The 103473-nt window shown below is 33.7% G+C and overlaps 5 protein-coding genes, 1 long non-coding RNA gene and 1 pseudogene across 9 annotated transcripts; all 7 read right to left on the bottom strand.

Annotated features, from left to right (window-relative positions):
- Positions 1–13057: 13057 nt before the first annotated feature.
- On the bottom strand, positions 13058–14654 carry LOC118057026 (uncharacterized). 2 transcript variants are annotated; one of them, XR_012168445.1, is made up of 5 exons: positions 14497–14654; positions 13928–13952; positions 13723–13762; positions 13555–13631; positions 13058–13187 (listed from the first exon to the last, which is right to left on the bottom strand). It is a non-coding gene; the product is annotated as an uncharacterized lncRNA (long non-coding RNA). The 2 variants fall into 2 exon arrangements; XR_012168444.1 differs by lacking the exons at positions 13928–13952; positions 14497–14654 and having other exon boundaries at positions 13723–13812.
- Positions 14655–17843: 3189 nt separating this feature from the next.
- On the bottom strand, positions 17844–19088 carry LOC118057014 (UPF0481 protein At3g47200). Its single transcript, XM_035069463.2, has one exon. The coding sequence runs from the start codon at positions 19086–19088 to the stop codon at positions 17844–17846; it is 1245 nt and encodes a 414-aa protein (XP_034925354.1).
- Positions 19089–35011: 15923 nt separating this feature from the next.
- LOC118057024 (cytochrome P450 81C13) lies at positions 35012–36970 on the bottom strand. Its single transcript, XM_035069472.2, has 2 exons — positions 36001–36970; positions 35012–35792 (listed from the first exon to the last, which is right to left on the bottom strand). Exons 1-2 carry the CDS (start codon positions 36919–36921, stop codon positions 35169–35171), a joined length of 1545 nt encoding a protein of 514 aa, XP_034925363.1. The 5' UTR covers positions 36922–36970; the 3' UTR covers positions 35012–35168.
- A 7075-nt stretch (positions 36971–44045) lies between these two features.
- On the bottom strand, positions 44046–73426 carry LOC140954899 (UPF0481 protein At3g47200-like). Its single transcript, XM_073405898.1, has 3 exons — positions 72457–73426; positions 44844–45142; positions 44046–44150 (listed from the first exon to the last, which is right to left on the bottom strand). Exons 1-3 carry the CDS (start codon positions 73424–73426, stop codon positions 44046–44048), a joined length of 1374 nt encoding a protein of 457 aa, XP_073261999.1.
- Positions 73427–79753: 6327 nt separating this feature from the next.
- On the bottom strand, positions 79754–88881 carry LOC140954748 (UPF0481 protein At3g47200-like). The gene is made up of 2 exons (XM_073405484.1): positions 88760–88881; positions 79754–81398 (listed from the first exon to the last, which is right to left on the bottom strand). The coding sequence occupies exon 2, from the start codon at positions 81346–81348 to the stop codon at positions 79969–79971; it is 1380 nt and encodes a 459-aa protein (XP_073261585.1). The 5' UTR covers positions 81349–81398; positions 88760–88881; the 3' UTR covers positions 79754–79968.
- Positions 88882–91106: 2225 nt separating this feature from the next.
- LOC118057016 (uncharacterized) lies at positions 91107–92960 on the bottom strand (annotated as a pseudogene).
- A 1378-nt stretch (positions 92961–94338) lies between these two features.
- LOC118057027 (uncharacterized) lies at positions 94339–98696 on the bottom strand. 3 transcript variants are annotated; one of them, XM_035069476.2, is made up of 12 exons: positions 98551–98656; positions 98172–98358; positions 97219–97334; positions 96961–97094; positions 96632–96834; positions 96264–96551; positions 96120–96178; positions 95871–95907; positions 95682–95753; positions 95409–95559; positions 95166–95297; positions 94339–95083 (listed from the first exon to the last, which is right to left on the bottom strand). In XM_035069476.2, exons 3-12 carry the CDS (start codon positions 97325–97327, stop codon positions 94673–94675), a joined length of 1596 nt encoding a protein of 531 aa, XP_034925367.1. In that variant the 5' UTR covers positions 97328–97334; positions 98172–98358; positions 98551–98656; the 3' UTR covers positions 94339–94672. The 3 variants fall into 3 exon arrangements, with proteins under 3 accessions (XP_034925367.1, XP_034925366.1, XP_034925368.1); XM_035069475.2 differs by having other exon boundaries at positions 98172–98696; XM_035069477.2 differs by lacking the exons at positions 98172–98358; positions 98551–98656 and adding an exon at positions 97420–98084.
- Between the last annotated feature and the right edge of the window lie 4777 nt (positions 98697–103473).

Below are 103473 nucleotides of genomic sequence, written 5' to 3'. Positions count from 1 at the left end.
TAACATTTCTTCACTTGTCTCAGCAAAATGTGTCTGCTTCTCCTTCCTAGTACATTCCCATTGAAAATGGTCAAGTCCATGACAATTGTAACATTCAATCATGGATTTGTAACTTGTAGTGCTTGTTCATCTAACGTATGTCAAAAACAGACCTGCCTCGTCCTCTGCCTCTTCCTCTTCCACAACTCCAATTTCTTCCTCCTGGTTGAGCTGGTTGAACTGCATTTGTAACTTGTAGTGCTTGTTCATCTAACGTATGTCTGCTCATCCGTTGTTCATGAACGAGCAAACTGCTTTGACGCTCGTCAATGGACAAAACATCAATATCATTTGATTCCTCAATTGAGCACACAACATAATCAAATTTTGCAGTCATGGATCTTAAGATCTTCTCAATAACTACCACATCATTCATCTGTTCTCCATGAATTCTCATCTTGTTAATAATGGTGAGAGTTCGTGCAAAATAATCATTCACTGATTCTCCCATTTTCATGTGAAATGCCTCAAACTCTTTGCGAAGAGTTTGCAGCTGGTCACGTTTGACTCTGGTTGTGCCTTGATACTTCTGTTTCAAGGAGTCCCAAATGTCTTTTGATGTGTCTTTCTTCAAGATTGTCTCCAATATCGATCGATCAATGGCTTGAAATAAGTAGTTCTTCACCTTCAGATCCTTTAGCCTGTGATCTTCGATTGTCTTTCTTTGTTCTTCTGTAGGATCCATCCCTTCTGCTGCTGCAGGGATCCCAGTCGCCACCAAACTCCAGTATTCCTTGGATCACAGGAAGTTCTCCATAAGCATGCTCCAATGATCATAATGCCCATCAAACTTAGGAATGGTTGGCTGCACAAAACTACCTTCACTCGTCATGAATTTCACTCACTGACTTATGTTTCTTTTATCAAACCCCGTGTGGAGGCTCTGATACCAGATGTTAAAAACAGTAATACAGAGAGTTTGGTTTACAATAGTTTTGCAGTAGAATAGTTTGATAATATTCAAAGAACATAATGGCCTTTTTAAAGGCTTTACAAGATAACTGAAATGGAAACAAAACCACGATTTTACAGCACCTACAATCATGGGAATTAATTATTTTGAACGTGCAACGTTACTTCCTTCATAACAGGAACCGTTATGCAAGTGAAGCAATAAACAAGGAAAAACTGAAATCAAAGGAAATTCTAACAATCTTAAAAAACGTCAACTTTAACAAACTGCACGACCATTCAGATAATTAGAGAGAAGTAACAAAGTGAGGGGAAAACATAAATTGTCCTTAGCCGGTGTATGTTACATGCCTTTGAGAATCCTTAAAAATGTTAACATCAACTGTCCCCAAGATAATTACATACACTAAATGTTAATGGAGGGAGGGGTTGACAAGGATGGTTCATTTAACTGTTGTAATATGCACAAGCACTTGCCGACTGCGATCAACCCTTGATCTGCTACTGCCTTGAGATAATATTGATGCAATCTTGGTGCCATCATCAATCAAAATTTTCAAAAATTCTTCCAGGTTGCCTGAATAACCTGTACTGTGACATGTCACACTCTATACAGGTTGCTTCTCGACCTTAATGTAAATACATCTGTCATGTTGCACGTGTGCGGCGATCGCCCACCACCAACCCTTCATGAATGGTGTTGTCGTTTATCTATCTATTGTGGAAAATAAGGTGAGACAAGGAATTCTTTTTCTCTAAGCAGTGAAAAATGGACCGGGAGTCGCCACCTAGTATTCTGGTCACTAGAAACCCTAACTGGTCTCAGAGATCGGGTACGGAGACTGGTTGCGTAAAGGGAAGGTATTAGCACCCCAAATACGCCCTACCTAAGGTAAGCTGCATTGTTTTATTTGTCTGATCAAGATCTAAGGTCTCATTGTATTTCTAATTGTTGGTTTGTCTACGGTTTAAGAAAAGTCCTCCTCGGTAAGGAAGTCCTTATCTTATCGGGTAAAGCCTAACCGTTCTAATGTAAAATAATAAAAAAACCTTTTTTAATATCGGGAGTACGTTTTACGTATAAATTCGTAATCCCGGATATTAAAAGAAAACAAAATAATTTTTTTTTGGATTTTTGAAATGTTGGCCAAGTTCTTGTGACTTTAAGAAACTAGTTATTAAAGCCAAAATGCATGCTAAAACATTTTTTTTTTTGTTTTCTTTGTTGTATGAAAATACAATATGAGTTTTTTTATTTTTAGAGACTTGGCCGTATACATGAAAAGAAAGATATTTTTTTTTAAAAAATAATAATAAATTTGACGAAAAACCGGGTATTTTAATACCGGATATATATTTCTACGATGTAAAAATACAAACCAATATTAAGCAAAATTTAGTAGAAAAATACGCGGAAAAATTGTAAGATTCCAAAAAATATTTTTTTAATTTTTCTCTTCAAAAAAAAAAAACAACTGGGCCGGACCTGGCCCAACCATCCTGGGCTGGGCCTGACCAGGCCCATATACTGTGGGCTGGACTCAGCCCAGCCGCGTGGGCAGGGCTGATGTTCCAGCCCATAACCAAAATACTGGTTACTGTGCTGAGCACAGTAACCATGTAATTATAATTAGCCGTAACCGGTTAATTATTTCTCTTGCTGCAGAAACGTGAACAGTACACGCTCTGCATGCAAGAGACCCAGCCAAGAAGACGAGAACACAGAGAAGAGTGTTACCTGGAATGAAAGTGCTCTGGTAGCTGAGCTGACGGCGGCTTGCGGTGGCGGTCGGGCGTTGTTCCAGGCGGCGATGCTGCTGTTACAGTTTTTTTTTCTTCTTCCCACTGCCTTCTGCTATCTCTGCCCCTCCCCCTCGTTTGTTATGTTATTCCCCGTTTATGGTCTGGCGGTGGTGGAAGGTGGTCTGGGAGGAGAAATGACGATGATTCCAGGTTGTGGCGCGACTATCTTTTCTTCTCCTCCTCTGTGCAGAGCCCGCGGTCTCAGTTTTTTCTTCCCTCTCTGTTATGTCATATTTCTCTTCTCCCTCTCTGGTTCTGCTGGTGTTGGCAGTGCTGATGGTGGCGGGATGGGTTGTTGTCGCGGAAATGAGGCTGGCAGGCGGTGTTTGCTGCAGTTTGTTTTCTTCTCCCGCGTGCAGAGGCGCAAGCCTCTGTTTCTCTGTATTTCTCTTCCTCTCAATTCTCTGCCTCTTCTTCTATTTTTTGGACAATGATGGTGCTGTCGGGGGTGACTGGGAGGAACGGTGGAGGCGATGGTGGCGGCTATGTGGACCACAGCCGGTGGTTCTTCCTCTCCTCTTCTCTGTTCGGTTTCTCTCTTTTCTGTTTTCAAATGTTCTCCATCTTTTCTCTTTTCAAAACCATTCCCCCCCAGTTTTTCTGTTTTCAACTACTCAAAACACCCGGCCCCCTTCTGTTTTCTCCACCGTTTCTTTCCTTTCCTCCCCTCTTCTCCTCTTCCTTTTTTTTTTCTTCTGTTTTGCTCGAGCTTCACTCCTCTCAAAAACAAACTCTCCCCTCTGTTTTTTTGTTCTCCCTTCCCCCCTCCCTTTTGTGTCGCTCGCTCCCCTATATTTATAGGTAGTCGAGGAGAGGTTCACCATACCCTGTACAAGCACAGGGCATGGTGGCCGGGGCATGGGTCTTCTACCTTTTGTCATGGTGGGGAGGCATGGGTCTTCTATGTTCTCCATTAATGAGGGTATGGGTTGTGTAAGTAGTTAAGCAAGTGGGGAGGTAGAGAAGGAGAAGTTAGCGGGAAAAGATTTAAAATCTTCTTCTCCCCTGTCTCTGCATTTGCAGGGGAGAAGAAGCTGCACCGTGCCGTTCAAAACGGCACCGTGCAGTTTTTTTTTTTTTTTTTAGAAAAGGAAAAAAATTTAGGAGTGACCCAAAAATGGGTTATGACAGGTCACATAAACAAAGAACAAGTGAGTACGAGGCAGGACATGTTACCGAGTGATAGCCACTTAAGGAATGATTGCAAACCTATGATATCTTTCCCATAAGATACATCAAGATGTGCATAGACACCACCAAACCAATGTTAGTGCCATAATGATTATTGCCCCTGACCAGCCAAGCTCAGAAATACTTTCTATTAAAGTTTTAAATCAAGCAGAGATTGAACATCAATAAAGATCAATGATCTCTAAAGTCCCAGTCAGTATCATAAGATGGAACTGAGCACTGCTATTAAGATATCATTTCTTTGAAAACTTTGTATTCAAGTTGCTATCATGATGACAATTTTACAGATCAAGGACACCACTAGGAATGCCCCCTCACACAAACTATGCTTCAATCCCTTTAAGTGACCATCTTCCATGAGTAGTTCAAGAAATCCTATAAACTGAAATGACACAAAAGGAAAGCGAGGGTACGGCTAAGGCATTACTATGAGACAGTATATAGTTCAAGGATGCCAGTCGAAATGCTCACCTCAAGAAAACTAATGCTTCCATTTCTTTGAGTGAAATGAACTGAAATGAACAAAAACAATGGGTGAGTTGAAACTTGGGCATTGATAACAGGGTCAGGTTCTGTGTCAGCAAAAAGCCAACAGAATTTGCATTGTTACAGGACGTGTTTTTTAGGACAAAATTTACAATCCAATAATAGGTTTTAGCACTAAAAGAAACAGTTATATGCATGCTTTCCTAAAACTACCATTAGCACCAGTAAACCAGCTGCGAGAGAGTTGGGAATGGTGGAACTGCCTACCTTACTGTTTGTCAGTGAGTGGAGGGACTTATAGCAACTGATTTCTGTGAATGTCTTCTTTTAATTTTCAGCTCAAATAATATAATCCGGTGGAAAATGCTTTTCAATAATATTTGGGCACTTTTGAGTAGTCAATTTAAGAACACTGAAAGTCAATTGTTAATTCCACTCTCTTGTACAAACCATGCAAATCTCACAATAAGCTACTCTGATAGCTGATTGGATTCACCCAGAGTTTTAAGACCCGGCCCAGTGGTCGGCCCGGTCCAAGGCCCAGGTTCCGGGTTTTGACCGGGTCGGCCGGGTCAAATATTTTTTTTTTAGAAAAATCAAAATGACGTCGTTTTAGTAAAAAAAAAAATAAATAAATAAAATAAAAGTCAACGGGTTTAAGGCCGGGTCTTGCCGGGTTAGCCGGGTCCCGGGTCGACCGGGTCAATTCCCAACCGGGTTTTGGCCTCCACCCGGACCGGTCCCATGCCTGGGTCAGTCGGGTCCCGAGTTGACCTGCCAGGCCGGTCCGGGTTTTAAAACTATGGATTCACCAATCTGTCGATTTCATGAGGAATCCGTCGTTATATGCACTCAGATTAGGAGTACTCAGCAGCGTACCAAGATATTGTACAGAGAACAGTATAGAATAGAATAGGGTCTTAATGGGATTTAGGTGCCCTTATACATTGCCTTTGGTGCTCTCTCTCTTATTCTTCTCTTTTGGATGTCTTCTCCAGATTTTTGGAATTTGTTCTTTTATCCACAAGAAAAAGGAGGCCTCAATTAGCATAACTTTCATGTTTTTCTAGAAAATGTAGCATGTTTTAAGCCTAAGCCAACCTTATTCACCTGTACGTGTTTTTCTGTTTCCTAGCAAGTTATCCATCAATGCAAGTATACATGAAGTTACAAGGATCATTACAATAGCATAAATATACCTTCGTTCCATCCTTAGATCAACGTGCTGCTCCATAACCATCAACTACCCTTATCCCAAAGACAGCCCCGTGTTGTGGAACAGCATGAATGTTTTGCCAGCAAGAAGCAGCTATTAAGCGATTTATGACAACCATCGCAAGCCTATTTTTTTGTAGAATTTAGTAAGATAAAAGTGATGATAATATATTAGATATTCACCAAGCATGCAATGGTAAGGCCAACAAAAGAAAAGTCCATGTGTTCTTTTTGGTCATGAGAAACTCAATTCCTTAACAAAGGACCATAGCCCTGCACAACCATGTAACTTGCAAGACACATCCATTTTCTTATAATAAGTGACGCATTTAGCAAGAGTTTTATGCATGTTTGGTTTTTGGAAAAAGTTTGAACCTTTGACCTTATAATTTGCAGAAAGAGTTTTCAAACGCATATCAAAGAGGTTTCGTCTTCATTTCCTCAAGAGAAACTTATGCTTTGGCTTTTATTTAAAACACAACATCCTAGCTATAGCACTAAGATTACCACTATAATATTGAACCATAGTACTGCAAATGGAATTGGAAAGTGAGTATCTATGTAACAGTGGTTGTTGAGTGTGAGTGGGCGATGTTTGTGTCACTGACAAATCTAGAAATGAATGACAAGTCTTGCAAAGCGGTTAGTTGTAAGGTAACTTCCATACAGAATAATGAAGAAAGAAATCTAGTTCAAGGACTGAAATCCTAAAAGGTACTCACCACTTCCACCAAGAACGTGTTGGTGGGAGAAACCACTGGTGGTGGCTTTGAGACACTCAGAGGGGATAAAACACACTGTTTTATTACACAAAACCGAAGCTTACAATTACACAAAATAAAAGCTTATACACGCCCTCTCTCTCTCTTTCTCTTTCAAGTGTTCCTCTCAATTCTCTCCACACATATAACATAAGCTGGGCACTCTATTTATACACAAATCAAAATACGAAAATTCAACCTTCAAGTGTGAAGGCGGCTGGCGGCTGTGGCAGCTGGTGGCTGGCGGCTGCGGCTGGTCGGCGACTGGAGGCTGGTGGCTGGTGGCTGGTTGCCTTCCTTGACCTTCTGGGAGCTTCTGGATTGAGTTTAATATTCAACAAATCTCCCCTTTAAACTCATTCGAGGGATATCATGCCAAGCATGAATACTTCTCCCTTCAATGCCTTCTCTCTGCTTGTAGCCTTTATTTACTAATTTGGCTTTCGTCTTGTAGACCTTTTTGACACCAATTGCTTTCTTCTTTTCTAGTGGGTCCTTATCTGCATGGAAACAAAAGAGAGTTGTATCTTCCATAACCTGAGTGGTATCATACAACTCTTCAAGATTCCGCATCCTTCTTGGTCCTTCTGACGAGGATGCTGATGGTGGTGTTGATGATGATGCTCCTGGTGTGTTTCTTCTGTTGAATACAGGGAAACTGTGTACCGAACTTTGTGGTTCAGCTGCTGGTATAAACACTGGACTTTGTGGTTCAGCTGCTGGCACAATCAGTTCTTCGACAAATACTGTTGGTACTTCTTCACCTTCAAGGATCAAATCAAGATTGATCCATTTGATTGCTTCTTGGTCATCACCATTCCATGCCCAAGATGTATCTTCTTCAAAGATAACATCTCTACTCGTAATCACCTTCTTCGTGATGGGATTATACAGCCTATATCCCATCCTTCTTTCACCATATCCGACAAAGATGCATTTCTCGCTCTTATCATCGAGCTTTCTCCTTCTTGCATCTGGGATCTTTGCATATGCCACACAACCAAAGACTTGTAGATGAGTAACACTTGGTTTGTGACCACTCCATGCTTCTTCTGGAATGACTCCTTGCAAACTTCTGGTTGGACAGCGATTCAACAGATACACTACACATGATACAGCTTCAGCCCAGTATTGCTTGGGCAATTTCTTTGCTTTGAGCAGACTTTTTGCCATGTCAAGAATCGTGCGATTCTTCCTTTCTGCTACACCGTTCAGCTGTGGTGTATAAGCTGGCGTTGTCTGATGTCTGATGCCTTGTTGTGTACAAAAGGCTTCAAAATCATTGGCTGTATATTCTCCTCCTTGATCAGATCTCACTGTTCTGATCGTATAACCAGTTTGCTTCTCCACAATTGCTTTAAAATCTTTAAAACAATTGAATACTTCTGACTTCCTCTTCAGAAAGTATATCCATGTCTTTCTACTAAAATCATCAGTAAAAGTGAGGAAGTACCTATTTTGTCCAGTCGACATAGGCGTGATTGGGCCACACACATCTGTGTGTACTAACTCCAGTGGCCTCTTTGCTCTCCAGTTGACTTCTTTGACAAAACTGGATCTGTGATGTTTGCTGAGGACACAACTCTCACAGACTTCATCTGGATGATCAATATGAGACAAACCTTTGACCATCTTCTTGCTTGCTAGCATCTTCAGACTTGTGAAATTCAGATGTCCAAGCCTCAGGTGCCAAAGTCATACTTCACTGTTGGTGATGGCACTCAAACACCTTGCTGCATCATACTGGATGTTCAAAGGAAACATCCTATTCTTGGACATTTTCACGTAGGCCATTAATCTCCAATTGTTGTCTCTAATTGCCAGATGACAATTCTCCGAGTAAAAAGTATAGCCTTTCTCCAAAAGTTGACCTAAGCTGATTAGGTTCTGCTTTATGGCTGGGACATAATACACATTGGTGATGTAGCTGGAATCGCCGTTCTTCAACTTAATTGGGATGCTGCCTTTACCTTTGAATGGAACCTTTGTGGTATCTCCAAAAGTAACTAGACCTTGCTTGGTCTCATCTAGATCACTAAATAACTCTCGATAGCCGCACATGTGATTGCTGGCTCCAGTATCTAGATACCATATCTCCTCTTGTTTCTCGCCATGTCCTTGTTGGACAAGTAATGCAGATGCTTTTGTGTCATCTTTTGCTGCAAAGTTAGCATGCTCACGTATCTCTAATGGAGCTTTGCTTCTGCATTCAGTGCTATAGTGCCCAAATTGATTGCAACTATAACATTTGATATTCCTCTTGTCACGGTTATTGTAACCGCCTCCTCTTCCTCTGGGAGTGAATGCATATTGGCCTCGACCTCCTCTGGTGGTGTTTCTGCCACCTCTTCCTCTAAAACTTGTATTCCAAGAACCTCTTCCTTGGAATTGCTGGAATCCTCCTTTGGATTGTTGACTTCCTCCTTGAGTGGTGTAGCCACTTGATGAAGTCTCCCCTTGCTCATATCTGTCCTAGAGGGACAACTTTGCTTGTAAGGCATGCTCGATGGCCTTATCTCCATTTCGCTTTACTATCTTCTGCTCATGAGCTTGCAAAGAACTCATAAGCTCATCTACTGTCAACTTGTCCACTTCCTTGGACTCTTCAATGGCGACAACAACATGATCAAATTTTGGATCTAGGGATCTCAAAATTTTCTCCGTAATTCGAGAATCGATGAGGGCTTCTCCATTCCTTCTCATCTGGTTGACTATCACCATAATCCTTGTGTGATAATCAGAAATAGACTCCGAGGACTTCATTTGCAATAACTCAAAGTCACCTCGCAAAGATTGAAGACGAATCTTCTTGATTCTGTCAGCACCTTTGTATTTCTGTTGGAGAGCCTCCCATATATCATGTGACGTTTCAGCGGAAGCTATTATCTCGAATGTATCTTCATCAAGACCTTGGTAGATTATGGTCTTGGCTTTGTTGTCCTTCTTTCTGTTGACTTTCAAGGCTTGCTTTTGTGCCTCTTGTAAAGCATCTTCTCTTTCTTTGGACTCTGGTTCATCATAACCAGTTTGTACAATATCCAAACACTCTTGTGACCCAAGGAATGCCTTCAATCTGATGCACCAACTATCATAGTTGTCTTTGGTCAGCTTCGGAATGAGTGTATGTGTACCTTCTATAGTCATTTTGCTCTTGGAATGACTATATCACTTCTTTCGGAGCCGAATTTGGCCAAACGGACACTGTAGATAGATCCGGAATGGTCCAAATAGTAGGGAACCGGTCTGACTTTGTTGAAATCGGGTCAGAAAATGGGTGAACCGGTCAAAAAACCAATTCTGTACGGCGGGCGGTTCGCTGGGTTGAACCGGGAATATTCTGTGGAATATTTGGGGAATATTCTCTTGCTCGGCTGCGGCTGTAAAGCGGCTCGGCTCGGCGTGGAGTACGGATCGGCTGGACTTCGGCTATCGGCGTAAGCGGCTCGGCGCGGCTCAAATATGGCGCGCGTGGACGGCACTCGTCGTCTACCTCTGGAGCGCGTGGCTGCGCGTGGTCTTCTATGCAGAATCTTCAGGCGGCGCGTGTGTCTCACCTCTGTCTCCGATCAGGTTGATTCTTGCGACAGTGAGTTTGTCTTGATGAGCTCTACACTGTGGAATGATCAAAACTTGTTTTGGACAACTTTGAAAATTCGGATATACCCCAAAACACTTCTGTTTTCCGGCGAACGGGGCTCTGATACCAATTGTTGGTGGGAGAAACCACTGGCGGTGGCTTTGAGACACTCAGAGGGGATAAAACACACTGTTTTATTACACAAAACCGAAGCTTACAATTACACAAAATAAAAGCTTATACACGCCCTCTCTCTCTCTTTCTCTTTCAAGTGTTCCTCTTAATTCTCTCCACACATATAACATAAGCTGGGCACTCTATTTATACACAAATCAAAATACGAAAATTCAACCTTCAAGTGTGAAGGCGACTGGCGGCTGCGGCTAGTCGGCGACTGGAGGCTGGTGGCTGGTGGCTGGTTGCCTTCCTTGACCTTTAGGGAGCTTCTGGATTGAGTTTAATATTCAACAGAACGCCCCTAGCGGTTAGTGGACTGAAATCTATCGCTTCTCCTTTCAGCATGCTTCGCCAAGGCACTGCCTTTGATCTCAAGCCAATAAATAAAAAACCTTAGAATCATGAACCACAATATATTTACAAAATCAAGCTTGAAACAATTCTACAATTGGTATGCATAAACCTGCTCAAACATATAATGAACTGAGAAGACAGCTGCTTCCTTGACAGTTTGACAAAAAGGAAAAAAACGTTAGGAAATGTACCCATAAAGAATGCTGAAAATCAACCTTGGTTGCCACTACTTGAGGGGTCTAAAGGCAACATGAATATTAAGTCCAGCAAGCAAGAAATTGTTCCCTTTGTACAAAATAATTCTCTCACGGATGACTAAATTGGAACAAGATAAATAGATTAACATATCAGATATTAAGAAAAAACAAGGTAGATGATTGCTCTCCCTAGAATAGTCATTGTTTGCATTTTAATAGATAAGTAAATTCTGCTATGAGCATTCTCTACTATGATTTTCTATTGAATCCAAATTTTGAACAGATCAATTCAATGCAACCCAATTTCTTATCATAGGGCCCAGAAAAAGCTAAAAAAAAATCTCTTGAGATAGCTTACGGCATGAAACAATTCATTATGTACCATGATCTTACATTCAGATTATATGGAAAAATGAAGAATGAGAGAAGTGTCGATCTTGGAATAGGTAGGGCATTAGAAACTGTTCAATCAGTACCTGCAGTCATAGTTATTAAACCCGGCCCGGGGGTTGACCCGGCCAAGGGGCCGGGTCTCGGGTTTTATGGGTCAACCCGGGTTAACCCGGGTCAACCCGGATTATCCGGGTTGATTAAAAAAATTAATATTTTATATGAAAAAATCCATGTAAATATAGATTATACATATTATAAATAATGAAGTTTAAAATAATATTTTAAATACTTCAACTTAAAGGGATAACATAGTATCTTTTCAATGTGGGATTTGAAACCCCTTTCATATATATACTCTATGTTCCCATGAAAAAAGTTATGTTTTTTCAATGTGGGATTTGAAACCCATTAGTATATATACTCTATGTTCCCAAGGAAAAAATCATGTTTTTTCAATGTGGGATAAAAAAACCTTTTGGTTTAAATACTTCAACTTAAAAAGGATAACATAGTATCTTTTCAATGTGGGATTTGAAGCCACTTCATATATATACTCTATGTTCCCATGAAAAAATTTATGTTTTTTCAATGTGGGATTTCAAACTCATTAGTATATATACTTTATGTTCCCAAAGAAAAAAATTATGTTTTTTCAATGTGGGATAAAATACATAGAGTATATATATGAAAGGGCTTCAAATCCCACATTGAAAAGATACTATGTTATCCATTTAAGTTGAAGTATTTAAACCAAAAGGTTTTTTATCCCACATTGAAACAAAATGATTTTTTCCTTGGGAACATAGAGTATATATACTAATGGGTTTCAAATCCCACATTGAAAAAACATAACTTTTTTCATGGGAACATAGAGTATATATATGAAAGGGCTTCAAATCCCACATTGAAAAGATACTATGTTATCCTTTTAAGTTGAAGTATTTTAAACCAAAAGGTTTTTTATCCCACATTGAAAAAACATGATTTTTTCCTTGGGAACATAGAGTATATATACCAATGGGTTTCAAATCCCACATTGAAAAAACATGATTTTTTTCATGTAAACATAGTGTATATATATATGAAAGGGCTTTAAACCCCACTTTGAAAAGATACTATGTTATCCCTTTAAGTTGAAGTATTTAAACCAAAAGGTTTTTTATCCCACATTGAAAAAAACATGATTTTTTTCTTGGGAACATAGAGTATATATACTAATGGGTTTTCAAATCCCACATTGAAAAAACATAACTTTTTTCATGGGAACATAGAGTATATATATGAAAGGGCTTCAAATCCCACATTGAAAAGATACTATGTTATCCCTTTAGGTTGAAGTATTTAAACCAAAAGGTTTTTTATCCCACATTGAAAAAACATGATTTTTTCCTTGGGAACATAGAGTATATATACTAATGGGTTTCAAATCCCACATTGAAAAAACATGATTTTTTCATGTAAACATAGAGTATATATATGAAAGGGCTTTAAACCCCACTTTGAAAAGATACTATGTTATCATTTTAAGTTGAAATATTTAAACCAATTTTTTTTATCCCATATTTAAAATAAAAAAAAACCCGGGTCGACCCACCGGGTCACCCGGGTTTGGCCGGGCTGTTGCCACAGCCGGTCTTTTATTAAACCCGAACCGGTCCAGCCACCGGGTCGACCGGGTCCCGGGTTGACCCGCCAGGCCGGGCCGGGTTTAATAACTATGCCTGCAGTACCCAGTTGACTTTGAACACCTCCATAACTCAATCCCCGCAGTAGAGACACCAAAATAACCAGAACTTTTAACTCTAAAAGCCATTTTACAGGTATGACTATTTCAAAACATGATCCACATGATAAATATTATGTCACATCTGTATCCCAAAGATCTCCATTATAAAATTAAACTTAAGTGCCACACATGAAACACAGGAATCAAAAGGGTCAGGAAGAACTCACAAGCAGTATGCTAGCCAGAGAAAGGTATGGCTGGGCAGCCAGTTTTGAAACCTAGATTGCCAGGACACCATTAGACACTTCCTTTTCTTCTGCATATAATTTCCTATAAATCTTGACACCCGGTTTGCCCTGTTATACAATTCAGACCTTATAAATTCAAGAACGCAATCACCAGTAACAATTTTTTCAACAAGTCTCTCATTTCAAACAATACAGATTTAAAATGATTTCTGAGAGCAAGGAGTGTAATGTAAAGATTCTTGCACAAATGCAAACCGAAATATTTAGAAGTTTACAACCCAATAACTGTTATGCACAAATAACAGAAACGCTACTCCTTATCCCTAACTAGCCAAACTAAAATCTTGAATTTTCCCAGCATTATAGGCAGTTACGAGGTATGACAGCTTATTCTAGCAAGTCATCCTTGCGATGTCTCAACTGAGAACATCATTTCGACAGCAACGCATAAACATCAACACAGAACTAGGTTTACCTTCTTCAACAGTTTTAACTCCAGGAAGGACTTTCTCGAGACTCTCAGCTTGCAACATCTTAAAAAATGAAGCATATCTGTGAACATTCAGGAAACAGATAAAAGTATATAGCCCATACTGAAAATATAAATGAATGAATATATCTCGACAATCCGGGCTCAACTCACCACAGTTTTGTTTATGAGTATCACATCTCCCAGCCCAATTCTATAGAAAAACAAACTGAATATAAGCTACAAAAATATATACGAAAATAAAGACATTGCAGAGAGTTCTTCAAAGGTTGCACAATCATAAACTTGCAAATATTCATGATGATGTACTTGAAGCGTATGGCAAACCATCTACATTATGTAATCACCAGTAGCACACCTTCCTTCGACTGTTTTGCTCCCATCTACACACACAACCCCGGGTTACAAAAGAAAATGCCTTGAACCACATAAACAGCATATAATATATTAAAAAAATGAAAACTAAAAAACATGGAAAAACCACATATCAAAGAAACAAAAACAACACCTTTCAAGAGTGAAAAGTAAGGTTCTTGAACATGAATTTCACAAAATACACCCTCCAAAACCCGACAAAGAAAAACCCTTAAATCACCAATCAATATTAATTAAAAACACTCAATAACCAACAGAAAATGCTTACATTTATCAATTCAAGTCCCTTTTCTTTAATCAACTGATTCCAATTCTCTTATTTCTACTTCAAGTTACTATCTTCATCACAAAACATCATCTTCACATGAGTTCTCCATAAAGCACCACACTTTACAGAATGATACAAAGCTAAACGCTTATACAAAGGATATTGAGCGACCCCATCAAAAGAATCTGCAGTCCATTCAATTATTTATGCATAAAAATCAAATCTTTAATCAAATAATTGAAAAAAAAAAACACAGAAAACTTTTTTATACGGTTTTTCATTACCCGTTGCTGGACAGTTACATGACATGACATGTCATTTGGGTCTTCTTCTAGGAGGTCAATGCAGAACTCTTTGGAGAGTCCCAGATTGAATTCTAGCGTTTGGTTAACGTGGGATTCAAGAGTGAATTTTAGCAGGTCTCCAATGCTGTCTCGCAATCTCTCTCCATTTTCTCTGTTACATAAACTGGCCTTTCTGTCACGTGTGATGCACGTGACATTTTTGCCTCGTTTTCATTTCCATTGAAATTGCAATCAAATTAATTTTGGTTTATTATTTTTTAAAATGTTTTTTTTTTATTTTAAGATATTTTAAAATAATATATATTTTTAATTTTCAAAATTTATTTTTGATATTAACGTATAAAAAAATAAAAAAAAATATATTAATTTAAAATAAAAAAATTAAAATTTTATAAAACAATAATGAATTGGTACTAAAAACATATTTTTTAATTTGCTGAACATATTTTGAGATTAGAATGTGTTTGATATTGTGATCAAAATACTGTTTGCTTAAAATTTTAAATTTTAATTAAGTTTTTTGTATTTTTAGATTATTTTGATATATTGATATTAAAAATAAATTTAAAAAAATAATAAAAAAAATTTATTTTAATATAATTTCAAGTAAAAAACATTTTAAAAAACAAGCAAGTAATCAATGAACTTAGTTTGTATCTTTTGTTTTCATAGGATGTTTTAAAAATATATTTGTTAAATATAGCTTATCTTAACAAGGTAATCTAATAAATTTATATTTGAGAGTTCGATCTGGTTTGAGTTTTAAGTTGAATTATAAAACAAATATTAACCTGAATGGATTGATTTGGTCATGCCTAATATAAACATGACTAAATTAATATCAAGAATATTTTAAAATTAAATAAAATAATGATGTTTTAATAAAAAATAATTTAAAAATAATTTAATAACCCATGAGTTAACTTAGGAACCAATGTCCAATACTTTTTCTCAGTAAGATTCTAGGTCAGATTTGAAAATTATGTCTAAAATATACTATGATAATATTTTCATTATCAAAGTTTTTGTATCTTAAAATACTAAGTTTTAATATATTTTTATCTAAATATATTTTTGAAAACATTATAAAAAATCTCAATAAATTTAATATATTTTTATCTAAATATTTTCATAATTGTCATCATTTGTATTAAATTAATGTCATGATTTTGAATTATAATATTTAAAAATATGTTATTTTATCAAAAACTTTTTACTGTTATGTTAACTCATCATTTCTTTTTAATTTCAATGCTAATTACCTAATTTATCACTAAAGAGTTTACTGCTAGTTTCTAGATTAGTGACTAAATCAAGATTTTCTAGGCATCCAGGGAAACCAGCTTCTTTGGCGGGGAACTTGGTGAGCGTGAGTTTTATTTGGGTGGTTGAATTTTGGGTCATTTTTACGTAAAATATATAAAATGTTCAAATGATAAGTAACAAAATAAAAAAAATAGGATAGTTGCAGTAAAGGGGTGATGATAGTGACTGAGAGGGTGGGGTGGTGAAGCTGGTGCGGACAATGATGCGGAGAACAATTATGATATTTATAGCAAGTTTATGTAGGAGGTTTTTTTTTTAAGAAAAAAATAGATATTTTTATTAGTTAATTTATTTTTATTTTTATTTTCCTACTTTATATTATTTCCTTTTATATATATAATAGTAATAATCTTTTGGGAAATGAGTTTTATGTAAATAACAAATAAAGTATTTGAATGTATGTAGTTATAATGTTCTTAATTTTTAAGTGTTTTAAATTATAATAAACCTTGCTGTCATTTGCTTCTATTTGTGTTAGTGAGTCTCAGATCTCAACAATTGCTGGTTGTTAGTTGCTATATACTTTTGAATAACTATAAATTAAAAAGGTGATTGCAAAATATGACGCTTGTGTAAAAGAAGATCACGAGATTTCCTTAGAAAAAAAAATACATTAAAGAATTAATGTGTTATTTCCTTATATGTTAGTTACTATTATTGAATATATTATTGGTGGGGTCCAAGATAGAATGACCCGTATAAAGGTGTTGTGTTAGGGATTCATGACGAGGTGTCCCATACACGAACACACAAAAAGATATTTGTGATGAAAAATAAATTCATACATAACAATTATATATAAACATAAACCCCTAGAATGCCATTCTATTTATATGGTTATGGATATATCTAAACAAATTTTCTTTGGGCATCAAAGGGAATTAGATGGTCAAAATCTAGGTAACTGTTGCAAATCTTGATAAGTTTTTTGTGAGCATCATGATTTTATCTTTTTTTACCGTTATTTCTTCTTCTTAGATTAAAAAATAGTTTTTCTAATGTAAATTCTTATATTTCTAAATTATATAACATTTACATAATTGTATAGGACATCTCGAGTTACATTCAAAGGGAATTATATGAGAAAAAAAATTTACAACCCAAATAATAATAGAGAAAAGGCAGGATACACAAGTCCTATTTATTATTATAACCATTCAATCATAAAAACATAATTGCATGGGTCTTTAATGTCCATTTATTATTGCATGCTTCGATTCTAATTATTGGCTTTATATGTAATTTTTTAAATAATATTTCTAACATTTAGAAATATTTAATTAAATTCAATTTGATAATTTCCCAAACATAATAAATTTTATTTAATAAAGATTGTCTTTTAAAAATATATATTTTTTAAAAATCTAATAAGAAATTTAATCATATTAAATTCTTATTAACATCCTAAATTATTTTAGGATCAAATAAATAAAATTTTATGACTTAATAAATCTCATTTTATTTTAGAAAAAATATTTTCTTTTTAAATCTAAATTAATTTCAATAACAATTAAAACATGCAAGCAATAACATGGTTTGGACTATTTTCTTTTTTCTACTTCCTATGATCAGTATGCAAATTTATTGGCACGAGGTGAGGATATATGTAGAATATAGGCCCGCCGTGAGACAATAAAGATTTGGTCTTCTTCCTCCTGTGATCACTTCCTGCCTCTTATCTGTCGTTGTTCATTTCTTTGATTTTCAGGTTTTTGTCAAATTCGTTGTTAGGTAAGCTGGGTATATTGAAATTGAGATCATGCACTAACTCTTCAGCTTCATTTAAGCTGGAATTGATGATCTTAAAATTAAGAAGAGAATTTTGAGAGGAAACAAGTACAAACTCAATTTTAGGACAATACAACAAGAATTTGCAACAACACTATTAGTTCATAGATACACATGCCCAAAGTTCAACAACAATTAATCTCCAAAGGAAATTAACAATAACAATAACATCAATCATACGTAGGAATAATGAAACTAAACGAGATAAAATCCTAGAATACCGATTTTACGGAAGTGATAGTCTGTATCAAAGTGAGGATCAGGAGGATAGCTGCTGCAACAGTTGCCGTACCTCTCCAAACATTGGTGAAATATACAAGTTTCAAGGTTGCCTTTCTACGGTTACAGCGGTTCTCATAGTGGGTATTCATCTTTTTGCTGATATCATCATACAACGTATAAGTGTCCGTGATTGTTTCGCAAAGCTTGTTAATCATATTTGAAACTGCGGCGTTGTCACCTAGCGAGTTGAGAATAATTCCATTTTCAACTAGCAAACCCACGTCTTCTGCACTGTTGATAAGATGGTCCATAAACTTACTGTAACTGCATACGTAAGCTTCAAACGGGTAGCAGCACCGCTCCAAGGCCATGATATTTCGTACAAGACGTTCGAAGCAGTAATCAATTTCCAAGCGTGGTATTTTCAACACTCCTTCCTCAAATGTTATGTTTAGCAAACATATGTCTCCGGTTACCTGAAACTTCACCCCTGCCTCGCGAAGCATGACGGCATTATATTTCAGCTGGAAACGATCAAAAATATATCTTCGTTCAATGAATCCCTTCAACATAAAATTCCTTTGTAAATCAGTGAAATGCGTGCTTCCCACTACATCCCAGTCGGTGTTTTGCACCCCTTGTGAAGACGTGTACTTTCCCAAATAAACGGTAGCAAGATTAAGAAAAGGAATGCTTGTTTTCTCTTTTCGATAGGCGTTGTTATATATTTCATGAATAATGAAGAAAGGTAGTTGGTTTTCAAGTAGCATCAAGTCTTCTCGTATGTCAAATATCATGGGCAAAACACGTTTAGAATCAGGTTCACAATCATATAAATCCATCAAAAACTCAATGATGAAGACTGCATCCAACATGATCATCTCTATGAAACCCCTGCTTGTAATTTCGCTGAAGTTCTCTGAATAACTGGCTCGGATCCTCTTTTCTTTCTTCTTAATGCTGATCACAAGATCCTCGATGTCGACCTTCATATCCTTCCAATATTCCCGCTCAGCAAACTGTTTGAAATATCTCAATTTTTGCTGTTCCATGTCCTTTAGTCTTTCATCGCCATGGTGAAGAGGACCTATTGAAATCAGTTGTGGAGTGTAGGCTTCCGGTCTTACCTTTCGAAACGAATTGGGCACCCTGTAGATACAACACTCAGCCCCGTCCTGTTGAGAGGTCAACGATTCCATCTTAATTCGCAGCTGTGCCAACATATCTCCAGTCATCTCAATGTTGCGTTTGATGTAAGAAACACCTAAGGTACTTTTCCTTCGTTTGGAACTCCTTCCTTAAGGTACTTTCTATATCTGCACGTTCGGTGAAACAAACCAAGAATGAATGGAAGGTGTGTGTGTGTGTATAGAGAGAGAGAGAAAGAGAGAGAGTAATAACAAGGCAATTTTAAGATATATTTTACCTAACTAATATAGTAATTTCTATCTTATTTCACAAAATTAAGACATTTTTATTTCCATACAACTAAAGGACTATAATTGTCCATGTAAATTTTTTAGAGCAATGCTATATGAAAATCATTCGAAAATTTCATGTGTGAACTAATGTAATTACTCTTAATCAATCATTCAATATTTTTGGAACGCATGTACGCTCAATATATCGCTTCAGTAGTTATCATCACTTAACATATCAATTTATGTGAAATTTTTTATATAATTAGTTAGTATACAAAATATTTAATTTTCAAATTTTTTAGTCCTGCCATTTTTGCTTCTCGATGAATTGTCATGATCAAGAAGGAACATCATTTAAAACTATGCATAAAATCCTCCTAATTAACTATTAAGTTATGTTATTTGGGTCGATGATTCAGCTCAATCTATTATTTTTCATCTTCTAGATGCATTACTTGAAGGCTATTAATTTATTTATCAGAACAAATTAGCATTATAAAGTCGTGAGTAAATTTAAGAATTCTAAATTAAATGATGAAGTATCGAGGGTGCAAAAAAATGATCGAGTTAAGTATTAATGATAGGAGTAAGTATGTAAAATTTATGTAATGGGATTTGATAAATTTTACATTAAAATTAACGTAATTTAAAAACATGTATTTTGGTGGGACCAATAATAGGTGTAACTAGATTTTTTAGCCCGCTAGATCATTTTTTTAATGTATTAAAAAACTATTTAGACATTGTTAGTGTTTTTTCTAGTAGAAAAAAAAATAAATTAAACCATTTAAGGATTAATTTAACGTGATCCATGCATTCAATTTCAAGGTTAAAAGTAACTCAAATGACTAGTAAAAATATAGGTCGTCTCATAATAAAAATTCAAGATCATATTTTTTTTATATAAATACTAAAATAAAAACCTATTAAATTGATTCAGATCAGTTTAAGTTAACTTGTTAGTCCACTTGCCAGGTTATGAGACCATAGTAACCCTATAAAAAATAAATCAAAACAAATAATGAAGCTCAATTTCCAATAAACTTAGTGTTGAATAATAAAATTAAAAAATCATTTAAAAAAAGACTAAAAAACTTGACTCGAATAAACTTGGGTCATGAGACCAAGATAACTTAATAGAAAGTAAATTGAAACAAATTATAAAATTCCATTCTTAATCAACCCAGTGTTGAAAGATAAAATTGAAATAAAATCTGATTAAAAAATATAAAAAATGACTCGAGTAAACCCGAGTTAACAAGCCAAACCTGTGACCTAAGTCATGAGATGAGGATAATCTTACAGAAAGCAAATCAAAACAAATAACGAAACTTAATTCCCCATCACCCTAAAGTTGAAGGATGAATTTAAAAAAAAAAATAATAAGAAAAAAAAATCGACTCAATCAAGTCGATCTGTAAAACTCGCGGTCTACGTTATAAAACTTGGATAACCTTATAAAAAGTAAATTAATAAAAATTATAAAGTTCAATTTCTAATAAATCTAATATTGAAGGATGTAATTTTTTTAAAAAAAACACTATTCTAATAAATAGTATTTTATGAGGAGCGGTACAATTTTTTTTTTTGTTTTTTTTATAAAGAAAGAAAGAGAAGATGAATAAATAATGGTTTGAGAAAAATAAAATAAAAAAAATTATGAAGATATTGTTTTTACAAATTCTTATTTAAAATTTGTCAAAATCAGCTATATACAAAGATGAAGATATTTCATTTTCAAAATACAAAGAAAGAAAGAGAACATGAATAATAACTTATGAATTATTATTTAAAAGTCAGATCTCATAAGTCATGTCTTATATACAAATTCTTAATCAAATGAACAATTCTATTTTTAAAAAAACTTTTGTTCCTTTTCTGTAATTATTGCAATAGAGATTTTCTATTTTTATTGACAAGTGCAGATAGATTAACTAACTAATTGATAAAGAATTATAAGTTTAATCATTGTTAAAAAAAAATTATATGTTTTTTTAGTTATTTATAATGTTAACTATAATATTTTTCATTGTCAAAGTTTTTGTATCTTAAAATCCTAAATTCTAATATATTTTTATTTAAAAATATTTTAAAAATATCATAAAAATCTATTTTTTAACTCTAAAACATCTTCTAATCTATTTAAAAACTATAAGTCAATTTGAATAAAAACACTCACAAAGCATGATCTATTTTTTCTGACATATTTACAAGACAAAAGCACCACTATTGATATTAATATAAATTAGGTTGATGACCCAAATCCATCGATTCCTTCACCCTGAAAAAGGATCGGCTAGCTAGGGATGGATTTTTTATTATTATTGTATATTCTAGTCCTTGTTATTGTTTTTGCCTTTTCGAGGCTTTAACTCGGAATTTTACAAATATTAAAGTTACACCATTTACAATCGAGAGTTTTAAGTTTTTCCTTTCATTTTACAGTCTACTGATAACCTCTCTATCAAACATATAACTCAACTTTCATCTCCCTCTGTACCTATCGATCTCTTTCACTATAACACATTTTCTCCTTCTCTACTTGTCTTCCTCTGACTCGTTAACAATCTTCCTATATATTTAATTGCTTAAATTGTATTAAGAAACCAGACTGGACCGACCTGGTTTAGCTCTTTAAAAAAAAATGAAAAAAAAAAATGAAACTACACACGCCATGCACCTTTATAGGGAAAAGGTAAACTTTATGGATAGAATGCTTATACATATATTAAACCATCTAATGTCTGAAGAGCTTAAACCAAATCCAAAACATCGTACGTAAATTTTCAAAGAACAAAACTAGATAGTGCTGACCTGAGGGAGATCAGTGGACACTCTCTGTAGAGATATGGTCCCAAGCAGCGAGCCTCTTTCCTATAGATTGCAGCTCCTCTCTCTGTGTGTGCAAGTCTCCTGCCTTGTCTACCCTTATGGTTGCGCGATCTCCAGATATATAGTGGTAGGAAAACTGTATTAACTAATTTTTTATTAAATTATCTGTTACTACAATCTATGCTAATAGCCCCATTTTTTTTAGCAGTGAAGGTAATTAATTAAGAATAGCATGTGGAAAAAGAAAGTATATGACAGGCAATAAGGGCAACCATTATCATCTTATTGAGTATGTTTCCCATCAATGGTGGGTCTTAGCATGATGTTTCCCATAATATGGATTATATTTCACTTTTCTCTTCTTTTCTTTTTGAAAGTATATTTCACTTTTTTCTTTTTGTTTTTTAGAACTCACGAGCTTAATAAGATCTACTCTCATGATCTACTTTTCACAATAAAATAAAATATCACATCACATCACATATGATATAGTATTCTTATGGCGTTGAGAAAAAGAAATTTGAGACCTACAATATGCATTTTGTAAGTTAGATAGATAAATTAAAAAGCAATTTTATAGTGATATTTTTTAAATGATCAAACAGTCACACTTTCCACGTGTGGGATTAAGAGTTTTTTTTTCCAACAAAAAATAATCTTTTTAAGTGTTCTCAATGTTTTCTTCTAGTATATATAAAAAAATTAATTGGAAATTAAAAACTTTATGTTTGTATTTAATAAAATAAACTAAGAATTATATATATTAATACATATTAAATAAATTATTAAGGCTAACTAAAGATTGATTCCAGAAATTAAGAGATTAATATATATATTAAGATATTTAATCTTGTATTGAGAATAGCTCTTTAAAATTATTTTATTTAATTATACAATAATAAAATTATTTTTTATAAGAAAAGTTATAATTTAAATTTTATCAAAACAAAATATTTTTCTTGTATAATTCCATCTATTTTTTATTAATATAATTTAAAAACTTAATTAAGTCAACGCTTTTCTAATTTGAACCATTTTTTCAATGTAATTAATGCATATTTTAAAACTATATATTTTAAAAAAATCTTTACAGCTTCAATAATAATAAAATAAAAAAAGTACAACAAGATCTTTTACCGATCAGGAACCGATCTTTGATTAATTTTCCATCTGAATTCAGTAAAGGGACCTTAAAGAGAGAATTAACATAAAGGTAAGAATTAATTTAAGCCAACAACTAATCTTTGATTTTTGGAAAACAGCCAAAAAGAGCTGTCATTGTAGACTATTATGATCTCCAATTATTTGCTTCGTGAACATTGAATTATCAAACTATTAAAGGATCTATACTTATAATATATTATTTATTGGAATTTTTTTATTGATTTTTAATTTTAATTTCACTCTTTAACAACACTATCTCTTTTTTTTTATTATTTATTTCTTCATCCAATATTAAATTTTCTTCATCTTTTTAAAAATTATGCTTCGTAATTTTTTTATTAGGTTATATATTGATCCATGAATTTTTTTTTCTTTCGATTTTAGCATTTAATATTAGATTTATTGAAAGTAGGCTTTCATATATTTTTTTGATATGTTTGCTATGAACTTATCATTATCTCATTACTCATGTCTTTAGTTTAACAAGTTAAGGTAGTTTAACTTGAATAATTTTTTTGTACACACCTTTTTTTAATTAATTATTTTTTTTATTTTATTTTTTAAAATTGAGTTGGTTGAAAATAGAGTATCATAATTTTTTTTTTCTGTAAGGTTATCTTGATTTCTTATATAACCACTGCCATGAGATTAAGAAGTTGACTCATGTTCAAGAATCAAGGATTTAAGGGAAATTAAAGTAAATCATTTTTTGATAGATTTTGTATTTAAAAATTATTTTTGACATAAACGCATCAAAATGATTTTAAAATATCAAAAAAATATTAATTTAAAGTAAAAAAAATTAATTTTTTTTTAAAACAAAAATAAATAGGAACTAAAAGTGTGGCGCTGGCATGACTGGAGCATTACCGAACTTAAAAGTATAATGATTTACATGCTGGAAAATAAAGCTTGTGGAGTAATTTCTCATACAATGATTTATCCTTCTCCTTCACATGCAGGAACAGTTGTCTTTTTGGACCACGTACACCTACAATAATGATAAATACAAGCCTATATGCGAAGTGCACGTTTTATTCCATTCAATGAATACTTCAATGTATTGGGTCAGTAAACAAAGTTTCTTGTCCTTATTGTATTGCATTATTGCACGTTTTTCTTTCCAGTATGATAGATTTTTCTACCATTATCAAGAAAATATATTGCAATAGAAAATTTCACAGCTAATATATACAAATTATATGGAGTACTATATTTCTAAAGCCTATATTCCACCTTTGAAGAAATCTTTCTTCTTTCGAAAACACCTTGGAAAACACTCTCACTTCCCTTACGAGTCAAGGTTTCATATGAAATTTTTTTCCATTCATCATTTTATCAAATTGACAAAGGACACACTCAAACGCCTTGTAAAAATTTTTTATTACCATAATAATCTATGTTTTTTCTTATCGTTTTTAATATCAAATTAATCCAAATTGTGTTACATCTATCACATATTTAACACTCTTGCAAGTCTCTTTATATCAATAATATATGTACCACTCAAGTTTATCATCTAGTAACACGTAAGAAATCTTTTTTCCTGGCGATAAATCTTAGAAAAACTCACACGTACTATATGCGAACAGGGAATATATTCCATTCAATGAACTATTCAATTAGTGATAAATTTCGTTTGCAACCACGTAAGAAATCCTTCTTTATTTCTTACGACAAGTCTTAGACAATACTTAATTGTCATATGCTGTGGTGGTCCGTGACATCTAAATTTTTGGATTGCATTATGAAAGATTTTACTGCACGCTTTTCGTACAATAACAGATGTAATGTAATTTTTTTATCAACATCAAAAAAGTTTCTTGTCTTTATCGGTTGTAATTTTTTGCACGTTTTTCTTCCAGTATGATAAGTACCTTTTTCTTCTCATTGTTTGGATGTTTGAAATAAACAAGGGAAAGAAAATGGAAGGTAAAATACTTAGTCATTCATTTTTTTTTTTTGGAGTGATAATGTTTTGCACTAATTGAATTTATGTTAGTTTAGGATTTAAGTCCCTTATTAAGAACATTTTGACAAATAATTAAAAGCATACTTATAAAATAATAAGGTTTTCCTCCAAAACCCTCTAACATTGAAGTAACTTAAAGAAAAGAAGGCTTTTGAAGGATTATAACACTACAAGATTTAACAGTTTTACCGACGGAATTTTTCCGTCGACGTAAGACACATATTCCATCGGTAATTAATTTACCGACGACATTACCGACGGAGAAATTTCCGTCGGTGAATCTTTTGTCGGTAATTTTTTGTCCGTCGGTAAAATTTTTTATTACCGACGGATTTACCAATGGATTTACCGACGGAAATTTCCATCGGTAATTATTTAAAAAACATTTTTTAAAAAAAATTCATTTTATAAAATTATAAATAATTAAATTAACATAAATCAACATTGTATAATATATACTACTCAAAATGCTTGGAAAAAAGAATAAGAAAATTAACTCAAACAAATTTGCAACAAATAAATAAAACAAAAAAATTAATTCAACTAAAAAAATTCATATGAAAAAAATGAAGTTGCAATTGCTAAAAATTTTAAAATCCTATAAATAAATCAACTAAAAATTGATCTCATATGAAAAAAAAAAAATTCTCACAGCAACATTTATACAATTATTATGAACAAAATCAATTAAAATTAAATAAAAAACAAATATAGTGAAAAAAATCATGAAAAAATAAGAAAAAAGAAAAATCTTACCTTAATATACTTGCAAGTGAAGCCAAGGAAAAAAAATTCATAAAGCATATTAATTAAAAAAAACTAAGAGGATAAAAGAAGAAAGAAGAAGAAGACACACCCGAGCATGGAGGAAAAGAGAAGGAGATGAGGAGAGAAAAGAAGAGAAAGAAATAGATATTGATGTTTTTTACATATAGTGAAGAAGAAGAAGAAGAAGAAGAAGAAGAAGAAGAAGAAGAAGTAGAAGAAGAAGAAGAAGAAAAAGAAATAATGAGTCTGTCTCTTGTGAAATAAGCGGATTCAGGTTTTTTATTGGGGCGCGTTCCCGACGGATTTACCGACGGATAATTGAATATTAATATTTTTTAATTATTTCGTCGGTAATTCCGTCGGTAATATTTAATTTAAATTTTTAATTTTGTAAAAAGTTTTCAGAAACCGCCAAAAATTACCGATGATTTTTCAATCCGTCGGTGATTCCGTCTGTAATATTTAAATGAAAATTTTAAATCAATTGAATTTTTTCAGAAAACCGCCAAAACACACCGATGAATTTTTAATCCGTCGATGATTTTGTTCATAAAGTAAAACAATTAACAGTGCAATTGGAAGATGAACAGTTCTGAAGCTCTCTGGAAAATACCGACAGAAAATTCCCGATGGATTTACCGACATGATGAACAGTGTTCACAGTTTACCAACAGATTTCCCGATGGATTTACCGACGGATTAATTCTGTCGGTAATTCCGTTGGTAAAAAATGACACGTCGTCATTTTTTTTTGCTTTGTTTTATTTTTCCCATGATAATTCCCTCGGTATATACCTAGGGAATATTTCTGTCGGTAAAATCCCTCGGAAATTTACCGATGGAAATATTCCCTCGGTATTTCCATTCGTATTTATTGATTTTCTGGTAGTGTAAATAATAAGGTTTTCCTCCAAAACCCTATAACAAATAGAAGTTGAGGAGAAGCCACCCAGATATCTTGATCAAAGTCAAGGTAAAAATTGAAAAGTAGTGGAATGCTGGCTTTCTAGAAGTAATTAAATATCCATAATGGGTATCCAACATTGTTGTCGTGCCAAAAAAAGAGAGGGAGATTAGAGTTTGTGGGGATTTCAAGGACAATCTAATTAGACAAGCTAAGACAAATCCATTGAGAAGAACACTGAGCATATAATCAGTAGCCTTTTATTGCAAGTTATGAGATGCATGTCTGGACGACTTGAAGTTTCCATGAAGGTTAATGATAACATATACTTGAAGGATATGTTTCAATTGGAGGCAAGTTCGTGGCTGATTGACAATCTAGGACGAGGTTGACACTATAAAAACTTGATGGGTGTTGGCACGTGCACACAACCAATCAGAGAACAGTTCTTGAGAAAATCCAAGAGATGAAAGATTTGTTAAGCTCCTTCATAATAAATCAAGCAACACCACACTTGGAGGCATTGTCAAGCTTGATAAACAGCGAGAGCAGTAATAGTCACAGGCAACCCATGATGGGCACTACACTTACATTTGAGTGGAGGGTTAGCACGCAAATGAGCCAATGAATCAGAAGAACAAAGACGGCTTTGGATAACAAACAAAGACACCCTATGACGATAAAGCATCAAAGAGTAGGTAAGGATGCATACATGTCATCCAACCTCAAAGCATTGCAAATATTTTTTGAATTGTTACAGAAAAAATCCTTAAAAATCCAGCAAGATTGTAATGAATCTAAGTGGACAAAGAAAGAATCATTGATTTGATAATAGCAAAGAATCATAGTTTTAACTCTGAAATGAGAAGAAGATGAGATAAACCCTATGATTAGGAAAATTTCAAAGAAATGAGAAGATTGACCATGTCAGTAGGAGGAATATTTAGGTTAACCTTGCAATCAGGAAACACCAAATTTTCAAACCCCTCAATTGGAAATTACCAAGTCAACCCTGCAATCAGGAAACACCAAGTTCTCAACCCTGCCATCAAGAATCCTAATTTTAAACCTTGCAATCAAGAAGGCAATCAACAAGAAAAGTGAGAAGAACCTTACTATTAGAAAATTCTCAAAGAAAAAAAAAGTTCAAACCCTGTCATTAGAAAGAATAAGAAAAGCCTTCCATAAAAAAAGGATGAGATAAACCCTACCATTAGGAATTTCTCAAAGAAATGAAAAGATCAACGCTGCATTCAGGAGGAGTCTTTAGGTCAACCCTGCAATCAGGAAGCACCGAGTTTTCAAACCATGTGATTAAGAATTATCAGGTCAACTTTGCAATCAAGAAGCACCAAGTTTTCAACCATATCATCAGGGAATCTAGTTAAATTCAATTATCATGAAGGATAAATGTCAACCCTGCAATCAGAAAGGACAAATGTCAATCTTGTAATGAAAAAAAAAACGTCAAGTGAAGAACTTGATCAAATCTTATTATCAAGAAAAGAAGTGAGAAGAACCCTACCATTAAGAAATTCTCAAAAGAAAGAAGAAAGTTCAAACCCTACCATCAGAAAGAACAAACTTCGGTTCTAGTTAAAGGGGATCACTAGATGGGATCTTAAGTTAACCCAACCACACAGAGATTTTATCTTTGGTTAAAGGGAATTGCTAGATGGGATTTCAGGTTAACCAAGCTACATATAGACTTTGGTTTTGGTTAAAAGGGATTGCTACATAGAATCCCGGGTTAACCTAACCACATAGATTTTAGTTTTGGTTAAAGAGAATCATCATATGGAATTTTAGGTTGACCGAGCTACACATAAATTTTGGTTCTAGTTAAAAGAGATCGCCAGATGCAATCTTAGATTGCCCGAGCCTCACACAGATTTTAGCTTTGGTTAAAGGGAATCGCCAAATGGAATTTCAAGTTGACTGAACTACACAGACTTTGGTTCTAGTTAAAGGGAATCGCTAGATGAGATCTCAGGTTGACCGAACCACACATAAATTTTAGCTTTGGTTAAAGGGAATTGCCAGATGGGATTTTAGGTTAACTGAGCTATACATAGACTTTGATTCTGTTTAAAAGAGATCGCCAAATGGGATCTTAGGTTGACCGAGCCGCAAATATATATTTTTAGGTTTTGGTTAAAGGGAAACGCTAGATGAGATTTCAGGTTAACTCAACCAATTAAAGAATTTAGGGGATTATTAGATTGTAATCCCTCTCGAAAAGAAAAAGACGATCTCAGAATAACCAAGTTGTATATAGTTTTGATAATTAGTTTCTAGTTAAAGGGGATTGCTGCAAAGACTGAGTTTTAGAACAACCGAGTTAAAAGTTATGAAAAGATCAGTTTCAGAAGAGTATTTTGTTTGTCTTTACAAACTTCCTACGCAAAGCACTTAACCAATTTTTGCTCTATAAGTATTGTAAAGAGATGGCATTTGTTGTTATCCATTTTTAGGTCCTACACAAAAAAAAGAGAAGATACAGAAGAATCAAAAAATTATTATCAGAAGAAAAAAACCAAGAAAAAATAGTAGTGGGAAGAGGATGTTAGAGCACCCATAAAATGGCTAAAAAACGGTTAAGAAAGTTTAAAAATACAAAGATTAAAATTTGATAGTATATTTTTTACCAATGAAGGCCCTGCCTTATTGACAAAAAAATCAATTTTAGGAAGAAAAGTCCAAACTGAGATATTTAAGGACTCAATTAGATTTTGTTGAACGGTTAATTGAGTTTATGAAGGGTTTGATTGCAAGAAACGTTGATTTTTAAGTCAATTTAGGCTTTAATTAAAAGAAATTAAAGTTTGGGGCAATTAGGGACTGAATTGCATAAAAATTAAAATTTGATGAGCAATTAGGAACTTGATTAAAGGAATAAAAAACCAAGGACCAAATTGGAAAAGGCGCGTAAATATTGTTGCTGCCCAAATTTTGACCTATTTTTTTGATAAGTTTACAGAAAAAAACAAAAATAGCAAAAAACAATGAAAACCCTAAAAAATGCATTTTTGATATATTTGCATCGTTTTTAGCATTTTCAACATCATCTCAAAAGAATGTAAATTTTCAAAGATATTTGGAATGCGTTCAATTTTTAACGCGTAAATTTTATGATCACTGATTTTCCTTGTTAAGTCGATGTTGATATTGCTCACTTTTAAAAAATACAAAAAAAAAATAATCAAAATTTACAAAAAAAAAAAAAAAGAACAGAAAAAAAAGAAGTTGAGGGACCAGTTTGAAAACCTTACAACAATGATCCTATAAATACTAAGCTACAATGATAAGAAAAGAGGAGGGGTGAAAATTTATTCACGAGGAGAAACATTTGGGGACCCAGGGAGAAAATTTTGGGGAGACGAAAAATTGTGAAAAAAGGAAAAGGGAAAGAAAACCTAAAAAACCCTAATCTTCTCCACGCAGCTGCCGCCTCCCTGACCAAAAAAAAAAAAAACCCAAAGAACCCCCTCCATCACCATTTTCCCTCAACGCCAGCTTCCTCCCTTTGAAAAAATGCTTCCTTCTCCCTTGGCCCGATCAAGACTCCCTTGCTCAACTATTTTCCCTTTTCAAAGGATCGCCCAACCCTTAACCAAAACAGACCGGCTCCCCTGCATACCGGCCTCCACTCCAAACCGCAGCCCACCCCCTCTCATTTTTTAAAACACAGCTGCCATCCCCGGGGTCCTTGGTTTTGCTCTCCCATAACCAGAGAGCCAAGGACCCCCGACCATTTCAGATCCTCCATTCCCCCCCCCCGTTTCAGCCGATTGAAACCTCCCAGCTGGGGAATGCCATCTATTCCCTCATCAACAAATTTTCAAACCCTCTCTCGGCCAACCTCCATCAACCGGCCAACAGCATCATCTTCCCTTCTCTAATAGCTCATTACAGAGACAATGAGGAAATGAGTAGGGAGGGTAGAGGATAGTGAAGAAGGGGCAGAAAACCGAAGCTTGGATGGGCGCCGATCTCACAACCATGGAGGCGGTGGACAACACCGCCATTGCAGAAATGAAATTGGAGGAGGGAAGTTGCCAATCCAACCATCTACACGCCTAGTCTGTTGGCGGCGCGTGCAACGCTCGACTCCAGATTTGGTAGATCGAAAGGAAGAGAAGCCGGACTGAAAACAAAGAAAAAAGCTACAACAGACTTGCTTGCTGCGTTTTTGTTGGTTTTGCAGGTAACGGTGGAGCTCACCGCCGACGAAGAAGGGAAGAAGGGAGGAAGCCAGTATGGATCTTCACTGCCGCCCGGATTTCATGACCCAGAAGCCTTCAGCGCTGTTCCCGAAGCTTTTTGTAATTTTCAAATGTTGTTGTGTATATTTAAATTAGCAGTATTTGATTTATTTTGAACTTTTGATATTTTGTAATTTGTAAAAGTGATGTGTGAGTTCAGCATAGTAAAAAAGTAATATTAGTGTGTGTTTGTTTTTTTTTTTTATTTATGTTATTGAATTATAAAAATAAAAAAGAATTAAGTGTTTAATTTGAATATGGTTAAATATTTTGAGGATAAATAAAACCATGTTGTATTTCCCAGGAAAATATAAGAACATGTTTCTACATCTGTTTTGGGATTTAATAACTGATTTATTAAAACCTTAAGAATTTGATTAATATTTCAAATTTTCCAATCACATCAAACCGTGAAGCAACTTACCTCAGGTAGGGTGCGTTAGGGGTGCTAATACCTTCCCTAGCCATAACAAATTCCTTACCCTCGAATCTCTGATCACGACTAGTAAATCCGGGTTTACTAGAAACCTTCAATAAATACTAGGTGGCGACTCCCAAGACTCCAAATCAAGCAAACAAACGAAAAATCACTAGCCATCGCCGCACGGCGTGACGTGCGACAGACTTGATTGAAGAAATAAAAAACCAAGGACCAAATTGGAAAAGGGGCGTAAATATAGAGGCTGAAATTAATCGAATTAGGGGCTAAATTGAAGAAATTAGAAGTTTGTTGATTAATTGTGGGCCAAAATGCACAAATTCAAGACCAAGGATCAAAGTGAAAAAGGCGGTCAACTTCAGGGTTGGCATTTGAATTTGGCAAGGATGTAATCGAATTGATTCTTAAAGTCAAAATCTTAATTGAGGGCTTGGTTTAAAAAATTGAAAATTATTGACTGATTTTGAAACAAAATCTTTTTGGTGCCATTTTTAGAAATTAATTGAGGGCATGTTTTGTTCAAAACAACATCGTTTCATTCAATTTTCACATAAAAAAGAAGAAGAAGGAAAACAATGTTGTTTTGAACGGCACTAGATATCTTTTATTTCCTTTAAACGCGCTCCAGGTGGGGGAAGAAGAAGATTGTTCCCCTGCTGCCCCTGTAGCGCCTTTCTCCCTCTCTCACACAAATACCCAAAACCCGATATAACCCACACCCATGGCCTCCCACCAAATTGAAAAAACTGGGGGAAGAGGCCCTGCGAGTGGCCGCCCCGCCAACCTACCCATTCAATGTGATTAGATTGGGTAGGTTGGCTCTCTCCCCCTTTCTCTGTTATAAATACCAGAGGTTGAGACAAGAGAGGGGGGAGGAGAGAAGGACGAGCAGAAAAAAAGAAAAAGAAAAAGGAATTGAAGAGAGCAAAAAAAAAAAACATAAAAGAATAAAATAAAGAGGGGGCGACGTGGAAAGAGACATATATAAAAATAGAATAAAGAGAGGAAAGATATTGAAACAGAAATGAAAAAGAAAAGAAAGAAAACAAGGGAGAATAAAGGAAGGGAAGGGAAGAAGAAAAACGATAGCGAGGTCGAGGATAGACTAATAGGAAAGAAGAAAGGGAACAAAGGAGATGATAAAAAGCAAAAAAAAGAAAGCACACATAGAAAAAAGAGGAAGAATCACCAACCAGCAAAGTAGCTCCTAGTACACGACCACCTTGTTGAGAAGAATAACCATATGTGCTACCATCAACACCACCGTGAGTCACTGCCAGGTTAACTTCCCCTTCCTTTCTTCCCCCTCCTTTTTTTCCTTCTTTTGCATCGTATCCATTGTTTTGCTAGTGAAGAGTGGAAAGTGAATTATAATTCACTCTTCACTGTTCATGGCCCAGACTAGGGCCGACCCAAACCAAAATGTATTGGGTCGGGTTTATCCCAGTATCCTTTGAAATAGTTTAGTTGAGCCGATTTTGGCCCAACCCTTATTTTTGGTCGATATTGGCCTCAGTATTTTGGGCAAACTTCGGCCCAATTTATTTTTGGGCCGAACTCGAACCAATTCCTTTTGGGTCGGTCTCGGCCCAACCAACATAATTAGGCGCAACCCAACCCTATATATTATTATAATATAATAATGATATATAATGCAAAACATATATATAACAAATAAAATTTCAAAAAATCCTTTCAAAAAAATTTTGTGATTTTTTTGTGACTTTTCTACCAATTTTTGATTAATATTGGTTTGTACTTTTATATTGTAAAGATATAATTCTAGTATTAAAATACTTGGTTTTCTTCAAAATGTTGCAAAAAAATTATATAGAAAAAACAACAAAAAATGCCTTGTTTTAATGCATACAACCAAGTCTCTTAAGCTTATAAGAAATTTTCATATTGTATTTTTATACAACAAAAATGTTTTTTAAAAAAATATATATTAGCATATATTTTAAGTTTTAATAATCAGTTTATTAAAGCCATGAGAACTAGGCTAATATTTTAAAAATACCAAAAACAATATTTTGTTTTCTTTAATATATAGGATTACGAACTTGTACCTAAGATGTCTTCCTAATATTAAATAAGAGATAGTTTTTTTTTTTTTTTTTTTATGATAGAACGGTTAGGTTTTACCTTGATAATATAAGGATTTCTTTACTGAGGAGTACTTTTCTTAAACACTAGACAAACCAACAATTAGAAAACACACCAATACATTAGTTTATATTAGACAATTAAACAATGCAGCTTACTTAAGATAAGACGTATTAGGGGTGTTAATACATTTTCTTTACGCAAACAGTCATCATGCCCAATCTTTGAGACCAGTTACGGTTTCTAATAACTAAAAGCTAGGTGGCGACTCTAATTTTCTCTTTCCTCTTATAAAAGACAAGAAATCTTTATCTTTCCCTTTTCCCAATTTTCAGATACCAAAAGTGGACGTTCGTCGTGATATCGTACATGTGCGACACTAGATGTGATGGTGATGTCTGGCTTGGGCTAGAATATTTTGTGTCTAATATTGAAACACTACGAATTGCATTTTAATCTTGCGAATAAACTCAATTCTAGGTTAGGTGGGGAGTAACGGTTTGACTCATGATTTTCAGTCGATATTTAGATTCTTAAAACATCCAACTATAAGTTGAGTATTTACTCAATAGTAGTGGTCATACTATGCCCCAAACATTCCTTGTAGACCTTTATATTGCCTTTATAGAAGGTGGGTTGATATTTTTTTCTAAAATAGTCTTGCCCCATCTACCTTTTTTCCCTAACTACCACTTTCCATGCCACCTTGCAAATATTACTAGATTTAATAGTTTTATCATTAGTGTTTATGTTTATATTTATCAATGTTCTAATAGTAAAATTTGCCTTATGCTTTGGATGATGTAATAACTCGAGGAACTCTCTTAGCCATAAAAAAAATACCATTAAGGCTATGGTATAGATATTATCAAGAATACCCTTTAAAGAACGGAAATATTCCATTCACACAAGTGAGTTTGATACATTTTCTAATAAGGTCTTGTCCCCTTTATCTTTTTTCCAACCTACCACCTACAATGTCATCTTGCAAATATTACTAGATTTAATAGTTTTATTATTGATATTTCTATTTCTATTTATTGATTTTCTAATAGTAAAATTTAGCTTATTCTTGGAAACGATGTAATAACTTGAGCTACTCCCTTGGGCATTAGAAAGAATGTCATTAAGGCTATCTATATTTTATCTATAGTCAAGTTTATCTATAGTTTCTTTGTTTAATTTTGAGCTTTTTTTCACCTTTTTATACCACAAAAAACAAACTCAAAATAATTGAACTTCCTCATCAAGGGTGGATTGATTTCCAAAGCAAAGTACACTTAGAACTTCATTTCGAAATAGAGATAATTCTGGATTGCATTACAAAGCATTGTACACTTGGAACTTTTATTTCCAACTAGAGATAGTTCTGTTGACCCGGAACCTTAATTCCAAATAGAAATAGTTCAGTGTAGAGAGTCACAGTCTTAGTACATAGCTGGGATTAGGGTGGAGAGATGAGACTAGTTGTGAAAGGGCGTGGAGTACAAATAGCCTCCAAAGGCTTAGCCTTTTGTACAGAGATAAGAGCTTTTACTATGCTCATATCTATCAGTTCCTGTCCGACTCTTTCCCATTCAAAGCACTGAATAAGTGCAGCCAATGCCAGCATCACTCTGCGCATGGCCATGTGATTCCCAGGGCAAGCCCTTCTCCCAATACCGAATGGGATGAATCCTTGTTTTTCCCCTTCATTATTAAGACCTTCAAATCTCTCCGGCTTGAAGCTCTCAGGATCTTCCCACAACTTGGGATCCCTATGTATGGCCCATGCATTCACCATCACAATCGTGCCTCGTGGTATCTCGTAGCCACCTATGATGCAGTCTTCAGATGGTGCGTGAGGCAGCAAAAGTGGGGCTGGAGGATACAAACGAAGGGTCTCATTAACGACACAACGGAGATATCTTAGCTTGGGAAGATCAGACTCTTGTACCAAGAGCTCATGTCCGACTTCCCTGTCAATCTCTGCTTTCACCCTCTCTAATCTCTCTGGATGGTTCAGCAGAAATGTCATTGCCCATTCTGTAGTGAAATCTACTGTATCTACTCCCGCCAAATAGAGTGTCTGTGGTAGATGAAAAATTCATGCTCAGACAAAGACAATTACTTATATTAATATTGCTTAATTTTAACTAGGGATAAATCCAGACTTTGGAAAGTGGGGTGACCAAACCGTACAAGTTTTACTATTTTTTTTTTTTAAATTTAAGAGATCTTTAGAAAACATGTAAAACTTCGAAGGGCCAATAAGTTCGGTATTCTAAGTTGCTTACCGCCATGGTACCCTTGACAACTTCATCCGTATACAATTCAGGGTCTGATTTTTGGAGGGCCAATAGACTTCCAATAACAGTTATCTGATCCTTCACTCCTTCAGCAGGATTACTTGTAACTGAACTTGTTTCCTTTCGTTTCACCTCTTCTATCAATCCCTGCAAGAATTCATCCCTCTCTTTAAACACCTTTATCACACTCTCCTCCTCCACCTTGTAGCCAACCCATTTCAAAATGGTCCCTGTATTTGAAGGGAATATCTTTTGGACATCCTCAAGACACTGCTTTCCTGAATCGAGACAGGCAGCCTTCTCCTCTTCCACCCACTTCTTTCCAGCAATCATCTTCATAATTACATTGAGAGAGGTGATTGTGAAGAAATACTTCAAGTCCACCTTCTTGGCTCCATCATCAGAGACTTTGGACAGAATTAGGCGGAGAAGGGTGCGAATTTCTTCAGTAATGGCAGTAGACCTATCAAGGCAGCTTCGAGAAAACAGTTCAGTGACCGAGAAACGTCTCAGAGTCCGCCAGAGATGGCCATACGGAGCAAATAAAAAGGCAGCGTAGTTGTAGCTCCAATAATGGAAAAATATGCTCTGAGGCCTGTTGGCAAAAACTATATCATTCTTGAGGAAACATTCTTCAGCTGCTGATAAAGAACAAACAACAACAATGTTCTTGCTGCCTAATTTAAGAGTAAAAATTGGACCGCATTTATTTGAAAGAATTGCTAGCACTTTATGCATTGGTGGCTTCGTGACAAGGTGGAGATGGCCTATGATCGGAAAACCGAAAGGACTTGGTGGTAAGTTGCGGGAACGTTGGAATACAAGTTTGAATACAAGAAAGCTGGAGAGGAAGAAAGCAAGGCAGTAGTACATGTAGTCCATGGTGAAGTGCAAATTATTTGTAAGCATTGTGGGTTTCTGTGGATGGAGAACAAGGTTTAAATAGATAGATATGAGATAAGGGAAGAGATTTTTATTTTTTAAAAGCAGTTACTTCGATTACAAACATATCTAAATAGTATTTTTTAAAATTTTATTTTTAATACAAATAAATAAATAAAATAAAAATTGGATTGTCTGCAAGGTTCTTACGTTGGATAATGACAACTTAAGGAGTAACAACTGCCAGATTCCAAGTCAAAGACTGGCAGGTGGTCTCAATTGTGAAATCAAATGAGAATTGATCAAAAAAAATAAACTGGATAAAATGAAAATTTGAGTTTAATAAATTAACGAATTCATAATGGCGAAGATGATTGAAAGGTTATTTAACGTGCAAAGAATTAAAAATAAAAAAATTGATCGGATATATTGTTTCATCATTGAAAAAGGAACAAATGTGTAATAATTCGTTAATTAATAGGCCATGATTTAATGCAATAATTTTTAAATGATTAATTAATGACAATTAATGCCGGAATTGTAATGACAATTACACTTGATAAGGTATACTAAGTTAATAAATTGTAAGAAACTTATAGTGAAACATTTATGTAGAAAACAAGGATTCTCCGAACACCAAAGCAATATATAGTTAAATAAGTAATTACAATAGATTAGAAGAACAAATTAAATTCTAATTAAAAAGTAATCAAACTCCTTCTTTAGCCACTAGAGTTCAGAGTACTTCAAGCGAGGGGAAAAATACGTTAATTAATTGAAAAATAATTCTTGATAATTAACTCGTGTTAGAAAATAAATTATAAAATAGACATAGTTTATGGTTGATCAAAATGATAATTATATGAGTTTAACAATTAAGGACTGATTAGTATTATATCATTTAGTGATAAATATATGATTGCTTAATGTCCCATCCATCCGACAATTTAAATTATAAGAAACTGTTAAGCCACAAGAGGCCATAAACCAGATCCCAAATATTTAGGATGAGCTGGATGTGAGTGAATGCATGCATAATAGAAGAAGCCATTAAACATGGGTCGTGGCTATTAAAAAGTAATGGAATAAGTGGTTATACGAGTTACAACACTATTTATGACTATCAGTTATATTCTAATTAATTCCAAGTTATTAGTGGTTTTAAAATTCTCTTTGTATTTAAGTTTTATTGTTACTTTTATATTTCAGTTTTATCTGTACGAGGAGATACATATTTTTCAATAAAGTAAAAAAATGTGGAACAATTTTCACTCGACAATTTAGTTCAGATAAAACTGAAACTAATTGTTTAACAATTAAGGACTGATTAGTATCATATCATTTAGTGATAAATATATGATTGCTTAATGTCCCATCCATCCGACAATTTAAATTATAAGAAACCAAGTGTAATAATAATAAAAAAAATCCTCGGTTCTAGTAATAACAAATAACACCGGATTTGTTTTTTATAGGTCATTAGTTTGAGTCCCACAAATCTCAAAACTATTGTAAAATTACATGGTTGTTAACTTTAAGACTTGTAGAATTAGTTGAGGTACACACAAATTAACCCAAACATCCATATTAATATAAAAGAAAATGACCCAAACAAGCTTTGTTCCATCTCTATCAACCACTCCAACCCAGCAGTCACTATATCCATCTGTCCAACCTACAAAGTTTATGTCATGGGAAAATAACCCCACTCAATTCTCAAAAAAACATTTACGTCATGGGAAAAAAAACTGCCCCGCCCCGAAACAAAAGCAAAAGAGAAAATGATCAAAGATAATTATACGGATTGCAATGTTTATTTGTATATTTATTTATCACCATGAGTTTTAGCTTTCTTGTTAGTTTATCGAGGACGGGCAAGATTGGAGGATTGAGCACCCAAGTAAAAAGACAGGAAAATTAAGTGGCACTATCAAATTTGATGTGAAAAGTTAACTTCGCTCTTTCTATTTTTTAATTGATATATTTATAGTCCCTTTGATTTTAAAAAAATCACTTTTAATCCAAAATTTTCTTTTCTTTTCTTTTGAGCCCATCGGTTTCGAGAGATGAAAGAGGTTGAAGAGAGAAAAATTCGTTGTGGCACTAATAAAACTGCGAAGAGTCATGCTTTGCTTCTTCACATTTCATGAATTCATCGCACCAACAAGAGAAAAGATACACTCCGACATCTTAAGTGTTTGTATTTATGATGGTATTCAAAATCATTTACATTATGGTTTCAACACCAACATGAGCACTATTCCATCTATATCAACCGCTCCAACCTATAGTTATAAAACCCGGACCATTCCAGCGGATCGACCCAGGGGCTGGACTGGTCCGGGTTTGTGAAAAGACCGGCCGGTGCAACGACCCGACCAAACCCGGTCAACCCGACAGGTCAACCCGTGACCCAGGCGACCCGAGTGAGACCTTTTTTTTTCAAATGTGAGATTTGAAACCCATCAGTATATATACTCTATGTTCCCACAAAAAAAAGTTATGTTTTTTCAATATGGGATAAAAAACTTTTTGATTTAAATACTTCAACTTAAAATGATAACATTAGTATATATACTCTATGTTCCCAAGAAAAAAAGTTATCTTTTTTCAATGTGGAATTTGAAACCCATTAGTATATATGCTCTATGTTCACAAGAAAAAACTATGTTTTTTCAATGTGAGATTTGAAACCCATTAGTATATATACTTTATGTTCCTAAGAAAAAAATTATATTTTTCAATGTGGGATTTGAAACTCATTAGTATTGCGTAAAAACATTAAATTCATGATTGGAGATGGATCCTCCATTCTCTTTTGGTTTGACGTGTGGATAGGAACAATGCTTTACATAGCATTTTCCCTAGGCTTTACCAAATTTCTATTATTCAGAATGGTTTGGTTAATGAGATGGGTCAATGGGTGAACGATCATTGGTAAAGGAATTTGGTTTGGCCAGGAACCTCTTATCTTATGAAGAGCAACAATATCATCATTTGCTCTCAATGCTGGAGCCAATGATAATTTGGCAAGGAAAAGATGACAAACTCATATGGCCATGTAATTCTGATGGAAGCTTCTCAATTAAGTCATGCTGCACCCTAATTGATAATACCTCCTCTGCGAATGATAGAGTTTTTAAAGCCAATGTTTGGATTAAAGGGGCCCCTCTGAAAGTTCAAGTGTTTCTCTTATGGGCAGTCCAGGACAAAGTTAGTACAAGAGCTTTTCTCCATCACCAGAATGTTTTGTCTGCCATACAAGCTTCATGTGTCTTTTGCAGCTCAGATTTGGAAACCTCAGAACATCTTTTTATACACTGTAACTTTTTTAGGAGTGTTTGGATAAAATTTTTGGATTGGTGGGGTATCCAATGTTGTTTACCTAACACACTTGACTCGCTGCTTCTACAATGGCCCGAAATGGTGCAAGGCAAATTCCAAAGATCAGCTTGGAGACTAATTTCCAGTAGTACTACTTGGGGTATTTGGTTGTTGAGGGACAAAATTGTTTTTGAGGAGGGAACTATAAGCTTGTTTGATTGTTTCTCCCCCATCCTTCATCGGATTACTATTTGATTGCATACTCTGAATTCAAACTTCACTTATACAAGAAATGGCCTCTTAAGATCTTCTAATGGCATTAAATTGTGGTGTAATAAGAAATCTTAGGTAGTCTCTTTGTTGTTTGTTGTAGTAGATCAATTATTTATTTATTTTTTTCTCTTTTTTTTCCTAAGTCTGTTTTTTTTTTTTTCTTTTTTCATATCCTTGTATTTCACTTTGGCTATTGGCTTTATGGCCTTTTTAATATACTCTCGATGATTATCCAAAAAAAAAAACCCATTAGTATATATACTCTATGTTTCCAAAAAAAAACTTATGTGTTTTCAATGTGGGATAAAATATTTTTTTTTGTTTAAATACTTTAACTTAAAAGCTTAACATAATATCTTTTTAATATGGGATAAAAAAGCTTTTTAAAATATTCTTTTAAACTTTGTTATTTACAATATATATAGCCTATATTTATATATGGATTTTTTCTTAATTTTTTCATATAAAATATTAAAACTTTAATTTTTTAAAAAAATTTTGGGTTGACCCATGAAACCCGGAACCTAGCTTCTTGGCCAGGTCAACCCCTAGACCAGGTTTAATAACTATGCTCCAACCCAGCAGTCACCATATCCATCAGTCCAAGCTACCAGCCACAAAGTAATTATTGGAGTGTGTTTTTTTCCTTGATAAGCAATATCTAGGATTTAAAGTTGATTGCAAAGAATCCTTTTATCTGTGGGTTAAAAACATAGTTTGCTCAAGATTTGAGTGTTTTTTCTTTAGAATTATTTTTTTTGTTTACTATTTTTAACTATTTAGATATGATGTTAAAATATAAATTTAAAAAAATAAAAAATATTATTTTAATATATTTCTTAATAAAAAACACTTTATAACATAAACTTCACCACACTTTTAAATATATTTGTTTTTCTATTTTTACAGGCTCTAGTTGTACCACACTCACCTAGACCTGCTAACTTTTATTTGTATTAATCAATGATGGAACTAGATGGATATATATTTTGAATTTGATTTTTATTTAAAATCTTTAAAGGATGGTTATGATTTTTTATTATCAATAACAATTTTTTTTAAAAAAAAATTATCCTTACTAATCTTAGACATATTTCTCTAGCTTGAAGCTCTCGGACCCTTCCTACGACTTGGGATCCCTATGTACGGGCCCACACACTGACCATCACAATCATGCCTCGTGGTATCTTGTATCCACCGACGATACAGTCTTCAGAAGGAGCATGAGGCAGCAAAAGTAGTGATGGAGGATACGAACGAAGGGACTCATCAATGACGCATCGGACTCTTCTACCAAGTGGGCATTTGGACTTGCCAGCTGCATCAAAGACACTTCACATTCACCCACCAGCTATAACCCCGAGTTCAGGACTTTTGAGCAGCATAAAAACTCTTCCCACTGATCACGGTAATTGGCATCCTATGGATCGTCATAGATTGAACACTAAGAAAGAAGCTTACTGACCATCTGTTCCGGGTCATAGCTTGCCGGACTGAGCTGTTAATTTCTTGGAAATAACCTACCGGTCAGATGGGTAACGCTGTTTGTCAACACATGGAATCTCCTACGGCTGACCACTTTGAGGAGATTCTTTTCCCTTTTCTGCTCCAGTTAGGCCATTTTATCTTTCCGAGTCCTTGAACTCCCTCCGAGTGAAATCCTGTAGCCTGTAGGTTCCCCTCCTCAACCCAAAATGCCCACGCTCAAATCTTAATTAGCCAGAGACCATACAGTTTCGGAAAAAAAGTTAGGGTATAATATTGCTTTTTCTTTGTAATCTTTTGTTTCTCGTGTCTTTGTCATCGGCTGGTTTCAAATGACAGGTTCTTGGTCGATGATCAGGATCATCACCCTAAGCCTTTCTGAACTTTTTTTTTTTTTAGAAGCAATGACAGGATTTCAAACTCTTATAACAACTAGAGTAATTATTTTTAATTTATTAAGAAATAAAATGGAGAGTGGGAGGGTGTTACGGGGCATTAAAACATACAAGTTAAGTAAATGTTGAAGTCAAACACGATTTTTCGTGCAAGAACAAGCAATAGACTTCGTGTTTGGGCAAGAAAATTGAACAATTGTGCCAATAAATTGAATCAAACATTTTTTAATCAAAAAAATGTTAAGAACACATGAAATTATTTTTTATAGTTACTAAACGTGGCCTCACAGATTATGCATTGGTGGCTTCGTGACAAGGAGGATATTGCCTATGATCGGAAAACCGAAGGACTTGGTGGTAAGTTCCGGGTACGTTGGAGTACAAGTTTGAATACAAGAAAGCTGGAGAGAAAGAAAGCAAAGCATTATTTTTAAGCATTGTGGGTTTCTGTGGGTGGAGAACAAGGTTTAAATAGATCGATATATATGAGATAAGGAAAGAGATTTTTTTTTTCCTCAAATGATTAATAGTGTGTTTGGTACAGTAATAACAGTTATTTTTTGAAGTGTTTTTTATTTATAAATACACAAGTATGTTCTTCATATCATGTGTCGTGCTGGAATGTTATCGTGTAAACTTGTTGACACACCAACCCCTACTTCCAAGATCCACTACTAGAATTAACAATTTTATTGATGAAAGTTTTTGTCGGTATACTTACACTAACAATCCGTTGGCAAAAAATTTACCGACAGATTTATAGAAGGAAATCGTTCATTAGTAATTTCATTTTTGTCGGTAAAAAAAACTGATGTTTTTACATAAGAAATATGCATGCCATAAAAAAAATTACCTGCTTTAATACACCGACGGAATTATTCTGTCGGTGATTGGCAACGGCATTTATTGTAATTTTATTCAAAACCTCTATAAAATACCGATGTAATTATTTTATCAGTGATGAAACAGTGTTGTAGTGGCATATGAAGTAAATTGTTCCCTTAGCTAACGGATTGTGTCCATCAATATATTCATCTGTAATAATAAAAAAATAATTTTAAAAAAAAATCTTTTAAACAAAAAAATAAAATAATTGAAAAAAATAAAATTGTATAAAATTGAAATATGTAAAAAAAAAAACTTGAATAATATAAAATCCAAATATTCATTACAAATTTATATGTTCAAATAAAAATTAAACTAGAACAATGACGGTGGTGGAGGAGGAGGAGGAGGTTGGTTGTTTTCGGGATCATACAACCAAAAGAGAGGCACACACGTACCACCCATCTGTAATCTCATGTCCATGACCATTTGGTGGAGTTGTTCATAATTTGTTTAGGGTTGCTCATATTTTTTGATGAGATGAGTTGTATGTTGTTGCAAGGCCACGAACTTCTGAGACTGGGTGCTCGATACCAATAGTTAAGGCATTATAGGCTGCCCAAAAGTTCTCGGCTATGGTGTTGGAGAGTTTGTACACCAGACGATCTTGTCTCCATCCATAAATTCGGATCAAAATTCGGGTGGGTCGAAATATCATCCCCGTATATCTTCCTCAACCGGCTGTTATATGTCTTCTTGAAATAAAAACTAAAAGCATCAAATTCAATTCAAGAAAATAATAACTTACAAAACAAAATGTTTGAACGAATATACCAAAAAATGTTGAGCTCAATTGTCAACGAACTGTTGAACCTCTTTTTGGCGGTCTTCATTCCGCACGTGTGTCTCCACAAAAAGCTCCATTAAGCTCGACTCATGACCAAGAGTCGTAGCCTGTAAGAAAAAAAAATGTTGCAAGTTAAATATCTTTATAAATAAAAACAAATTAATTAAAGATAGATGTGATTAAAATTAATCTTACCATCCACTTTGCATACAAAATGAAAGGAACGAAGCCGCATGTATGTGTCATAACCCATTTTTAGGTCACTCCCAAATTCATTTTCTTTTTCTTCAAAAAAAAAAAAAAAAACTGCACAATGCCATTTTGAATAGCACGGTGCAGCTTTTTCTCCCCAGATAGGGGAGAAGAGGATTTTTGAAATCTTTTCCCGCTATTCTCCTTCTCTTTCCCCTCCCACTTGCTAACAAAACCTGAACACAAGCCACTTCCTATACCCTGCCACCATTAATGCAAGCCATGACCGGCCACCCTACCCTTTGCCAAGACATGGGCAGGATAGCCACCTTACCCTGCCCCAGGGTAGTGGTAAGGTGCCCTTCTTTTCCTGCGGCTATAAATACAGGAGAAGGAATAGAGAAGAGAACGGGAGAGAGCCATTACACCACCATCGACCTCTTCATTAGCAGAGCAAAGGCAAGCAAACCGAAACCAGAAAAAGATCAACAGAAGAATACCAAAAACATGCAGAGAAAAAAAAACGAGAGAAGGGAGAAAGGAATAGAAAATAGATACTGCGATCTCTGCACAGAGAAGAAGAAGAACCGGCCTCACCCCCTGGGCACCACTGTTGTTTCTTCCTCCCCGTCGCCCCCCACAGCAACTCCACGGGTCAGCAACCGCCAGCAGCGCAACCTCCCACCATTTTCCTTCCCTGCTGCAGCACCGTGAAAAAGAAGAAAAAAAAGCAGCACTGGTTGCCACAACCACTGAGCCGCGACAACAACTCCTCTGTCACCAACAGTGCCACCATTAGAAACAGAAGAAGAAAGGAGAAGCAGCAGACAGAAGCGGGGAGAAGAAGAAACTGCAAGTATTCCTCTAGCCACCATGTCTTCCTCTACCCTGATTATGAGAGGAACCACTGCCATTAAAAACAAAAAAAAAAAACCGTGCTGAGCAGCAAAAGTAGATGGAGGTTGCGTAGGGGTAAGCAACAACAATGCAGTAATAGAAATGGATTAAAGAGAGATTTTATATAAAAACTCATGGGTAAACAAGTGACTATACAACTCAGAGTAGGGAAAAGGCTTAGCCTTGGTCGAAAGACTTGTAACCAATTCACAAAATTCACTACAAAGGCCTCAGAAAACATATAAATTGAAACTAGTAAGAAAGATAGGTCTGTCAGCTGCTACTAATCATCAAATATCCCTTAGCTTTCTAAAAATAAATGGTTAAAATACCATCACCTTGACGAAGATCTTGAAGAGAGCCATGTAATTGCATAATCCAAGAGTTGGATGGTAAAGAAAGGGTGTGTTCTAGTGTGCTTCAAACACTAGTACTAGTCGAACAATTAGCCACAAGATGGAAGGCATCCATGGATAGAAAGGAGAGGAGAGCACTGAGAATGAGTTGATCTTGTTGTTTTTTTATCAGAAAAACTTGATTAATACTAGAACCGAAGGTGATAAAGGCGGCAAAAGCATCACTTGACAAGACGTGGGGAGAAGGACATGAAAACGATCCATCAACAAATATGAAAATGCCTTGACCAATCATATACGATTTCATATACATAAACCAATATAGATAGTTCATGTTGGTAAGCTTGAGATTAATTACTTGTTGTGTGTTGGAGAAGGGAATAATGGTTGCCAAGGAACTAACAGTTGTTGTCACAACAAATGCAAACATGGTTGCAGTACTATAGAGGAGACCACAGACATCGGTGCTACCAGGGAAGGTGAAATAGGAGAAAAAGAGTTAATATTGATGGTGATGGAGGGATCTATGGATGGAGGAAATCTGATAGAATCGACAACAAAGGAATAAGAAAGAAGCAACACTATGTTAGGCAACAGAGGAACCAACAACTACAGAGGAAGAAGAAATAAATCTGTTAAGATAGACAAGCTCTTATACCAAATTGAAGTAGTGTTTTGAGAAAATTAGGAGGCTTACATAATGTGGTAGCCACCCTCTCTATATATATGACTAAGGCCACATATATATATGATATTGTGGAACATACTACACAAGATAAATCTATACAAACAAAGTACAATATTTCTTATAATATAACACATTCCATAATAAAAAGTAAAAAAGGATGGTATATTAAAGTATGTTAGATTTGATAATGTAAAGATATTTGTATATGTTTTGTAAAATAATATAAACTTTGCTTATATATAAATGTAGTGAATGATAGTAATTGATGAAAATTTTTGGGTGGTAATGCTTAAGTATTGGTTATGTGAGCCAAATATGGTTTGGGATGTTGTTGTTATGTTTATAGGTATTAATACGTGATAAAATTTTAAATAAGGCCTCATATAAAGGAATCTGTGCTGAAATTTTATAAAATTGGATAAATTCTTTGTGTTAAATGAAAAATCCCCGTTATGTTTGAGATGCATTTGTAATGTACAATTTGTGTTTTTGTATTGATTTGAAAGGACTATGTATAGGGTAAATTCTATTTAAATATATAAAAATTCACTCCATTTTACACATAAATGTTTAAATCAAAGGTTGAAATTGCATTAAAGGCTCGAGGAATTACATAGCCGCCCATGCCGTCAGAACATTGTGCCTAGCCTCTATATATTGGCTCGTGTGACACATACACCAACCAATTTTCACAACTTGAATACCCTAGCCCACCATATGTTTTTCACATTCAATTTTTTTCCTTTAACATTTAATTGCACCAATAATTTTATTTTATTTTTATTTTGTTAAACCGAGCATTAGTTGAGTGTCGTGATTTTTTCTTGACATTGCAAAAACCTCATATCTAGACAACCAAAACAAATTATCAATTCAAATCCAAAAAACAAAATCAATGAAAATTTCAAATTAAAAAAAAAAAAAGTGATTGAAAAATTATCTATTGACTATGTAAATCAATCTCTGATATTATCAAATAAAAGAGAATGAATATTTGTTTAATCTTCGATTTCAATCCTAAAATCCCTAAGTTTTTTAAATCAATGAAATTTAATTTAATTTTGTCAAACTAAACATCTATTGAGTGACAAAAGATTACACTGACACTTCAAGGTCCCCATATACAGGCATAAAAATAAATCACAAAGACCAATCCTAAAACAACACAATATTAAAGGGTCAAACAAAAAAAAATTGAAGAACCAAAATGAAAAAAGAAATGATAAATCTGAGTTTTTGTTTTAATAGTTATTGTCATGTGCATTTATGTTCATATTTTTATACTTATAATCATTGTCTTATGCATGCATTTACGAAATTGTATTAATATTTTAGTCTCTTTTCAAATTAGAGATAATTTTGTGTCAAATTTCTTGTCGAATCAAATTATGTTAAATAGAAATCTCACATGATAAAGCTTTCAAGCTTATATGAAAATCTTGATTGATACAACTGTTAATTAGAGGATTTGTAGATCTAAAAAGCATATAAGAGAGATTTTACCTTTTTAACGTATTTTTAATACACAAAATTTATGTATAGTGTTAACTAGCTAGTGAATACTAATCTCTTCTTAATCTAAACCGATGAAAGAATCATATTCTTTCGACACATTCATTTTATATCAAATAATATCATAGTCATTGTCATATGCATTTATGTACATCGCCAGCTCATTTATAGTGTTTTCTTTTGCGATCTGTCACTCTCACATTTATATATATATATTGGCTACATGCATTTTATGTCTCATTCATTTAATGTTATAGTAAATGCCATATGTTCATCGCCAGCTCATTTATAGCGTTTTCTTTTGTGATCTGCCACTCTCACATTAATTATATATTGACGACATGCATTTTATGTCTCATTCATTTAATGTTATAGTCAATGCCACGTGCTTCGATGTACTTTGCCAGCACAGACATATATTGGGAAACAAATTTAACCTATTTTTTAGAAATTGTATTAATATTTTAGTTTTTGTTAATAAAGATAGTTTTTTTTTACATATTAGTATTAACATTTATATATATATATATATATATATATATATATATATATATAATATTTTCCTTATGCAAAGTTAAGATTATTTAAACTTGGTACCTAGAAGTTTTTAAAATCAGACAATATGTTTTAACAATTACTAATAAATTCCTTTCAATATATTTAATTGTTTGTAAAATTTATGGGTATTTTTATCAAATCCAATATTTCAATATATTTAATAGTTTCTGCTTTTATATATATAATTACAAGTAAATGAACAATTTTGTTTATAAAAAAACTTTTGTAACTTTTTTTCTTAAATTGATGCAATATGTTTTTCCTATTGGTAATTAATGACAATATATAAATATACATGCACTTGACGAAGTAATTGATACAATATAATAAACTTTAATCTATTGTTAATTTTGTATTTATACGATGTTTTCAATTTTAATATGTAATATGCATCTATGTTCATATTAAGTTGCTGACTTTCTTTCATCTACTTGACTATCACGTTTTTTCTCTTTAAAGAAAATGGGATCCACTTGACTGGAGATTGGAAAACGTTTTTTCCAGTCTGTCCTCTCTATTTTTTTCGTTCCCGTGTCACCACCTGTGAGGGGATATTTACAGGGGTAGAGAGAGTGGGAGGCTGGGAGCTACCCTATCCCTGTACAGTTACGGGGACAGGATAAGGTGGTAAGGTTAGCCTTTATGCAGCCCTTCATTGGGCTCGTCTTCCCTGTCCCTTTTATTATGGTGGTAGGCCATAAGTGGGTGTGGGTTATGTCAGAGTTTTTGGGCAAGTGAGAGGGGAAGAGAGAGAGAGAGAAAGAGACGTTGCAAAGAAAAGGAAGAAAAACCTTTTTTTTCCCTATCGTTGCGTGTATAGAGGAAAAAGAAATACATAGTGTTCTTTAAAACAGTATTGTTTTGGGTTTTTTTTTTTTTTTGTATGAACAGTGCATTAAATAGTATCTATTTATACAAAACCTGGTGTTTCATTTAAAGAGCAATAGTGCCAAAAAAATCTATTTTCAAATCAGTCCTTAATTTTTTATTTGTTTGATCAAGTCCTCAATTGATTCTAAAAAATCAATTCAATTGCATCTTTGTCAAGTTCAAATATCAGCCCTCAAGTTGGCCGTCTTTTCCACTTTGATCCTTAGTTCTGAATTTGTGCATTTTGATTTTCAATTGATCATTAAACTTTAATTTTCTTTAATGTAGTCCTTGATTTAGTCAATTCCAACCCCTATATTTACGCACATTTTTCAATGTGGTCATTGATTTTGGATTTCCTTAATCAAGTCTTTAATTGGCCTTAAAACTTTAATATTTATGCAATTAAACTCATGATTTGACCAAATTAACTCTTGAAAATTATAATTCGATCCCCAAACTTTAATTTCTTCCAAATAAAGCCTAAATTGACTTAAAAAACAATTTATCTTGCAATCAAAACCTTCATAAACTCAATTAATCTTTCAACAAAATCTAATTGAGTTCATAAACATCTGATTTTATATTTTTCTTCCTTAAATTGAATTTTCTTTGTCAACAAGGCTTCAGTAAAAAATATACTGTCAAATTTTAATCTTGTATTTTTAAACTTCCTCAACCAATCTTTGGTCACTTTCTAGGCGCCCTTGTGTCTTTTTTTCACTCCTAAATTTGTTTTTGGATTTCTTCAGATAATTTTTTTTATCTTTTTGTATTTTTTTCTATTTTTTTATGGAAACCAAAAAATGCGTAACAAATGCCATATCTTTACAATACTTGTCATAGCCTAAATTTTGACCCTTTTTATTCTTACTTTATAAAAATAATGATGAAAAATGATGAAAAAAAAAAAAAAATGAAATGAATGAAGAATAAATTGAAATTTGGGTTAAGGCAATATAAATTGAAAGATTGGGGACTTAATTAAACTTTGGATTAGTTTAACTAACCAGATCAAGAGCTTAATTATAGAATTGATAAATTTTGGGACTTGATTAAACTTAAAATTAGTTTAATTAATGAAATCAGGGGCTTAATTGAAGAAATATCAAAGTTTAGAGAATTAAAGACTGAATTGAATAATTCAGAAAAACAAGGATTGTGCTGTAAGTGGTGCTAAAATCCAGGGGTCCAATTTCAATTCATCCAGGAGCTTGATTATAAAATTGCAAAACCCCAATGACCAAATTGAAAATAGCCATTTGAATTGGGAAAACGGAGCCGTTTTATAAAAATTATTCATTGCCTCCTTCATAGACTGTTTCAGCAGTCAAGACTCAAGGCACTAAATTGTTTCAATTATGGGGCATGTCTCCCCGCTACTACCCCTCCTGCATGCCGTTACCAAGCCGGTCGTTACCACCGCATGGTATTCTCTGGCCTTATAAAAAGCCAGAGAAAGGCCATGAATAGAAGGGAGGAAAAAAAAATGGAGAGAAATAGAAGGTGAGTCCAGACCGTTGTATTCCTACAGCAACTCCAGAGCTCCATCTTTAAGAGCAACAGAGCATTCCAGGAGACCACACACGACGTATACAGGCACAGGGGAGATAGAACAAAGAGAGACTAAGAGGAACTAAACTGAGAGAGACCGAAAGAGAGGGGGCTAAAAACACAAACCAGAGAAAAAAACGGAGGAGGAACCCAGGGGAGAACATAGATATAACCAGGGGAAGTTTGGAGAAGCAAATGAGACAGAAACATATAGAAGCATTGGCCAGCCAACGCACGAGCACCAGCCTCGTCTCCAGTTGCACCACCCCCCTGAACAGACGGACACGAAGGAGAACAGGGGAGTAAACGCAAAGAGGACATGGGAAGGAAACAGAGACAGAATCAAAGACCAGAGAACACAAACAGAGAAAGAACAAAATAAAGCAAAAAAAGATACCAGAAATCAAAGAAGAAGGGAAGGAAAAACAGAAGCAGAGGGGAACATTGGTTAACCAGCCCCCCCTTACCGTTATCTTCGTCTTCAGGCAGCAGCTCCAGGTACGTTCTTCTTTCATTTCCCCGCTTTGCAAATTCAAAGGCAAAATAATTACCCTGTCACTGTGCAGAGCATGCATGAGTGGCCGCTGGGTGTAGCCCAACCTACACGGGTTGCCCTGAACTCAGCCTAAAAAAAAGCAGAGAAAAAGTTGGGGCCCAGCCGGCCCAATCCCTTTTATTTTATTCCCTTTTGTTTTGGATATTTGGCTAAATGAACCACTATTTTTATCAAAAAATTTCAAAAATATTTGTGGATCCTTTTGAATTTATTCGTAGATCCTTTCAAATGGGCTGTGCATTTTTTTTTTAGTATTTCACTATGTAATTAATATTTGGATTTTTACTGTGAAATACAAATCTAGTGTATGATATTTTTTTTTTTAAAAAATAAAAATATTCATACATAGATTTAAAATCATCTTATTGGTTTATTCACTAATGCTAGAGTCAGGAATATCAATCATTTTTTATTTTTTTTGCTATGTAATATTTACCGATATCAAAGTTGGAAGTATCTGTAGTTGAATATTCACTGACGCTAAAGTCAGGAATATTACAACTAAACCATAATAGCATAAACCAATAAACTTTTAGCAATTTAAGACAAAATCAGCAATGTAGCTTGCCTCAAGCAGGACTTTTAAGGGCTGATAATATCTTCCATTTTACGTAATCAGTCTCGTATCATAGAATCTCTGTAGACCAGTTAGGGTTTCTAGTGACCATAATACTAGATGACAACTCCTTAAACCAAACCTTTCTCATTTTAAGAACAAGATGCCAGAAATTTGTTCTTTTTATTGATTTATTTTTAAGGTCACCGCGATGTTATGTACATCAATACTTACGGAGCAAAGACTTGTTAAGTGCTGTCGCACGTCAAAATCCGCGCAGCATCCAATGGTGATTTTTTGTTTGTTTTGCTGATTTGGCTCTTTAGAGTCGCCACCTAGTATTTTGGTCACTAGAAACCCTAACTGGTCTTTCAGAGATTCTAAGGCAAGGGACTGGTAGCGTAAAGGGAAGGTATTAGCACCCCTAGTACGCCCTACCTAAGGTAAGCTGCTTAGTGTTTGGTTTGCTCTATAATTGCTATGGTGTTGGTGTTTTCTAATCCTATCAATTTTCCTAGGTTTGATTCAAATAAAATTTATTTGGATAGAAATCCAAGGAGATTCCATGTGCTTTGAAAGCTCATTTTTTCCTTAGTATTTCAAGAGTTTGCGACTCGTAAATTGCAAGAAGGAAGGACAAAGATTTAGAAATCTAAGAAAATTCAGAGTGCTTTAAAAGCCTCCTTTTCCCTTAGTATTTCATACTTTCACGGCTCGTAAACCGTGGAGTCAAAATTTGAAATTTTGAAATGTCCTCGATTATAATCAAGGATTTTTTTCAAGGATTGTGCAGATTTATTATTCCTAATAATATTTTGGATATTCACAGATTTATTATTCCTAGAAAATTATTTTGGATATTTACCACTCCGGGTTTCTTTATCCAAATATTAACAGTGAATAATAACAAATTATTCCCAATAATATTTTGGATATTCGTCCTTTAAGGATTTCTTTATCCAAACATTAGCGGTGAATAATAGATGAATTCCCCCCAAAATAAGATTTTTATATTTTTTGGAATATTGGCCAATACCCTTTGGAGTTTTACAAACATGTTGTAAAATCCAGAAATGCAAGAAAACAAATTTTTTTTGTTTAAGAAATCCATGCGAAAACACATTTTCAAAACTTCTAATACTTTTTGTATATATATATATATAAAAGAGCGTTCAAAACATGTTAGGGTATTGGCCGTATGCAACACACAAGTAAACAAAATTTCCTCTATCTGTATATTTGTCACATTGCGTCGAAACCGAGTATTTTAAATACGAGATTTTTATTTTTTACAATACAAAAGAAAAACCAGACCTTAAAATAAATAAGACAGAAAATCATAAATCTCCTTTTCTTTTGAAACAGTCTCAAAAACATGGTATCAAAACGTGCTCTCTTTTTCATAGATTTCTATTTTTACAATACAAAAAAAAAACACAAAAAAAAATAAATACACTACCTTGCCCGGTTACTGTTCAAGTGAATTAAATTTCACTTGAACAGTAACAAATGCAACTCGGAATGCATGCAAAAGCTGGGAATAAAAGACAGCTTACCTGGTCTGCTGGTGATGCCCTTTTTTCAGTCCTCCGTTGCCTGCATTCGTCTGGCGTTCTCCTGTGTTGCTTGCCTCTTTCTCCTTTCTTCTCCATGTTTTCTTCTCTTCTCTTTCCCTTCTTCTCTGTTCTGCTTTCCTTTTCTTGAAAGTTGGTGCTAAGACGGACGAAGATGACAGTTGCTGAAGCTTCTGCGCTCAGCCAATGGTTGCTACTTCTCGGGACAGCGAAACAGATAGGCCACGCCGGTTTTGGTCTCTGTTCGTTTTCTCTCCTTCTGCTAATGCTTTCTCTTGAGATGACGAAGATGATGACGATGAAGGCGTGTTGTGCTGGTGGAGTTGTCGCCCTTGCCTCTGTGTTTTTCCTTACTTTCGACAGTATCCTTCTTATGGCTTTCTCTGCCTTGCCTCTCTCTCGTTTCTTCTTGTCTTTCTTTTCTCGTTTTTCTCTATTCTCTCCTCTCTTTTCTGCCTCTTTTTTCCTTTTTTCTTTTCACGGTAACAAACAGAAACTCCTTCTGTTCTCTATGTTTTTTACTCCCTGCCTCTCTTGCGTTTTTTCTTCTGTCTTTGGCTGTTTCTTTCTGCTCTTTTCTCTTCGTTTTCTCTTCTTTTTGTGCTCTTTTTTTGCTGTTGTCTTCCTCCTTTCTTTAGGTCAGCAAAGGTATAGTATATATAGTCTATACACAGCTCTTATTAGGAAAGATTCAATGCATTAATCTAGGATGCAAATTCCAGCTGATTTGCAGTCAAATAATACAAATGAGAAAACTACAATATTCTCATTGATTATGTGTTGATTCTAGTGATTTCTTTCCAGCATTAACACATCATCCTAGCCATCTATGTTAGGGATAAAATCCCAGCCATTAGATGATGGTGAGGTTATTCTCTTTATGGCATTTTGCAGCTGTCAAAGGCTGTTGTCTCCTATGAATTATAGTTGCACAAAAACATGATTTTCCTCATTTGGTATGGTAGAAATCCCGTCATTTATGATGATCTAACCCCCCTCTCCAGCTTTCAATATCCTTCTTCAATTCAATCCCTCATTTTAACACTTTTCGATTCAATCCTTGGTCCAAAAAAAATCCTTCGAATCAGTCCCGCGAACTTGGGCTATATCCTTCCCACGACAGAAATTTTTTGCCCTCATCTTGGATATTCAAATGGGAATATCTTGAGCTTCTGATATTGAAATCAAGTGATTCAAAAGCCCAAACTCATCTACGCGTCTAGGAATAAAACTTTGATGAGGAGTTGAAGTGAGATAAAATCTTTTTACAGAACAAAATCTAGCAGTAATTTGGTTGGTCAAAAGGGATCTCCAGGTCTAACTCAAAAACTAACGAATGTCGAGAATCCTGATATGACTGAGAGTATAAACTGAGAACAAAAATCACAAAAACTAGGCCAAAAATAGAGTTTTTCTAGTGCAGACTCAAGTCAATATCCTTCTCGCAGCAGAATTCTCTGCCTTCACGTTAGATATTCAAATGGGAATACCTTAAGCTTCTGGTATCGAAATCAAGCGATCCAAAAGCCCAAATTCATCTATGCGTCTAGGACTACAACTTTGATGAGGGAGTCGAAGTGAAATAAAATCATTTTATAAAATAGAATTTGCCAGTAATCTAGTTGGTAAAAAAGGTTCTTGATCTGACAATGCTGAGCATCCAAATCTGACTAAAAATCTGCTCTAAGAACAATGATCCCTAGGACTTAATAAAGGTGTACGCCAATTTTTTAACATGTAATAAGTGACAGAATATACTTAGGATGGTTAGATAAGGTACGAAACTGAGTCAGAATCAGAGCCTAAATTGGAACAACAACAAAAAAAAATTGCGACAGCAGCAGAACCATTTTTTTTTTAGTGCAAATTCTGAGGGATTTATTCAACCTTAAAGACCAGATAAAAAGGAACGAATTTAGCATTATGACGACTCTTGATCAACCTAAGAAAACCTGATGATTGTGGTAGTAAAGGGGAAGGCTAAAAAGAGCAAAAACAGCTCAAACAAGGTTTTGAAAACAAAACAACAATATTTCTTTCTGTGCTTTTGTCAATCTTCTGGCGAATATAAGTTAAACTCCTACATTCTCTTCAAAAGAGGTATACACCGTCTCCAGCACGTGGGGTCCAAAATTGAGTAACAACAACTGCTTTGTAGAGTAAGTTTGTAAAGATAAACAAAATGTTCTTCTAAAACTGATCTTCTCAAAACTTTTAGCTTAGTTGATCTGAAACTCTATCTTTGCAGCAATCCCGATCAAAACTATGTACAACTTGGTTTGTAACAGCCTCGCCCAACCTGCTGTATATTATTTGCTTTGGGCCTTTTGCCCTCACGATTTTGTTCCTGGTGACGCGAGCTGATTAGTACTTAAAAGTGCATATTTATCAAGGTTTTATATCATCATTTTGCACTTAAAGTATCAATAACTCCTTAACTAAAGCATGTTTTATAATAACAAGTCTAATACTATAAAATGCCCTAATATATGTTAAATGTTCATCTTAAATGCAGGCCTATCACATAAATCAAAGGATTGATTGATGAATTCAACTACTGAAATTTGCGAAGATAAAGAGAGGGTGAAACTTAGAAAAGAGATGTCAGTCCAAACTGGAACACTGTTTGGTAATTGGGTCATATCTTGAGTTCTAGATGTCCAAATGACCTAATAATTTTACACGGATTCAGTAAGACATAGGCCTACAACTTTCATGTTTTCATCAAGATCTAAGAAGGCCGTTTTCAAGTCCAAATTATAGCAACAACGGAGAAGTCCGAATCTGTCCTGCAACCCGAACACTGTTTAGTGTTTGGCCCATATCTGGAGTTCTAAAAGTCCAAATCACCTCCATTTGTTTTCCTGGAAAGAGGGTTCAATTTCCTACAACTTTCATGTTTTCAAGTGGGCCCATTTCTGATGCTAGCATTTTCGTTTTATTCAGACAAGAATATAAGGATTTTCACAAAGTCAAGAGTTGGCCACCCACTCAACAATTAGTCATCAAATCAATAATTCTGAATTTTAGCCTATAAAAGGAGGCATTTGCCATGTATTTAGTAGCTTGATTGTTCAGATCAAGTTCATGCTCTTTATTTCTCTCTTTTTATTTTTTTGTAATTCTTAAGTTTTGCTTTCATTAATATCTTGTTTATGCTTTTTATTTCCTTTCCTTTACTTAGTTAACTTGTATTTTCTTTATGTTCTTGTTTTGTTTATTTATGTTTCTCTTCTTCATTATGTTTAGCTAAGTTCATTATGTCAAGGTGAAAAGGTTACATTAATGGTGTAAGAATAAGTATGGTATAAACTCAACATGGACCTTAATGTTTAATATTAACATGTCTTATCTTTTTATCTTACTAATTCTTAATACCTTGCTTGTTAAATGGTTAATCTAGATTTGTTTTGTATAACACTTGGTACAACAAATGCTTGGCACTCTCATAGCCCAACCGTATGGTATTACCTACACCTGGGCTATGAAAGAAACTTGATTTGTTGTTAACATCAGTTAACATCATGAATTCCTGACAATATTTAAAAGTTTGGTGTTATGTAAATAAGATAATTAATATGATCATGTTAATAATTTATAATGAGCTATTAATGAGAAATCATCCGATTGGAACCTCCTTTGTGTGTGGTTTTCAATTCAATAATAAGAGTTTATATTATACTTGTTTGAAATACTATTAGTGGATCCTCTAACCTTGACATTTGTTTTTATCATTATTTAATCCTTACTTTAATCTTCCATCTAAAAGTTCTCATTAATTTCTTCATCCTCTTCTTTTTATTATTAGTACCACCACTACTACTACTACTACTACTACTACTACTATTACTATTACTATTACTATTACTATTACTATTACTATTAATATTACTATTATTAGTATTATTATTATTATTATTAGTATTATTATTATTATTTACATTCTGTTTATATTATATAATTTATCTCTTTGATCTTTTCATAAACTCAGTATATAGGCTGGAAACTTGTGACCCGATCTTTTAGATCATTCTCAAGTATAACAACGCCACGTACTGAGTATTATTGTTGTTGTTGTTGTTGTTGTTGTTGTTGTTGTTGTTGTTGTTGTTGTTGTTGTTGTTATTATTGTTGTTATTGTTGTTATTATTATTGTTGTTGTTGTTGTTGTCTTATTATTTATAATTTATACAAGTAACCTCTCTATGGTTCGACCTCGATCTTGCCGGGTTATTTATTACTTCGACACTCCTGCACTTGGGAGAATACATCAATTTTTTGGTCGTGTCATGTTTTTGGCGTCGTTGCCGGGGAGGTAAATTCTTGTATAAATTATAGTATTTATTTTATTTTTTCTAAACTTTGTTTCTTTTGTTTTGTTTCTTTTTGTTTTTCTTTTCTTCTTCCTTTTCTTCTCTTTCTACACGTGCATGAGAGTTTGGTCACGTACATTAAATGATAAACTTTGTAAAGTATACTCATCTTTTTTAGAAAACATGGCCGAAGAGGATAATCAATCACTTTATAATGAGAATAATGAGAATAATCGGGTTAGAACACTTAGAGACTACATGAATCCAACAAGAACAATTGTGTGATCATGTATATTTTTTCCTCCTGATGCATCTCATTTTAATTTTAAGCCAGACATTATTCAACTTTTACCTTCTTTTCATGGTTTAGATCTAGAAAAACCATACTTGCATTTGAGAGAATTTGAGGAAGTTTGTAACACTTATAATGACTCAAATTGTAGCATGAACACCATCAGATTAAAGCTTTTTCCTTTTTCTTTAAAAGATAAAGCCAAAACATGACTACAAAATTTGAGACCAGGATCCATTCGTGCTTGGGATGAAATGCAACAACAATTTTTAAAGAAGTTTTTTTTATCTCACAGAACAAACTCTTTCAAAAGACAAATCACCACTTTCACTCAAAAACCAGGAGAAACATTTTACCAATGTTGGGATAGGTATCGAGACTTGATTAATACTTGCCCTCATCATGGTTTTGAAACATGGAGATTGGTTTCATATTTTTATAAAGAATTAACACCTAAAGATAGACAAATGGTGGAATCGATGTGCAATGAAACTTTTGAAGAGAAAGACCCTGATGAAGCAATGGAGTACCTAGACTTGCTAGCTGAAAATGCTCAAAATTGGGACACTACGGGCACTTATGAGGCACCAGGTAAAACTCAACCTCGTACATCTAGTGGAGGTATGTACAACCTTAGGGAAAATCATGACCTCCAAGCCAAATTTGCATCTTTAGCTAGAAAAGTTAAAGCATTAAAATTAAAAAAAATGTGGTCAATTAAAATCTATTCAAGAAATTGTATGTCAAATATGTGAAACAAATGAACATGCAACTAATGACTGTCCAACTTTGCCTTCTTTTAAGGAATGCCTCCATGAACGAGCCCATGCGTTAAACAATTTCCAAAGGACCAATCATAACCTATACTCACAAACATACAACCCTAGTTTGAGAAATCACCTAAATTTGAGTTGGAAGAGTGATAACAATAATGCACAAACATCACAGCCACCGTTTCAAGCACACCATAATTCTCATGGATATGCACCTCATTATGCTCTATCTTCTAGAAGAAATCTTGAGGAAACATTGCATTCATTCATTAAAAAGCAAGAGATAATCAACACTCAACTTGCTCAAAGCATGATAGGTTTTAAAGATGCTCTTGCAAAATTCACATCTACTCTCAGTTTTCAAGAGAACGGTAAGTTTCCATCTCAACCACATCAAAATCCAAAGGAGCAAAACAATGCAAATGCAAGTAGTTCCAGAAGCCAACACATGGATCAAGTCAAATCAGTCATCACTCTTCGCAGTGGTAAGGTTATTGAAAAACCCACTCTTGAACCTTATGAGAAAGATGAAGAGTCAATCTCCGAGGGTAAGGAAGGGGTTGAATTTGAACATTGTAAAGAAGAGGCTAATTCCCTGCCAACACTTCCATTTCCTCATGCCATGACCAAACAGGAAGCAATCGAAGATGAAAAAGGCACCGAAAATGTTGTCACGGATCATTTGTCAAAATTGACAATAGATTCGACATCCGACATCACACTAATTGATTATTACTTTCTTGATGAATCTTTACTTTCTCTTAGTTTAATGCCTTGGTTTGCTAAAAATAACAATTTTCTTGCTTCAGGATTTTTGCCAGCTCATTTGGATAACCAAGACAAAGGAAAGTTTTTGAGCGATGTGCAAAACCTTTATTGGGATGACACTTACTTGTTCAAATATTGTCCTGATCAAATATTTCAAAGATGCATTCCCGACAATGAGGTAAGTAGTGTCATTAAATTTTTTCACTCTGAGGTATGTGGGGATCATTTCTTGTAAAAAAAGACGACTGCAAAAATCTTACAAAGTGAATTTAATTGGCCCATCATGTTCAAGCACTTATATGCATTCTGCAAAACCTGTGAAAATTATCAAAAGGTGGGATTTATTTCAAAGCATAGAGAGTCTTTAGATAATCTTCTGTTGACTCTTAAGTCTCATCATAGTGGAGATGTGCATCGTACAGTTCATGATTTATGGCTCCATTTTCATAAAGAACATGCTCATCATAGTCTTGGAAATCTGACTAAAAACAAAAAGACCCTGTTTGCCATTTTTTAAGAAAACTGGATGGGAAGCCTATCCTCGACTCATAGAGGGCGTTTAAGCCGTTCTTGGACGTAAAACCAAGGGAATATGTGAGCCACAATCACAACTACTTGTACATACACTTTTTTTTTTTAAAAAAAAAAAAGAAGAAGAAAGAGAGAGAGACTCTAGCTAGCTTCCATATAGCTGATATGATTGCATTTCCTTTTTCTCATCTATAAAAGCTTCTTCTTCTTCCCTTCATTTATACTCAACCCATACATTCTACAAGTATAGACAGTTCTTGAAATGGCAGGATCCTCAGCTCTTAAAATAAAAAATATTTGTGTTTTTTGTGGATCTAGTCCTGGGAAAGAAAAAGAGTTTATAGAATCCGCAAATCATCTTGGTCAGATACTAGTTGAGAGAAAGATTCATTTAGTATATGGGGGAGGCAGCCTTGGGTTAATGGGGAGTGTGTCAACAGCTGCATTCTTAGGAGACAGTCAAGGTTTGGGGGTCATCCCCAAAGCTTTAGCAAAAAGGGATATCATTGGAAAAACAATTGGAGAGGAACTACAGGTCTCCACAATATCTGATCGAATGAATACAATGTTTAACCATGCTAACACCTTCATTGCCTTACCAGGTGGTCTGGGCACATTGGAAGAGATCTTTCATATTTCCTCTTAGGCCCAACTGCACATTCACAATAAACCCATAAGTCTGTTAAATGTGAATGGTTTTTATGATAATTTGTTATCTTTTCTTGATCAAGCTGTGGAACAACAATTTCTAACATCTTCGGCACGACAAATCATAATCTCTACTGCTACTACTGAACAATTGATTGACCAACTACAATCTTTCATCCCTATAATTGATCCCTCCATGAGTCGCATAAATTGGTCAACTACGGAAAGCCGTAAAAAGCTTAATTGGATTTGAGTCTTCGTTTGTGAAACCTTGTGTCTTTTGGTTTTGTTAATAGCACATTATTTTGTTTTATTATTTCTTATATTTGTTTAAATGTGTTTCAGGTTTGTCAGTGTTCGTTGTTTCAGGTGATGTCTTTTATACTCCATCTTTCTACCTTAGGACATTGAGGACAATGTCTCATTTTGGTTGGGGGGAAAGGGTAGTAGTTGATATTTAAAAAAAAAAAACTAACTATGTTTTCTATTTCATAAACTATTTGCAAAACTGTTGTTACTAGGATGACAAAGTAAAAGGAGTTCTTTTGTTAAAGGGACTCTTGAGACGCATCTTAGTAGACATTCTTAACAAGGTCTATCATAATACTTCTTGAAATATTCAGGTTTACAAACTCTCGTATTGTTATCACTTGATTCTGCTCATATGCTCATTTAACAAGTATTTTTCAATCTTTAATTTCACACACACACTTTAACATATGATTATGGGTTGCACATTGGATTATTACATTATTTATGTTCTTTTATTAAAGGTACCAACTAAGGGAAAGAGATTGTATATAATTTGCAAAAAAAAAAAAACAAATAATAAATAAAAATGTAGATAATTTTGGTTTCGTAGCCTCCCTAACCTAAGCAATTAAGCCTGAAGGGGTGTTTTAACACTTAATACCCTAAAGTCGACTGACTTGGGAGCTATTGGCCCAACGCTTGTTACATGGGTTGAGGAGAAAAGCTTAAGGGAATCAAACATTGCACTATCTACATATCAGTATCTGCAACCCGAGTTACTAAGCTCGTAGGGGTGTCTCAACACCTAATGCCCTAAGACCAACTGGTTTGGGATTCATTAGCCGAAAGCTCGTTACATGGGTTAAAGATGCATTGTGTTGTATATGTATATAAATAAAAAAACAAAAAAAACAAAAAAAAAAACAAAAAAAAAACAAAAAAAAACAAAAAGAAATAAATAAATAATAATCCCAACCCAAGGAAGTTAACCTTAACATTAGAACATAATATTGTTTTCTTCCAACAAAAGTCTCATCATCTATGTTTTCATACATTGAGCACATAAAAAGAAGGTTTATTAATATCTTATTTAAGATATATGAAGCAGGAATATATCTTGTTTATTTCTTGTTTAAGATGTATGTGTATATAAATAAAAAAATAAAAAAACAAAAAGAAATAAATAAATAATAATCCCAACCAACGAAGTTAACCTTAACATTAGAACATAATATTGTTTTCTTCCAACAAAGGCCCCATCATCTATGTTTTCATACATTGAGCACATAAAAAGAAGGTTTATTAATATCTTGTTTAACATATATGAAGTAGGAATATAAATTTAATGTGAGTTTGTTTATCTGGATAGATTAATGGAAGTTGAATGATGAATGCCTTGCTTTATGGAATTTACAAATTGTTTTTCTATTTTAACGCTTTGATTACTAGGGACTAGTAATAAGCTGGTTGGGGGGTGTGATTAGTACTTAAAAGTTCATATTTATCAAGGTTTTATATCATCATTTTGCACTTAAAGTATCAATAACTCCTTAACTAAAGCATGTTTTATAATAACAAGTCTAATACTATAAAATGCCCTAATATATGGTAAATGTTCATCTTAAATGGAGGCTATCACATAAATCAAAGGACTGATTGATGAATTCAACTACTGAAATTTGCGAAGATAAAAAGAGGGTGAAACTTAGAAAAGAGATGTTGGTGCAGTCCAAACTGGAACACTGTTCGGTAATTGGGTCATATCTTGAGTTGTAGATGTCCAAATGACTTAAAACTTTTACACGGATTCAGTAAGACATAGGCCTACAACTTTCATGTTTTCATCAAGATCTAAGAAAGCCGTTTTCAAGTCCAAATTATAGCAACAATGGAGAAGTCCGAATCTGTCCTGCAACCCGAACACTGTTTAGTGTTTGGCCCATATCTGGAGTTCTAGAAGTCCAAATCACCTCCATTTGTTTTCCTGGAAAGAGGATTCAATTTCCTACAACTTTCATGTTTTCAAGTGGGCCCAGTTCTGATGCTAGCATTTTCGTTTTATTCAGACAAGAAGATAAGGATTTTCACAAAGTCAAGAGTTGGCCACCCACTCAACAATTAGTCATCAAATCAATAATTCCGAATTTTGGCCTATAAAAGGAGGCATTTGCCATGTATTTAGTAGCTTGATTGTTCAGATCAAGTTCATGCTCTTTATTTCTCTCTTTTTATTTTTTTGTAGTTCTTAAGTTTTGCTTTCATTAATATCTTGTTTATGCTTTTCATTTCCTTTCCTTTACTTAGTTAACTTGTATTTTCTTTATGTTCTTGTTTTGTTTATTTATGTTTCTCTTCTTCATTATGTTTAGCTAAGTTTATTATGTCAAGGTGAAAAGGTTACACTAATGGTGTAAGAATAAGTATGGTATAAACTCAACATGGACCTTAATGTTTAATATTAACATGTCTTATCTTTTTATCTTACTAACTCTTAATACCTTGCTTGTTAAATGGTTAATCTAGATTTGTTTTGTATAACACTTGGTACAACAAATGCTTGGCACTCTCATAGCCCAACCGTATGGTATTACCTACACCTGGGCTATGAAAGGAACTTGATTTGTTGTTAACATTAGTTAACATCATGAATTCCTGACAATATTTAAAAGTTTGGTGTTATGTAAATAAGATAATTAATATGATCATGTTAATAATTTATAATGAGCTATTAATGAGAAATCATCCGATTGGAACCTCCTTTGTGTGTGGTTTTCAATTGAATAATAAGAGTTTATACTATACTTGTTTGAAATATCATTGGTGGATCCTCTAACCTTGACATTTGTTTTTATTATTATTTAATCCTTACATTAATCTTCCATCTAAAATTTCTCATTAATTTCTTCCTCCTCTTCTTTTTATTATTATTAGTATTACTACTACTACTACTACTATTATTACTATTACTATTACTATTATTACTATTATTAGTATTAGTATTAGTATTATTATTAGTATTATTATTATTATTTACATTCTGTTTATAGTATATAATTTATCTCTTTGATCTTTTCATAAACTCAGTATATAGGCTGGAAACCTGTGACCCGATCTTTTAGATCATTCTCAGGTATAACAACACCACGTACTGAGTATTATTATTATTATTATTGCTATTGTTATTATTGTTGTTATTATTGTTGTTGTTGTTGTTGTCTTGTTATTTATAATTTACACAATTAACCTCTCTGTGGTTCGACCCCGATCTTGCCGGGTTATTTATTACTTCGACACTCCTGCACTTGGGAGAAGACATCAATCTTTTGGTCGTGTCACGAGCCCATCACTGAGCCTAGCCCCCCAAAACGCATACAACAAGTTAGCAACCAGCACTACTAACAAGGCTAGCAACTAACTCCTCACTCATCGATGTGGGATCTTACAATCCACCCCCCGTCGGCACCATCGAACAGCCAGTGAGGTCGGCTCTGATACCAAATGTAACAGCCCAGCCCAACCTACTATATATTGTCCACTTTGGGCCTTCCGCCCTCACGGTTTTTTTCCTGGTGACGTGAGCCTGATGCCCCAAAATGCGTACAACAAGTTAGCAACCAACACTATTAATAAGACCAGCAACTAACTTCTCACCTGCTGATGTGGGATCTTACATGGTTATTATGAGATCTCGATATGGCGATCCTCTAAATTCTGTCTTTGTTTGGGTTAATCTGAAATCCCATCTAACGATTCCCTTTAATCATAACCTAAAAAATATTATTCCTGATAGCAGGGTTTGAACTTTTTTCTTTCTTTTGAGAATTTCTTAATGGTCTGATTCTTCTCACTTTTTCTTCCAATGCTAAGATAATACTGGTGGCTCGGTCAACCTGAGATCTCATCTAGCGATATCCTTTAACCAGAACCAAAGAAATATGTGTTTGCGGTAGGGTTAATCTGAGATCCCATCTAACGATTCTCTTTAACCAGAATCAAAATTTATGTGTAGCTCGATCAACTTGAAATTCTATTTGGCAATTCCCTTTAACCAAAGCTAAAATCGGTGTTGCAACTTCGTCAACCTGAGATCCTATCTGCTACCTCCATTTTAATTAGAGATATTTATTTTAAATATTAATATTGACATATATTTTATATATTCATGTATACAAAAATATTTTCCTTACGGAAAGTTATGTCTTTTTACACTAGGTACCTAGAAGTTTTTAAAATAAGACAATAATTTTAATAATTACTAATAAGCTCCTTTCAATATATTTAATTGTTTGGTAGATTTATGGGCATTTTTATCAAATCAAATATTTCAAAAACATAGTTTATGCTTTTACATATAATTACTAGTAAATGAAATTTTTTGTTTATAAAATAACTTTTGTAACTTTTTTTTCTTAAATTGATGGAATATGTTTTTCCTATTGGTAATGACAATATATAAATATATATGCACTTGACTAAGTAATTGATACAATATAATAAACTTTAATCTATTGTTAATTTTTTTGTTTATATGATGTTTTCAATTTTAATATGTAATATTCATCTATATTCATATTAAGTTGCTGAGTTTTTTTTTCATCTACTTGACTATCGTGTTTTTTCAATTTTAAAACGTGTTTTCTTCAGTTATCTGTCATTTTCACATTTATATATTTACAGCTATTATGTTAAAATTTATTTATTAATTATCATTATCATATTGTTGTTTACGATAGATGACAAATAGATATATATTAGAGAAACTGGATTAATTTAATTTTTAGAAATTATATTAATATTTTAGTTTCTTTTTAATTAGAGATGATATTTTCTTATCTCTTAGTATTGGCATATATTTTGTTTTGTCATATAAAAAAATATTTTTTTCTTGTATAATGTAAGTCTCTTTTAGTTTTAACATGTATAATGTTTTAAGATAAGATAATATGTTTAATAGTTACCAATAAAATCCTTTCATTACATGTAATGATTAACAAAACTTAAGGATATTTTTATCATATAAAATGTTTCCTCACGAAGTTCATGTTTTAATAATAATAATAATAATAATAATAATAATGATATTTTTTATATAAAAACCCTCGAATAACCCCCCCCCCCCTTTTTTTTAATGATGAAGCTAGCTTTCACTAGCTGTTTTTTGTGTGCGTATGAATCAAGATAGGCGAGAAAATAAAAGGTCAAGAACCATTTGAAGGTAAACTAATTATTTTTATTTATAGGTGTCTTGAATGCGTTGCGTTAGTAATTTACTATCCTATTTGTTGTTTAATTTCATGTCTATATCGATCTAAAACTAATTATATTCTAATTGTCATAACTTATTTTTTGAACTCCAAAATTATTTGCAGAAAATTAAAACCAAAAAATATTTTTGAGACGCAAGGAAATAAGACTAAAACCATAGAAGATCAAAAAGCTGAAAGAACAACTAGATTGAGATATTTTGATAAGATAAGCTGAAGGAAAACTTGATTTGAAGCAAAAGTTTAAGTTTTATATCATATGTCATAATCCATTTTTGGATTACTTCCTTAAATTTACAATTTTTTTCATTTTTTAAATAAAATTCAAAATAAAAGAGACTGACAATGTAGAAAAAGCTGGCTAGGAAAGGATTTTAAATATGCATAAAATCAAGCTGCAATTTTGAATGAAGTTGTAAGCCTGATTGTACATTGTTGTGCTTAAAATTGAAAAGCCAATGTTTATTCAAGATCAAATTAAATGATTATGGACTAATCTACATAAAAATTAATTCCAAAGATATAATTTTATTTTGAATAGGCTAATTTGATTTAATCATTGATCAAATTAAAAGTTTAATTATATTTCAAAATTAATTTGGGTCCAATTAAAGTATTTAATTAGGTACAAAGACTTAATTATAGTTTAAATGAGTCAAATTAATTTTATTAGGGACTTAATTGGGGAAACATTAAGTTTAGGAGCACGATTTGGGCTTAATTAAAAAGATTGAAATTTTAGAGGACCAAAATTTAATTTTTATAAAGTTAAATGGTTCAAATCAAGGTTAGAATCGCAAGAAAAACAAAGTTTTGGGGTCAATTGGGGGCTAAATTAAAAAAATTCATAGCCAATAACCATCTTGAAAAAGACGCCAAACTCTAGGGACAAAATTGAATGAAATCAAGGGTGAAATTGAAGAGATTTGAAAGTTTAATGGTCAATTAAGGGCTAAATTAAAGAAATGCAAGACCAATGACTAATGTGAAAAAGGGTGCTAGAGTTGGGGTTGATATTGAAGTTCGGCAGAGACAAAATTGCATACAATTAGATGTTTGAAGCCAATTAGGGACATAATTGAGAGAAATCACAAATCTAAGGACTAAATTGAACTTTACCAAAACAACATTGTTTTGGTTATTTTTCATATTCTTTTTCATTTTGCTTGAAAAGACTGCTCAAGGGGCTACATTTCAGGAGCATTTAATGTTTTATCTTTCCATCAAATTTAACAAAACTTGCACGAAAATTATGGTCTAACATTTGACTACACCTCTGTATGGTTTTTTCTAGTTGATTAACACCACAATGGTCATGACACCAGTCCAAAGAGGCCAGCTCAAATAGCCTTCAACTGTCAAACCTAACAAATCATGATTACAACTTTGAACCAACGATTGAGATCATTCTAGTTCTAATTAAGGGCCAAGATTTTGACACTAATAAAGACAAAATGTCCCTCTTCCACCCCCTATACATAGGACTGGATTCCATATCCTAAGCATAAGGAAATTGAAGGCCAAAGTTGAGGAAAAATCAGCCTTTCCCCTGTTTTTTTTGCCATTATCATCTTCATCATCTCTCCTCACCGCCTCTTCAGCCACCATAAACCTCAGAACCATTATAAACAACTACAACAAAACCTCCTCCATCAACCCATCTCCTCGCTGACAACAGGAACCATCATAGCCAATCTCTCCTTCTTCCTTTCCACCAAAGGTTTTTTTTGCACCGCCAGCTCTTCCACTAATGTCTCCTGAGCAACCAACTAGACCTCTTCATCACGATGACCCCCACACGAGGTAACCTCCCCCCTCCTTTCTTCTTCTTCTTCTTCTTCTCCTCTTCCTCATCCTCCAGCTTGCCTAACCACTACATGCAATTCTGCTTGCAATGAAAATAATTAACATGGTCAATAAGTCAGACCAGCAAACATGTAGGCCCCCTGGTTGACCTGTTTCAGCCTAACAGATATGGTTAGGCCTGATCCAACCCAATGTAAAAGAGAGAGATAGAGGGGGGTTAGGTTTGTTGGGTCGCCTATCAGCCCAACCATGCCCTGTTGGGCCAGGCCCATATAATAATATATTAAATAAATAATATAAAATATTAATATAAAAAGAAAACAAAAAATCCAAAAATCTCAAAAACTCCTTTCAAAAATCTTTTGTGACTTTCTCGCATATGTTTTCTACCAATTGTTATCAATATCAGGTCATAGATTTACACTATAAGATACAAACCTGATACAAAATACCTGCTTTTCTTCAAAATTTCCAAAAACAAAAACCCTATTTCAAAAACAAAAAAAATATTTTCATCCATACAACCAAATCCTAAACGTTTTCCAAATATATTTTTATGGAAAAAAAATGTATCCTTCTAATGTTTTTAAATGCAAAAATGGATATCGTTACTAGTTTATGATTATGTGTTAGGGTTCGGTCAAATATAAAAAATCCTTCACTAATTATTTTGTTCACTTTATATTTAAAGTGTTAGGATTTAGCTGTATAATTTAATATTTGGGGGTATAAAATTACATTGTAAAGTATACCCTCAGGTATTGAAGATACAAAGTGCAAAATAAATCCAAAATACTCTATTAGAGATGCCTTGTCTTGTTGGACTAAGCTTTACTTGTTTGATTGTTTGCCTACGTATTTTTATTAGTTTGTTTAATTTAATTTTAGCACGTATTTTTTACTACTTTAGCATTTTTACTTCCAGTTCATGTATAAGTACATCGGGTTTAGATTATTGCCTTTATGTATTTTAATTTTGTGAATAAATCCAATTATAAGTTAGGTAGGGAGTAATGGTTTGTCTCATGACTTTCAATCATGGTTCAGATTCGTGAAACATCAACCAATGAGCTGAATGTTTACTCGATAATGGTCGTCACACCATGCCCCAACCATTTCTTATAAACCCTTATACTGCCTTTATATAAAGTGGTCACTAGGCAGTTTATAAATCTTTTGAAGACTAGGTAGAAAACTTACCTCTCATTTAATGACCTAAAACATACCTTTATAGTATAAGCTCCTTAATAATTCACTTTGCAAACTCGATTAAAGTCCTAAACTTTACAGGATTTTTTAGCTAAGACTATAACTTCTATCATAACCCAATTTTTTATTCTAAAAAGAATGAATGAATGAAAAATAATTTGAAAATTGAGTCAAGACAACACAAATTGAAAGTTTGAGAACTAATAAGGATGAATTATAAATGTTGGAGTCAATTTGGTCAAAAAATGAAAGAATTAATAAGTTTATGGGCTTAATTAAACTTTGATTTAATTAATTAATGCAATCAAGGGCTTAATTGAAAAAAATACTAAAGTATAGGGGTAATTTTGAAAGAATTAAAAGTTGAAGAGCCAATTAAGGATTGAATTGGAAACCAAGGACTATTTTGTAAATGGCACCAAAATCCAGGGGCAAAAAAAAAAAAAGGATTTTCTTAGGGCTCAATTGCTAAATGTCAGAAGTTCAGGGGTAAAATTGAAAATAGCCATTTCCATGGATAAAACAGCGCCGTTTTAAATAACTGTTCATAGTCTTCATTCCATTGATTCAGCAGAAACTTGTCGTGGGTCACGTCTTCTACCAGCTGCCTGCTATCCCTCACCCACACGATGTATCTCTAAATTCCAGAATGGGTGAAGCAATGACAGGGCTTTTAGCCCCCGACTTTTCCTCAAACAAGGGCGGACATGCAGGTCGCGCATGATCATGCATTCTCTGGCTTTATAAAAGCCAGAGAGGGGAGACCAGAGAGGGGAGGAACAACACAGCGACAACAAAAAGAAAACACACAGACCGGGAGAAAAATACGGAAAGAACAGAAAAGCAGAGAGAAGACAGACAGAGCAAAATGAGAGGAAGAGAGAATTGACGGGAGAAACAGTAACAGAGAGACCAAAAGAAGAAAAGGCAGAAAGCAGAAAGGAGGCCAAAAACAGAAGCTTCGCCCAGCAACAAGCACTTGTGGATTCTCGTCCAAATCGCCTGCAAACTAAGTAAGCCGTTCTCGTTCCCTCCCTGCCTTTTTAATTACCTTGCAAGCATGCGTGCACTGTTTACACGTACGGCAGCAAGTTAAAAAAAATAAAAAAACAGAGAGAGAAGCCAGGTTAACGGGGTAGGCAAGTAACCAGGCTGGGCTACTGGGTCTATGGCTGGGCTGGATCCAGCCCAGATATCTTCTATTTTTTTATAAAAAATGGAGGGGTTGGGCCTTAGGCCCAGTCAACCCAATCTCCTTTTGGTTAAGGATGTTTTTAGTAAAATAATTTTTTTATATTTTTTTATATTTTATTACTATTTTTTCTTTAATATTGGCTAAATGAACCTCTTTTTTATATTAGAAAAATTCAAAAAAATTTGAGGATTTTCGTTGATTTATTTAGATGTCCCTCTTGTTTTTTTTTTTTTGAATTTGTTGTACAATTGATTTGTGGGTTATTTTACTACAAAAATGTGAAACTGATACACAATATATGTCCACCTTTCTTTTTTCAAAAAAAAAAAAAGTTTTTTTTCTTTTTTAAAATCCAAATTTTATGAATTTATTCATTAGCACCAGAGCTAGAAATACCATACTATTTTGGTTACATGATATTTACTAACGCTAGAGTTAAAAATATTCATATGTGAATATTCATTAACGACAGAGTTAGAAATATTATAGGAAAACCATAAAAATATAACAACAACAAACTTTCAGCAATTTAAGACAAGACTAATCATGCAAACTATCTCAGGTAGAACGCTTAAGAGATGATAGTATCTTTTATTTCACATAATTAGTCTCATATCATAAAATATATATTGACCAGTTAGGGTTTATAGTGATTATAATACTAGCTCACAAACATTTTGTTATCCAAAAACAAGATGACCGAAATTTGTTTCTTACAAAATTAATTTAGGTCGTTTATTTAAAGAGAACCTGGGGGTTGGTTAAGTATTTAAAGAGGTTAATTATTTGGTTGAGCTCGACGTTATCAGAAGTGACTAGGGGCAATCTATTTTAGTGCACAACGAGGAGTAGCAGAAGGAGTTTTTAATTAGCCCTAATTACTCAATATGAAGGAATGACAACTTATCCAAGATGCTCTGAGGAACGAAAGAGCAAAGCTAGATGCAAGATAGTCATCTATCGCTATAAATCTCAAATGAAAAGGGGTTAGTAATAAGAAGGAGCTGCAAAAGAAGTTGGATAATGTAACACCCCCATTCTCTGGAGGATGTTAAATACAAAAATACTACAATTTAACATTTTCAACCGATTATGAGTTTTTGTATCTTCTTATCATGATATTTGTTTTTTGTATTTTTTTTTTTATATATATATACACACATAATATAAAAAATTATGAGGGTTTCTTTATAAGTGAACATATCAATTTATCGACTATCTCATTCAATGTACAATCATTGTCACCACATAGACGATTCGTCTTAGAATATATTCATATCATCTTAACCACTAATCAATCCCAAAGATCTTTACATTCCACTCTCTTCTCCACCAATTCTCTACCGTGACAATCTCATAGCTCTACATATGCATGATAGTTAATTCAGTGTTTCATACTCGCAGCAACACATTGATTTGGAATATCATTGACAATCCAGCGTTTCATACTACTTTAAGGGCAAAATTTGCCTGATCATAACAGGAGCAGAACCCGACAACCTAACATGATTTACGGGAGTAACTTGAGTGACAAGGGGACCAAAAAAAAATTGGGGTGACAAGGATGAACACTCCCACAAATCATCCTGTGTTAATGAAGAGATGTTGACTGATGAAGGAGTCCTAATGGCAATAAACTGACCTCAAGATGTTAATTCATGATAACAAGAAAGTCACAATATAGAACAACATATCATGGAATCACGTTATTTAATGTTCAAATTGGTCAAAGTAGCAGCCCCATACAACACCTTTGTCCTTCAATTTTTCTTTAAAAGGCCAGCACACAGGGCACAAGTACAGACTCAATTTTAGGACAATACAACAAGAATTTGCGACAATATTATTAGTTCAGAACTACATAAACCCAAAATTTAACAACAATTCTTTGTGGAAATTAATTTTATGAGGAAGTTAACAATAACAATATTCCAATCAATCATTACGTAGAAGTAATAAAACTAAGCAAGAGAAAATCTTACAAGAATGATTTTATAGTCTGTATCAAAGTGAGGATCAGCAGGATAGCTGCTGCAACAGTTGCCGTACCTCTCCAAATATTGGGGAAATATATAAGTTTCAAGGTTGCTTTCATATGGTTAAAGCGGCTCTCATAGTGGGCATTTATCTTTTGAGAGATATCACCAAAACAAGTGTAATTGTCACCAATATTTTCGCAAAAATGGTTGATCATATTTGAAACTGCAGCATCATCACCTAGCCAGTTGAGAATGATTCCCTTTCGGACTAGCAAACCCACATCTTCTGCACTGTCGATAAGATGGTCCATAAACTTAATGTAACTGCATACGTGAGCTTCAAACGGGTTGCAGCACTGCTCCAGGGCCATGATATTTCGTACAAGACGTTCGAAACAGTGATCAACTTCCAAGCGTGGTATTTTCAACACTCCTTTCTCAAATTTTATGTTGACCAAGCATTTGTCTTGGGTGACCTGAAACTTCACTCCTGCCTTGCGAAGCATGACGGCACTATATTTCAGCATGATAGGGTTCAAGCTATAACTTCGCTGAATGGCTCCATTCAACATCAAATTCCTTAGTAAATCAGTGAAATGCCTGCTTCCCTTTACACTAGGGCTGGTTTCTACCCCTTGTGAAAACGTGTACTTTCCAAAATGAAACGTGGCAAGATCAAGAAAAGGAATGGCTGTAGCGTCCTCGCTAGGGGGCTTGACCTGGTCATATATTTCCTGAATAATGAAGAGTGGTAGCTGGTTTTCAAGTAGCATCAAGTCTTCTCGGATGTCAAATGTCATCCTGGGCTCAAAATTCTTAGGACCTTTATCATCCTTTGACTCCGACAAAAACTGAATGATGAAGACAGCATCCAGCAGGATCATCTCTACGAAATCACGGCTCTCGATTGATTTGAATTTCTCTGAATAACAGTGTCGGAGACGCTCTTCCTGGTTCTTAATGCTGATCAAAATATCAATAATTTTCTTCCCATCCCGTTCAGTAAGCTTCTTCAAATATTTCAGCTTCTCCTTTTCCATGGCCTCTAGTCTTTTATTTTGGCGGTTAAGAGGACCTATTGAAATAAGTAGTGGAGCGTAGGCTTTCCCAAGGGCGGACGCATGCTGAGGGCTAGGGTGGCCTCTACCCTATATAAAGATTTTATCAATATATTTTGACTAGTTTTATATTAAAAAAAATTCATAATTCTCAATTAAATTATCAAAAAATTTTAAAAATTTACATAGAGCCTTGTAATATAATACTTTAGCTTGGGTTAAAATTTCAGAATTTTTGAAGAAATTTAAAAATTTGATGAAAAATCATAATTTGACTGGTTTTATGTTATTGGATGTAATTTTTAATCTGACTATCAAATTGGGTTGAAATTTTTACAAGAAATCTTAAAATATATTGAATAAAATATGGTTAAAATTTTAGGATAAACGGAACTTGGTAGTATTAACAAAAAAAAAAAAAAAATATCAAATAAAAGCAAAACAAACTCATTAAAGGTAAAATAATTATTTGTCATTAAAAAATAAAACAAATAAGTTCTTCATTTCTTTTATATGTTGCTGACTGGGCAGAAGCAAAATAGAAAAAGATTAAAAAGAAAAGGCAAGAGAGAAAGAGAGAAAAGTAAGGAAAAAAAATATAAAAAAAATCCAATAAAAAAAGAATTAAAAGCAGTTGATTGCTTTTAAAATATATTTTATTTAAAAATAAATTAAAATAATATTTTTTTAATTTATTTTTAATATTATCGTATTAAAAATATCTAAAATTACTAAAAAATACTAATTTAAATAAAATAAATTCAAAATCTTTATAAAGTTCTGCTTAGACGATGTACCAAACATTCTCTTAAAAAAACCTTCACGACTATTTACATCATTTCCCCAAAATCTTATTGAACTCTGTTCTTCCTGTTAAGTTGCTTATATTCTAATTAAAAACCAGACCTGGTCTAGTTTATCGCTTCTTTAAAAAAAATATTAAAAAATAAAAATGGTTCTTTAAAAAGAAAACAAATAAAAATGGAACTACGTCCACCTAGACCTAGCTTTACAGCGGAAAGGTAAACTTTATGGATAGAATGCATAAACTTATATAGAACCACCTAAGGTTTGCAGAGTGCAGAGCTTAAACCAGATCCAAAAGATCGTCAGTAAACATTTCAAAGAACAAAACAAGTTAGTGCTGACCTGAGGGAGATCAGACGACAGTATCTCTGTGTATAGTCCCAGGCAGCGAGCCCCTTTCCTGTATATTTCAGCCTCGCGTAGTCTCTTGCTCTTGTCAACCTAAATGGTTGAGCCCAAAATATATGTGCAAGGACGGGTGATTAACAATTCATAATAATTCATCAGGCATGTGCATTAGAATTTGTTTGTCATGATTGTTTTTATAAATTGATTTTGAGTTATTTTTTAATATTTTATTCTTAAAATAGTTAATAACATGTTTGGTTGGAAATAATTAACTTTTAACTTGGATTAAAACTTTGTTAAATACACAATTAAGTGAAAATCTTGATTTATTAAAAATTTAAATTTTAACTTTTAATGTTTATACTACATTTAATAAAAAAAAACTGATTTGAATCATTTTTATCAAATATATTTCTAATTAAAATCATTTTAATTTGGAACAAATTTAAGAATAAAACAAGAAATTATTATTAGATCTTTCATGTGTGTTTTATTTTCAATCCATACAGAGTTTATATAGTCGTATAACAAGATATATAGAAAAATATAATAAAATAAATTATAGAAAATACTTATAATCTTCTTGAAATAAATTTTTGATTTCCTTAAGTTATTTAATTTCTTGATCTTTTTTTTTTATTGATTAGGAAATAATCAAGAATATTTATCTTGATTATTTTCTTAACAATATTATAAGTTATTTATGAAAAATAATTCAAATTAAAAATCAACAATCATAAAGCATGTTCAATTAAATCTAAGTCAATAGACAATTTTGTTTTAAAAAAGACTTCTCTTATTTAATTATTGCAATATATAAATACATGCATGTGCACATGTACACGGTATCATCAAATGATTTTTAAAAAAATATATATTATTTTTATATTTTAATTCTTATAAACTGTAGCAATGTTAATTAATATGTGATGTGCCTCTGTATTCATATTAAGTAGTTGACTTTTTTCCATCTACTTGACTTTTATTTATTTATTTATTTCCCTCTTTAAAGAAAAAAGGATCCACGAAAACATGCATGTCGTCAGTTCATCGCCAGCTCACATTCATCTTCTCTTTTATATAAAGACTCATTTTCTGTGTTCAGTTGACTCTTAAGTAATTGGATTGAATGGTTAGCTGTCTTGGGTTAGAAATAGGTAACCTTCATCATTTGTCGGTGTTTTATTTAAGTAAAAAAAATCTATTTTTGACGCGATTAATTTTTAATTATAATATGCTAATTTAGTTGATGTTAATATTTAAAAATAAATCAAAACAAAAAAAATTAAAAAATCAATACTCGCTATAATCCAAGTCAAAATAAAGCTAATCATGTTAGGACTCAACCCATGCCTGAACTATAGCTAGCAGAGCCTAAAAAATATATTATTAGATTTTTTGTAAATTCTAAGAGTATTTTTTTATTGAATTAGATTTTTAACAAATAGTTCTTACTTTTATATATTTTTAGATAATAATAATAATAATAATAATAATAATAATAATAATTTTTGTATAAAAAATCCCTGAGAAATGTTTTTGGATCAATAATAATTTTATTTTTAAATCCATTGTGTGTTTAGGTGGATATGGCCTAAAGCCATGCTTTTCTAATTTGAGGGCTAATTAATATGTTGGATTTGAACACAAGATAAATTAGAATCTCAATTTAATTAATTATATGGTTTTACTTTAATATCTTATATTTCACAAAACTTTTATATTAATTTTCTAAAATGCCCTTTAAATTACGAACATTTTAGATATAAATTATACTTGTATGTCTATAAATAGTAAAAGAAAAAAAAAAACCTACCAAAATTATAAGCTCTGCATAAATACAAAAACCTGTCCCATAATGCTAATTAAATAAAAATAATTTTTAAATACAATTTAGTAATTTTATTATGCAATAAAAACACCAGCTAACCATGCTATTTGTTTGTACCCTCAAGGAAAAGACTGAATTTCCATCCATAACAATGACATCTATTCGGTTTGATTGTTTAAGGTCAACCTGCCAGGCAGATGGACTCTGATAACTATTGTAGCAGCAACGATGTGATTGTCTTAAGGTTTCGTAAAGCGACGCAGTTCTGTTCGATTTGAGCCGCTGCTGTCTTCAACAGTGATTCTACGACACATTAACCTCTTAGTTCCAGACTTTCCTCTCCCATAGATACTCCTTGAATCCTATATAGTTGCTGCATGGAACCCACGTCAGAATGCTGACTTACATCAGCTGTAATTCCAATTTCCACGTCAGCACAGCCTTCTGCTAGAAACTTCCTCCCACCGTCGATTCATTGCGGTTGTTTCCTCTTGATTTCTGCTGCTGCCGCCTTCTGCCGTAGTTTCTCTAGGCTGGTTTCATCATACTGGTGACAGAGTAGTGGCAGTTGAAATAGTCAGAAGAAGTCGTGAGTTTATTTTTTATAAAATATTTCAGATAACTTTATAAATTAAAAATATTTTTCATATGAAATTTATAAATTTAAACATATATTTTTTTTTAATTTTATCAGTTATTTGTACTGGAAAAAAATGCAGTTAAGTTGGTCCATCATGCAGCATTTATGCGTTGATTGAACCACCAATAAATACTTGACCTTTTCTCTTAATTTAATACTGGTAGACATGGCTATGATATTATAATGTTTTTTCTCTCTTTTTTTAATCATTATGATATTAAAATGTTACCTTATCGTGCAAACGTTAGCTTGCAGATTGAATGATGTGAGCTACAGCAGTCCTCGTTTTTTACTTATTTATTTATTTAGGAGATTTCATTGGCAATCCTAGTTTAAAAGGTCTTAATGGTATTGATCATCATTTTCAGATCCAACTTAGGATCTTGGGCTTGGCCCCATTTGGGATTACAGTTCATTGGCTAAAATTCAAAAAAAAAATTAATGTATTTTAAAATTCAATTAAAGCTGAAAATCCATAGAACAGTAACTTCAAGGCCTCATTTGAAAGCCTTCTCGAAGTAAGCTGGCAAAGTAATCCAACAATCACATAATTATGATATTTCGTATCAGACTGGTTCTCTTACACAACCAAACCTCTTTTTTAGCTTTGGTCTGTCTATCTTGTCCATAAAATTATATGTTAGACTATCCACATATATTATATTATAATATAATATATATTATAATATTATTTAAAAAAAACAAAAAAAATTCCAAAAAAATTCAAAAATCATTTTAAAAAAAATTATGATTTTCTCAAATATTTTTCTATCCATTTTGCATAATATCGGGTTGTATATTTACATTGTAAAATACAAGTCCGATATTAAAATACCCGGTTTTTCTCCGGAAAAAAAATTCAAAAAAGTGAAAAAATATATTTTATTGTATACGGCCAAATCCTAAAATTTTTTCCAAAACATATTTTTCATAAAAAAAAAAATTGATATTATAACCAGTTTATGATTATCCATTAGGATTTGGCCAACATGCCGAAAATCTTTTTTTCAATTTTTTTTTTAGGATCCATATGTAGACTTTAATATTTGTGGGGTGTAAAATTACACGATAAAGTATACCCTCGGATATTAAAGATACAAAATATAGATTTTAGAATGATCAGGATTTAACCGAAATAGGATAAAGACTTTCTCATGAAGAGAGATCTGCCTTAAACCTTAGAAAAGACCAACTCGACTTAGAAAAAAACAATCAAACAACAATGCAGCTTACCTTAGATAGGGTGCAATAGGGGTGATGAGTCTTCTCCTTGCACAACCAGTCTCTTATTTAGACTCCCGCAGATCATAGGTTTCTAGTAACCATAAAACTAGGTGGCGACTTCTAAAATTTAATCATAATTTTATGATTAAATCCAAAAATCTTCCTAACACACACCACACCTCACATCAGGAGGCACAACAAAGAGCTTCTGTCGTCGCCAGACGACGTCATGGACCCCACGACAACTACTATTTGATAATTGATGAAATGTTTTCCTTAATTAATCTAAGATGATGAATTCATATAGTTAATGTTATACCCAATATTTACTTTTTTGTTACCCTTGATTAGGACAACATATAACATGATCAAAACATAACACTCTCTAAATAAGATAATTCAGTGATCTCAAGTCTAAAAATCACTTACACAATTGTCACATGAACTTTTCCATAGACACAAGTGATTTCTGCATATGAAATTTTCATGTTAGTCAGTTCAGTGTACATGTCATTCAAGAAGTACCCACATATTAGTTCTATAAATCCCTCATATCTCAACTTATAAGAATAATTGTTTCATTTCATAAAGGAAAGAACATAATATGTACGAATCTCATCAACTATAATTAACATCCAATCTTAATAGAGCATTGACCAATAACATTTAGAAACAATTCTTTGATGCAATAAGAATCCTATAATTATAACAATTTTATAATTTCCTTTACAAAATAATTTTATCCCAAAAACTTTATCTTTATTTTAGATTTATTAATCAAATATTATATTTATTAATAAAATAATTGATGAATATTAAAGATAAATAAATCTTTATTAATAAATTAAATATTTTTATATGAATAAAATTAATGCCATATATTATCAACTTATTAACTAACAAGTTTAAGTATTTCATTTTTTTTTTTTGTGTGGGCTGTTATGCAGAGAAGAAGCACATTAAGAGGGTTGGTGACTTTGGTAGTCTTTGGGCCTCGAGAATCAAATAGCTTGGCCATGTCCAATAGAGGTATCCTGTGACCATGAGCCATGAGCCATGAAAGGAAAGAGAAGAACATGTTGCTCGTTAACTTCACTGCCCAAATGGCGTTGTGCCCGAAGGAAGATCTCATATAACAGAATTAAATGGTTGAGCTACAAGTGAAACTACTGGAATATGTGATGAAGATATGAAGACAAGAAGAGGAAGAAAGGTTTGGACTATTTTCTTTTTCTACTTTCTATGATCAGTATGCAAATTTATTGGCACGAGGTGAGGATATATGTAGAATATAGGCCCGCCGTGAGACAATAAAGATTTGGTCTTCTTCCTCCTGTGATCACTTCCTGCCTCTTATCTGTCGTTGTTCATTTCTTTGATTTTCAGGTTTTTGTCAAATTCGTTGTTAGGTAAGCTGGGTATATTGAAATTGAGATCATGCACTAACTCTTCAGCTTCATTTAAGCTGGAATTGATGATCTTAAAATTAAGAAGAGAATTTTGAGAGGAAACAAGTACAAACTCAATTTTAGGACAATACAACTAGAATTTGCAACAACATTATTAGTTCAGAAATACACATGCCCAGAGTTTAAAAACAATCTTTAAAGGAAATTAACAATAACAATCACATCAATCATACGTAGGAATAATGAAACTAAACGAGATAAAATCCTAGAATACCGATTTTACGGAAGTGATAGTCTGTATCAAAGTGAGGATGAGCAGGATAGCTGCTGCAACAGTTGCCGTACCTCTCCAAACATTGGTGAAATATACAAGTTTCAAGGTTGCCTTTCTATGGTTCCAGAGGTTCTCATAGTGGGCATTCATCTCACTACAGATATTATCATAACACGTATAAGTGTCCGTGATTGTTTCGCAAAGCTTATTAATCATATTTGAAACTGCGGCATCGTCACCTAGCCGGTTGAGAATAATTCCATTTTCAGCTAGCAAACCCACGTCTTCTGCACTGTCTATAAGATGGTCCATAAGCTTAATGTAACAGCATACGTAAGCTTCATACGGATAGCGGCACTGCTCCAAGGCCATGATATTTCGTACAACACGTTCGAAGCAGTAATCAACTTCCAAGCGTGGTATTTTCAACACTCCTTCCTCAAATGCTATGTTGACCAAACATTTGTCTTTGGTTACCTGAAACTTCACCCCTGCCTCGCGAAGCATGACGGCATTATATTTCAGCTTGATAGGATTAAAACTATAACTTCGCTTAATGGCTCCATTCAACATAAATTTCCTTAATAAATCAGTGAAATTCCTGCTTCCCTGTACATCGAAGTCGGTGTCTTTCACCCCTTGTGAAAACGTATACTTTCCAAAATAAACGGTAGCAAGTTTAAGAAAAGGAATACGCGGTTTTTCATCCTTGGCTTTGCGATGGACGGTATCGTATATTTCCTTAATAATGAAGAAAGGTAGTTGGTTTTCAAGTAGCATCAAGTCTTCTCGTATGTCAAATATCATCCACGGCTTAACACTTTTAGAATGTCCATTGTGGGACGTTCCCGCATTTCCATCATCATTTGAATCCTTAAAAAACTCAATGATGAAGAGTGCATCCAACAGGATCATCTCTATGAAATCACTGCTTTCAATTTTGCTGAAGTTCTCTGAGTAACTGGCTCGGATAAACTCTTCTTTACCCTGAATGAAGATCAAAAGATCCTCGATTTTCTTCTCACCCATCCCATCCCGTTTAGAAAACTCTTTGAGATATCTCAATTTTTGCTGTTCCATGTCCTTTAGTCTTTTATCGCCGCGGTGAAGAGGACCTATTGAAATAAGTTGTGGAGTGTAGGCTTCCGGTCTTACCTTTTGAAACGAACTGGGCACCCTGTAGATACAACACTCAGCCCCGTCCTGTTGAGAGGTCAACGATCCCATCTTATTTTGCAGCTGTGCCAAAATATCTCCAGTCATCCCAGTGTTGGGTTTGATGTTAGAAACACCTAAGGTACTTGCTATATCTTTTCCTTTATTTGGAACACTTTCCCTATCGTCCATTATCTGATCCACTTGCGTGCTCATTGTTTTTCAAGTACGAAGTTCTTGCAGTAAGCTTCTCGTTTTCCAGTGATCTGCACGTTCGGGGAAACAAACCAAGAATGATGGAAGGTGTGTGTAAATATGGAGAGACTAATAACAAGGCAATTTTAAGATATATTTTACCTAACTAATATAGTAATTTCTATCTTATTTCACAAAATTAAGACATTTTTATTTCCATACAACTAAAGGACTATAATTGTCCATGTAAATTTTTTAGAGCAATGCTATATGAAAATCATACGAAAATTTCATGTGTGAACTATTGTAATTACTCTTAATCAATCATTTAATATTTTTGGAACGCATGTACACTCAATATATCGCTTCAGTAGTTATCATCACTTAACACATCAATTTATGTGAAAAATTTTATATAATTAGTTAGTATACAAAATATTTAATTTTCAAATTTTTTAGTCCTGCCATTTTTGCTTCTCAATGAATTGTCATGATCAAGAAGGAACATCATTTAAAACTATGCATAAAATCCTCCTAATGAACTATTAAGTAATGTTATTTGGGTAGATGATTCAGCTCAATCTATTATTTTTCATCTTCTAGATGCATTACTTGAAGGCTATTAATTCATTTATCAGAACAAATTAGCATTATAACATCGTGAGTGAAACTGAATAGAGATACTCCAGATGCAACAGAACAAATCACAACATCAAGGATTGTCACGCACATCTCAGATGCACTTTCTGCCTCTAGAAGGGACATACGGCTAAATATTGTCACAAGAGAAAGCAGTAACTGAAGTTGAGTTTAATATGGAAATTTCCAAGGGAAATCAAATTACATCCCATACGAATGAGAGGAAGGAGATGAACTTTCCTTTCACACTTGAGGAGTGCAAACAAATACTCAGCATGTTAAAAACTAAAACATCCTCTGCCAGCCATGTTGTAACTGTCCAACTCATGATGAGCTCTCAAGTAAAGCTTTTTTACTCTTCTCTAAAGGCAACAGAAGCACATGGATTTTGGATAGTAGGTGCAAAGATCATATGATTTATGACCAAAATCTGCTCACATACTCAAGACCAGTTAATGGCTGCATTGTTGAATTACCAAATGGATCAATAGCACAAGTAACTCACATAGGTAGAGTTCATCTATTTCTTGATTTGATCCTTGATAATGTTTTATATGCCCCATATTTCCAATTGAATTTAATTTCCATTAGCAAACTAGCATTTGATTCTTCTTGCATAACCATTTTTCTAAGCCAATTTTGTGTGATTCAGGACCTATGTTCGGGGAAGATGATTGGGACGAGAATTGAACGGGAGGGTCTCAACTTCCTCGACCAAGCCAAGAAAGGAACCTGCAACCATGCCAAAACTTCTAACCCGAACCTTTGACATCAACGTCTTGGGCATCCCTCAACCAAAGTCTCTCCATTATTTTCTAAAGTTAATTCTTGCTCTAACGACAAGTGTTTGATTTGTTTGTTAGCAAAACAAACTAGACTTCCATTTTCTTCAAGTTTCATTACTACTACATCTTCTTTTGATTTAATCCATGTTGACATTTGGGGTGGTCATAAAATTCCTTCTATTTCAGATGCCAAATATTTTCTTACTATTGTTGATGATCATACTAGATGCACATGGATTTATCTTATGAAACACAAATCCGACACTAGGGATCTTCTAGTCAATTTCATCAACATGGCTAAAAACCAATTTGATTCCAAAGTCAATGTCATAACCCAATTTTTGACTATTTTTATTTTATTATTATTACTATTATTTTATTTACTGAAAAATGATAATAATAAAAAATGATGATGAAAAGCAAATAAAAAATGAAGAATAATTAAAATTGGGTTAAGGGCAACATGATTGGAAGTTTTGGGGATTAATTAAACTTTGGAATTAATTCAATCAAGGGTTTAATTGAAGAATTAATAAGTTTTGAGACTTAACTGAGCTTGGAATTAATTTAATTAATCAAATCAAGGGTTTAATTGGAGAATTGATAAGTTTCGAGATTAATTGAGTTTGGAATTAATTGAATTAATAAAAATCAAGGGTTTATTTAGAGAGTTGACAAGTTTTTAAACTTATTTGAGCTTCGAATTAATTTATTCATAGACTTAATTGAAAAATCATCAAAGTATAGGGTTGATTATGGTCAAATTTGCAAGAAATTAAAACCCAAGGACCAATGTGTAAATGGCACTGAGATGCAGGGGTTCAATTACAATTTACCCAAGGACTGGACTGCAAAAATTTAAAATGTCAAGGATCAAAACGCAAATGGCTATTAACATCAGCATTGTTCATCCCGAAAACAAGAAGAAAACGCATGCCTTTATTGCATTAAAATCCATGCAACCGCATGGCATTTTCTGGTTATAAGAACCAGAGAAGGAGAACCGGCACTAGAGGAGAGAGGGGGGGAGACTAGAAAAAAAAAGACTTTTCATTCCTCTATTTCTTCTCAAAGAAACAGAGGAGGCTAAAGAAGAAAGCCACGAACGGCAGAGGGGAAAGAAAGAAGAAAGCAAAGGAGAGACGGGGAGAAACATAACAAGGGGAAAAAGAGGGACTGGAAGGGGAAAAAGAGGGACTGGAAGAGGAAAAAGGTCAGACTTTCGTTCCCCTGGTTTCTTCTCAAAGAAACAGAGGAGGCCATGGAGAAAGGCCATGAGCAGCGGAGGAAGAAAGCAACTAGCCCACCAGTCCTCCATCACATCTCTGTTTCCCTGCTTCCAGAGAGGAAGTAACACCGGGAACACAATAAGATGCAAGAATAGAAACTATACAGAGGGGAGCAAGTTTTCTGCCCCTGTTTCTTCTCAAAGAAACAGAGGCGTTGGTGCCTCACGATCGTGAGGCACGAACGCGTGAAGAAAAACCATTCTCTGGCTTTATAAGCAAGAGAAGGCCACAGAGAAAGGGGAAAACGATTAAAAAGGGGACTGGGCTGAGAAAACAAAAGGAAGGAATAAACGAGGAGAGGCCTAAACCGAAAACAACAGCAAACACACAGAGAAGAGCGAAACGGGGACGAAGGAGTAAGGGGGCTAGCTAGAACACGAAAAAAAGCCAGGAGCACGAACAAAAGCAGAGAAAGAAAGGAGGGTTATAACAGGTTGAAACGGGTGCCCGGCTAATGTCACCCGATCACACAGAAAGAGCTTCATCAACATCTTCATCTTGTGTCCACATAATCTTCTCCTCCTGCTTTGCAATCTCATTTGACACTGTTGCCGTAAAATTTAATTAGCCTTGCATACACGCATGGTGCGTGCCCTTGCCCAGCCAGGTCACTGGCTTGGGCCACTGACCGGGCTGGGGCAGCTGGGTCCAGCCCAGCCCTCATGGGCTGAGCTGGGCCCAGCAAAAATAAATAAATATAAAATATAAAAAATACATAAATAAATAATATATGTATGCATGAATAAAAATAATATAAATTTATTGGTTTATTTACTGACGTCAGAGTCAGGAATAAAAATACTGGTTTAAATTTATTTTATTTTTATTCATTGTATTTTATTTTGTTTAGCTAGAAAATAAAAAAAAAATATGCATGCGTAAAAATAAATTTATTTTATATGAATATTCACTGGCGCTAGAGTCAGGAATATTATAAGCAAATTATCATAGCATAAACTAATAAACATTTAGCAATTTAAGACAAAATCAGCAATGCAGTCTGCCTCAGACAGAATATTTAAGAGGTGATAATATCTTTTCTTTTACATAACCAATCCCAGGCCATAGAATCTCTGTTGACTAGTTAGGGTTTCTAGTGATTGTAATACTAGGTGGTGACTCCTTAAACAAGATATTTTTTCTTAAAAGAACCAAATGCCAGAAATCTATTTTTTTTCCTTAAATCATGAATTTATTTTTAGGGCCGCCGTGATGTCGGGTGCAACAGTCAAAATGATTCGTAGTGATAATGGTCTTGAATTCAAACTTGAAAGCTTTTATGCTCACAAAGGTATTATTCATCAAACTAGTTGCATTAATACTCCACAACAAAATAGCATTATCTAATGTAAACATAGGCATTTGTTAAATATGGCACGTGCTTTACTTCTTCAAGCCGGTCTTCCTCACCAATTTTAGGGTGACGCTATTCTTGCTTCCTCTTATCTCATAAATCGAACACCAACCCCCATTCTCCATGGAAAAACACCATATGAAAAACTCTTCAACATAGTTCCCAATTACTCGCACTTACGAGTATTTGGTTGCTTATGTTTTGTTTCCACCCATGCCCAAAGTCGCTCTAAATTTGATCCTCGAGCATTTTGGTGTATTTTTCTTGGCTATCCTTATGGGAAAAAGGGGTTTAGAGTTTTTGATCTAGCTACACAACGAATAATAGTCTCTAAGGATGTCGTTTTCTTTAAATCCATATTTCCCTTTCTAACATCTACATCACATAATAATATCCCATCATTTTTGCCTCTCACCCCACTCCCACTCCATCCTGACCTTTCTAAATACATTTTGAACCCCCTCCTCTACTTCCCAGTCCTACATTTCCTAGCTCACCCAGTTCCCAGACCCATCCTTCCACCAACTCATCTACTCTTCTAGCTCCCCTCACAAAGTCCCCATCTCTAGCTAGTCCTATCAAAAGTCCACTACCTAATTTATCTCCCATACAGAACACCTCCTCACCTATGCCTATTCTTACCCTTCATCGTGGCAGTCATTATATCACCACTCCTTACTTGTAGGATTTTCATCTCGCCATGACTCTCCCTTCAAGGCCTAACCCGACATCATCTACGAACATGGTTCACACTTCAGGTACTGCTTATCCTTTTTTTGCTTATTTATCTTACACTCACCTTTCTCCCTATCACAAAGCTTATACTGCTCAACTCACTCTCCTCAAAGAACCCACCAGTTTTTCACCTGCTATTCAACATCCTCAGTGGCGTGAGGCCATGCACCATGAGATAGCTACTTTACAAGCCACTAGGACTTGGAGTTTGGTACCTTTACCATCCAATAAACAGCCGACCGGCTGCAAATGGGTATACAAAATCAAGTTTAAAGCCGATGGGACAGTGGAACGCTATAAGACACGACTGGTGGCTAAGGGCTACAACCAAGTTGAAGGTGTTGATTATCAGGAAACCTTTGCTCCTGTAGCCAAGATGGTCACTGTCCTCCTCTTACTTAGTGTGGCAGCTTTGCGTGGTTGGCATTTACATCAACTTGATGTCAACAATGCATCCTTGCATGGTGACTTGGATGAGGACGTTTACACAACTTTTCCTCCTAGCTTCGAGTGAAAGGGGGAGACACGCATTTGCAAACTTTATAAATCCCTGTATGACTTAAAACAAGCCTCTAGACAGTGTTTTATCAAACTATCTGGTGCACTCGAGGCTACAGGATTCCATGAGTCCCTATCTGATTATTCCTTGTTTGTCTGAAGCCATCATGGTAACTTTCTAGCATTACTGATATTTGTTGATGATGTGATAATAGCTAGGAATAATTTGCAGAACATAAAGAACACCAAACAATTCAAACTTAAGGACTTGGGGTAACTTAAATACTTCATTGGCATCAAGGTTTCCAAATCACGACATGGCATTAGTTTGTCACAGAGAAAATATGCATTCAACATTTTAGATGATGCAGGGTTTTTGGGTGTCAAGCCATCTCGATTTCCTTTGGAGCAAAATGTATCCCTAACACAATCCGATGGAAAGCTTTTAGAAGATGGATCAACATACAGGAGGTTAGTTGGCAGGTTACTCTACCTTACAATAACTAGACCAGACTTGACTTATGTTGTGCACATCCTAAGTCAGTTCAGGGACAAGCCCCGCCAACCATATCTGGATGCAGCTTATAAAGTGCTCAAATATATCAAACAAACACCTGGGCAAGGCATCCTATTGCCGCCCATAAGTGCACTTCAGTTACGAGCATTTTGTGATGCTGATTGGGCTCGTTGTAAGGACACGAGAAGATCAGTTACTGGTTACTGCATTTTACTTGGAGAAGCACCAGTTTCATAGAGGATTAAGAAATAGAAAACAATATCACGTTCAAGTGCAGAGGTAGAATATCGCTCCATGGCTACTACATGCTGCGAAATTACATGGCTGAAAAACATTTTGAAGGACTTGCATATAAATCACACACAGTCGGTAACCTTGTTATGTGATAATCAAGCAGCAATGAACATAGCATCGAATCCCATCTTTCATGAGCAAACCAAGCACATAGAAATAGATTGTCATTTGATGCATGAGAAAATTCAAGCAAGAATGATTCAGACAGCCTATATTCAAACTACACACCAATCAGCTAACTTGTTTACTAAGCCATTAAGCTCCACATAATTTGAGACTTTACTTAGCAAGTTGGGTGTAATTAACATACACTCCAACTTGAGGGGGAGTGTTAAAGGAAACCAAGCACAGCATAGGAAATCAACCACAAAATAGGAAATCAAGTTTTGTCAAATACTGTAATTGAATCTTCACTTATTTGTTTCCTTATTCATAGATAATTAGATCTGATCATAGGCTATAATATAAGCTCTTTGTATCAAGCCATTAGTATAAATTGTAATCTTTGCTTACTCTGTAATACAATAAGAATATATCATTCTCTTCATTCACAATTCAATTTTGAATATCACAAATTTTCAAAACTTTTTCACTATAACACATTTTCTCCTTCTCTTTTTCTCTGCCCTCCACACTTTAAATCATCCTTTTCTCTCTATTTCTCACTTGGTATATATTAGATAGCCTAAATAATTAGCTAGATTTTGTCCATGTATATGATCAAATTTCATGCTATCAAATAAAATATATTCATACTTGTAATTAATCAAGCTCATTTAAAGGTGTTTGAAGTAGTAGTCGATTACTTTTTAAAAAATATATTTTGATTATAAATATATTAAAATAATATTTTTTTTATTTTTTTAAATTTATTTTTAATATCATCATATTAAAAATATCTAAAATTACTAAAAAAAATACTAATTTAAATAAAATAACTTTAAAATTTTTAAAAAGTTCTGCTTGGACAATCTACCAAACATTCTCTTAAAAAAAACCCTTACGACTATTTACATCATTTCCCCAAAGTCTTATTGAAATCTGTTCGTCCTGTTTAGTTGCTTATATTCTAATTAAAAACCAGACCTGGTCTAGTTTATCGCTTCTTTAAAAAAAATATTAAAAAAGAAAAAGAAAAAGAAAACAAATAAAAATGGAACTACGTCCACCTAGACCTAGCTTTACAGCGGAAAGGTAAACTTTATGGATAGAATGCATAAACTTATATAGAACCACCTAAGGTCTGCAGAGTGCAGAGCTTAAACCAAATCCAAAAGATCGTCAGTAAACATTTCAAAGAACAAAACAAGTTAGTGCTGACCTGAGGGAGATCAGACGACAGTATCTCTGTGTATAGTCCCAGGCAGCGAGCCCCTTTCCTGTATATTTCAGCCTCTTCTCTCTCTCTCTCTCTCTCTCTCTCTCTCTCTCGTAGTGATCTCTTGCTCTTGTCAACCTAAATGGTTGAGCCCAAAATATATATGCAAGGACGGGTGATTAACAATTCATAATAATTCATCAGGCATGTGCATTAGAATTTGTTTGTCATGATTGTTTTTATAAATTGATTTTGAGTTATTTTTTAATATTTTATTCTTAAAATAGTTAATAACATGTTTGGTTAGAAATAATTAACTTTTAACTTGGATTAAAACTTTGTTAATTACACAATTAAGTGAAAATCTTGATTTATTACAAATTTAAATTTTAACTTTTAATGTTTATACTACATTTAATAAAAAAAAACTGATTTGAATCATTTTTATCAAATATATTTCTAATTAAAATCATTTTAACTTGGAAGAAATTTAAGGATAAAACAAGAAATTATTATTAGATCTTTCATGTGTGTTTTATTTTCAATCCAACAAGATATATAGAAAAATATAATAAAATCAATTATAGAAAATACTTATAATTTTCTTGAAATAAATTTTTGATTTCCTTAAGTTATTTAATTTCTTGATCTTTTTTTTTATTGATTAGGAAATAATCAAGAATATTTATCTTGATTATTTTCTTAACAATATTATAAGTTATTTATGAAAATAATTCAAATTAAAAATCAACAATCATAAAGCATGTTCAATTGACTCTAAGTCAATAGACAATTTTAGTTTTAAAAAGACTTCTCTTACTTAATTTTTGCAATATATAAATACATGTGCACATGGACACGGTATCATCAAATGATTTTTTAAAAATATATATATTATTTTTATATTTTAATTCTTATAAACTGTAGCAATGTTAATTTTTTATGTGATGTGCCTCTGTATTCATATAAGTAGTTGACTTTTTTCCATCTACTTGACTTATTTATTTATTTCCTCTTTAAAGAAAAAAGGATCTACGAAAACATGCATGTCGTCAGTTCATCGCCAGCTCACATTCATCTTCTCTTTTATACAAAGACTCATTTTCTGTGTTCAATTGACTCTAAGTAATTGGATTGAATGGTTAGCTGTTCATTTTCTGTGTTCAATTGACTCTACGACACATTAACCTCTTAGTTCCAGACTTTCCTCTCCCATAGATACTCCTTGAATCCTATATAGTTGCTGCATGGAACCCACGTCAGAATGCTGACTTACATCAGCTGTAATTCCACTTTCCACGTCAGCACAGCCTACTGCTAGAAACTTCCTCCTACCGTCGATTCATTGCGGTTGTTTCCTCTTGATTTCTGCTGCTGCCGCCTTCTGCCGTAGTTTCTCTAGGCTGGTTTCATCAAACTGGTGACAGAGTAGTGGCAGTTGAAATAGTCAGAAGAAGTCGTGAGTTTATTTTTTATAAAATATTTCAGATAACTTTATAAATTAAAAATATTTTTCATATGAACTTTATAAATTTAAACATATTTTTTTTAAGTTTATCAGAAATTTGTACTCGAAAAAAATGCAGTTAAGTTGGTCCATCATGCGGCATTTATGCGTTGATTGAACCACCAATAAATACTTAACCTTTTCTCTTAATTTAATACTGGTAGACATGGCTATGATATTATAATGTTCTCTCTCTCTTTTTAAACATTATGATATTAAAAGGTTACCTTATCGAGGAAACGTTAGCTTGCAGATTGAATGCTGTGAGCTACGGCAGTCCTCGTTTTTTATTTATTTATTTTAGGAGAGTTCCTCGGCAATCCTAGTTTAAAAGGTCTTAATGGTATTGATCATAATTTTCAGATCCAACATGGGATCTTGGGCTTGACCCCATTTGGGATTACAGTTCATTGGCTAAAATTCAAAAAAAAAAAAAAAATAATGTATTTTAAAATTCAATTAAAGCTGAAAATCCAAGATTAAACATGAAAAAAACAAAAATGAATAGAACAGCAACTTTAAGGCCTAATTTGAAAGCCTTCTCGAAGTGAGCTGAGATGGCAAAATGATCCAACAATCAAATAAAAAATTATGATATTTCCTATCAGACTGGTTCTCTTACACAACCAAACCTCTTTTTTAGCTTTGGTCTGTCTATCTAGTCCATAAAATTATATGTTAGACTACCCACATGGTCTAGTTGCAACAAATCCATATCCGATTATTCTAAACCTCCTGCCATCAACTTCTTTATAAACATGGAAAGGAAAGTTGCAAAAGACTAGACACTGGAACTGCAATTCATGCAATAGTTCATCAATCCGAGGTTCGGTTCACTCAGAGTATCGCAACAATTTAGAGCTAGTTTTTGCTTTCATAAGTAGACATCAACATGAACAAAATTGTAGCAATCTAGTATGACTGTTCCAATTCCGAATAAAAACAAAAGAAAAGACATAGATGCCTACATTCAGTTATGGAAGTGTTCTAAAACCAGCTGCAGCATTTCTTTCTCATTTAAAGTTAAAATGCAAGAAATTCATAGCAAGTCATAATCATGTATTTGGCTTAGAAATCAGAGGGGTAAGTGCAAATGTTGAGAAATTAGTTGATTTTGTCTGGGGAAGCATCTCTCTTAATTTACATGGAAGATGTGGCAGACCCAAAAGGCTTTCAAGACCTCCTTGACCCAACACCTTGAAACAGATGTTGAAATAATAAGGTTAGGACAAGTTCAGTGGCTTACTGAAATGTGAAACATAAACCCGACAGTAAATTTGAAGCCTATTTCACTCATCACTAAGCTATCTCAAAGAAGCTGCACACATTTTTAGCATATGTTTCAATGAGAAAAACTTGCGAAAAGTAATCAAGAACCAAGAAAACAAATCTCCTTTGTTCTGCTTAGTTTTGATTGTCTTTGACCGTTTCAAAATATTTCCACTACTCCCTTTGTTTATGGCCCATTGAGAAGAGAAAATCTTTATGCCTCGACAACTATGCATGAACATTACGGGCCAAGGAGTGAGAAGACTCACAGGGAGGATATTGTAGCTAGAGAAATGTAGGGCTGGGCAGCTGATTTTGCAGCACAAATAGCATGGACTCCATTGGATCTTTCCTTCTCTTCTGTGTAAAAATTTTAGTAAACTCTAACCCCTGAAAAGACAGCATTATTGGACTAAATATAAATTTGAACCATGAGGTATGAACATAAAATACCAAGATATAAACTTGAGGTATAAAGATATGAAAATGAGACACGGAGCTATGGACACTAAACATAAAGGCATTTATCTTGGCCCACATATTAGAAAATAACTATCTCAGCCCTTCCAAAACGAGTTGTTTTTTCCAGTAAAGTGCAGTTTGTTACCTTCAGCTATGGTGTTTACTCCAGGAAGGACTTTTCAAGGCCCTGCTTCCAACATCTCAAAAAATGAAGCATGGCGATGAAAATCTTGCTGAGAAGAGGTTATTAGAAAACCAAATTGTAAAAAGAAAGCATAGGAAGTTTGAATGGAATTATTATCACCTGAACCTGAAGCAACACACTTAATGAAAAGGATTACTGCTCCTGATGCCATTCTGGAACCAAACGAAGGGGAATAACAAAAATAGACATATAAAAAGTCAAACAAGAATCCTAAATTGCACCAGAAAGAAATGTGTACCAACTACATAAAAGTAAACAGACATCAACTCTACCGATTATAGTCGCCTACAGCACACCTCCCTTCAATTGTTTTCAGCCCATCTACAAAAAGTACCAAATCACCATAATTGGCCTTTAACTGAATCTAATTTTAAGTACCCCAGAAATGACAAGGATACAACATAGAAGGTGAATGCATTCATAGTAAGGTACAGAAATTATAAGCAGGAAAACAGCCTCTACCTTTTAGTTATGTGAAGAAAGGCTCCTGAACATGAAGTTCAAGGTTTACAGTCTTTAATATCTGATAAGATTCAACACTTATTTATGATCATAAAAATTGAAACAATCAGTTAAGAATTGTGAAGATACCAATAGAAAGCAAAAACTAGCACCGCAAAAAAACATATATTTACCAATTCAGTTCCTTCATTTAGAACCAAATCATTCCATTCTCTTCTCTGTTTGGACTCACTGTCTTCATCCGCCAAGTCCTTTTTCTTACATGCCTTTCCACAGGTTACAGAATCATACAATGCCATCGCTAGGCACTTGTATAGAGGCTATGGAGGAACTTGTCTGAAGCAATCTGCAACAGTTTAACTCACTGACTGAAAAAAGAAAAATTAGCACATAAAGCAAAATCAAATTGTCTTTTAAGTAACATTAATTAAGAAAACAACAATCAAAGCACAATAAAGTCACGAACTTTCTCTCCCTCTCTATTTCCTTTTCATGTATTTTCTTTCTATAAATTCTCCGCAACCAATCAATGGCCAAAGGAATAAATCCCAATACAAGTATATACAACTTTAAAAAAAAAAAAAAAAAAAGGAAAAACAAAACCTACATTAAACCAATTAAAATTATAACTTCAAAAATAGAAATCTGTTTTTCTTTCTCAATCCTTTTCTTATCATTGAATTTCTCAGCAACCATCAATAATATCATCAAAAACCAAAGTCAACAAACTAGCCCAAATGAGTCAAAGCATGCCACTCCCCCAGAAAACCAAACACAAAAAGAGAAAGAAACGGAAACAAACAATCAAAGTAGTTCATTTTCTAATGCAAAAAGTTCAATACTTTCTTACCAGAAGTAGTATGTGAAATGGGGTGGTGATCATTTTGATCTTCTTTGAGCAGTTAAGAAGAGAACTCCCTTGAGGGGCCTAAATTGAACCCCAGGAGTGAACTTTACTAACTCTTCTATACAGTCTTTGAGCTCTACTGGGCATGTTTTGGCGAAGTTGGCTGCTCCTTTTTTGTGCAGACCTTACCTGTTTCAGTATCTCCGTGGTTAACAGGCAGTGCTTGCATTTCCAAGTTGTCTTTTGACGACAAATCGGCGATTATCCGAGCAATGGCAGACGACAGTTTGTTTATTACCAAATGGTTTACGCGCGGTTTCTAAGTTTGAGCGACAAGTCGTCCACGAGTTTTACTTCCAATAAAATGATGGAATGAAATTCAATTATTTATGGGATGGAAAAATGTTTATTTAATTGTGTAAGTAAATGATTTATGTTGCTTGATTACATTTTAGTGGTTAGGGTTGTTATTTTTCAATTATTTTATTAAAACAACAGAGATTTTAATTTTAAAAAATTTAATTTAATTTAATTAATTGAGTTTTTATTAAATTTAATCAAGTCAAATAAATCATTAAAAATCTAATTAAGTTAATTAAATTTATTAAAATCAGTATAAATTAAAACTTGACATGAGCTAAAATTATGATTATAAGTTCATCATACTAAATATAACTTTTTAAATTATCCTATTATTATTATTATTATCTGTATATCTCATTTATATTTATAAAATCTCTTATTTTTAAAAAAAATATATAAGTAAATTTAAGGTGAATGAATAGCAAAAATAACATGACAAAGAAAAGTAAAAGATATAGGGGGGAATCTGAATTAAATTGGAATTTAATATTATTGCATTGACAAATTTGGTTACATTCTATAGTGGGGTTGGTCCCCAAGGTTTGATCTGATACTCAATCAAATGAATGAAAAAATCTGTATGACTTTCCTCCTGAAAATTTTGTGACCATCTCCCTACCGAGACAAAATCAATCTCTGCAGCCCTCTTGATTTCTGACCTCCACTTCTTTATGGTATGTGTATGATCTACCTGTACAGTATCGTATATCATGATTTTTGATCCTGTGTTCTTGGAAGCTGGCTTGCACCATTGATCTTCCAGAATTTAATTTAGTATCCTAGGTATAATGTTACTACATCCTAGACGGGACTAGTATGGTTTGAGCTATCTTTGGTTCCAGTTTCCGGTTCCTTTGCGACAGACGAATGTGGCTTAACAGAACCCTCTAAAGAATGGTGTTCTTGCTCATGCTGAGCCAGCTTTGCCCATATCAGAACCAAGAACACCATGACTAAAGAGAGAAACACCAGCGATGTCCACACCATTCGAATGTGTCTCTTCAATGGTTTGCAATGGTCCAAAAGGATTTCAGAAAACGCGTCCTTCACTGTTTGACATTCTACAAGATTTTCCATCTCAGGATACACATTTAGCAGGCTCTGAATGGATCTTGTGTATGCCTCAACTGTTGTATAATCATTATGCGATATGAATTGTCCGCTGGCACATGTTCCGTTGTCGAAACTGGAACAAGTAAATACCTTTAACACCTATGGAATAGCAATTCAGTTAGCGGACATGAACAGCAAGATCTTAGGCTGCAAAATTTCTCTGATCTTCCCTTTGACATACCTGTGGGATATCGCCGATTCGGATTGCGTTAGAAGGGCACTTATCAGGCTGGAACTGGTATTCAGGTGGTGCTGAGAAGGGATTGCACACTGTATAAGGCAATCCTTGTATGGTCGATAAGTTTGCATTCACCTGTGATGTTTCAGCAGAAGAAGGTATTAGTGTAAATCACATGATAAAATGACTGAGGTTCGATGGGATAGAAACAAAATGCAAATGAAATGTAGCATCCTGCTAATCTACCTGATTGACAAGGCTGTAGATCCCTTGACTGACATCAAATAAGACTGGTTTTGCAGAGAGCAATTGATCGCAGGGAAGGATTGAACTCAAGCTGTTATTGTAAGGGTTCTGTTGAAAGCTTTCGAGAGCTGTGCATGAATCTCTTGAAAAGCTGCAGAACATGTGGATTTTCCCTCAATAAGTACTCAGAAACCTCAGCTCCTCAATCAATTTCTTATGAACTTTTGTTTAGAATAGAGAAATTGAGGTAATGGAAAAAACTTAAAGACTTACTTTTGTAAGAAGAAATACAGCCCAAAAAATATCCAGCATAGAACAGTCAGGATCCAACACACTGCAATTAGTCTGCAAGAGAAACAAATCATAAGAATTTGTATAAGCCAATGTACTTGACAGTCAATTCTCTCTTTTAGGAAGTGTGCTTTCGGCTTCAGCCATGTAAGGATCCTTTATTTCACTTACATGTTAAGTGGTCGCCGTAACCTCAGAGTTCCACAGACTGCAACAGAATGAATTCAAACTTTAAATGAGAAATATATTCAACATGATCATAATAATGAATGAATGTTCAGATGCTGAATCATAATAAATTTCCGGATTTTGGAGTGTTTTTTCTTTTCCATTCTGATTTCACGAGGCTCAAAAGTTGTATTAGTCAACTAAATTGAAAAGGCAGCAGGACTAATGAGTTGGACACATAGGGAGAAATACCTGAAAGAGCAATTAGCGCAGCCAGGTTCAGCGAAATTGTCGCTGTGGTTACTATATACCTGTAGCAAGTATCATACACTATCTTTTAGAGAAGCTCAAATGGACATGGATACACATGATTTGCGATCGGAGAGACAAACTTACACAATCTTGAGACCCTTATCGATCAACCGCCTATTCTTCCTAGCTTGTCTTTGTATATCAGCAGCCTCAGCATCAAGTTGCTCTGATGTGGAGGTAAGGAAGCTAGACGCCTGAACCGCAGTGCTTTGATTAGATGCTCCTAGACTCTCTTTCATGTCCTTCATTGCTCCTGTTGTGTTGTACATGGTTTTCGTTGCATTGTTTGCCGTGTCAATGATGATGTCGACAACAGTTTTTGCTCGCGAATGGAACTTCGCATTCCCTCCAAGAACAAGCCCAGATGCAGTTCTGCAGATAGTTTTCTATTTGTTAGACTTGCATCAGTTAATATTATTTGGATTTTGGAATGCAAAAGTGGAGTGACTTACATTGCTAAGATGGTGAAAAATATAGCCAGGAGAATAGGCCAGAGGCAACATTGCTTATGGCAAGGTGATCTTTTCTTCAGCTTTTCATTCCTTCTATTCTTACAACAAAAGACAGTTGCTAGCAGAAAGCCTCCATATGCTATGCCACCAAGAAGCCAGATTACGCCAATGACATATCCATGAACTCCTGTGAACATGGTTGACTGCAAAAAATACAACATGAGATTACATTAATAAATGCTAAAATTATGATGGCATCACTGATTTCCTCCATGAGCATCATGATTTCACATAATTATGAATTTAAAGAGAGATTAATAGGGAATTACACTCCAATAATGTTTGTTTTTTATATCATATCCTCCTCTATATTTCTTGAAATCCTTTAGTGGATCCACCCTCACAGTATCATCTGGCTGCATCACAGTCTGTGATACATTGTTTACAGCAAGCACATTTGTACCTGATAAAACCAGAACAACACCAAGAAATCATTAGCTTAAGGGCCAAGTACTTTTCTCCATCTAAGGAAATGGGCCAGTTTGGATTTCCGGATTGAAGAGCAACTTCAATCTTCGAAAGCTTACCAGGCTCAGAAGAATTTGATGAGAAGGTTTGTCCTGCAATGAGATTTGAGCCTAAAATGACCAAGAAAATCAAGGAAACAACCAAGAGGGTGGCATGTGTGGAGCCCATCTCTAACCTGTCAACCAAGCAGTAGAAAAGTAAACAAATGCTCATAAAATTGGATTGACCATAATTGATGCATCCATGATTTTCCAACTAACCCAATGCTAATGCTAATGCTACTTTTTGAACCGCACCAGGAAATGGACTGACCTAACCCATCAAACTAATTTGACAGAAAAACTAAAACCCATCAAACAAGTTCTTAATACTTTAACCAGAACCTGACTAACAAGAGAGAAGAAGGAGATGGGAGGCTTAACTTTAATTTGCATGGATCATTTTAGCATTACTTGTTAAGCTATAAGGAAGCTGGAGATTAAACTAATAATCTCCCTAGAGACAAAAAGAAAAGATTAAACAAAAAAAGTGCAATTTACTTTAAGTGTGAATGGAGAAAGATGTTTTCTGCTTCATAAATAGTTGCACAACTTTTGCAAAAGCAACTTGTTTTATTTAGCACAAACTCCTTTGCAAGTAAAGAACATTTTGTAACCTCCCACATCTGAATATGGGACCTCTTCGAAGTTACAAGATCACCAATTTGCTTTCTCAAGAATCTAAGAAAGTTTAATCAAAGATTATGTTTCCATGCATTTTCCCTAAATTTAATATATAAAAGGTACTATCTCAACTCAGAAAAGACAAATATAAAAAGAGTTTCTCAATTATTATCTCGAAACAGAAAAGACATCATCGATCTCGAAACAGAAGAGAAGGATACAAAAAGAGGTGCAGAAGGGATAGTCTCTCCTTCCTTTTTAATGACTGGGGCAAGCAGATGCCACCAAAATTTTGGGAACAAGAAAGGATACACACTGCAAACTAGATCATAGCAATTCAGTTAACTTACCAAAACAAAAGGACAGCCCTCCTTCAACAGCTAGATATCTTCAATCTGTACTTCAATAACTCAACAAAAATCTTGCAAAAGTTTTCAAATATTCTCCAAAATCCTCCAGCAGAAACTTCTCATATATGATCAAAAGCTTCAAGTATGCAATATATATCCAGCTTCAACCCCAGCTGCTTACAACGACCTGAATCAAGGAAAGACAGGAGCTAGCTTGTTCCATTCAAATCTTCCAGGAGCTGCCTTCTTATATTGATTATTAGAAGAAAAAATCTCTATCTAGAAGCTGAGACTCTTCCTATGCAACATGTCTTTTTACAGTCCACGAAATCCTAAAGAAGGGAAGAAGAAAACAGTATCCTCTAGTAAGGAACCTCACCTGAAAACACACCTCTAGAATTTCAAATTCCTTAACCAAGTTCTCCTCGTAACTTTCAAAGCAGCAAAATATCTCTTAACAACAATATCAACCCACATGTCAAACACTTAAATAAGCAACCAAGACCTCGTCAAATACTCACATGTTTGAGTGGAGGAAGTTTGGTTATTTTTCAACTTAATCCACTCATTAAATTGCACCAACTCCTTCCAAGCTTTTTTTTTTGTCAACCTTATTCGGTCCTGTACACACCCAAACGGTGCTATTTGTAGATGGGACTGCATGACAATGGAGGTGGCTACATAATGAGAATGTGGTTAAGGATTTCTTATGGTCCTTGTATTTTTTGTGCTAGTCAAATTGAGTCCTTTTTTTTTCATATCACAACAAATCAACCCTTTTACTTGCAAATAATGATGATGTGATTCCTTTTATCAAGCTCTTACACTGACTAAAGATTATACGTGATTGAAAAATGTTGAGGATAATTTGATGGGAGCTGTCAAATACTCTTTAATTTGAAGCAGAAGGGCTTGTTTGATAAATATAAAGTAGAGGGGTTAATTCGATCAAATGTGAAATGTGAAGGAAACATGTCTCTCTCTCAGGAAGTCAAAAAAAGACCAAACTCTTGCATTGTGGTCAAGTTAAGAACCCATTTTGGCTCTTTGGTCGTGACCATAGTCACCATTTGATTTGTACCTTGTTTATTTTATGTAAGGTGTGGATGAATCTAACTAAAACTATATTAAAAGACAAGCAGCATCCATGTTGTCTTTGCTCAATAAATGAGAAAGGAACCCTAATTTTTTTTTTTTCTACTTTATTTGTCGACGAAGGAGAGGTCAAAAAGATACAACGAATAAAAGAAAGGATTTATAAGTATGTATGGTAAAAAGGAAAAAAGATACTATAATTATATTTTTTTTCTTGGCTTGAATTGACCACAAAGAATTCAAGAAAATGGGCAAACTCTAGAGCCACTCTTCTGATATGGGTTTAGACCACCCATATATTTTTTGTAAAATTTAATTTGGGAAAGGTTCTTGGTCATGAGTTTTAAAGTAAAAAAATTCAAAATCAAAATAACACAAATTAAAAAAAAAAAATTAACGAGTTAGGGACGAAATTGTGACCAAATTAACTAGGTCAGTTGATCAATCTAGTTTTTAATTAGGATTAATTATGTTTTTTTTTATTATTTGTTTTTTAACCCGAATTGATCTTAATTCCGAGTTAATCAAATTTCAGGTCAATCAGGTCCTGAATTGATATGATAAGCCAGTCCAGATTTTTAAAATCGTCGAACCACCCCACTCTACTCAAATTCATATGGTATTAAAGTGCCTAATAGATACAAAAGTTGTAGTATAAGATTGTCCTAGTTTGTTACTTTACGTTAATGATGACATCCACCGTTTCTTAATGGAAACTGTTAGCTATTTTTGTATTGATTGCATCTATGCTAAGGAATGTTAGTAAAAGAGGAGACGTAGTCTCTCTTTATTGTTATGTTAATATTAATAGTATTATTGGATTAGTTTTTATGTTTTAAGATTAGATCTTTTATTAAATAAATTTTAGATAAATCATTCAGAATCATAATAATATATTTATGTGAATTTTTTTATATATCCTATGGTAATGATTTCAAAATAAAATAATAATATAAAAGCTAAATTTTTTTCAATCTTATTAAATTTTATGCTGCTATACAAGTTTATATGAAATTTAGTCTAGGCTAGGTTTCAATGAAAATAAAGTAAAAACTAACTCTATCAAAACTCAAGTAACTCGAACGATTTCACTTATATGTTGATTAGCTCGGTTAAAATTTAATTTAATTTAAAAAAATTAAAACATATCTTTATAACTTTTTTAGAAAAAAAAAAAAAAAAGCAAACAAACAAAGAAACTAAGTTTTGATGTTATTCGAATAACTTTATGCATATCAACATTTTAATATATTAAGAGTAAAAGGGACAAAAGATTGAGCTAATAATACTTTTGAAAAACAATTGTAGACACCAATGGAGGATATGCATGTACACGATTTGGAAAGGTAGAGTTGGTAAGGGGACTCTTACTTCTTAAGTAACTTCAAGTGTCTTTATATATATATATATATATATATATATAGAGGAGAGAGAGAGAGGAGGAGAGAGGGAGAACCTAGAGGTGGTGTACGCTATGAAATATATTAAAAAGAACTAAAATCTCTTGGAAAGTATTGTAGCTGTAGATTTATTCTTTCTAGTGTTTTTACTTTTATACTTAAAAAACTTATTAAAAAAAAAACACAATCTAATAGCATTGAAGTTTTTTTTTTTTTTTTGCATAGTTTATTGTTATCACCAAATAGAACGAATAAGTATATTTTTTATTTTAATTATACATTAAAATAATTCAAATATCCTTGAAAGCAAAACAAATTAAATTTGGTGTCAATGCATATTTTTTACATTTTCACAGTGATTTTTTTTTCTATTATAATTTCAGACGAGGAGAACTTTAGTATTTACATAAATATAAAAAAAAAATAAACAATTAAAATACACATTGAAACTAAAAAAATACCTTTAAAATAAAAAAAAAATTAAGCAAAATGTCAAGGGGTGTTTTCGACTTTTCACAATAGTTTTTTTATAATTACAAAATCAGCGCAAGGTAATTTCATATTTGGCTAAACAAAAAATGGTGGGCATGCGTGGGAGGTATCAACGCCCTTCGAGTGGCGCTTGTAACACCTCTCAATGTCCAAAAATACCCTTATGTCATGTTATTGAAAGCGTCACCATGTCCTCTTCCTATTAGTATGGGACGTGTCTTTGTTGGTGATCTGATTTAGAGTTAATGAGCCTTTCTTCTTCTTTTTCCTTCTTCTCTCTCTCCCTAAAAAATTACGGCTCAACCCTCTTGGTTGTTAGCATTTCAATTTTTCTCTTTATTCTTTTGATTTCTAATGTTTTTTTTATCTTGAACCTTTTGTAAAAGTTTTTTTTGATTTCAATCTCATCCTTCCATCTCAATTTACCAAATATTATATTTTTCCAATGTGGTCTTTATTCTTTAGATTTCTATTTTCTATCATTAGCTTTTTTGTAAAAGTTTTAGTAGTTTTAAATTTCATCTTTTAATTCAAATTGATAATATTATTATTTTTTTTAAAAAAAATTTGGTCCTCATTGTTTTGATTTCTAATTGTTTTTTTTATCCTTTTGTAAAAGTTATTATTCTTTTTAACTTTCCCCTTTAATTACAACAATGTTTTATTTTTTAAGTCAATTTTTATCCTAATTCTGTTTTTAAAAAAAATATCATTTTACTAAATTGATTTTTTTTTCAATTTCATCCTGCAATTAAATATAAAATTTATTTTGTATTTTAATTTTTATCCTCATTCTTTTAATTTCTATTCTTTAAAATCTTTTTTGTTTAATTAAAATTTATTTTTCAATTTTATCCTTCAATATTTGATTGATTAAGAAATTAGACTTCATGAATGTTTTTATATTAGGTGCTTCGAATCTAATAAATCGATTCACAGATTTGAAAAAAAAAAAAAGTCTTATAATCCTTTTTATTTTTTTATTGGATTATTTGAATATCATTATTTGGACTATGAATTTAGCAAGATATTATAAGTTGGCTAAGCTTTAATTACATTACATGTTGTAATGACCATGTATTTTATATCATTTTTTTTTTACCTAGTTTCAACATTCAAACTTCTTTTTTTTTTTTTGGGTTAAAGAAAAAAATTATCCGGCCATATGATGAAACAAAGAAACCAAAGCTAACATATAAGAGAAATACAATAAAACCATAATGATACTAAAAGAATCCTAAATACGGTACAGCTTACTTAAAACAATAACCAGGACAGAATCGCCAAATATTTGGACAAGATTGCTTTATGCTTATATATATATATATATATATATATATTATATATATATATATATATATATATATATATTACTGTTCAACTCATACAAAAAGCTGAAATCTTGAGACTATATGCTATATATATGATTTTCTAGGCATTAAAAGAAGAAGGAATTTCTCTTCTTCTGGATTAATCTGTAAGCAAAGTAGTGTTTGGCAATCTAGCCCAGAAATAGTCCAAGAAACCAGTTCAGTCAATCTCAGATCACGGGCGGATAGAACAGCAGAATAGCTAGCACGTTGGCTGCTTTCCAGAGACGGAGAGGACAAGTTGAAGGTCTCTTTCTAGAGACGATAGAAACTTCAAATCTTTAGTGATTAATGATTTTATAAAAGAGACAATGAGAGGAAAAATAGCAGAGCAAGTGAAAGTCAAATGTTTGTTAGTTCTCTTTCAAATCAAACGGCTGTTGCTCTTGCATACCCAATGACATCATTGACATGCATAGCTTTGTTTGGCAAGAATTTCTTGCACCGGTTTGATGAACCCTGAGGCTTAGGGTTTTGGAAGTAAGATAATTTGAATGGGAAACTGTAGACTTTTTTTTTTTTTTTTTATCTAGATTTCTTTGCTTTTGTGCCAAAATTAGTGAAAACCTCCCAGCTAGGGTATGAAGATGTGACTCAAGGTTTGGCCAAATAATTTATAATTATAATTGATAAAGTCAACCTGAAACCTTACCTAATAAGATTTTAATTTGAATTAATTTCAATATTGACCTAATTAAATTAAATTATATCTAATAGTTTGACTTGTAACCTAGTTAACTTAACCAAACTCAATCCAAACTTGGCTAAGTTAAAACCATAAAATTTAAAAGAAAAATTAAAACTACATCGTTTTGAACAAAAATAATAAATCCAAGTTAACCTAGCAATCTATAGATTGACTCACTAATCTAGCCCTTTGACAGGTTAGATCCCAAACCACTTTCGACAACTATGCTATAATAACAAGAAGTAGGGATAGCTAAA

Source organism: Populus alba, chromosome 17 (genome assembly GCF_005239225.2).
Source record: "Populus alba chromosome 17, ASM523922v2, whole genome shotgun sequence".
Classification (NCBI taxonomy): Eukaryota; Viridiplantae; Streptophyta; class Magnoliopsida; order Malpighiales; family Salicaceae; genus Populus; species Populus alba.
This window is presented reverse-complemented; position numbering and strand designations above follow the sequence as displayed.

What these genes read in the sequence shown, in the direction of transcription:
- LOC118057014 (XM_035069463.2), bottom strand. Translation starts at nt 19,088, where the DNA reads ATGACTGGAGATATGTTGGCACAGCTGCGAATTAAGATGGAATCGTTG.
- LOC118057024 (XM_035069472.2), bottom strand. Translation starts at nt 36,921, where the DNA reads ATGCTTACAAATAATTTGCACTTCACCATGGACTACATGTACTACTGC. An exon ending in TTGTCAAGGGTACCATGGCG is followed by an intron (nt 35,793 to 36,000) that starts GTAAGCAACTTA and finishes CATCTACCACAG; the next exon opens with ACACTCTATTTGGCGGGAGT.
- LOC140954899 (XM_073405898.1), bottom strand. Translation starts at nt 73,426, where the DNA reads ATGGAAAAGGAGAAGCTGAAATATTTGAAGAAGCTTACTGAACGGGAT. An exon ending in TTTCCCCAATATTTGGAGAG is followed by an intron (nt 45,143 to 72,456) that starts GTACGGCAACTG and finishes TTTTAATGGCAG; the next exon opens with TGGTTCCTCTCATAATCAGG. An exon ending in GGGAGGAAGAAACAACAGTG is followed by an intron (nt 44,151 to 44,843) that starts GTGCCCAGGGGG and finishes TTTTTCTTACAG; the next exon opens with GCTACGACTCTTGGTCATGA.
- LOC140954748 (XM_073405484.1), bottom strand. Translation starts at nt 81,348, where the DNA reads ATGAGCACGCAAGTGGATCAGATAATGGACGATAGGGAAAGTGTTCCA.
- LOC118057027 (XM_035069475.2), bottom strand. Translation starts at nt 97,327, where the DNA reads ATGGGCTCCACACATGCCACCCTCTTGGTTGTTTCCTTGATTTTCTTG. An exon ending in TGCGCTAATTGCTCTTTCAG is followed by an intron (nt 95,908 to 96,119) that starts GTATTTCTCCCT and finishes ATTCTGTTGCAG; the next exon opens with TCTGTGGAACTCTGAGGTTA. An exon ending in TTACGGCGACCACTTAACAT is followed by an intron (nt 95,754 to 95,870) that starts GTAAGTGAAATA and finishes TTTCTCTTGCAG; the next exon opens with ACTAATTGCAGTGTGTTGGA.